This window comes from Mytilus californianus, unplaced genomic scaffold (assembly GCF_021869535.1).
Source record: "Mytilus californianus isolate M0D057914Y unplaced genomic scaffold, xbMytCali1.0.p SCAF_4, whole genome shotgun sequence".
NCBI lineage: Eukaryota > Metazoa > Mollusca > Bivalvia > Mytilida > Mytilidae > Mytilus > Mytilus californianus.
In genome coordinates, this window is record NW_026262690.1 from 60,090,008 (window position 1) to 60,215,558 (window position 125,551).

Consider the following 125,551-nt stretch of genomic DNA (forward strand, 5'->3'; position numbering starts at 1 on the left):
GTACAAATCGATCTTTAACAAAATTTAAAATTGCCAAACGGAAGCTGAAATCGTACCACGTGACATGAAAACTTTTGCACACGGCACCTTGACTGTCGTCCCTCCTCTGTTTGCAACCCTATAGAATCTCAAATTGCATTAAATTCCATTTAGAACAGTATTGCAAAATTGGTCAGGGCTTGTTAAATATAGCATAACTAAAACCAGAAAGATTTGAGCAGATGTGAGATAGAAATAAATCAAATTCAGACAATATATATATATTTTAAGTGCCATAATGACAATTTGTTAATCCGTATATCTAAACTTTTACATTTATTTGTGTTCAATTAATTTTATTGTTAAAAAGATGTTTGTCGTAATGGAAACCACCTTAACGATTAGAAGTTTTTTCGTTGGAAACTAATCTTTTTGGGCGCATTGCATTTGCGCCAATTTTTTTACAAAATCCAATCTTTTATTTGCGCCACAAAAATAAGAACTACATTTCCGCCATTTTACTGGTAATATACAAAGGAAAATTTTAAATAATCATTGCTATATCGTGAATACGATTTTTTTTTAGAACATTCCCCCTGGGTAATTGAGTGAGTTCATCATGCCTCATTTCTAAAATAAAACTGAGAGTCACTTAGGTTTAAAATTATATATTGTTAACATCCTTTCGTAATTTTTATGGACGCCATCACGAGTTGGTTGACCGTTTCGGAATATCCGTGCGTTTCACAGATGATATCGGATATGTTCCTGATGTCGTAACTACAATCCCGTTCCCTTTCCACGAATGTGACCTACCGAATTAGACTATTTACCGGGTTTGTGATAACATGAGCAACACGACGGGTGCCACATGTGGAGCAGGATCTGCTTACCCTTCCGGAGCACCTGAGATCACCCCCAGTTTTTGGTTGGGTTCGTGTTGCTCAGTCTTTAGTTTTCTATGTTATGTCGTGTGTTCTATTGTTTGTCTGATTTTTTTGATTTTTTTGCCGTGGCGTTGTCAGTTTATTTTCGATCTATGAGTTTGAATGTCCCTCTGGTATCTTTCGCCCATCTTTTGAAATGTCTAGATGGACATTGTCAATTCTGAGGCAAACTGGACGTTAGCTTTCTCGTTTGAATTGTTTCATATTTTTCAAGTCGGTGCCGACTATATCCAACTATACGGTATGGGGTTTTCTCATTTTTGAAAGCCGTACGGTTGCTTATAATTGATTACAGCCCTTTTATTTGAACTTTGGTGGATATCGTTGTGTTATTGGCAATCATACAACACCTGCTTATTTTTATGTAGAGGAAATAAGGGTGTAATTGTTTTATGACCACACAAATATAGGTTCTCGGCCGTTGCTTACAAGTATTGTGCCAGAACAAACGTTTATTTTTTCTGTAGTATATAGCGCTTAAACAGACTCCAATGTTAAGTGTTTTTTTCAGGTTAAATGATCACGGTAATTTATAACAGAACTGTGTTTTGAATTATTACGGAAAAGTATATTTTAAGAATTATCAGTGTATGTGCTTTCATTATGGTAATGATGAGTTATTTCGGATGAATATGTTTTATTGTGCAAACAAAAACTGTTTTAAAGTTATTATTAAAAGTCTCTTTTGAATAAATCTATCGTTTTATACTACATGTATTTACCTGTATTATTCTCGCAAATGGAAGATTTTTTATTTCGCGAATGAAACGACAATTGGCGCAAAAGCGAAACACCGATCTTTGTCTATAGATATCGTTTTTATATATACTTTTATATATTATTTAGAAGGCAGTTTATGTTTTAGGTCTGGTGCTGTCAGCACCTAGCTATATATAAAAGTTAAAGAATTCAACGGGTTATCCGTCTTTGAGTTATTTTAGCCGGAAAACTCTCGGTTATGTAACCTTCGACATGTTTCCAAAACAAATATTATATATATCTAATTTCATATAATAACTGATTTTTTATAAATATTTAAGTGCTATCTTCATTCAAATCGACATCTTTATTAATTTGGAAAATTTTAGACGAAGTACAATTGATTTTACGTGGAACAACATTTTCCAAAAGACCAAAAAAGTGAAAAAGTATATTTTAACAGAACGCATTTGACTTACAGGTCGAACAACAAATGTTCTTAAACCCTGTTCTATTCTTATTTTCCAAGTGAAAATATGAATAGAGTGGTGTCATACATATATTACTGTTTTATGTAATATCTTTTGGATAAGAGCAAGAACACATAAAAAAAGTGAAAAAAGAAAAATATTTAGAAAAAGGGGGATCTATATATAGAAGGCAATCGTTTTTATTTACATATTAACCAGCATGAAATATATCCTAAAGTTAGAACCATCATAAGACCATCTAAAGACACCTATTCAGGCGTCCTAATGTTAGGACGATTCCTACGACTTTCCCCAAGTTACGAAATGTTTGATCAACCCACTTACGACTTAGATACGATTTTACTCTTTAACCTTATTATAACCGATACAGCGACAAATTGAATTCAACTCACTTGTAAAAAACATCATTTTATTCTTTTTTCTCAATTTTGTATTTTAAGTTTCATATGTATATTGGTGTATTATTAATAATAAATTATTTATATTAATGAAAACATTTTTTATATCAACTTTGCAAATTATCTAATTATATTAATCAATACGTTTAAGTAATTTATGGGAAAGACATAATTACATTTACATAAATCCATGTTAATATTTGAGAATTTAAAGAACTTGCGATAGGATTAGGATATCTTTGCTAAGATCATCATAAGACGGCTTCGAGGCGATGTCTGAGATATGTCCTTAGATAGTCATAAGACATGTCCTAATATATATCTTATGACAGGTCTTAGGATAACTTCTCTTTTTTAAATCTTTACTAGAACACACCTGCGAAATCGCGGGCATTTTAAGCTTTTTTGAAAGTATGTAAACTATTGTAAGATGAATCTTTGTAAAAGATTTTATGTCTGGAGAATTTCAGAAAAGATGTCAAAAGTCAAATAGGTACATGGAGACAGGACAATATTTTTAAGCTCTCTCCCTTTTTTTATACTCCGTTATTTTTTTGTTTTCTGTTATATTCCATTATTTTCGCGTTTCTGTTTACTATGAACATACGTATATATATTATATATAAAGTGTATTTGCTATTAACTATCAATTCTAAGTTTCTTCTCCACGGCGATCACTGCAGTATTATATATAGAGAGTCTAGAGTAGTATATAAATCATTGTATACATGCAGATAAACGCGAAAATAATTGTCCTGTCCCCTAGTACTTATGAAAATTATGTGTAAGTTTAAAAACCGGTAGTCATGTCTGACGTAAAGGTCGGTCTGATGACGGAAACAATATCCGGACGCCTTTATTTTCGTTTTTCTCCCAAAATAACCCAAACTGAATAATCATAAGAATGGATGACAAATGCGACTATGCATGGTACCTATAGGACACAAAGGCATGATGATTAGTTTATTGTAGAAGGAAGAGAAGCGACACACAAAATGAGGTCTTCTCGTTTAAAAGTATAGATTTTACTCTTAATGTAGTGTTGTAATATATATTATTGAGAGATGTGAGACTTAAATAAAATATTGAATTGAATTGAAATTAAATTATTCATTTAAATTAACATGACAGGAGCTAATCTAATCAAATTATGTTATTGTTATTGCAAACGTCTAAAAACACACACAAAAATTAAGAAATACATATTTTGTATATTTATTGGTTCTATTCTTGATTATTGTTTTGGTGTTGTGCACATTTCAGACGCTTATTTATGAATTGAATGCGTCTTTTTCTAATTTTTGGTGGGTGTAAAAACCGGTTGATCTGTTTCAGTGAATTTGTAGAATTAGGGATTATGTATAATCACTGAAATTTTCAGGGATTATGTATAATCACTGGTAGCTTTAGTGATTATATATAATTACTAATATTTTCAGGATTTATACATAATCACTAGAAAATATGTCAGGGATTCTACATAATTACTGGTTTGAAGAGACAATGAATACAAGTAAAATAATTCATTCTATAAAATCATATCTAAAACATCTTTAGTAACATAAATATCAAAATCTTAACTAAGCTCAATATTCTAAAACAAATCATTAATTTCTACGAACTACATTGTAAATTTGGATGACATGTCTACTGTGAGGGCCTGGATAGGGGTCCCTCATTTTTTTCTTTAAATACCAAATCATTTTTCTCTATACTGTTATATTATAGAACACTGTTATTCTTTTTCTCATTTTTTGTGTGTCTATTTTTGTGTATTCTTTATTTTTTATCCCTTTATTTTGCACTGTTTGCCCATTATTTTCTATTCTGTAAACACCATCCAGACCCTTTACTATTGAATATTTGCTCTGATAATTTCCTTTTTTTTTTTAAAACAAAACCTAAATAAAAACCTTAGCTTTCACATATTGAATCTGGTTTTACTGCACCTTGAAGACAAAACAAAGTGTTCATTAGACACATCTGAGGGTGCTAAGAAGGTCAATCAGACACCTGAAGTTCATTCCTTCTGGTTTATTTGAGCCTAACTTCATGTTTCGTAGTCAGGCATTATCTTCCCCAGTCCTTTAATGAACAATGGCCATTATGTTTTTGGTGTCTCCCTTTCCACTATCAACATTCAGAATCGGTATCACAGCCTCCCCAAGATTGTATATGATTATGTGATTTAATACAGTTCAAAGAATATCACAGAGAAAAACATGTTTCTCATTTATTGTTTTGTAAAGTTTGTTCTTCTGTTGTGCCGTTGCACCATTGTCTCAGGTTAGGGTGAGGGTTGGCGCCAACAAACTAGTTTAACCCCACCACATTCAGAATGTGCCTGTTCAAAGTCAGGAGCCTGTAATTAAATGGTTGTCGTTTGTTGCTGTGTAACATATTTGTTTTTCGTTCATTATTTTGTACATAACTTAGGCGTTAGTTTTCTCGTTTGAATTATTTTACGTTTGTCATTTCTTGGCCTTTTATTGCAGACTATGCGTATAGGTTGTGTTCATTGTTGAAGCATATGGTTGAAGGCAGTACAGTGACCTGTAGTTGTTAATTTCTATGCCATTTGGTCTCTTGTGGAGAGTTGTCTCATTGGCAATCATACCACTTTTTTTTTTCATATTTTCACTTTTAATTAAAAAGATTTGATAAATGGACAGGGAATGAAAATGTTCACTGAAACTATAAAGAGGTTAAACATTACTATTTATGTATCTGTATTTGATTTTATTTTTACCACAGAGTTAGAATTATTGATAATCCCTGAAATCATTTTTATGTAAAATATTTCTTAAAATTTTCAGTGATTATGTAAAATCACTGGTAATTTTTAGGGATTACATATAATCACTAATGATTTTAGTGATTATGCAGCATCCCTAACTATACAAATTCACTGTAACAGATCTACACCGTTTGTAGCACAGAAAGGCTTCATAATAATATTGTGCACACGATCAATGCTTCTACAACCATATATAATTGTAAACAGAAACAATCAATTTTTATATTTGTTTATGCTACAACCATGAAATTAATAGTTATATCAAGCTTTCCGTTTGTTTTTCCGGAGCACCTGAGATCACCCCCAGTTTTTGGTGGGGTTCGTGTTGCTTAAGTCTTTATTTTTCTATGTTGTGAATTGCGTTTTATTGTTTGTCTGTTTATCTTTTTCTTTTTTTAGCCATGGCGTTGTCAATTTATTTTCGATTTATAAGTTTGAATGTTCCTCTGGTATCTTTCGCCCCTCTTTGATTACGTATGACGATTATGTGTACCAATTTTTAAGAAAAAGTCACCGATGATTTTTTTTTGAATTGGATAAATATATAGCCAAAAATGCCGGTTTTTTTTTTTATCTAAATCCAGAAACTTAAAATTGATTATTTCCAACTAATTTTTATACAAATGTAGAGCATACTTATTTCAAGAAGATTTTCCAAATGTTTTTTCAAGAATCCGCTTGTGTTTATCTTTTGAAACAAAAAAAGTTAGGTGTGTCTATACAAAGGATCGAAATGTAGAAAAAAGGGAAATTTTCAGTAAATGTCTTAAATTTCGACCCCATTTATCTCTTACAGTAGCACATGAAGTTTTATTTTTAATATTTGAATAGCTTAGGTGAGAAATATCTTGTATGCAAAGTTTCGTAAAAAATTCACCTTGGGATCGAAACTGTATCGTACGCCCTTAAAATAAAACACGCCCATTAACCCCATATAAAATATATAGGGAGTCTCCGTGTACGTTTTTAGCCAATGATATTCCTAGAAATTTTATAGGAGGTAAGATAAATATTTTCAATTTTGTTATTAAACATGTAGATATTAGTCAACGATTTTTCTTACAAGTGCGCTGGATCATTATGAGAAACTAGAGCTCTGATGAGAAACGATGCTGTACACAATAAATAAATTATATATACGCCTGAAAAAAATGTACAAAACAATACCAATTCTAACACTGTTGGGTCTAATTTTCTGACTGATATATGTGTGTGTATTAGATACACATATGAGATCGTTAGCCCGATTGATAATTTACACGAAGATATTATTTTCAATACAGAATGATAGTTTTCCATAATATAAGAGGCTTTCGTCGTTTTGCCGTATTTTATTAAAAAGCATGATAATTGAAAGGTATCCAATTTCATTTAACGACATCTTGGTGTAAAAATGTATGTTCAAGTGAATTTGTTAATTTCAACAATTTTTTTTTATTTCAAAGATAATATTTTCACCACAAAATTCAAACATCTATATTAGAACTTAAAACTTTAAACTTAAACATGGTCTGCTTAAAATTTTGAATGCCTTTGCAGATATTTGAGTACTTAATTCTCATCTTCGAAATTGAGTGCCGACTTTTGTCATCATTTTCCGCAAATTAAATTTGCCCCTTATGTTCAATAACACGGTATTTTCTCACATTCAATTTGTTCAGATTCTTTTAATGATATGCATTGCTTTGCAAATGAATGTTTTTCATTAGATAATTTAACTGTTTTTCCTATTCATTATATTTTATGATAAATTGGAATTCAAACGTGTGTGTCGTTACTTTTGTTGACTAGTATATGTATATATTTTTTAATTAATCCACACAAACGTAATGACTTTTTAACATGTAAATTTCGCGCAAACGTAATTGCATTTTGTCGCGCAAATATGGATTGTTTTCTCGCTCAAACGTAACGCGCTGGAATAAATGACACTTTTTTGCAAGGATTACACAAGGGAACAGCGGTACTATATGAAAAGAGAGAAATTAACATGACAGAATAATCGATAAAATATGATGATAATATAATAAGGATCCTCCCGGCATTATTAACGATTTAAGAAAAATTCACAGGTTTTTTTTTCTGGTTATAATACTATAGTTGCATTACAATATAGAAAAATGTTATTTTTTGGTAAAGAAGCCTTATTTGTAGGACAATTGCATGAAACCGATTACGAATAGTTAAGTATACAAGTTTCAGAAGTACTATTAGCTGAAAATCTTATCTTGAATTTAATTTATAAAGAAAACTTACCATTTGATCCTTGAACTCTTGTATTCCAATGAACTTGTAAGTGATTTTCAACCTTCCGCAATCTAGTTGGTTTGAATTTATTAATTGGGCAAAGTATGCAGTGGTAGGATTTATAGTCACCATTACAACAGTCACGGCATTGAATTAAACCATCCTTCAAAGATTCAAAGGAATCGCATATAGACTTTACGTAATCAGACATGACAGTAACTGCGATGAATGCAGGTATACGACACTATAGCACAATCATAGTCAACAATTTAGCAGTCTCACTCAGTCGTTAATTATAACCATTTTGAAAAGATTAAAAGCAACAATGAAAAGTCTTTCTATATCAGTAACTTAATTACAAGTATGTATTCACAATGTAAAGAGAAGAAAGTTACAATTAAGTTACTTCGGCAAAATTCACTAAAATGTCATAAATATAAGGTCTTCACGTAAGTGTATTTCTCAGTGTCGAAATTAAATTTAGACAATATAGAAAGATGCTATATTTATATGTATTTTGGCTCCTCCCATGCGTTCGGGACTAAAATTAAGGCATGGACAAGTCCTTGTATCAAATTACCGCAACTGTGCAATAAAAAGACCCATTAATGATTGCATCGTATTTCATTCTCGTTAATCTGTACTGCCGAAAATACATTTTTAATGCCCCCATAGTACGAACTATATTTTAGATATTCTTGGGGTCATTTAGAAGACTCTGAATTTTTTTGGAAATGAATAAGTTAATCATTTGAGACAGAGTGGAAATTTACTTTTAAACAATAAATAAATAGTGTTTCCCTTTATATTCATTGGATTATGGAAGTATCTCTTCCATGATTAGATTAACTACTGTTAGCAATCAAACTTGACAAACTATTCAAAAGCTAAAGGGTTGTCGAATGAATCTTATGACTAAGATTATTTTAAAAATTATTAAGTCTTTGGTGATGGTTTTAACGTCACGTAATTTAGGATAAATCTTATCATTAGACTAGATCATAAGTCATGTTGCGAGATGTCTTTAGTTTACGATATAACTTATGACATATCGTAACTTTGGACACTTTCGAAAACGAATCTTATAACTATGTCATGTCATAGGTAAGACATTTCTTACTCATAAGATTCTTTCGAAAACCAGGCCACAAGAGTAGAGCGATCTTGTATTCCGCCCTGTTCCCATTGGTGCGAAAAAAATATAGCCATTGTAAGTGCTCTTTCCCTCTGTTTTTCCCGGTGCGTTTTTCCCTTGTTTAAATAAAAGTCGTAGGATTTCGAGGTTTTAGGGAACACAAATTGAATCGAAAAATGGATCCATAATTGCGTATAGGTTAAACAGTCTTTCATTTATAAAACTTTAGACGACCAAACATGCATTATTGTTACGAGTGTGTCTATTTTTATTTAGTCAATAGTTATATTTTCCCCTAATAGATGGTGGTTATGATATAATCCATATAAAAAAGGCAGTGACTATTTTGCAGAAGTAGAAAATATACTATTTTAGACGGCTCTAGCTAAAATAAACCGGCAAAATAACATTTCTATAGCAAACGTTGTTTTGCCAGCGCCGGCAATATACTGAATTTGTTATTTTGCGTGTTTTTTATTGTTGTAAACACTGATTTTTTTTTACTTCTGAAAAGTACTACGAAAATGTGCATTTTGAATGGTTTTACACTAGTAATTTTTTGGGGCCCTTTATAGCTTGCTGTTCGGTGTGAGCCAATGTTCCGTGTTGAAGGCCGTACCTTGACCTGTAATGGTTTACTTTTATAAATTGTAACTTGGATGGAGAGTTGTCTCATTGGCACTCATACCACATCTTCCTATATCTATTACATAAATCAGGCCGTTGGTTTTCCTGTTTGAATCGTTTTACGTTTTACATTTGTCATTTCGGGGCCTTTATAGCTGACTATGCGGTATGGTTTTTGCTCACATGGTGAACTATAGTTGTGAACTTTTATATCATTTGATCTCTGGTGGAGAATTATCTCATTGGTAATTATACCACATCTCCTTATTTGCATATTGTCAACATAAAAAAATCAAATTATATAGTTAGATAAGATAACAGTGTATTTGAGATACATATAACCTGGGACTGTAATACTAGTGCATTGTACTGTAGTCCCAGATATAATCGTTTAAATCATTTATTAGAGTTTTATTAAAAGACCTTGACTACACGTGAGAGTCTTGCACGGTCGGCTTGAAAATGAGAATTAGTAAAAAGAAATAAAAATAAAATTATTGACCATCCATTTGTATCAATGAAATCGTATAAAAACATGTAGTTTATGTCTAAATAACCCCAAGGATCAGTCACAGTCTAATGCTACATGTATGCATAATAATAGAATCTCAGATTAAAAATTGCATTGCATATAGATTTGATTAAACATGATACAATTGAACAAAATTAAAAATATTTAATTTAATTTGCTTTGAAAATAAGAATCAGTTGTTCGAATTGCATATCTGTAAACAAAATCATTTTTACTGTCAAAATTGACTTCCGCTCACCTAGTGCCGTCACAATAGCCACTGCTTATATAAAAAATATTAATAGATTAATAAAGTTTGTATCAAAATGTTTGTTTGTTAAAATATTCGAAACATTAGTATAAATAAAACTGAGAATGGAAATGGGGAATGTGTCAAAGAGACAACAACCCGACCAAAGAGCAGAAAACAGCCGAAGGCCACCAATGGGTATTCAATACAGAGAGAAAATCCCGCATCCGGAGGCGTGCTTCAGCTGGCCAACTCCGAAATATATAAAAGAAAATAAAATTAAAAATCATACAAGACTAACAAAGGCCAGAAGCTCCTGACCTGGGACAGGCGCAAAATTGCGACGGGGTTAAACATGTTTTTTGAGATCTCAACCCTCCCCGTATACCTCTAGGCAATGTAGAAAAAACAAAAACACAGCAATACGCACAGTAAAACTCAGTTTAAAAGAAGTCCGAGTCCGAAGCTAGAAAAGGTAACAAAAGAAACTAAACAAAAAGTATTGTTATCCATTTCAGTATTACGTGTATCAAAAATAATGTTCGATGCATTGATTTATTCAGAATTGGGGTTCATTGGAGATCGGTAGCATTTTTTCTACCAGGAGATTTCTTGGTATAAAATAGCTAGATTAGATATTAATGTTTGCTATACAAATATTAAAACAGAAACGAAAACCTCATTTTTTATCGTTCTATTGCATCATATGAAACAATCTAGTTTAAAGTTTTACGTTTTCGTCATTTGAGATTATCACAAAATTTGAAAAAAAACAGTAGCCTAGTTAGATGTGACAGTTTTATAATCTCCTTTCCTCTCCGTTTCTCAGCTTGAAAAACAGATTTGGTCAAATAATATACATTCTTTTCTTTGTTACTAATTGAATTTTATTGAAACTACGTAGATGCAGAAACATATAGCAATTATATTAAATGTCTCTATAAGCCGTAAGAAAAATAAAAGCGTCAATTCAATATTAAAGAATTAATCTGTCAAGTAGCCAGTTGGAACATCGCAGCGTACATAGATTCGTATCAATGACCAATCTCATAAAATTACTTCAAATTGTGACATTGTTCAACTAATTGTTTTCCGATTGAACATGTGATATAGTTTTATTACTTCTTCGATTGTGTGTATTCGCGTTTCGTTAATTCAATATGGTGAATCCTTTTCCATGCCGATCCAAATTTGTAGATAATAATTGCATGTCCTTTCGATATTAATTGTGTCCATTGTTTACAATGCACCCTTTCATTTCCGTTACAATTTTTTTTCTATTTATTTAAACTAAACATTATATTCAATGTATATTTGACTTACTTTTTCAATTGGTTTATCATGTTTTATTTATACTCTCTATACAACCCTCCCTCCTCCCCAAGAAATGAAGAAAAAAAAGATCCAACAAAAAAGAAGTGTTAACTACGACGGTATTATAAAGAGCTTTAGTTTAAGTGATTATACCACAAACAACGGTTTTATTTGCATCTTTATTGAAATTATTTATTTGTTCACTTTCATTGTTGTTTATTAATTCATTTTCGTATATTTTTTTCAAATTGTTCTTGGTCTCTAATATGTTTCATTTTATATATTGATGCATTTTTAAAGATGAATACAATGTAAATTTATGAAAACTAATTTCCGTTCATTTTTCACAAATTTTCTGCACTTAAACCGTGTTTTCAAAATAACAGTTTTGTTAACGCAGTGGACATCAGAAAAATATAAGATTATATATCCACATTCAGGACGTTGGATATGCATAGTTTCTATGGGCAAATTCTGACTTTTCAGTAGACATCAGGGACTTTATTCACAAAGCATCCGTAAAGTTACCGCACCCGTAAACGTTGCGGAATTGAAAATTTTGTAATCACAATAGCTGCGGAAATTTCGCATCTTTACACATTGTGACTTGGATGGAGTTTAGTCTCATTGGCACTCATACCACATCTTCTTATCTATATTTGTATCTTAAATTGACCAAAAGGGGTGAGCAAATCGCACATTCACATATTCTTCTTCCGTTAACACCCATATATCATAACCACAGATAATACTCATAATAATATATAACAAAAAAGAGTAAAGTGCAATACCACACGACAGATCCGAGGGCTGGTTTAATAACAGCCATTTAATAATATTTATCATATACAGATTACGAATCATCTCGATAATGTCATCATATATATATATATATTTCAATAAATACAAACATCTGTAAAGTCAATCAATCTTTTAATGCATGATACAAAGTATCAAATAGGATGGATATAAAAATTAACGTGACCTTTCGAGTAGACCCTGTCGTGCCGAATGATTTAACCGCCAAATCACACAAAACACTTAACCTAAAACGCCATCTATGGGCAGACAATTCAGAAGAAAATAATTTCATTCTAATTTATAAACTCAACCGACTGAAATTATATTAACATTTTTTTACTTCTCACCACGATCGGCTTTTAACTTGTTGTTACGACTTAGCTACTTTCTAAATCCAGAACTTAACTATACCCCTAAATATATTGGTCATGATTTATTTTCGATTGTCTTCTTCTTTATAGATTTCTTATTTTTGACTAAGTGCACATTGATTAGAAATAGAAGTTAGAAGATGTACAATTGAAAAAATCAAATTGAAGATGAAATACGTTTTTTACTTTAATGCCCGAAATACATCGAAGAGAGAAAGCAATCAAGTTCCAGATAATGTAGAACTTTATAAGGCTGCCAAATTTAAGATATTTACTCATAAGTCTGAATTGTTTAATTTGTCTTGATGAATTATTCAATCGGAAGAGGTAAATCACAGAAGCCTATCATTGGTTCGCTTAGTTTTATCAGTAGTGGAACAAAGAACTTTTAAAAAGGGGAGTGGTTACATGTTGATAAGGGGAGGAGGAAGAAGCCAAACCTTATATGTATCTATTTTTATGCCCCACCTAGGAGCATTATGTTTTTCGGTCTGTGCGTCTGTTCGTTCGTCCGTCCGCCCGTCCGTCCGTCTGTCCCGCTTAAGGTTAAAGTTTTCAGATTAAAGTTTTTGGTCAAGGTAGTTTTTAATGAAGTTGAAGTCCAATCAACTTGAAACTTAGTACACATGTTCCCTATGATACATGTATGATCTTTCTAATTTTAATTCCAAATTAGAGTTTTGACCCCAATTTCACGGTCCACTGAACATAGAAAATGATAGTGCGAGTGGGGCGTCCGTGTACTATGGACACATTCTTGTTTTAAGAATATGGAGATATGGAAATCTATAAATAAGAAGACATTCGAAAATAAACCAAGATATTAAGGGGTATAGATTATAGTTGAGTCCTGGAATTAGAAAGTAACTAAGTCGTAATAACGAGTTATTACGACTTAACTAAGTTGTTATAACGAGTTAGTTAAGTCGTTATAACGAGTTAGCTAAGTCGTTTTAACGAGTTATCTAAGTTGTTATAACGAGTTACTAAGTCGTTGTAACAAGTTAGGTAAGCTAAGTCGTTATAATGAGTTAGATAAATCGGTATAACGAGATTGCTAAGTTGTTATAACGAGTGAATAAGTCGTTATAACAAGTTAGGAAAGCTAATGCTAATGCGTTATAACGTGCTAGGTAAGTCGTTATAACACGTTAGCAAAGTCGTTATAACGACTTGAAATAAAACTACACCCTGACATTAACCGGCTTCCATAGGAGAAAGTCTTGACCTTATTTATAGATACTTATTTCATCAATGAATACATTCAAGCAAGTGCCATGATGGAAAACAGCAATACAGATCTTTCTCTATTCCTATTCAATCCTATTATTTCAGGAGCCTTGGTGGCAGAGTAGTTCATCTACAGTATCACAAGCCTGTCAACACTAAGGTTATGAGTTCGAACCCCGCATGAGACAGGTGCGTTCTACTCTGAGATTGCCAGTTTTCCTGCCGAAGGTCGGTTGTTCTCTCATGGAACTCCGGCTTTCTCCACCGTTAAAAAATACCCGCGACGATGTAGCACAGAAAACTGAAATTTACGTTTAACACCAACAATCAATCAATCAATCCTATCATTTCACTATTTTTTGTGGTACATCAATAATTCTCCAATCCATCGTGTGATTAGTTCTTTGTATCAAATAACATCATAAATGTTTTATGGTTAACTTTCGGCGGAATATGTTTCACGCATACTTAGGACAATCGCAAATTATAGAATAGTTCAATAAATATGAATAAAATTATAGGTTCTGAAAAGTGGTTGGACCATGACGATTGTCAGGAAACTTTGCTTTGTATCAAATCACGAACGGATCACCAGGACATGTTAAGAGGGTGATATTCTCTAAATGTGCAACCCGCAAACGGAATGAAAGACGGGAACGAACGCACTTTATTAAATTTAAAATAACAAGTACAAAAATTTAATATGTTGCAAATTGTAACATAAAAACCAGTTCAACCCCGTCACATAATCATTATATCGAGCGCCTGTCCCCAGTCCAGAATGTTGTTAAGGGTTGTCTTACACCACTTATCAATGAATTTTGCTATATAGAAAATATAGTTATGATGACAGACCCGTTAAAGGATATGTACATGTGTATACTTGATAATGAATCATACAAGTGAGAGGTTTAGCGCAAAAAAAACAGGTTCAATCCACCATTTTCTACAAGAGAAAATGCCTGTACCAAGTCAGGAATATGACAGTTGTAATCTATTCGTTTGATGTGTTTTGGCTTTTGATTTTGCCATTTGATTAGGACTTATATCTAGAAATTGACTATGAGGGTCGGTTGAAAACAAAACTTTACGACAAAAGAGAAGATTTCAGCTTCCCATTTGTGACCTTTTCATTTTTAAACCAAAAGTTCCAAATGGCGAAGTTGAAATCATCACTTCGTAAATTTTACGAACGCAATCACGAGCTAGTTGACCGTTATGATATCGGATATGTTCCTTATGTCGTAACTACAATCCCGTTCCCTTTTCACGAGTGTGACCTACCGAATTAGACTATTTACCGGCTTTGTAATAACATGAACACGACGGGTGCCACATGTGGAGCAGGATCTGCTTACCCTTCTGGAGCACCTGAAATCAACCCCAGTTTTTGGTGGGGTTCGTGTTGTTGTTGTACCCCAATTTGTGACATTATGTTCACACATCGTTGTCAATATAATGGCATTTGATGCGACTGTCATACAAATGAGAGGTTTAGCGCTATTAAACCAGGTTCAGTCCACCATTTACTACATAAGAAAATGCCTGTACCAAGTCAGGAATATGACAGTTATTGTCCATTCGTTTAATGTGTTTGTGATTTTGATTTTGCCATTTGATTAGGGACTTCCCGTTTTAAATTTTCCTCGGAGTTCAAGATTTTTGTGATTTAACATTTTTTTTGTATAGACTCTGGCCTATTTAGAGCTTGCAATATTGTATAGATAACCCACTACTGTTGTACCTGCTCTCTACATGTCTTAAGGTTATTTGTATTGTTGGGTTGCTTTCCTATTGACGAACAACCCACATCTCAATTAATTCATATACATGTATCTAACTTAAATTACCGAATTACAAAGAGTTTATGACAAATTAAATTTGAGCCACAATAACATCTTTAAATTAGACATCGCCGAGAAATTGTACAATGAAATATAAAAACGACACACAAAGGACTCTTTAAAACAAGGGTTATATATTGGGTAAATTTATACCTTTCTCTCGGCCAAGATAGTATTTCTATCTGTACAATATATAAATTCAAATTAATGACTTTCGAAGTGATGTTTCAATATATTCAACATAATAAAAAATAACGAGACTGAAAAATGATGAAAATGTTATTTCTTAGAAAAAGGAACAAGGGAAACAACAGAGTAGACTATATATATATAATACTCAAATATGAAAATTATACGACATTTTTAGTAAAACAGTAATTCAATTAGATTTTATTTTCGATGTCAAAAGTATTGCGGAAACGTTCTGTACATTACGGTACCTTTACGGACGCTTTGTGAATACGGCGTAAACGTTGCGACGTATCTATAGATGCGGAATAAATCCGTAAACCGCAACTGAAAGTTTTACGGAACCTTCGTGAATAAGGTCCCAGAATAAATATATACGCTCAGGACGTTGGATAAGCATACTTTCTATGACCAAATTATGACTTATCAGTCGATTTCAGAATAAATCCATATACAATGGAAATATTTTAAATCGTCCATTATAACAACGATGGAAATGGTCGTTAGCCCTGATGATGGTTAAATCTTCATGGTTGGTTTGATGTCTATGTAGTCATTCTAATCCGCAGTTCCTTTTTTTGTCTCTCTATAGAATTCCTCATAATTTGAACATATGATAAGATAAGATAAGATAAGATATTTTATTAGTATAAAATCCAAACAATCGGATTGATACTAAATTCAAACACAAATAAACAATAAACAATACAAATATGTAACATTTATAAAAAAAATAATATTAAAATGTTAGACTTTAGATTAAACATGTTAAAGTAAAGAAAACAATATATATATATGAAATCAATAGTTCATACACAGTTGCTAACATTGTTTCTGTAATTATACATCTCATTTATGCCATAATCAATAATTATCAAAATGTCATATTCTTTACAAGAGAAAATAAAATTATTTTTTTCCTCATTACTTATTAAAATAAAACTAAAAAAATTTCATTAAACATTTTCATTCTAGAGTTATTGAGTTGTGTACACATTATTGCAAAATGAAATTCATCCTCCACCTCTATATTACATAGAGTGCACAATCTTTTTTTCTAAAGCTGTTTTAATATACCTACCACGTTCAATAGCTAGCATGCTGTTACTTATTCTTATTAAACATAATTTTTAATAATATTTTTATCTAAATTTAATAAAAGATATTTTTCAAGTTCATACTTTAATACTTTAAATTTTCTATACATTTTTAACTTATTTCCATTCATTGAATTGTCATCATTAAACAGGAAAGCATAGTAACTTTCTTGAAGCCTATTTGCTATACAGCTGAAAGTAATCGTGTTTTTAGAAAAAAAGTACATTAATTTTCCTAAACATGAGAAAAATTTAATTTGAAGAGTAAAATTTTAATTTTTGAAACAAATCCATCAGGTAATTTCTGGTTAACTTTATAAACTTTATAAAGAAAGACTCCTTTGAGTTTAAAATATGCAGCCAGAATCCTATAGAAGACTTCAGGGTCTGCCTCGGATGACCAATAGGGAACATTCCTAATTAATTCCGCTAATTTACTGCCTTAGAATTAACACCAAGAAGACGTGGATTTGGAGTTTTACTGATTCCATTGACAAATATTGTGAATCAAGTGTTTTGTTGTTCTTAACAATATTAATTAAGAGCCCACATTTCAAAACAATAAAGCATAATATTCACTTAATTGGAGTAACACAAGAATCAAAAAGTTTCATATGAGAGAATAAATGACGTTTGAACTTTTATAAACATATTTTGTTTAACTGTGAAATGCTTTCCATTTTTGAATATATACATATATTCCATCTATTTTTTTAAGAAAGGAACTAAAAAAATAATATAATTGCGAACTATTAAGATTGTGGTAGGCGAGATAACTCGACATATAACCACGATGACAAATGTATTTATAGTAGCAAATCATTAATTTCTTTATTGAATACAGTTAGTCACGGACCAATCAAATAATGTTTTATTGAACGTGCCAGTCGTGGACGTACTATCCGTTGACTGTCCTGATCGGAGATCATTAGGCTGTTGACCACTGTTGTTTAAAACAGTCAATGTTGGTCTGATTACGGTACTTCGAATGACCGAATAACACCGTTACCGTTATTAGCCAAATAACACTTGTAATCACCAAATAACACTTGAAATTTTAATATTAGCACATATTGGTGACATTTAAACATTGATTATTAAATAATATTGTATTATAAGTGTATTTTTTAACTTAAAAATGATTTATAGAAAGCAGGTAAGTTCATAAAGATCATTATAAATATTAATGTGTACATCCAACATGGCGACCAAGGAAAACACAATTGGAATATAAAAGAATGATTGCATATGCATTCAAAGGGAAAAGCTATGAAAATAAAATATTAAATAATGTACTGTATATACAGAGTATTGTCCAATAATTGTTTTTCAATAAGGTTTCGAAAAGTTAACAAGTACATCAAAGCCATGCAATTACTCCAATCACCAATATTAGTTTTCTTAACGATTTACTCAATATTGAATGAAACGTAATTAAGAATTTTCACATATTTAATTTAAATTTAATCAAAAAATTAATTATACTTGATTGTTTTATAATAAAAAACAAAGCAGCTGAATGGATGATTCGTATGTGTGTATTTTCTCAAAAAGAAATTAAAGATTTTCATTGGCAAATACTAATGTTTACCAAATCGTAACAAGTAATAGCTTTACTAAAATGCTAGCCGTCTTTAGCTGATGAACGCGGAAAATGTTTTCGCTTTGTAGTTTAATTCATTCAGAATAGCCTTGTGTATAAATTGTAGTGGATTACAAAACTTATAAAAGGTTTATACAATTTTTTAGATTTACCAATATATCTTTTTGGGGGGAATGTATTAAACATTGGAAACGGAGGGCAAGGATTTGTATTGTGAGACTCACTATACAAATCCTTGCGGAGGGGAAATGTCTTAATCATCTGCGTTTGTAGCAAACTTTTGAAAACAGTTTTATTTATTTTCAGTTTTTTCTGATAGATGGACTTAGTTTTTTACAGTTTACATTTACAGACAGTCTGGTATTAAACTTTTTTTGACATTTTTAAACCTTCATGGATTGTTATGAAACTTGGACATAAGCTAATCTTCAAGACCAGGAAAAAGCATCTAAAGAAAAAGTTTGAAATTTAAAAAAAATTCTTCATACTGATAAATGGACTCATTTTGGGGGGAGGGGGTAGGACCTTTATTGGGACTCCAGGATCGGGTGTTTTTAAGCTCGGGATTTCGGGATTGATCCTTTCGGGATCCGGGAATTCTTTTTTCGAATTTCGGGATGTCGGGATTTAAATTTTTTTAAATTCGGGACCTCAGGATTCCATGTTTTTCAGCCCGGGATTTCGGGATCAGGACCCCTCCTACCCCCTCACTTTTTAAGTCAACATTACACTTAATACACTGATAGCCGTGAGCAATTGCAGGCGAGACACAGGGTTCCGCGGAACCCCTTACAAATTTTTTGCTATTAAGATATTTTTTTACATGTATTCACAACTATGCAACATATTACATGTGTTGTATAGCTAGACTTGGGAGGGTAAAGAACTTAAATTATTGTAATGACATGCCCATTGTAAAAGACCGTATGTTGAACTTTAGAAGTAAATTGTTTTGTTTGTTGTTTAATTGGGTTGCTTTCTAATTACATTATGTATACTTCACATCTCCTTTTAAATCGTGCATAAATATCAAATATTGCTAAAAATATGCTAGCATACATGTATAATTGCTTTTATCGTCTGAGAGTAGTTTTGTTTTATTCTTCTTATATTCCCATTTGGAGTTTTTTTTTTAGTCTTCTGTTCTTCAATGTCTGCTATCTTGATAGGAAGAGCTAGGGCGAGCTAGGCAACGTCCAAACCAGCCCACACCCGGATCCCCTAAAGATCTTGGGGTATGTGGAAAGGGGGCCTTAGAGGGGGGGTCACTTATTATACTGATAAGTGGAAAGGATGAGACGCTGGTCGAGAAATTTAGGTGAAATTTATTACAAGGTGGATGATTGTGAATCTGAAACTAATCAGATGTCGATATTTTTTTACAGATGCAATTAAAATTACTATCGTAAATGCTTAAGACATTTGCCAAAACTATTCATCTCCCGTTGAAATAGAGAAACAATGACAGCTATATGTATAGGTATACTTATTGTAAAAAATATGATAGTTAGGATATATTTCTTTTGTTATTCAAGATATATGAAAAGGGTGGGGTATTGGATGTCTCAGCTAGTCACCCCTACCATAAAAAGGTCGAAGTGCCACCGCCCCCTGAGATGAGATAAAGATTCCATCGAAACTAATATTAATTGAAAATAAATGATTTGGATATTTCCGTTTTCAATGTTTTTTCTGCCTTTTGATTATCTTACTAAGAATAAATATCTATAACCTAAGAAAAAAGCATTCGTGGTGTTTTCCTATGTTTTCATGTATAAATGTATGTAACTTGATTGGCAGTGAGCGACTGGATTGAATGTGAAATAATCATGTGTGTGTTTACAAATTTTATAGCTATAAATACGTTACCATCATAAATTCTGAGTGTAACCCCAATTGCGTCATAGGTCAGATGGAAAATCCCGACTAAAAATAAACGTACTCTCACTGGTCCGGACATATACCCCTGTTTGCCCATATTCTCCCATTCAATTTCCATCTGCGACATCGGTCACACGTGTAAATTATTACAGATTCAACAGAGAAGTGTTTAGTTGTTTGTAAAGTTTTTTGAATAGCTTAATTGCTTTTCATATATTGTGTATATTATTGGAAATTTATTCCCTTGTTTAGTTTGAATTTCTAAACAAATTATTTGTGTTTTTTTGACTAAAGTAAATTTTATTATGGACTTTAATTTGAATAGTCCGTACGTAAATATTCCTGGTTCGGACTATCTCTTAGATGGGTCACTACCTTTAAGTCCCCCCCAAACTACCAGTACATTGACCGGAGTTTCGACAACGGTGTCTGGTAATGCTACCTATCCGACCCTTTCACAAGGTTCGGCCATGCATTTTGGGGGGTACCTACGTCAACTTCGGTGACTCATACTTTATCTAGGCCTGTTAATTCATCGGGTACTATTAGTTCTGTCCCAGGTACAGCTATGGGCTTGAACTTGCCAGGTTCTAGACCCCCATTATCCTATTGTGGGTATATGCTTCCCAACTCGGGCACACAACCTTTACCCTCATGGTCTCAGCCACCTTGGCCACAGTCTTACCCTTATGGTGGGTTTATGCCACACCAACCTGGTTTTTGGCCTTATAGGGACAATTTCTATGGTCCCCCTTCTGGGGTAGCTACTGCACCACCTTTAGCTCCTGCTCCACCCGTAGCAGTATCTTTGACTCCTGCAGTAGCTCCTTCTACCACCGTACCTGACTCTCGAGCTCAATCTTCTAGCTCTTCTCATGGTACTCAGGGTTCTGATCATGCATCATCTTTGGATGGTTTTCAGAAGTTACTTTTGGACTTTGGTGAGTCTTTCAAGGCTGAATTTAGTACTCTATCCAGTCGTATGTCTCTACTGGAGAATAGAGTTTCTTCTCATCAACCTTCTCCAGCTAAGTCTGTAGAATGTGATGAGAGGGAGGATGACGAGCTTTCTGTTTCCCCTGGGAGTCATGAAAGGGCTTTCCTCACTGATGAGGATGTTGAAAGTTCTTCTTCTCCCAAGGTATCGAAGACGGCCCCTGAGCCTTCTTCTAAGTCAGCTCAACAACCTCCCACCAAGGAGACTGAGGATCCTCCATCCTTGAAGGATCTCAGGGATAAGGTGTATACCTTGATGAGGGATGAAGCACATATCCCTTTTGCCTCTCCTTCCAAGCCGAAGAAACCTTCTTCAACTTTTGAAGCTTCCTGTGGTATTTCTCAGGATACTGTGACTTCTCACAATTCTTTTCCTGAATCTGGCCATATGGCATTTGCTTTACAATTTATTAATGAAGGTATCGCTAGTTCTGCTAGTGAAAAGGTTGCTAATAACAATATCTCTGGATTTGGAATGTCATCCTTTTCTGATCAGGTTAAGTACAAGGATTTTGATATCTTTGATTCTTCACTGGGTAGACTTGTTCCCAGTTGTGACAAATCTATGTCATCTTTATTGGGAAAAAAACCAGTAGATGGTCTTCGTCTCACTCAACCTGTTTGGTCAAAGACTGAGAATCTCCTTCGTAGTGCTTCTCAAGTTCTTGGCACAGCCGAACTTTTTCTAGCTGCAACCGGACATTTGCTTAACAGCGAAGATTCGGTTGTTCCAGCAGAAGTACGACCCTTCTTACTTCAACTGGATAAAGCTCTAGGTTCATCTCAGTTGCTTTTAATGGGTTCTATTGCTAATTGCACCCTATCTAAAAGAGCAGAGTTTCTTGAAAACCTTTCTGTTGCTGAGCCTTTGAAAGATTCTTTACTGAAATCTCCACTTACTGACAAGATGTTTGGTTTACCCTTACAGCGGGTTCAAGAGGAACTCCGCAAAAACCCTCCTCCAGTCAAAGTTAGTGTACAAGTTACTAATGGCAAGAGGTCGGTTAATGCTACATCTAGTTCTACTAGTACTTCTGCTTCAGGTGGTCCTCCTTCTTCTGCTAAGAAAAGGAAGAATAACTACGGCAAACCGCAGAACAAACCCAATAACTCCGGAAAAAGCTCAGGTAAGCCTTCTGGTGGTTTTAAGGGTCCCAAGAAACCTGGGTCTAGTACCTAGGTTCTTGCCCCCTCGTACGTTATTGACAGCTTCCCCAGGGGAAAATTTACAAGTTCCTCAAAAATCAATACCAGTAGGGGGGAGGTTAAGTTTTTTCCTAAATCAGTGGAAGAAAATTACCTCAGACTGTTATGTGCTGTCAATAATTCGAGGGGGATTAACACTTCAGTTCAAGAACCCACCTCCTCTGTCTGCAGTTCCGATAAGTTTGTCTCATACTCAAGACCCAGTCAAGTATCAACTTCTATCAGTAGAAGTGGACACAATGTTACAAAAATCTGCAATAGAGGAGGTGTCGCTCTTAACTCTGTCTCCGGGATTTTATTCCCGTCTTTTTCTGGTTCCAAAGAAGACTGGAGGAATGAGGCCGGTCATAGACCTATCTATTCTGAACAACTTTCTTATTGTTCCCCATTTCAAAATAGAAACCAACAGATCAATCAGGGCTTCAATCCTTCCAGGAATGTGGACTACTTCTCTGGATCTTTCAGATGCTTATTTCCACATTCCCATTTCCCATACTTACAGGAAATACCTTCGCTTCGTTTGGAACAACAAAGTTTTCCAGTTCAAGGCTCTCCCTTTTGGCCTGTCTACAGCCCCTTTGGCTTTTACCAAAATCATGCAGGCAACTATAGCTCACCTACATTCCCTGTCTATTCAGATTCATTCCTACCTGGACGATTCCCTTCTCAAGGAATTTTGCCCAATCAAATTGAGGGTTCAGACAGATTTGGTCATCAATTGTTTTCTGTCCCTAGGCTTCCTAATCTCTTGGAAAAAGTCAGAGATAATTCCTTCTCAAGACTTTGTTTTCCTGGGAGAACATTTCCTAACCAATCTAGGCATAGTTCTACCACCAGAGGAAAAATTTACAAAACTATGTCAGAAAATACATTTTTTCCTGACGGTTCAATCAGTCACAGCACGTCAATTCTTGCAACTTCTGGGTCTATTGAACTCACTGGCAGATGTAATTCCATTGGGACGACTTCACATTCGTCCGCTTCAGTTTTATCTGCACAAGTTATGGATTCCAGCTTCACAAGAATGGGAAGCATTGATTCCAATCACTCAGCCTTTATTTCCACACCCTCAATGGTGGTTAGTACGGGAAAATGTAATGAGGGGCCTATGTCTGTCCCCTCAAGTTCCCAGTCTAACATTATTCACAGATGTCTCCACCCTCGGTTGGGGAGCATATCTGGAGGGGCTTACAATCTCGGGAGTCTGGAATCCAGATCTTTTGGAAGAGCATATCAATGTATTGGAAATGAAAGCAGTTCTGTTTGCACTGAATCATTTCCAAATGTCTCTAAAGAACCAGTCTGTCATTCTGGCCACGGACAACACAACAGTTGTAGCTTATCTCAAGAATCAGGGAGGAACTCATTCACCTTCTCTTTATCAGATAGCCAGAGACATTCTCCTTCTGTGTTTTCAACTCCAGGTTCATCTAGTGGTGAGACATATTGCGGGGCACCTCAATATTCTAGCCGACACTCTATCCAGATCCTTTGCTCCAGTAAACACGGAGTGGGAACTACTTCAAGTAGTTTTCAAAGCTGTGACTCTTCATTGGGGGTCACCTCAGATAGATCTGTTTGCGACCAGTCTCAATCACAAACTTCTAACATTTGTGTCTCCGGTTCCAGATCCAAAATCTTTTGCGGTAGACGCAATGAGCCTATCTTGGAAAGGAATGTTCGGGTACGCCTTCCCTCCTTTCAGGTTTCTCTCCCCAGTACTTCAGAAAATAGCAGGGGAAAATTGCAAGATCATAGTTATTGCTCCAGCATGGCCGAAACAGTCTTGGTTTCCAGACCTTCTGCGCCTATCATGTGCTTGTCCTCTAGTTCTACCTCTGAGACCAGACCTTCTGTCTCAAATCAAGGGCAAGGTTCTTTATCAAAATCCAGAAAAACTTCATCTACACGCCTGGCTTCTCTCAGGGTTAGCCTCAGAAAGAGAGGTTTTTCTGAAGGAGCTCCCAAGCATCTCACAAAGGCTGTCAGAGACTCCACTAGCATTGTCTATGATGCAAAATGGTCAATCTTCTCAGATTGGTGTAGTGAGCATGAAATTGATCCTTTCCAAGTCACTGTACAACAATTAGCAGACTTTCTAGTTTTTCTTTTTGAATCCAAAGGATTATGTCCCTCTACTATTAAGGGATATAGATCAGCTATTTCAAGAACTATTCATATTTCTGGTGGCCCAGATTTTGGAAACAATGAGCATATTTCTCTTTTGGTTCGTAGTTTTAGTCTTGAAAGACCAAGACAAAAACTTTAGTTCCTAAGTGGGACCTTGGACTAGTTTTATCCTTTTTAAAACTTCCTCCTTTTGAACCAGCAGAAACAATAGATTTAAGGTTTCTTTCCTATAAATGCTGTTTTCTTTTAGCTTTGGCTTCTGGACGGAGAAGGAGTGAAATCCATGCCTTCTCTATTTCTGATGCTTGCCTTCGATTTAACAGGGATAAATCTTCTGTTACTCTTTTAACGGATCCTGCTTTTTTGGCAAAGAATCAGATTCCAGATAAGGGTGCAGAACCAGTCGTGATTCCTGCACTCCCTAGCGATTCTATTTCTGTACTTTTATGTCCAGTAAGAATCCTTTCTATTTATCTGGATAGAACGAGTAGTTTACGTTCTGTTTCTAACTAAAGACTCTTTATTCCTATTAAAAAAGGAATCTCAGATCTTTCTGTTAAAACTATTTCTACTTGGATATGCAAATGCATATCTTTAGCTTATGGTTCTTCTAAGGCAGAACTTTTAAATAGTTTTAATGTTAAAGCTCATGATGTTAGGGGTATCTCTACATCCTGGGCTCTGTTTAACAGTGCATCTTTAGAAGAGGTACTGTCTGCAGGTTTCTAGAGAAATGAGAACTCTTTTATATCTCATTACCTCCAATCTATGGCTACTTTTGCCGAGAGTTTATACTCTCTTGGACCTATAGTTTCAGCACAAAGATTGAACTTTCCTCCTGTTTCTTCTGTTACAGGGGATTCAGCTTTACGTTAGATTCTGTTACTCAGAATTTATGATGGTAACGTATTTATAGCTATAAAATATTCAAATTTTAAAGTAAATTTGGATTTTATTAGATAAATACTTACCATCATAAATTATAGGTCCCACCCACCTCCCCTTCATCCCCTTTCCCTACGTTTCTGTCTTGAGGAAATTGAATGGGAGAATATGGGCAAACAGGGGTATATGTCCGGACCAGTGAGAGTACGTTTGTTTTTAGTCGGGATTTTCCATCTGACCTATGACGCAATTGGGGTTACACTCAGAATTTATGATGGTAAGTATTTATCTAATAAAATCCAAATTTACTTTAAAATTTGAATAATTTAGGAGTTTCGGCTATTTATAGATAAGTGTTACCTGTGTACCGATATGCATGATTGGTTACCAGGCAAAATCTAATTGCTAAAACAAAGAGTTCAAATCCGACACTCTACGGGATTAACAGACATTTACTAGGTTATGATTGTCCCAATCAATCAACGAACTCCATTATTATAGAGTCAGTAATTATCTTCCAATCAGATAGTAAGATGCATTCAGCCCGCAGACTGTGCATCGTTCAACTCTTAATTAAGACTGTCTCCGGAGACGGTAATGACTGCGCGCCAATATCATATAATGTACCTTCTTCCAAATAAGGAAATCTATGTGTGCATATTTAAAAACTAAGTAGCAAGCTTAGGGAACGACCATTTAACTTCAAAAGGGGGGGGGGTTATGGTTTTTTCCTAAAAAAATATTCTGATCCCCAATTTGATGTAAAAAATATTGTGGTCAAGCAGATGACAAAAAAAATATTCTGAATTCCAGATTTCCTCCATACCTTATAGTGTTGAATTTTGAAAAATTATTTGATTGATAGCGTTGAAAAACTAATTTTTTTCTGACCAGAAAAAAACCATACCCCCCCTCCCCCCTTTTGAAGTTAAACGATTGCTCCCTTAGTAGCTAGTGTTCAATATGTGTTGTCCAAATAGGAAATTAAATATTCAGTGCAAACAATGGGGAAAAAAAATCTAAATCCTATACCCAAGCTGGGATGTCCGTCTTGAAAATATATGAAATATTTGCCAATGGACACAAACAATGATCAATCAATCTAACAATCATATGTTTATCTTACATTTTTCTGGATGAGTCCACAAAATTAGGGAAGACAATTCACAGTTAATGATGTGTAAGATGATTCATTGAGTCAGAAAAGAAGTTAGTAAGGCTATTTAATCGTTTCTAAATAACTGAGGAATATTTTGAGTTTTGAACAAATAAATTAGTAAATAATTTAATTCATAATATTATTAAGAACCTTTTTATTCAACAGATGTTTTTTCATTAAATAATATATATTTATACTAAAATTCACGTTCTAAATGTCTAGTGCATGTACATTTACCCCACACAAAATTATGTCCATGATTGACTACTGAAGCACAAATATTAATTTTATTTTGTCAGTACAAAAAAATCAAAACGTGCAAAAAGTTATGAGAAGAAACTGGACACTTTAGTTTTTAAATTGCATATTGCAAATAAATGATATCATGGTTATTTTGGTTTTATAGTTCAAATCTTATAATGCTGGTACATGTATAGTAATGCAGTCAACATTTGCATCGTACAATCTTGTTACCCACTAAAACCAGAATTTATTACAGAAGAAATAAATAAGTTGATATTGAAAAAATACAACATAACACCCAATGTGTTTAGTATTGGTACCTGTATTTTCATCACTAGTTTATTTGAAATATAATTGTCTTCAGCTTCTTCTGGTAGTTTTATTTTTCTGTACTGACCAAATTGAATCACAATGTGATTTTCAAAGGTCTATAATTGAAATAATTTTGTACTTTTTATTTCTTGCTCTGACAATATATTTATATGTGTCATTATACAGTTTTTGTACATGTATTTTTCATCACTAGTTTATTTTTTTGTACAGCCATATTAATCAACCAATGATTGTTTTTTCATGGAGAAATTCAAATTTCCCATTGAATGAACTCCACAGAGAACAATAGCTATTTTATTTATTCAATTAACAAAAAAATGTGGATAGTGTCCACATGTGGACACAGATGATGCCCCCGCTTGCATAGCATATAGATATAAAGGGACATAACTGAAGAACCGTAAAAGTGACCCTACCCAAATTTGAACTTGATCCGAGTTTTGTGGTAATAAGCATTGTGTGTAAGTCTCATAATATTTGGTTGAGGCTAACTTAAGTAGAGAACAGAAACTAAAAATTCAGCAATTTTTCTATTTGTAAACACCCATAACTCTAGAATGGTTGTGTATAAGTTTTATAACATTTGGTTGAGACAAACTAAAGTTAGAGAACTGAAACGAAAAATTCAGCAATATCTATGTTTTTAAAGGGACATAACTCAAGAATGGTAAAAGTGTTCTCACCAAATTTCGTACTTAATCTGTATTATGTAGTAATAAGCATTGTGTATAAGTTTCATAACATTTGGTTGAGGCAAACTAAAGTTAGAAAACGGAAAGAAAAAATTTGTACTTGATCTTAGTTTTGTGGTAATGAATATTGTGTATAGGTTTCATAATGTTTGGTTGGGGCAAACTTTAGTTACAGAATGGAAACTAAAAAATTTTGCAATCTTTCGATTTATAAAGGGCATAACTCAATAATGGTTAAAGTGACACTACCTAAATTCAACTTGATCTGTGTTTTATCAGTGGAAGTCAAAATTAAACATTGCATTGTATAAAGCATTGATTGTAGTTGATTCAACTATAATCATGGACAAAGGAAGATAACTCCAATTTTAAAATTACTTGATATTTAGAAAATAAAAATTTTGCAACTTTTCCATTTATAAAGGGGCATAACTCTAGAACAGTTAAAGTGATGCCACCAAAATTCAAACTTGATCCGTGTTTTGTGGTAATTAGCATTGTGTATAAGTTTCATAACATTTGGTTGAGGCAAACTTAAGTTAGAGAACGGAAACTAAAAATTTTGCAATTTTTCCTTTTATAAAGGGGCATAACTCTAGAACGGTTATAGTGACGCCACCAAAATTCAAACTTGATCTGTGTTTTGTGGTAATAAGCATTGTGTATAAGTTTCATAACATTTGGTTGAGGCAAACTCAAGTTAGAGAACGGAAACCAATTTTGAGACAAGGGTAAAACTTAATGCCCCACCGCTACGGCGGGGGAATAAAAATTAAATAAACAGGTAAACTCCAACTGATTCTGAGACAAGGTTTGATTGCCTTTGCAATAAAATCTATTTAAACATTATGCATTGAAATGTAATAATTATCATAATAATAATTATAATAACCAAGCGTATTGGAAAATTCATCAACAAAACTAAAGTCTTTTAAAGTTTTAATAAATCTAACTTGACAATCACAATGTAACCATAGACACAAATATTATTGTTCAGTGTGTAGATAATCAGTTCCTTACCTACATTGCATTCAGACAATTAGTCTAAAATGTAACAATAATTTTACGATATTGTTAAATTTTCAATGTAATCCTAGCTAGACCCTTTCAGTTTTCAGCATATTTGTTTTTTTCCACAGATTAAAATAATGGAGATTGAGTACATATACTCATAAACTTTGCTTGGATTTTCTACCCTAGGAATAGATTACCTTAGCTGTATTTGGCAAAACCTTTATGAGTTTTGGGTCCTCATTGCTCTTCAACTTTGTTCTTTATTTGGCTTTTTAAACTTTTTTTATTCAAGTGTCACTGATGAGACCTTTATAGACAAAATGCATATCTGGCATACACAATTTTAATCCTGGTATCTATGATGAGTTTTATCGATCATGCAGCAATTTTTGTGATGTTGTGATGCAACCTTTTTGACATTTTTATTTATTCATAAGATAAGTATCCAGGCAATAACAGTTATATTCTGCCATTTTTTTTAATTTTTCACAACCATTAGAAAAAAAAAAACAGTGAATGGGACACTACAATGGACTTTGATATATGTAGTAATTTGTCAACTGCAGTTTCTGAATATAAGTAGAAAACCACCAGATTAAAAGTTGATTTATCCAACTTCCCTGTTGCCTATATTTCCTGCTGCATTGCTCTTATCATGAGTTATACAACTTATTAGCAATGTCACAATGTGAGAGGAGAATGTATCAGCAACATCACAATGTAAAAGATAACTTTTCTGGTGGACTCTTAACAGAAAACCAAGCATAAAAATGTCTGTAATCCTAGGTTGGCTTGAAAAAATGACAAAAATTATGATGGTAAACACATTATTGACTTTTCTGCTCATAGCAATGTGTACCTCTAAACATTTCTGAAGCTGTAAGGCTGGTTCGCTGCCCCAAATCACCTCAAAGTTATCATACTGACTCACAGCTTATGCCATAAATGGACAGAAAACTCAACAATCTAAACTTGGACACATTTAATTGTACAATTTATAGGAAAATGTATCATTGCAGGGTGGTATTTTTTGTAACTAAGATCTAAATTCAACCTGTGAAAGACTACTATTATTAAATCAATATCTACAAAAGATAACGATCTTGTTTATAAAACAATCATTTTTATTTCATTTCAGTTAATATTCAAAATTATCTCTCAGCAATTTATAAATCCATTCTTTGTGCATGATTATATAAATAGATATGGCAAAATATCAACATTTTTCTACATACTGTCAGATATAACATAGACAAATTGATGAACAATACATGATAGACTTAAAATAAGTTCAGTTTTAATGCGTATCATTTACAATACAGATTTTTTTTCCCTTGCCAGCTTAGCTGAAAGCATATTGAACAAGTCACATGATAAATATGGTTTAGTCTAATTCTTGGTTAATAAAGGTTGCTGCACCATTAGATGGTGTAAATAAATCACACAGTCCCATATTGTGGGGTTCTACAGAATCTAAAGGCAGGTGCTTCTTCCTGGATACAGTAAACAATGTTGGAAGATCTCTGTAGTGAATTTCTCTTTTGAACATCTGTCCAATACTTTTCTGCAATATATATAATAATAAATAAAACAATTAGCTGTCCTGTACTATAATACAATTCAGTCTTATTGAAATAGAGATCCTGTGTCCCTGCTTCACTCACAAGAATCTGAAAAATCTCAGCTTTACTTGTTGTTCTGAAGACCTCTTCGGAATCCTCTGGATTTGCCAATATGTTTACATACCTTCAAAGATTTTGAGATGTTAGTTTCAATGGTTGATTGTCAAAGCAGAAAGTAAAACAGAGTATTGTCAGATTCTTGTAACAGAAGCCTTGACACAGGATTTGTATTACAATCAGATTATAATGCTTAAAAGATATAATTTTTGGACAATGTATGATTGCAAGTACACTTCGACTGATCCAATATTTAATTTTGATACATGTTTACAAATTTTCTATGGGCAATGCAGTCTTTTTTAAAATTAATAAACAGTGCAATGCATTTTTTTTCTGCAAATAAACAAACAGTGCAATGCAGATTTTTTTCTAAGTAACAAAGATTCTAGACTTCAAGATTTAGGGAAAAAAAAACCCAGTTATTTTAGGTCTACATGTATATTGCATACCCCTATAATATCAGCTACAAGCTTTTTAAATGCGTCTTTTTTCTTCTTTTCATTAAACTGTTTCTGGTTATTTGGTTGTAAAAGTTTTCCATCAAAACCCTGCAATAGAATTAAAATATAAATATATATAACTTTATAAGGAGCAAATCAATCTGATTTCAAGAAAAATATGTTTGCTTTAACTTACTTTTAGAGGGTCAATCCTCATACGATTATTTTTGTCACATGTTGTAATAATCATACATAAAAGGGGAGTGGAGAAATCATTTCTACATTTATTGGAAATTCCCTCAAGTAAAGCTGATCAGACAATTTAGTTGTTCTATTTAGGCCATTTTGATTTTGATGTTCTCATATGTTTCATGTATTTGGCTTTTTAAAGCATAACCAGTACACTTAGAAGGTTATCACATTAAATAACTCTAGCAGAGTCAAACATAGTTATTATAGTTAACATAATCGTAAAATCAAGGCCATAACTGCAATTGAGGCAAGTGAGGCAATTGCCTCACTAAAAATATGACACTGAAATTTTTTTTACTGAAGGTGAGGAAGGAATAATTCTAGTAAACTAATGGATGTTATTTGTGATCACAACGGGTGTTAAGAGTTCCAGTATCGAATATATTTTCATTGGAACTAATCCAAAAACTATAAATAGACGGATAAATCAAGTACTGGGGCACCGCACAGAAGCAGTCCTGTCTGAGTATTCATTTCCACATTTTCCCCAACTCTATTCGTTCTTTTTACAGATAAACAAAATATGAATAATATTACACCTGCATGGATTAGTTTTATCCATGTTTCTTTTACCTTAAAATTTGAAAGAACATCCCGTAATCCAATTTTGATATTATTGAGGGACAGTAGGACCTTTAAATTGGGATTTCATGTTTTCGAATTCGGGACTACGGGATATTGTGTCTTTTAATTCAGGATTTTGGGATCATTTATTCGATTTTCGATCTAAAATATCTTACCACTGACTATTTCCAGAAATAATCTGAAATCACAGACCTACATATAAACGGCGGACAATAACTTTAGTTTAAGTGTATGGATCTCTATGAAATTTAACCAAGAGGTTCAATACCACAAGTAGAAGGTTGGGGTTCTTTTAGGGGGTAATTGCCCAAACCGTTCAGGAATTAGGGGCCAAAAAGGGTCTAAAACAAGCATTTTTCTAGTTTTCAGACAATAACTTGTGTATAAATGTATGTCTCTTAATTTGTACCACATTTTACAAAATGAAAATTTCTTCAAAATTATTTTTTTTGGAAGGGGGGGTAAAGAAATTTTATTTGGGGGGGGGGGGGGGTCAATTTTTTTCCCCTCAAGATTTAAGAAACTGTCAATTTTCCAAAGAAAAAATTGGGGGTCACAATTTATTTTGCTAATTCTTTGTATATAGTCTGAAAACAGATTTACTAAGTATTGCGCAACAGCACAGTGTATTGCACAACAGCAAGAAATCTTCAATTGAATATAAATTCAAATCATACAACCAATTTCAAATTTATTGACTACATTTATTCTGTGTCAGAAACCTATAATGTGTCAAATATTTAATTACAATCCAAATTCAGACCTGTATCAAGATTGAATATTGTGTCCATTTTTGCCCCAACTGTTCAGGGTTGGACCTCTGCGGTCGTATCCAGCCGCGCTCGGCGAAGCAGCTTATTTACCTTTAAAGCATGAAACAAAAGTCCCATCTTTAAAATTCAAAGATCCTCCTTATGACAAAACAATTTGCAATTTCATTAGCTTTGAGTAACCCCATAAGGGCTTTAATTCTATTTACTTTATAATACTATTTATAATATAAAAAGTCACTAGCAGAATCAATTTGTTACATAGACTTACAGTGGCTATACAGAAATATAGGGGCCCACTGAAAATATCTGTATTGAGGCTTGGTTTACCTAACCCAACATATCTTTTTTCATGGATACCCCTGTTAAGTCTTTACATAACCAGAATTCACTACATTATAATTTTAAGTTTGTTTTATTATTTTATCTAAACAATGTGGATAATAGAAATATTATTTCAAACTCAATATATTGTACAGGCTTTTATTAATTAACTACTCTGTTATTGGACTTAATATGATGAAAACTGCCTATGCAATATAAAGTGTCAACTCGGCAAATACAGAATAACTTTTATTGATTTTTTTCTGTATTGGCCGAGTTCTGATCCGGCCAATACAGGATTTCAGAACGTCTCTAGTTTTCAGATCGAAAGTGATGATAAACACAAACTTAAAGTAAACAGTTGTTTGGAAGACGGAGTCTTATTTACTCACCATAAACATGCCGAAACGTTAAGTGTGGCATATATTTCAGACTGAAGACGGTCACATTCATTTAAAAGGCATTTTTTAAGTAGACAATTGAATTATTTCAGGTTTGGGCAACGAGTAGATTATCACAAAGTTCATTTCTTGTCGACCTCAGGTACAAATCGATTTACTGTTTACTTTCGCTTCTCATGTTTTGTAAACTGTCATTTATTTTGCAACCCGAATCAGGCATATATGCATTGTTGAAGGGTGACCTGTAATTGTTCAAGTCTTCGTTCTTCGGTCAGTTGGTTTATGGATAGTTGTATTTAGACGCAACACATAAATAGTAATTTGAAAGGTACTGCCATTGCATGTGTAAACAGTAATGCATAAACAAAAGGATTATTAAAAAAAAAATAATGTAGGAGTTGAATATGATTGAAAATGATATGAATTGTAACACTTTATAGTGAAAATAAAAGGGTAAAAAAATATCAGAAAGTGTAGAACACCTGGAAACAGCACCAGATCATTTGATATTGCAGCTTATAAATGGGAACTCAAATTTGGATAGTTTCACTTCAAGGTAAAAAATGTTAATCTCTTGTGAAATGAAATAAAAAATATGTTAACATTGTAGTTAATTAATAAAGATATCATTACGTGAGTATTTCTGTATTGGCCTTGTTATTGGTCCTTGGCTTTGCCTCAGGCCAATACAGCAAGCCTCGGACCAATAACAAGGCCAATACAGAAATACTCAAGTAATAATATCATAGTATAACATACTGGTAACATATTTAAAGTTATTTTTCAGAAAGCACAATCATGATATTTAAAGAGTAATTATCCATATTTGTGTCTAAACAATGTGGATTAGGAAAATATTATTTCAAACTCAATGCATTGCACAGCTTGTATAACATACTTGTAACATATTTATAGCTATTTTTACCTGTATTAAATCTTCTGTACAATTAGGCACTTCTAAAAGTACTTGGGTCAATTCTGGATAATTTGGTCTCTGTAAAATAAAAGTTGTTTTTGCTTTAAGGTAGTGTAAGACAGTCTTTTTCCATCTCAGATCACCAAAACCTCCTGAAAAGGGTTATAAATTTTTGAAAACAAGCTAAGGGACCAATTGAAAACCAGCAGTTTAGTAACTGGTATTTATTTTATCATATTTCTGAAAATAGCATGATATAAACTACATTTTAATAAAGTATAAATATTGCAATATAACTACAATTATTAATCTTCATACCAGTAATTCATAAGTCTGTAAACCCAATAATAACAATGATGATTGGAGTTCTTCATGTTGTCCATGTGTATGTAAACCTTGCAGGACTGATCTGAAGAAGTATAAAGCTAATTCATTGGTGATATTCTGATCTGCATGAAACTGAAAAAAACAGCATCAAATCAATTATTTTATAATAATTATTACCAGTGCTCCAGTTAGAAATCAAAAGGGGCAGGGTGCCAGTGGCAGGCAGGGCACTTTTTTATGAAAGGAAAAGGCACTACTCATTTCTTTTGTCTACGTTTCTGTGTGTATCACGAGTTCACATTCTTTTTTATACTGTATACGTTGTTAATAAAAAGGCATAGTTGTATTTTGATGACTTAAATTCTATTCTAAAGTCATGAAAGTCTTCATTTATACACTCTTCTTGGAGATCGAAAATGTCGACCCAAGCTAAAAAACACTCGCTGACACATTCATCAAATTTATGACAAAAAGGTACATTGTCTTAATTAAATTACCTAGTTATTAACACCTTTGAAGTCTTATCCACTGTAATTGATTGTAATGACATGATTTACCTGGAGGCAATCACCTGGTGTCATATATGTAATTTAACTTTGTGATAAGAAATCGATGAAACAAAAGGCAATTTTACCAAAACGGCACAAGGGTTTTTGGGAAAAAGGCGTCAGGGCAGAAGGGCGTGGATGAAGGCACCCAGGGCGTGGCTGAGGGCACCCAGGGGGCGGCACCCTTCTATTTTGGGCTAACGAGACCACTGATTACAGTAATTTAGTTCATTTTTCCTGTTTTAAATATATTTTAGATTTTGGTAAATTACTCAAACCTTGTCAAAAATAAAAAGTTGTATTAACAAAAACACCATAAGAAAAAGTCTATAAACTTAAAATGGTATTACATTTATTTTGACCATTTGTCTCTTTGTTTCATATGTTATTGCATGCAATTAAGTGTAAAAGAGATGTGTGTATATTTTCATGCCAGGTGCATGCCTCGGGTACATTACACATAGGACTACTTTAACTTGCAGCCATGATATCATAACTAGAGGCTCTTAAGAGCCTGTGTCGCACACCTAGGTATGTGCTTCTTCCACAAGGACACTCTCCAGCAATGTGGACTAAATTAGAATTCATGACAAAAATCTTTTTTTTGTTGATCTTGTATTGCTAATCATTTTTTCTGTTTACAATTTCTCTCTATCTTCTTTAGTTTTTGCCAAAAACACAAAAAAGAATAAAAAAAAAAAGTCATTTAAGGGCAATCACTCCTATAAAGAGTCTACTAAAGATTTTGGCAAAATTTGACTTATTTGTAGATCTTGTCTAGCTGATCTTTTTTGTAATTTAATGTGGCTATCTATCTATAATAGTTTTGAAGATATGGGGCAGTATACGAAAAATGGGTAAAAATCGTTATTAAAGAGCAATAACTCTAATAAAGAGTGGACTGACAATTTTGAACAGTACACTTGTCTGTAGATCTTGTCTTGCCGATAATTTTTGTTTATATAAATTTCTATCTATCTATCATATTTTTCAGATATTAGGCAAAAATGCAAAAACTTGATAAAAATTGTCATTAAAGGGTAAGAACTCTAATATGGAGTCGTCTGACTATTTTAACCATTTGACTTATTTGTAGATCTTAAGTTTCCAATCATATTTGCTATTTAAAGTTTCTCTCTGTCTATTATAATTTTTCAAGAAAATTGGCAAAACTGAAAAAAAATTGGTAAAATTGGTCATTTAAGGGAAACATTCCTATGAGAAGTCGTCTGACAGTTTTGATGTAAACAGACAATTGGCAGATCTCATCATTCTAAACATTTCTTCCTCTGTAAGATTTTATCTATTTATAGCAGTTTTCCAGATAAAAGACGAAACTTGCATTTTACCCCTATGTTCTATTTTTAGCCATGTCTACCATGTTGGTTGGCAGGAGTGGTCATTGGACATAATTTTTTTTAACTAGATACGCTAATGATGATTGTGGCTTAGTTTGGTTAAATTTGGCCCTCTAGTTTCAGAGGATAAGATTTTTGTAAAAGTTAATGACGACAGATGACAAAGACAGAAGATGGACGCCAAGTGATGAGAAAAGCTCACTTGGCCCTATGAGACAGGTGAGTTAAAAATGAAGGAGATCACCAATGTCATAGTCACTGTTATTGATCTCCTGACCAGGATAGTTAATAATCACACAAAACTTGGTAGACATCATTTGTGGTTTTTTTTCAAGATGTTTGGTTGTTGTCTCATTGATATATGCCCAAGATGTCCTTTTATTTATATCTGTTTACATAAAAAGTCACCTATAAGCATTAGTACACTTTGAATTTTCTGAAATACTTAGGATTTTCTAGCCCAGGATTAAATTACCGGTACCTTAGCTGTATTAAGCAAAAACTTTCCAGAATTTTGGGTCCTCAATGCTCTTCAGCTTCTTACTTTACTGGCCTTTTTAACTTTTTTTATTCGAGCGTCTCTAATGAGTCTTGTAGAGGAAGCGTGCATCTGGCGTAGAAAATTTGAATCCTGGTATCTATGAAGAGTTTAACTATATGCATTAGACATTTTGTTTTAACTAATAATTTTTTTTAAATTATTAAATTAGATTTTAAAATTAAAAGTTTTTTTTAGTAAAAATAAGAACTTTTTAGGTCCAATATGTTGATATTTACTATGCATTAACCATGCATGCAAGTGCCCCCTCTTTTTGACCAGTACAAGATTAGACACTTAATCCTAAAATGCACATTAATTACATGCCAAATTTAATGAGTGAAATGATTATCTTACATATCAAAACACTTTTACAGTATAAATCTAGATCAATGTTATCATTGAATCAGTAGTTATGGTGAGCATTAGTTATCTGTTCACGTAAACTCTTTTTAAACATTGAAATCTGGTATAGAGATTTAATCCTTAAATGTTTTTTTCACATTTCATAGTGTTTTAATTTCATATATTACCTGTTTTAATGTGGAATAACACAGTCCTGTAGCTCTATTGGCCACTGAAGTATCACTCCATGATAAACAGCTGTATACAAACATCAATAAAGAGGGATAGATACACTGTAAACAAAATGTGTACAAACATCAATAAAGAGGGATAGATACACTGTAAACAAAATGTGTACAAATGTTAGAATAAGTACCAGTAACTTTTTTGTCAACTATTCAACAAAAATTTATGGAATAAGTTTATATTTGCCAGTAAACAGGAAGAAATTGAATTATATATTTTATTTTTTGTGTATGTCATACATAATTATAAGCCTGGTAATCTAGATGTTTTTTTCATATGAAAGTCATATTAATTAAATTAATTCAAAAATACAGTACAAACTTCAATATTATTAAATGGATGTAAAACAAATTCAAATATACTACAAGCTATATAATTTTGATTAGAAGTTACATGTTATAATGTTCTGCGTATGAAGTACTGACCTCATTTTTGAGACACATCTGACCTAGGAGAGACAGAGTTTCTTCCCTTGGATTGGCAGGTGTCTGTATTACTTCCTCATCCCCTATATCATCTGTTGATTCTACTGTCTTTTTGTCATGGGTTACGTTTACTAAATCACAAAAAATAAATTTAAATATGAAATTGAAATTAATATTGTTATGATAACGAGCGCCAGGTATCATAATCTAAATAATATGTCACAATCTGCTTTTAAATATGATGAATTTGGTTTCCTAATATATGTTGTTTCAAGTATCTAACTAATACTATTTAATAAATGTATTATTTGTTATTTATCTTGTAAGACAGTCCATAACATACAGATATTCATTGGTAAGTTGCCACTTGAGATGGTCTTTACCTGACAGATATCCCTATTCCTTGGTAAGTTGATTTGTGAAATGGACCTTACCTTACAGATCTGAATATTCCTAAACAAGATTAATATTCCCTAGTAAGTTGCTTGTGAGATTGTGCTTCCCTAACATATCAAACTATTCTTTGTTTAGTTGCCTTGTGAGATGGTCCTTACCTAACATATCTAAATATTCCTTGGTAAAATGCCTTGTGAGATGGTCATTACATAACAGATCTAAATATTCATTGGTAAATAGCTTTGTGAGATGGTCCTTACCTAACTGATCTAAATATTCCTTGGTAAAACAATTTTAATTTTGAAATTATCAATTTCCCCCACCTAAGTAGCAATATATCAACTTCACCAGCATATAGGATATACATTTCCCAAGACTTTGTAAAACGTCACCAGTGTCTAAGCAAAAAGTTGATGAACCAGAGTTATGTCAAAGAACGTCTCGTCCTTTTTCTAAAAAAGTTCATTGGAAGATACCAAGACCTTGTTGATAAGTATTCCATATCAACTTCACAAATAATACATGATGGTCTTGATGTATAGATTCTAGGTACAGACGTTGTTTATCATCTGAATTACGTGTTATAGTGTTTTTTTATTTGCCTTTGTAAATTATTAACATTTACTGTTTGGTCCATTTTTGGTAATATCCTTTAGATGTGGCTCTGTACTTGTACATCCTGCCATTGTGTTGTTGTCATTTTTTTGTATACTTGTGTTTCAATGTTGCGTATGTGCTTTGTCTATATACCATTTTGTTTTTCTTTGTTGACATATTTGTTTGTTTTTATAGTGATTGAGATTATTTACACAATGTTGACTGCTGTACCCCTATTTTTGACATTTTTACCTATTATGTCTGTTTGTTTTGTTCACACATTGTTGTCAATATAATGGAGTTTTATGTGACTGTCATACAAGTGAGAGGTTTAGCTAGCTTTAAAACCAGGTTTATCCAACCACCATTTTCTACAAAAGAAAATGCCTGTTCCAAGTCAGGAATATGACAGTTGTTTTCCATTCATTTGATGTGTTTGAGCTTTTGATTTTGCCAATTGTTAAGGGACTTTCCGTTTTGAATTTTCCTTGGAGTTTGGTATTTTTGTTGTTTAACTTTTGGTGAGATGGTCATTACATAACAGATCTAAATATTCCTTCATAAGTTACCTTGTTAGATGTTCCTTGCTAATAGACCTATTTATTTCTTTGTTAGTTGCGTTGTGAGATGGTAATTACCTAATAGATATAAATATTCCTTGGTAAATTGCCTTGTGAGATGGTCATTACTTAACATCTTACATATATAAATATTCCTTGGTAAGTTACCTAGTGAGAAAGTCCTTACTCACATATCTAAATATTCATTGGGAATTCGCCTTGTAAGAAGATCCTTATTTAACACATCTTAATATTCCTTGGTAAGTTGCCATGTGAGATGGTCCTTACATAAAATATCTAAATTATCTTTGGTTAGTTTCCATGTGAGATTGTTCTTACCTATCAGATCTAAATATTCCTTTGCAAGTTGCCTTTTGTGATGTTCCTTACCTTAAAGTTATAAATATTCTTGGACAGTTGCCTTGTCAGATGAAATTTAACTAATAAAAGATCTAACTTTTCCTAGGTAAGTTGCCTTGTCAGATGGACATTACCTAAGAAATCTAAATATTCCTTGGTAAGTTGCCTTGTGAGTTTGACCTTACCTAAGATATCTTAATATTTCTTGGTAAGTTGCCTTGCGAGATGGTCCTTACCTAACAGTTCTAATTATTCTTTGGTAATTTGCCTTGTGAGATGGTCCTTACCTTACAGATCTAAATATTCCTTGGTCAGTTACCTTGTGAGATGGACCTTACCTATCAGATCTGAATATTCATTGGTAAGTTGCCTTGTGAGATGGTCCTTACCTAACAGATCTAAATATTCCTTGGTCAGTTGCCTTGTGAGATGGTCATCTACAACTTCTTGTGATTCCTTATTGTCATCTTCCTCACTGAAAAAAAATAAGTAGAGATAACATACAGAAGGTGGAAAATTTCATAAAGTAAATAATTTCAATTAGTTTTGAACTTAAGAGTAATCAATTCCATTTTAATAACACAAAAACGTTAAGGTAATCAATTTTCTAATATATATATATATAAAACGTCATATTCAGGTTACACAGCATTATAACAAAACAATATTGTTAGGACACAGCGGTTAATATACAATTATGGCCCGTTGAAAAGGTGAATATCCAAAATTGTCAACACAAGAAGCTTATTTCACTGAGGGCGCAGCACGAAGTGAAACAACTTTTAAGGGTTGACAATTTTGGATATTCATCGCTTCTAAGGGGCCACAATTGTTTTATTATACCGAACTAACAGTGGAAGGGCATTTTGAATCATTGTAAAAGCACTTACCCTTACTTGAGTCAGTAACAAACACAAGTTGACGTTAAAAAATACATGTAATTTGTGTCTTAGAATTCTCGTATGTACAACAAAGGTAGATTCTAATGGAAAATATTGATGGCCCTGAAAAGGACCGTTATTAGATCATCGGCACAAGATGCACGTCAAAAGCCTTATTTCCTCTTCTCTCGATCAATGGGCTTCCTGTAACTTGAACGTTGCCATTTTGTTTATTTACGTCTGTGACGTCATTTTCATGAGTACAAATCAACAAACTAAAAAGGTTATTCGCCGGTGAATAATAGGGTTACTCAACGCTGGTGTAAATTTTTAGGGTTATTCGTTCTACCTTGCAATTGAATGAAAATTAACTGAATTATTCCATGTCACGTGATAACGATTTACCCAATAGAATTGTTTGAAATATATGTAAGGTATAATAATAACTGTTATCCAATGAATAATCAGACAGATTAAATCCCTGTAAAGATATAAATATTCCTTGAGAAGTCTCACTAGTGGAACAGAAACTGCTTACTTACCCTACTTTCTAGAGCACCTGAGTTTAAACCATAATATTTACTTTGTGCCACTAAGTTTTTTATTTTCTATATCATGTTTTGCTGCTGTTGTCTTTTGTCCCCAGCGCAACACATTGCGGGGGACATAAAAATACCGGGTGTCTGTCTGTCCATCCATCCGTATGAAACTTATATCATAGGTTTATATAGGTCTTGGACGAGTTCGAAAATCTGTGCCGATCAATTATTTTTAAAAGAGTTTTGTCCCTTGAAAACATTCATTATATGGAAAATTGCATCGTTATCGCTCTCATGTGTTCAATTCTTGCTAGAATTTTATGAAACTTATATCATAGGTTTATATCAGCAATATCTTAGACAAGTTCAAAAATTAGTGCCTATCAATTATTTTTGAAAGAGTTATGCCCCTTAGAAACATTAATCATATGGAAAACTGCATTGTTAGCACTCTCGTGTGTACAATTCTTGCCAGAATTTTATGAAACTAAAATCATAGGTCTATATCAGCAAGGTCTTTGATGAGTTTGAAAATAAGTGCCGATCAATTATTTTGAAAACAGTTATGCCCCTTGGAAATATTGATTATATAGAAAATTGCATAGTTAAGAGCTCTCATGTGTTAAATTCTTGCCAGAAATTTATGAAACTTATATCATAGTTATTGCTTTTTGCTTGGATAGATAAAATATGTGCAATACGGGGGACATTGGAACCCTGTTCTTTTATTACTACTGGTCATGATGTTGTTCAACTTCTTTTCTGAATAACAATGATAGGTTACTACCTTTCAACTTTTGAAAAGGATTTCTGTGCTTTCAATATTCTGGAAGACTTTCTAAAGCTAATTCATTTTCCAAAGCTGAATTCAATATATTCACAGTGTAATTCATTTATCTTCAAAATCCATTAATAGCTTGTACAGGCACAAAATTCGGTGGGGTTTAACCAGTCTACCCCCTAACCCCCCCCCCCCCCCCCCCCTTTCTATCTAGACCTTGTGTTGTATAAGTAAGACACACAATACCTTGTCCTTTGTATGATAAGCTGCCACTTAGTACTTAAGATCTGAAAACAAATCAATAAAATTCATTACCACTAAATGTATTTAATATGTTACACATAAAATTTGAAGAAAATAAGACATTCACTTTCTGTGTACACCTGGATTTCATAATAATGCAGTCTTTCTTTTAAAATTTTATACAATTACTGTCCTTTGATGAGGTAAATGTGTGGTTTTATTGATTTTTGAAAAAAAAAAAATAATATTCACTGAGGCCAATAAACCACATATTTATCAAAACATATTTAGACATTAATCATTTTATCCTATATTCTGAGAAAACAATGTCTTATTATGTATTTTATGACGGTTATTTACCATAACCAATTGTACATCAAACCTTTTTTTCATAACTATAGAAGAAACAGCATGTGATGTTTTGCATGGTGAATATTACTTTTCTTCAGGTGAATATGCTGTTGTATTCAAAATACAACTCATATAGAAAAACCTACTAAAATAATACCAATATGGAATAAATTTATTTATTAAACAGACTATTGCCCAGACTACCCTTGCATTAAAACAATACGAACATGTGGATCAAGATTAATTATCTAAGCATATTTACATTAAAAGCTAAAGACATACTGGCTATAGAGAAGGTAAGTATTTATTGTACATTTATGGTGTAATAATCAAACCAAAGCAATGAATTGCATTAAAGGTTTTAGTAAATGATGATTAAACGCATCAATAAATAAATACCTGATAAAAAGTCGGACAAAGAACCTCTAAAATAGGAATCACTGCAGTAAGGTAACAATCCTTTGGACAATGCTGTACATAAGGTTTCACAAATACTCTTATAAATGGTTAAGGATGATTATCTAGATAGATTTAAAAGATATTTTCACACAACTTCAGTAAAGAATAACATTTCAATTCAGTTTTATTCAATAAATGAAAAAAGTGGATCAAAGAATCTGTAGGGTTGCACAGATCATTTCTTTAACATGGGAGAATGGTCTATTAAACAAATATGGAACTATAAAATGCAAAATTTCTTTCAACTACTCCATAACAGAAGGTGCACAACCTTAATAGGTTTCAAAGATCTTGGTTAAAAACAAAAATTGCTACCATCTTTTGAAATTCCTTATTGAAAAATCACTCAGTTCAAAAAATTATTTAGACAATTCAAGCAGGTGCACAAAATCAATATATGTGCATTCTGTGAAGATTTGGATAGAAAACTGAAGGTGTTAATCACACAAAATTGGTAGTCTTTGATAAATTTTGCTGAAAAAATTACTAAGTTCTAAAGTCTAAAAAAATATGAAAAAAAATCCTCAAACATTTCCATTATAGCAGGTGCACATATGTGCAATCTTTCTGTGAAGTTTCAAACATCTGGGTTGAAAACTATAGGAGTTTATAACATTAGTGAGGAACCTACTTTTCTCTGTCTGACCACCCGCCCGCCTGACATCAACATACTTTAAGTTGGTTTTGGACCAGGGCTTCCAAAAAATATTTGTGCCAGCCGGACATTTTTTGTCTTATCCTGATTTTGATCCCTTAAGACTACGTAACAAAAGGCAATCATGCTAACATGCTAATCGATGTACTGACGTAAACTGTTAAATTGACAGTTCATCATTATTTGAAGTGTGCAACATTAGCGTACTAATATCTGCCTTAGAATCTTTATTTGTGCAAAATTACGTTGTCAAAATCTTTACTTTCGTTTATGAAGGTACATTTTCTTATATCGGATGTTGACTTGACAATGGTAAAACACGGACCAGAGACGGATACCATAAAATCCGTGTACGTTTACAAAGCACAATCGAGTTTAAGTAACTCTTTCAAACGTTATTTCTTCAAGAAAGTACTTGAAATGAACGTTAGAATTGGGATGCATAAATAAATCTCACAACTGCACACATGCGCACGCATGTACTTTGTTCAAACAACGTGGTCCTGACGACTTTTTCGCTTAAATCCTTTATAACTACCTTTTAAAATTTTTCATCAAATCATATTTATATGCATATTTTTGATAATTTAAATCTTTTTGATTAAATTAATTAGATGCAAACCGCTGAAATTTATGAAAATAACTTCAAATAGACCGATCAATGTCCGGTACATATTAGTTTACCTGTCACCTGAACAGGTAAATTTCAACTGTCTGACAACTAATTAACCTTGATTGTAATGAGAGGGTATTAAAGTAGAGTTTGTTTTGATAGTAATTATTCACCATGTCACTTTTATGACCGGTAATGTGGCTGTTTAAGGCTAAAGGTCAGGGCAAATAGATCGCAAAAACTTCAATTTTTTCTGAATTATGTTAAAACGGCAAACCCACGTTAAATGTCCATTTCAAATTTGGCACAAGTCATATTTATAATTTATTGGTCATTTCCGGAAAATACGACTGTTTTGGAAGCCCTGTTTTGGACCCAACCAAAAATAAAAACAATGTTAATCCTAAGAATATAATGAAGACAACAAATAAACACAAAAGTGATTTCTTACAGGAATTGTTTTCTTTCCAATATCAATACCAGGGAAACACACAAATTGTGTTTCATTGAACCCTATCACAAACCTTAATAGATGTGACAAACCACTGATTACATAGAAAGGATATTAATAATTAGTTTCGTCCTAAAATCTGGCAGGTTTTGTAAGTTGGTGAATACTGTATTGAGTAGTAGTTGTGACAGGTTTGGTACTCTGTAGAACTCATAACCTAAACACTGACCAGCATTTCCTAGGATATGGCAACTGTAAAGTATAAATACATTATAATTTTCATAATGTTATTCAATCAACGAGCATTTCTGTGATGCTAATCATCTGATGCTTTATTACTGTATACTGCAAGGTTTTTTTTCTCTCCTTCTGAATGGAGATTCTGTTGAAATTGTAAATGAAACTTACTTGAATTACAAAGATAAACAGTTACCTTATAAAGTCACTTATAATTGTTTTTTTTTCATTTCAGTATGATATAGGTAATTTTTTAGCACAACTTCTGTTTAAAGCAGTCTTGTTCTACCAACTCATTTAAAATTCAAAATATCAAAATTGTGCAAATGTGATGTATAAAAATATTGTGATGTGGTATGATTGCCAGTAAGACAACTATTCACTAGAGTTCAAATGACGTGGATGTAAGCAACTATACATCACAGTGTGGCCTTCAACAATGAGCAAAATCTGTACCCTAAATTTGGCTATAAAAGGCAAGACAAAATGGGAAACAATTTAAACAAGAAAACCAAAGGCCTGATTTATGCAAAAAACAATAAACAAATGTGTTCTCCCAGACTAAAGTTAACTTACCTATTATCATGGGTTGTAGTTAAAAAAATTTGCATTCTGTCTACCGGTTTCTTTGAGTCTACACTCTGGGTTAGATCTACACATGGAGGTGGTATACCTGGAAGTAACAAATAATATAGTTCATGGCTAAATCTACACTCTGGGTTAAGTCTACACATGGAGGTGGTATACCTGGAAGTAACAAATAATATAGTTCATGGCTAAATCTACACTCTGGGTTAGATCTACACATGGAAGTGGTATACCTGGAAGATACAAATAATATAGTTCATGGCTAAATCTACACTCTGGGTTAGATCTACACATGGAAGTGGTATACCTGGAAGATACAAATAATATAGTTCATGGCTAAATCTACACTCTGGGTTAGATCTACACATGGAGGTGGTATACCTGGACGAAAGAAATAAAATAGTTGATGGTCAAGGCTAAATCTACACTCTGAGTTAGATCTACACATGGAGGTGGTATACCTGGAAGTAACAAATAATATAGTTCATGGCTAAATCTACAATCTGGTTTCTCTGGGTTAGATCTACACATTGAGGTGGTATACCTGGAAGTAACAAATAATAAAGTTCATGGCTACAATCTGTATAAGAAAAGATCAATATAAATGCTGAGTTATATAATAGAAAAGAAAGGATATGGGGTATCCATCCATATATAATTGATTTCAGCAAGGAGGTATTATACCTGAAATATAAAACATAACAAAGATCAGATCATCCAGGTGTTTGCTCTTAACAAGGTAGAGGTAAATCTTAAAGATAAAACATAGCAAAGTCACAAAAAAGACGAATTGCCACTCTTTATAATGCTGATTGTTATTTGTTTAATGTTCAGTGACAAATATGTAATGCATATTCAGGATGAGAGCAATTTCAACAATAAATCCGTTAAGTAGAAAAATCAGACAACAGGAGTACCAGATAATTGATTGTGGCTGTGTCTTTATGCAGCCACTGTAAAAACATATGGTTCTTTGCCAATGTCTTACTGCCAGAGGGGAGAAATCAAGGTTACCATGTTTCTATATCCCAGTCAACCTTTAATGTCCTTTTTGTTTGATACCAGCAAAGAACAAATTTTTACACTAATGGGGTATAGTTGTAAATAAAGGCAACAGTAGTATACCGCGGTTCGAAAACTCATAAATCGATAGAGATAAAAACAAATCCGGGTTACAAACTAAAACTGAGGGAAACACATCAAATATAAGAGGAGAACAACGACACAACAAAAACACAACATTAAAATGTAACTCACACAGAAACGAACTATAATAGAACAATGGCCATTTTCCTGACTTGGTACAGGACATTTTAAGAAAAAAATTCGTAAGGGTTCCATGGAACCCAGTGTCTCGCCTACTTTTGCTGTTAATTGCAGGCTCAACAAAAATGAGGAAAAAAAATAATAAAAATATTCCTCTCTATACTATCTTTTGATTGTAAGTAGCTTCTGTCCAAGTTTGGTAAAAATCCAGGATAGTTTATGAATCTAATAAATGTTTAAAAAACTTAAAACTGCAGACTGTATGTAATGTTAACTGGAAGAAAAACTAAGTCCATTTATAAGTAAAATACGGAAAAAATAGAACAAAATTTTAACAAAATTTCCTTCTAGATACTAGCTTTTAATCATAAACAATCTTCTGTCCAAGTTTGGTACAAATCCAAGATAGTTTAAGAAAGTTGTTAAAATTTTAAAAACTTTAACCACAGAGTGAATGTAATGTTAACTGGCAGAAAAACTAAGTCCATTTATATGTAAAATACGGAAAAAGTAGATTTTTTTTTTTACCAAATTTACTTCTGGATACTATCTTATGATCATAAACAAGCTTCTTTCCAAGTTTGGTAGAAATCCAGGATAGTTTAAGAAAGTTATTAAAATTTGAAAAACTTTAACCACAGAGTGAATGTAATGTTTCCTGGCAGAAAAACTAAGTCCATTTATAAGTTAAATACGGAAAAAATGGAATTTTTTTTTACAAAATTTACTTTTGAATATTATCTTATGATCATAAACAAGCTTCTGTTCAAGTTTGGTAGAAATCCAGTATAGCTTAAGAAAGTTATTAAAATTTGAAAAACTTTAACCACAGAGTGAATATTTGTGGACGCCGCCGCCAACGACGACGACGACGGAATGTAGGATCGCTATGTCTCGCTTTTTCGACAAAAGTCGAAGGCTCGACAAAAATGGTGGGTTGAACCTGGTTTTGTGGCATGCCAAACCTCCCGCTTTTATGGCAACGTGACAGGACCACAATACAAATAAATGGGAGAACATATAGGACAAAGAAACACACGAATAATAGCTAACAAAAGGTACTAGGCTTAAAATTCAATACGCCAGACGTGCGTCTCGTCCACACAAGACCAAACAGTGACGCTCAGATGAAAAAAGTTTGAAAGCCAAAACAAGTACAAAGCTGAAAGAGCACCGAGGACCGAAACTTCCAAAAATTTGCGCCTAACACGGCCAGGGTTTTCTGCCTGGGACAAGAACATCCTTATTATTTAGAATAATTTATAATTTTGCAAACAGTAAATTTTATAAAATGACTATATAATAGATATACATGATAAAACCAAAGTGGGGACTAACTACAGAATAAAAACTTAACAAAGATTATGGCTTGAATCCATATTCTTTGTTCCATTTCAACAAGGACGTTGTATACATGGCAGACTCAAAGTTGAAACAGATTAGGTTCATACATAAATCCACACTGTATTTGATGTTACTAAGGTGGTGTTATACTAGGAAGATAATACATTACAAACCAAGGTCATAACTAAATTTCCTATTATAGAGATAGGAAGCTTTTGAAGTTCATTGCTGAATCCACATTCTATGTTAGACTACAAATCATGGCAACTAAAAAAAATCCATTGCAAAATTTATGGTAATGGCTGAATTAACACGCTGTGTGAAATCTCAGCATGAAGGTGGTATAGATAAAAACAACACAAAGGTCAAACTGAACAATGAACTACAAAGCATGTTAGATCCTGACAGGGATGGGGAATACAAGTAAGGTTAAAAGAAATCAAGGCTCAAACATATGGGTGGAGTTGTTTATAAGATGGATCTGAGAGTTAAGATTTAAGTCAAATTGGCAATAACAAACAACTGCATGTAACTGAAATCCTTTTGTTGGTTAACTAAAATATAAAGGGTAGGGTAGTAATTGGTCAGCTTTCATTTCATTTGCCTAGCTAGACTCATTGACAATATCTTATTTCATATTAATCAAAGTTAAAATTGAGAATGGAAATGGGGAATGTGTCAAAGAGACAACAACCCGACCACAGAACAGACAACAGCAGAAGGCCACCAACAGGTCTTCAATGCAGCGAGAAATTCCCGCACCCGGAGGCGTCCTTCAGCTGGCCCCTAAACAAATATATATACTAGTTCAGTGATAATGAACGCCATACTAAACTCCAAATTGTACACAAGAAACTAAAATTAAAAATAATACAAGACTAACAAAGGCTAGAGGCTCCTGACTTGGGACAGGCGCAAAAATGCGGCGGGGTTAAACATGTTTATGAGATCTCAACCCTCCCCCTATACCTCTAGCCAATGTAGAAAATTATAAAATTATAAAGATTAGTATGCAATTTCCTTGTATTCTTCTTCCAAATAAAGTAAAGGGCAAAGAGAAATATGTAAATAATAGCCTATACAATAAGCACTTCAATTTGTACACTTACCTAATATAGTAAGTTTCTCTATTTCATTGAGTTCATATGATTTGGTAAATTCAGGATGTCTGCACTGTAGATAATCTGGATGATATAATGCATTCATGGTTCTGTAAAAATCAATTACTTGTTTCATTTACCACCCATTGCTCCATATATAAATTGTAGCTTGTTAACAAGAGGCTCTTATGAGCCTGAATCACTCACCTTTAACTTTTTGCTTAAATCTTTCAGCAATGATTATTTTTGCTTTTCTATATATATTAATGAGTGGCTAAAAAATGCCATTTAAATGTTCTTTGTATCTGTCATATTTTCTTCAAAAGCAAAAAAATGCATTTTATCCCTATGTTCCATTTTAACCATAGTGGCTATGTTTCTTGACGTACAAGGAAATAAAATACAATATTTATACTTGATACTCTGAAACTCATTCAGTCCAAGTATGGCTGAAATTGATTCAGCAGTTTCAAAGGAGAAATTTTTTTAAAGTAAGCAAACTAGATGAATAAATTGTGAAAAATTGTCTTAAAAGGGCAATAACTCCTTAAGGGGTCAATTGACAATTTTTGTCATATAAAAACTTATTAGTAGATCTTACTTTGCTGAACATTTTTGCTGTTTTTAGTTTATCTTTATCTATAATAATATTCAAGATAATAACCGAAAACTGCAAAATTTCCTTAAAATCATCAATTCAGGGGCAATAAACTAAAAATCAGATACATAATTTGGCTGATAATTTCAGGGCAGGTAGACCTTGACCTAATGAATACTTTAACTTCTTGTCTGATTTGCTCTTAATGCTTTAGTTTTTGAGATATAAGTCAAAAACTGCATTTTACCCTATGTTCTATTTTTAGTCATGGCGGCCATGTTTTCTGAGGAAACAGAAAATAAAACACAAACTTTATACTAGATAACCTAAGAATCATTCAGCTTAAGTTTGGTTTAATTTGGTTCAGTAGTTTCAGAGGAGAAGATTTTTTAAAGTTAGAAAACATAAACAAATTGTGTTAAATTGTCTTTAAAGGGCAATAACTCCTTTAAAAGGGGTCCATTGACAATTTTGATCATATAAACTTATTTGTAGATCTTACTTTGCTGAAATTTTTGCTGTTTACAGTTTATCATTATCTATAATAATATTCAAGATAAAATGCTTCGCTGGGGCGCAGCTTGATACGACCGCAGAGGTCGAACCCTGAACAGTTGGGGCAAGTATGGACACAACATTCAAGCTTGATACAGCTCTGAATTTGGATTGTTATTAAATATTTGACACAGCATAGGTTTCTGACACAGAAAGAATGTGGTCTAAGAACTTGAATTTTTTTTAATTTACCTATTATGGTCCAATGTCCAAAATCAAAATACATGGTTAGATTCAGCATATCAAAGAACCCCATATCAATTTTTGTTAAAATCAAAAAAAGTTTAATTTTGGACCCCAACTTGGACAAACTTGAAAACTGGGCCCATAATCAAAAATCTAAACACATGTTTAGATTCAGCATATCAAAGAACCCCAAGAATTCAATTTTTGCTAAAATCAAACTAAGTTTAATTTTGGACCCTTTGGACCTTAATGTAGACCAATTTAAAAAACGGGACTTAAAATTAAAAATCTAAATACACGGTCAGATTTGGAATATCAAAGAACCCCAATAATTCAATTTTTGATGAAATCAAACAAAGTTTAATTTTGGACCCTTTTGACCTCAATATGAACCAATTTGATAGCGGGGCCCACAAATAAAAATTCTAAATTCATGGTTAGATTCAGCATATCAAAGAACCCCATATATTCAATTTTTGTTGAAATCAAAAAAAGTTTAATTTTGGACCCCAACTTGGACCAACTTGAAAACTGGGCCCATAATCAAAAATCTAAACACATGTTTAGATTCAGCATATCAAAGAACCCCAAGAATTCAATTTTTGTTAAAATCAAACTAAGTTTAATTTTGGACCCTTTGGACCTCAATGAAGACCAATTTAAAAAACGGGACCCAAATTAAAAATCTAAAAACACGGTTAGATTTGGCATATCAAAGAACCCCAATAATTCAATTTTCGATGAAATCAAACAAAGTTTAATTTTGGACCCTTTTGACCTCAATATGAACCAATTTGATAGCGGGGCCTACAAATAAAAAATCTAAATACATGGTAAGATTCAGCATATCAAAGAACCTCATATATTCAATTTTTGTTGAAATCAAACAAAGTTAAATTTTGGACCCCAATTTGGACCAACTTGAAAACTGGGCCCATAATCAAAAATCTAAATACATGTTTAGATTCAGCATATCAAAGAACCCCATATATTCAATTTTTGTTGAAATCAAACAAAGTTTAAATACTGGACCCTATCTTGGACCAACTTGAAAACTGGGCCCATAATCAAAAATCTAAACACATGTTTAGATTCAGCAAATCAAAGAACCCCAAGAATTCAATTTTTGTTAAAATCAAACTAAGTTTAATTTTGGACCCTTTGGACCTCAATGTAGACCAATTTAAAAAACAGGACCCAAAATTAAAAACCTAAATACACGGTTAGATTTGGAATATCAAAGAACCCCAATAATTCAATTTTAGATGAAATCAAACAAAGTTTAATTTTGGACCCTTTTGACCTCAATATGAACCAATTAGATAACGGGGTCCACAAATAAAAAATCTAAATACATGGTTAGATTCAGCATATCAAAGAACCCCATATATTCAATTTTTGTTGAAATCAAACAAAGTTTAATTTTGGACCCCAATTTGGACCAACTTGAAAACTGGGCCAAAAATCAAAAATCTAAATACATGTTTAGATTCAGCATATCAAAGAACCTCATATATTCAATTTTTGCTAAAATCAAACAAAGTTTAATTTTGGACCCTTTGGACATTAATGTAGACCAATTTGAAAACTGGACCCAAAATTAAAAATCTAAATACACTGTTAGATTCGGCATAACAAATAAATAAATGTGATCAAAGATTTTACAAATCTAATGCGCCATACTGTGCAATTAAAGATTACTTCTTGAAATTTTTCAATATTTGAAATTTGAAAAAAAAATAATATTTGAAGAATAATTCTTTTTAATTTCTGAAATCTGAAATGAGAAAAAATTGGCCCCCCACAATTTCTTTTTATCCCCCCCCCCCTTTTTCCCCCAAAAAAATTCTTTCCCTCAAGATATGGTCATAATCTCAATTCAAATTTCCAATGGAGTTGGCAACCATAATTACCCATTTAAATTTACCATAGTGCTAACTTAATCTATTTTATAATAGAATTAATAAAAATATAGTGTCAAATATTTCATATGGATTTTATTGTAAAAAAAAAAGATGAAAACATTTGCAGATATTTTTACTGGTCTTCCTTTATAAATATACATTTCTTTAAACATAATTTAAAAGCAGTGTAAGGGAAGTAACCAAAACGTTGTATTTGGATTACCTCCCTTACACTGTTTTAGATTATCTTTATTGTTCATTAACCATTACTTTATACATAATTTAAAAGCAGTGTAAGGGAGATAATTTCAATGATGTATTTGATTTATCTCCCTTACACTGCTTTAAATTATGTTTTGTACTAAAGTATTTGTCCATTAACCAGGACAACCTTGATTTTCCCCCTTTTTTGCCCCTAATTCCTAAACGGTTTGAGCCATAACCCCCCAAAGCAAATCCTAACCATCCCTTTGTGGTATGGAAACTTGTAGTATAATTTCAGAGAGATCCATACACCGTTCCACAGTTATTGTCTGGAAACTAGAAAATGCTCATTTTTGGCCCCTTTTTGGCCCCTAATTCCTTAACTGTTGGTACCATAACCCCCAAAATCAATCCCAACCTTCCTTTTGTGGTATTTAACCTTATGGTCAAATTTCAAAAAGATCCATTCACTTAAACTAAAGTTAGAGTGCGAAAACCAATATGTATTCGGACGACGACGGCGGACGACGACGACAACGACGACAACGCCAACGTCATACCAATATACGACCACAAAATTTTTTTGCGGTCGTATAATAATAACAAAAAAAACTGCAAAATTTCTTTAAAATTACCAATTTAGTGGCAGCAACCCAACCATGGATTGTTAGATTCATCTGAAAATTTCAGGGCTGATAGAACTTGACCTAATGAACATTTTAACCCCAGTCAGATTTGCTCTAAATGCTTTAGTTTTTGAGATATAAACCAAAACCTGCAATTTACCCCCTATGTTCTATTTTTAGCCATGGTAGCCATGTTTTTTGACGAAACAGAAATTTTTTTTATTCTAGATACCCTAAGGATCATTCAGCTTAAGTTTGGTTGGAATTGGTTCAATAGTTTCAGAGGAGAATAGTTTACACCGGACGGACGACAACAGATGCCAAGTGATGGAAAAAACCTCACATTTCCTTTTAGGAAAGGTGAGCTAATAAAATTACTAGTTTCCCAAGTATTACTGTTTCATTATAAACTAGATGTCCTAAAGAGCCTGCACCTCTACCCTATACACCTTATTGCTATTTATTCCAATCCGGATAGGTTCTGAAATTACACAACTTTTTCAGCCAGTTGAAGTTATCTGGGGCCCTGTTTAAACAATGTATTATGCATAAAACTTTTCAAAGAGACATGTTAAAACCATTGTAAACACTTCAAACAAAGCATTTTTATGATTTTTATTTGTTTTTTTAAAAAAGTGGATCATAATCTATTAATGTTTCAAAATGCTCGCTTTCTAAACTTTTTTTCTCCCTCAGCTCATTACTGATGACCTTTGTTTTTGCGACACTTGACCCAAACAGGAAGTTGTCTAAGTGACTGTTTTTCCCAGATTGGACAAAATAGCAATAAGGTGTATTACCAATGCCTTATCACTAGAATGGTCAATCTCCAATCAAAAAGACTCTTTTTAACTTCCTTAACTTGTGACCAACTGGCTTTTTCCAAGATATTTATCAAACCTTATTTACAAAATTTAAAGAATAGAATTTTTTTAAGACACGTTTTTGGATTTTTTGTGAATTTTTTTTTTGTGACTCATTTTCTAGTGATAGTGAAAAATTACTAGCAGTGCGTTTAATAAATAAAAAGGCTTATTATCTTATTCAGTCTGAAATTATTCAAAAGTGGCATGCAGTAACATCAGTTCGAAATCATGCTCACAATTTTATCAATTACTTCACGACAAAATTTGAGGAGTCATTGCTGCAGGAGAAACTGAACTTTTTACAGAAAAAACATCGGGGAACATTGAAACAAGAATTTAGTATCTGTGGTGAAGGATATAGATTACATGAGGCAAGAGTCGCCAATAGTGGAAAAATGGAATTTTTATTAAGTTGGATGAACCCAAATATGCCTCCAGAATGGCAGACTTTTCATGAAGTGCCGAATGGGTGCATTGACACTTTCTTCAAAGAGTTAACGAGAGAGTTTGAAAGTGAAATAAATCCAATTAGAACATGGTGATTTGTTCTAAACAATTTGTGACTCATCAGGACAGAGTTTGAAACTTGAAAAATTGTATTTAAGTAACATGTATTTTAGTATTCAGATTCTAAAACATTTATTTTGGGGGGTAGGTAGTTCTAGGAATTAGTGTGAGTGCACGCATACTATTTCTTATGACTACATCTTTTGTTTTTAATTAAAGTGTCTCGTTTAATTTTTGGTTAACACAAAAATATACAGGTTGCATTGGGAGAAGCTAGCTAGCTGACAATTATTGTACATATCTTTTTTTTACTGGCGCCAGGTTATAGTTTGTACAGAGTGTATTGAGATATTTTTAGGTGTTACTATGTAAATGTTTATATCATGTTTGGGGACAAACATATAAGAGTAGGGGGGAATATGTCATGGTGTGTTATTTGGCTTATATTTTTAATAGTATGATTTTGTATAAATAATATGTTTTATCTTTTAGAAAGAAAATTTTAAGTTTGTATTTTGTAAAATTTTTAATTAATTTGTTTAATTAATTTTACCTATGTAGTGGCATTAGTACTCGAAATGTCACAGTTTGCTCAAAGCACTTTGATTTGAAATATTAATTGTAATTAGCATATGTTACTTTAAAAGTTTAAGATTTTATCAAAACATTATAGGATTAGGCTTTGTTAATTAAAGTCTATTTTTGCTAATGAGAGTAATATTAACATGTCGAGACATATTTATTTATTTTTGGATTTAGTATAAATAGCGTTGTGAAATTTTGTAAAAGCAGTCAGTGTTTCGGAAGCGTAACCTCTCACTACTCACGTCATGATACTGGACCTATAAGACTGTCTACCAGTCTACCAGTTGACGGTTTAGTGTTGAGACAAAATTTATTTCTGACTCATAATTTAACTTTGGAAAATACTTTTGAGAATCTTTTATTTTTGAGACTTTTACATTTTGATTTTGAGATTAAGTTCATTTTATGATTTAGTAGTTTTGGCATTTATTTTACATTTTACATTGTAAGGAGAAATAGTTTTACTTTGGATTTGATATTTAGATTTGATACTTTGTACTTTAATTATTATTATTATTTGGCATTGTTTAATAATTGATTGTTATCATCATTCCTCTAAATTGTTATTGCTAATTAAATTATGAAAACCTTCCTTGCGTTTTAGCTATGCCTATCAGAACATTAAGTCTAGCGATAGACTGACCCCCTGTCCCTTGGTTCCAGCACATACGAGTTAGCTCCCCCTTATCTAACAGTGCTCTGTGGGACCTTGGTGACATATCTCATAGTGGTGGTGAACAAACCTTCAAAGTTTATCAATGAGCTTAAGTAGTACTTACAATAAAGAGTGACCAAGATTTATAAACATGGACCTACACTTTGCAAAATATTCTGAGCTTGTTTGGGACACAACTTCTAGTAGAAGTTGGCAATCACAGCACAAAAGTATCAACAATTAACAACCAGTACACAAGATACAGAGCATGCATGATTTAAGATGAACAACCAGATTCCTGCTGAATGTTGGCTGACCCAACAAAAACATTTAAGAAAACACATTTATGACACTGTATAGGCTTTTAAAATACTTCACCAGAAACTATTGTATTTCCAATTAAAAGCAAACATAGGCCATATTCAAAAAAACAATTGTAGTTACTTAGAAATAATGAATATTCTTCATAAAGCAGCTGTCATTGAAAGTGTTACACTATACTAACTTCATTAGAAATAATAAATTCTCCAACAAGAGGCTGACATGAGAGGTAGCAGGGTTCCTATACACTACAGTTCCATCTTCCAATGAACACATTACAAAACCACCATTACTGGCCTCCTGGAATGTAATCGAAACTTTAAACATATGTGTAGTTAATTCAGTGGTTGTCCTGGGTTGCTGTATATCATATTTGTTTTCCTTTAATTGTTTTGTACATAAATCAGGTTGTTAGTTTTCTCTTTTGAGTGTTTTAAATTTGTCCTGGTGGGGCCTTTTATAGCTTGCTATGGGGTATGGATTTTGCTAATTGTTGAGGCAGTCATTAACATATAGTTGCTAACTTTGACATCATTTCGTCTCTGATTGAGAATTGTCTCATTGGCAATCATACCACATCTTCTTAATTTTATATTTCACACTATCTTTGTATATTTAGTGACAAGTGCATTTTACAAAAAAACATCTCATATACTTTTAAACTCCTGAGGATGATTGTTGCAAAATTCATTTCCAATTCATCCAGTGATTTATTGGTAGGTGACTTGGACAAGCAGAAAGACCATTAAAAAATGCAATGTGATAAGGACAACTCATACTGGTCCTTCAGGCACACTGAGTGAAAAAAGCCTTCACTTCCTGCATTATTACAATATAAATATCAATTCCTCTAACACAAATATTTCTCCATTGATCCAAAATGGAAAATCATTTCTATAAAAAAGTGTATGTTTGGATCAAGAAAATGTTTATATGTTTACAGTACACCAAAGATATTGTTTTTAGCAACATCCACTTACAAAACTTCTTGTTTCAACTTCATAAGCTTTATTCACAGATTATTTCATCTCTATTAAATCTCATTATTTATAAGATGTTTGATATTTTCATCCCTATAATATATTTGCCAGCAAATCTGTTTCTGTTATATATAACATCTTTACTGACAAATCATCTCTTCGGTGAAAATAATTTGTTATTTCTGAATTGATTATTGTATACTGAGTACTTGTATTGCTCCTATTTATCTACTGAATTTAAAACATCTTGAAAAAAAGTATTCGATTTGTTTTTCTTCAGTAAAATGTCTTAACATGATAAAATGTTTTCAAGTTATTAAAAACATTACTCTAAATAATGAACTTACTGGTTTTGAAGCGTTTTTGTACTATTTGCATAAAACACTGATTTATAAATATGATTCAAAGGATATATTTCAGGTTCATGGTAAAAGTGATACTCTGCTGTTTTTGTTTGAAAAAAATACTTTTTTTAGAGTATAATATTACAATAAATTGATGTGGTTTCGGCCCCAATGGCAGTTTATGGGCTGTTGCTTTGGTCCATATACTCTTTTGAAGATGATCTACAAATCTGATAACTGCCCTGTGGCCTCGCAATGCCATGCATTACTTAGTAAGAAATTTATATTTACAAGGTATTTTGAAATGGCCAAGTGTTAGAACTATGGTAACTTTTCATTAGTGAAATAATTGCTTCGCCAAGCACAGCTGGATACGACCGCACAGGTCCAACCCTGAACAGTTGGGGCAAAAATGGATGCAATATTCGTGCTTGATACAGGTCTGAATTTGGATTGTAATTAAATATTTGACACATAAAAGGTTTCTGACACAGAATAACTGTAGTCAAAGAACTTAGAATTGGTTATATGATTTGGATTTATATTCAATTTTTTGCTTTTGTGCAATACAATTTGCTGTTGTGAATTGACCCCCCCTCCCCTCACAAAAAAAAAAATAAAAAATTTACCCCCCCTTTTTATTTTTGGCTTTTGGGCAAAACACTATGCTGTTGGGTATTAACCCCACCACCACCACACACTTTTTTTTTGCAAAAAAATTAATATTTGAAGAATTTTTCTTTTTTATTTCTGAAATCTGTATTGAGAAAAAATTGACCCCCACAATTTCTTTTTTACCCCCCCCCCCCTTTTTTTCCCCCAAAACATTCTTTCCCTCAAGATACGGTCATAATCTCAATTCAAATTTCCAATGGAGTTTGCAACCATAATTACCCATTTTAATTTACCATAGTGCTAACTTAATCTATTTTATAATAGAATTTAAAACATGGTGTCAAATCTTTCATATGGATTTTTTTGTAAAAAAAAAAAGGTGCAACATTTGCAGATATTTTTAATGGTCTTCCTTAATAAATATGCATTTCTTTAAACATAATTTAAAAGCAGTGTAAGGGAGGTAATCAAAACGTTGTATTTGGATTACCTCCCTTACACTGCAATTAAATTGTCTTAATTGTTCATTAACCATTACTTTATACATAATTTAAAAGCAGTGTAAGGGAGGTAATTCAAATGATGTATTTGAATTACCTCCCTTACACTGCTTTAAATTATGTTTTGTACTAAAGTATTTGTCCATTAACCAGGACACCCTTGTTTTCCCCCCTTTTTTTGCCCCTAATTCCTAAAAGGTTTGAGCCATAACCCCCCCCCCCCCCCCCCCCCCCCCCAAAGCAAATCCTAACCATCCCTTTGTGGTATGGAATCTTGTGGTATAATTTCAGAGAGATCCATACACCATTCCACAAGTTATTGTCTGGAAACTAGAAAAATGTTTATTTTTGGTCCCTAATTCCTTAACTGTTGGTACCATAATCCCCAAAATCAATCCCAACCTTCCTTTTGTGGTATTGACCCTTATGGTAATATTTTATAGAGATCAATTCACTCAAACTCAAGTTATTGTGCGAAAACCAATGTGTCTTCGGACGACGATGACGATGACGCCAACGTCATACCAATATACGACAGCAAAAACTTTTTGTGGCCGTATAAAAACCACGATATTTTCATTAGCATTTTAACCTTTTTTGGCAACCTTCTAGTACTAACAATATAAAAATACAAATTTTAACAAAGTAACCCTGTAGATAATAAAAGGATCTTTTATTTCTGATAATCTATGTAAGTTTCAAACCCGAGGATTATCTGGCCATTTACTTCTTTTCATAACAGCAAGTATGGTATTTATACAGCATGATATCTGGAAAGAAAATATGAAAATGTAATGTGTTCTTATTCACTTGAACTTGAATCAAGCAAAAAATCTAAATGTGTGATACTGATAAATAACATCACTTTTCTCTTATAATGTATTTGATTATATTCTGTTCATTTGCCAAAAACTTATTGTCTGATTTTTTTAGTTTCAATTCCTCATCAGAAAGGAACAGAGTTATGTACTTTGGTTAATTTTCAAATTATGTGGATTTTGTCAGTTGATAAAATAAGGTACAAAATATTTTTTGAAACTTTCTATCCAACCATTTTTGAAGTAGAGAATACTAACATGTGATCTATTAATTCCACATGTATCTGCTGAGCTAGGTTCTACAGGAGCCCGGTCTACACCAATGTAGGACATAAACTTTTCTGTGGACCAAAAAGCTCTGCAATAATTAAATAAAAACTGTAACTTGAAAATACAGTCTTGGCATGAAATAACTGTTAGGCCATGTAAGTATTTTTCTGTAGCCTGAATATCTGACTTTATTTATTAATTAAAAATATGAAGCAGATCATTTTATCAACATGTCTTTAAAAACCAGTTGAATAAAAACAAACAAAAATTTGGTGTTTTGTCATGTAATTTAATTCTTGCAACCAAGAAAGAGGTATGACAATTACTCTTTATTAATCTTTATAAAGAAAAAGTATTGATAAGGAATTTCTGAAAACTTACTCCTTAAAATCCTGAGATATCCATAGATCTTTGACAGGTTTCAGCATCTCATCTATAAATGCACTTTGTTTCTCAAAATTACAGAATTTATTACTGTAAAACAAATAAAGAAATAAATGGGGAATGTGTCCCTGTCCATTGGACACAGATATGCCCCCGCTTGCATATCATATAAAGTTATAAAGGGACATAACTGAAGAACGGTAAAAGTGACACTACCAAAATTCAAACTTGATCTGTGTTTTGTGGTAATAAGCATTGTAAATAAGTTTCATAACATTTGGTTGAGGCTAACTTAAGTTAAAGAACAGAAACGAAAAATTCAGCATTTTCCATTTGTAAACGGGCATAACTCTAGAACTGTTAAAGTGACACCACCAAAATTCAAACTTGATCTGTGTTTTGTGGTAATAAGCATTGTGTATAAGTTTCATAACATTTGGTTGAGGCAAACTAAAGTTAGAGAATAGATTTTTAAAGGGGCATAACTCTAGAATGGTTAAAGTGACGCCACCAAAATTCAAACTTGTTCTGTGTTTTGTGGTGATAAGCATTATGTATAAGTTTCATAACCTTTGGTTGAGACAAACTAAAGTTAGAGATCTATTATCTGTTTCTTACATTTAAGAAAAATATTGCTTGTTTGATAAACACTTTCATTTATGGAATTCATAAGATTAGCCTAGATATGATTTAATAAAACATGCAATCTCTAAATTAAAACAACTTTAAAAGAATATCCCAACCACTTTTTTCTAGGTAAGAGCTTATGTTTCTAAGATGTACTGACTTGTTTATACACACCTTACTAAGATCAAGGCTTCCATCAAAATACACTTTTCCATTTGAGATAATTGTTCTGAGTCACTTCCAATCTCCCTGATATGAGTATATAATTGATCAAATACTGGCTGAAAAAAATCCATTAAATCTTTTAAATACATGCTATCTTTATTTTAAAAAATGTAATCATGTCTCACCTGTTTTAAAGCAAAAGTTAAAACAATTTGATAATGTGCAATATCAATGAATATATATAGGAGCAGACATACCCCTTTTAAATATCTTTAAGCTTACTTGATCAGAAAAATTGAATCAATTTAAATTCACTGACTAAAATACAAGACCATACACTATCCTTGTATTTCAGTAAAGATTTTGTAACAAAATAAAATTCCATGTATCAATTGTCTATCAATTGTCTGTTGCACAACTAATAAAAAAATTCAAATATTTGACCATGCAAAATGTTTAAAGTAACTGAAATGTGATATTATTATCAATAAAGATATCAATAACGAAGAAAATAATTTCTTTACAAACATACCAAATAAAATAAACTGCTTCGCTGATCGCAGCTAGATACGCCCGCAGAGGTCCAACCCTGAACAGTTGGGGCAAAAATGGACACAATATTCAAGCTTGAATCAGGTCTGAATTTGGATTGTTTTCTGAATAAATGTAGTCAAAGAACTTGAAATTGGTTATATGACTTGAATTTATATTCAATTAAAGATTTCTTGCTGTTGTGCAATCCTTAGTAAATCTGTTGTCAGACTATAAACAAATAAAGTTCAATTAATTCTCAATGTCATATTAGAAATTTATGAAAATAAAAAGGGAGCTTACATCAATAGATATAAACAATTCACCAAAGTTTCATGAGAATTGGTGACAGAATTTTTGAGTTATTGTCCGAAAACTGGAAAATCACCCCTTTTTTTAATGAACAAAACCCCATAACTCAGAAATGTAAAATGTAAAATTTATAAAATTCTAAAGGGAGCTTACATCAATACATACAAACAATTCATCAAAGTTTCATAAGAATTGCTGAAAGCATTTTTGAGTTTCGTCCGAAAACTGGAAAATCCACACTTTTTTTATGAATAAAACCCTGTAACTCGGAAACATAAAATCTAAAATTTATAAAAATCGAAAGGGAGCTCATGTCAATTGATATAAACAATTCACCACAATTTCTTGCAAGTTGGTGAAAGCATTCTTGACTTATTGTCCGAAAACTGGAAAATTCCCCTTTTTTTAATGAATAAAACCCCATAACTCGGAAACGTAAAATCTAACTTTTATAAAAATTGAAAGGGAGCTCACGTCAATAGATATAAACAATTCAACAAAGTTTTATGCAAATTAGTTAAAGCATTTTTGAGTTAATGTCCGACATGTTGACAACTGACAGACGGACATACGGACGAACGGACGGATGGACGGACGGACAGACAGACAACGGTATACCATAATATGTCCCGTAAACGGGTGTATAAAAACTTAACATTTGAACAATTTTTTTTTTCAAGTCAATGAAGCATGACTAAGGGTGCAAGGCTTCCCATTTTTCTTAAAAATTAAATAAAAGATGCAAACGTAATAACATATTAAATCTCTATTGTTGAGTATATTACTAACATAAAAAAAAAAAACTGAACAGGTTGAATAAAAAAATTCTAGTCATTGAAACATGGAAAAGATGATGGACATTTTATTCATATAGAAGTTGAAACAATGGAAGATACTAAGGAATATCCATGTCCTGAATAAGTAATTCTTTATAAGCATCCCTAATCAGAAAATTTAAACCTCTGAACAATGTAAAAATTGAAAAGACAATAAACTGTGACTAAGGGATCAGAGTCTCATATTCTTGCAAAACCGATGTTAATACATCTCATGGCATGGATAGACAGAGAATGTAATGCATATATCCCTACTATACAAGAGAAACCATGATCTTGAATTTCACTTACAAATATGAGGTCTGTATATTGTTTGGAAATTTTAACTACAATGGAACAAGCATGCTGGCGAACATTTTTTACAGCTCGGCTCCTAGTAGCTTTAGTTTGTCCATCTTGTGAAAATGTAACTGCTGAAAAAATCTAGAACAGAAATACAAACATTTTTAATTTTAATCACAGTTTGTTTATAACATGAAGGTATAACATTTATTGCATATTTATTGAGAATACACCTCAAATGAACAAGAAAATATTCTGTTATCAATTGTTCAATTTGTGTATATTCATATTCAAAAAAGTTGCCTTAAATTTTATGTGTTATGAAGTAAGAGATGACCTGTCAAGTGCAAGTACAACTTAAAATCTTGCAATGAAATCCATGTTCAAACTCTTTTCAAAATTGGTGAAGACTGAATTTTAGACTTCAGCTACTGTATATATCCTGCAATGGCAAGAAAAATTTTCTACTAATCTTTTTATGTCCTTTATGGAATTTAGTGTTGATGGCATATCTTTAATAATAATGAATTACATACCTTTTTAAGGACTACAGGTAAGGTGTGTGGAGTCTGTGATAAATAAGTAAATTACATACCTTCTTAAGGACTACAGGTAAGGTGTGTGGAGTCTGTGATAAATAAGTGAATTACATACCTTTTTAAGGACTACAGGTAAGGTGTGTGGAGTCTGTGATAAATAAGTAAATTACATACCTTTTTAAGGACTACAGGTAAGGTGTGTGGAGTCGGTGATAAATAAGTGAACTACATACCTTTTTAAGGACTACAGGTAAGGTTTGTGGAGTCGGTGATAAATAAGTGAACTCCATACCTTTTTAAGAACTACAGGTAAGGTTTGTGGAGTCGGTGATAAATAAGTGAACTCCATACCTTTTTAAGAACTACAGGTAAGGTTTGTGGAGTCGGTGATAAATAAGTGAACTACATACCTTTTTAAGGACTACAGGTAAGGTTTGTGGAGTTGGTGATAAATAAGTGAACTACATACCTTTTTAAGGACTACAGGTAAGGTTTGTGGAGTCGGTGATAAATAAATGAACTACATACCTTTTTAAGGACTACAGGTAAGGTTTGTGGAGTCGGTGATAAATAAGTGATTTACATACCTTTTTAAGGACTACAGGTAAGGTTTGTGGAGTCGGTGATAAATAAGTGAATTACATACCTTTTTAAGGACTACAGGTAAGGTTTGTGGAGTCGGTGATAAATAAGTGAATTACATACCTTTTTAAGGACTACAGGTAAGGTTTGTGGAGTCGGTGATAAATAAGTGAACTCCATACCTTTTTAAGGACTACAGGTAAGGTTTGTGGAGTCGGTGATAAATAAGTGAACTCCATACCTTTTTAAGAACTACAGGTAAGGTTTGTGGAGTCGGTGATAAATAAGTGAACTACATACCTTTTTAAGGACTACAGGTAAGGTTTGTGGAGTCGGTGATAAATAAATGAACTACATACCTTTTTAAGGACTACAGGTAAGGTTTGTGGAGTCGGTAATAAATAAGTGAATTACATACCTTTTTAAGGACTACAGGTAAGGTTTGTGGAGTCGGTGATAAATAAGTGAATTACATACCTTTTTAAGGACTACAGGTAAGGTTTGTGGAGTCGGTGATAAATAAGTGAATTACATACCTTTTTAAGGACTACAGGTAAGGTGTGTGGAGTCGGTGATAAATAAGTGAATTACATACCTTTTTAAGGACTACAGGTAAGGTGTGTGGAGTCGGTGATAAATAAGTGAATTACATACCTTTTTAAGGACTACAGGTAAGGTGTGTGGAGTCGGTGATAAATAAGTGAATTACATACCTTTTTAAGGACTACAGGTAAGGTTTGTGGAGTCTGTGATAAATAAGGAAACAATGCAGATATACAGGACAATAAGGAAGACAATACCAGAGGATCCTGTAAATACAGTAAAAACTTGTATAAACTAAATGCAGCACTCACTTGTAAAATTCCTTAATTGATCTCTTGTATCAGGACATACAAAATCTTATAATATTAGCTAAATAAACTGAACACATGTCCAGTACATATAAAATCTTCAGTTTCATTGTATTTCTTTTGCAGCCTGAATACTTAAAACAAGTTTTGATTTCTTACTTTTCTTTGATTTCATGAGATTGATGATTTATTTTAGAAGAGATAACAATTTTTTATCTGTTATTTCATTTCATATGATTATGCTCCATTCCCAAACTGAAGAATTCCTTGAATATAACCAATTGAGGTAGTGAAAAAATATTCAATCAACATATTCTGAGAAGAATTTCATGACAAAAAAGAAATTTTACATTTGCTTCAAAGCTGAGGACACTGTGGAGAAGATTAACTCCTAGCTGAGGTTCTGGTTTGTTTTCTGCCTTTGATATGAACAGTCTGGACATAACACTTTCTAGACAACAAGATGCAGCATCCCACTCAAGGAATGATGGAGAAGACAGAGTACAATGATTGGCTGCATCTATAAAAATATAAAATATTTAACAACACCAGAAAATGACATATTTTGTTCAAGTTGTCATTATTTGGTTTATTTTTCACCAATGAAGGTCAATGTGACATTTTTGGGGAACACAGATTTCAAAATATATAAATTTTTATATATTAAATCAAAATCAAAGGAGCTGGAAATTATAACACAGGGACTTTCTTTCCACAAACTGACTAAGTAGCAAAACTTCGTAATTTTAAATGATGTAACAACTACCCTAGATATGGATTTCAAACAGTGACATTATTTTAAAAGGGAACAGGCTTTACATTATTGTAGTAAATAAAACATCTTTCCGCCACTGGCCTTTTTCGGTATCTCTGATATCTTTCTAAACTACATGTATGGCAGATAAGTTACTTTTCACAATTACAATTAGATGTAGTTTAGAAAGACAACAGAGAAACTAAAGAAGGGCAGTGGTCAGAACGTCTTAAAAATGGTAACATTATTGCTACTCAAAAATGACATATTGATCAAATTGACTTCTGGTATAGGATGAAACTGAATTACAACATATATATGTATGCAAATTAGATTGTCATCTCTAAAAATGTGATGTCACAGGTACTTCAAAGTCTATTTCAATTTCAACGAACTAAAAATGTTACAGTAGTCTTAAAACATATTTTTTCAGAGGAGACTTAAATTTAATAAAGTAGATATTAAAAGAGCATTGTTAACTTCTATGTCATTTGGTCTCTGGTGGAGAGTTGTCTCATTAGCAATCATACCACATCTTCGTATTTTTATATTGAAGCAACTGTCTTCAAAGGAAAATAAAATGTCTTAAGTCCATGTACAATTTAGAACCAAAATGTAAATAAATCTTAAGAATATAAATATTTACCATTCCCACTATCAATACCCTTTGACAGAACATTCTGTAACCACTGGTTGGCAAACTCAAAAGCAACACCAGGATTTAATATTGTAGAAAGACGTAAAACATTGCTCCATTCAGATCGATATTCTGCAATAAAATTATAATTATACTATAGTGAAGCAAAAAAGTAAAACATGATGCACTCTTTTTACTTCAGCTCAAACTATCTGTTCAAGTTTAGCAAAGTCTTCTGACATTTTCTTTAGTATTTTATTATTTTTAAAGTTTAATGTTAATAAACCTTGATCAAATATAACTAATATTCCTTCCAGAAAAGATTTAAGTTTTGTCATGAATTATTGTATGCTCCACTCCTGATGGTTTAACTTTGAGTTCCAATTGTATATTTCTTTCAATAAAAATAATAACATCTGCTTTAATTATACATGAGGTATGACAAATGGAACATAGAACAATAAATTGAATACACCTTGCATGCATAGATATGCAGATGCAAAAATATCATTATTAATTGGTATTAGAGAATTACTTTTACCAATGAACAATTGTGCATAGAGCTGCATCAACAATCAATAGAATAAAATGTCTTACTGGCAAAAAACACATTGAATTCTTCATCACAGTCAAATTCTAATCTAGAATAATCACAACTTGGTGAGTTGTTCTGTGTAGGGAATCCTACCTGAATAAAAGACAAATTACCAAAAATCACAAAATAAAAGCAATAATCAATAAGAAAAGTACTGGATCCATAATTATTCGTGGGATGCCTACTTGTGCTGTTGTGGATTCTGTGGGTAAAGATAATCCACAAATTTAAATGTTCAACACAGCAGAATTTTTCTAAAGGCTTATATGCAGACTTTGTTAACACCAAAAAATACATTTTTTAATTGATTAAAAAAAAATTTGGGACTCATGAAAATAAATCAATCCACAGTAACCTACAAATTGATAGTGTCCAATGAGATTATGAAAGAATATATCCACCCTTCCAAGATATTGGACTCGCTTATAAGGCAAATAGGTATATATGCTAGCATATAATCAAACATATTTTAGGAACTAAGCAGGTTAGCAAGTTCAAAACAAATACCACAAGTATTTTAATACAAAAAATACTGTTTTGGAAGCATAAAAGTATTTATTAAACCAACCCTTTTTCATATGAAAAATTTAAAAAAATTTAAAAATATTTGAGTTTAATTCCCAGTCTTACCTTGTAAAGTGTTTTTGAAGCTGTTTCAAAAAGCCGAGGAATGAAAGACATTAGAATTTCATCTTGGGATATCACATTATGTTGTAGTAAGGAACACCACAATGACAGAGTATAGCTACTGATCATCTGAAAAATAAAAGAAGAAGAATCAGGAATTAAACTGTGCTTACCTATTGTTAAGATTTCTGATGATTAAAATTTGACTGTATATTTTCATACGTGTGTTCTCTGATTGCGGTTATGCACATCTTTTTAACATTGAGGGCTATTTCTGAATATGCTTGGATTTTGAAAACATTGGTAAGATGAGATGACCAAATATTTTTTTTGTCACAATATGCCTTTTACCTTGATGCCTATTTAATCACAAATTTATTTTCAGTTTTATAAAAAAATATTGCAAATAAATGCACCTAAAAAGAGATGTTTTTATAAAATCTTGAAATTATCCAGGTTTGGGATAAACTTCAATAATATATTAAGACTAAGAAAGGTTTAAGTTACTTAAGACATGTGCCTTCATTTGGAAAATAACTGCTGTTTTAGTGCAATATATCACAGTTTTGATTTTCAGTGCCAAAAATAGGGAATTTATGGACATATTCCTTTCTTTCTGAAAATAACAAAAATAGGATAGCAAGATCCATAAACCATTTGATTAAAAACTATGAACTCAGATCTTTCCTATCCTGTAATTTAACAAGATAAAAAGTTGGTCAAGATTAATTTGAAATTCTTGAAATTTGAAAATTGGGGTAATTGTTTTCACACATATTATTATTACATTTGATTACCTGGCCTGGGTGTTGTGTAAAGGCTAAAACAGCTTCCAAATATTTACTGAAAGTAGCTGGTTGTTTAACATCAACAACAGGACCCTTCAATAAAAATATTCTATACATTATTATAAGAACTAAAAAGATACATAATGATTTCACCTGTCGCATTGTAAATTCAATGAAAATTAGAACAGTATATAAATAAAATAAAATTATATGATTTTTGTTCAATTTATGATGTCTGACTGTATACAACACAACGTTAAAAATGTTTGAGATGTATCACTATAATAATTTTTGTTCATTTGCAATTTAAATATTGTATTTGAAAATGGTTTGTAAAAATCGTTCAGTCGTTACTCTGATATTTACATTTTTGTCCATTGTTCAACAATTGCAATAATAAATGCACGATAATATTTCTGAATTTACAGTAACTTATAAAATATATCTACCCACATTGACCTCCTGTAGAGGACCACTTTACCTGAAGTAATTTACAGTAACTTATAAAATATATCTACCCACATTGACCTCCTGTAGAGGACCAATTTACCTGAAGTAATTTACAGTAACTTATAAAATTTATCTACCAACATTGATCTCCTGTCCACACTACTCTATTTGTAGACAACGAAAAATAAAGAACGATAACTGTGTCACCCAACCAACTGTTAAATCCACACATCATTTGTCTAATCATCAATATATACTGAAAATTCAGAAATTATTGCATGCGTTTATTATTATGTTATTGTTGAAAAATCAACACAAATGAGTTGAAATGCTAGTTTAATTACTGCGATTTCAGCAAAAACTGCATTCAAATAATGCTATCAAAATTTAAAATGTGACTTTTCAATAATTTCTGAATTTACAGTAATAAAGTGTGTAGTATGAATTTAAGAACTGTGTAAATTTTGTACATTTATGAATCTGAAAGATAATCATAAGGAAATATATTTGGCATTGAATTTGAAAGAACGGTCTTCCAAGTGACATTTGCACGGGTTATTATAGGATTTGGTAATGATGAAGGATAACAATAGAAGTTTTCCACTGTCCCTGTTATTAACCATTCCCAACCTTTTGTGTTGGCGTTTGAAAGTATTACTCAGAATGCTTCTAACTCAGCAAATCTTCATCTTCTTAGCATTTTTATTCTGTCAAATTTTTTTATTTATCTATTATAATGAAGACTTCAAAGATATTACAATGTATGTCATTACCAGTATTTTCCATTATCAACCATTGCAGCTATGTTGGTTGGTTGGCAGGGATTAAAAATAAAAAATACTTAATACTAGGTACCGTAAGGATCATTTAGGATCAGTTTGATTCAGTTGTTTCAGAGGGAAAGAAAATATTTAAGACAGGAAGATGAGAATGGATAATAAGTGATATCATCATAGCTCCAATGACTTAAAATATTAAGTATCTGAATTGTCTAAAATATTCCTCAGGACATGTAATATAGCACTGGTTACGAGAGAAACCTTACCCACATTGCACAGAGTTGTTTGCCAAGTTCAATAATAACTTGACATAATCTCTTCAGAAATAAATAATAATGCTCCTCTTTAGATGTGTGATCAGCTTCACTAAAATAAAATAAAAATTATATATAATTGCTGTCTGCCATATTTGTTTTTCTTTATTGTTTTGTCATAAATTAAGCCATTGCTTTTCTGGTTTGATTTATTTCACCTTTTATCAAGTAAGGGTCTTTTATAGGTGACTTTAAAGTATTGGTCTTGCTCATCGTTGAAGGCTGTACCATGACCTATATATGCTTACACCCACATCATTTGGACTTTGGTCAGTAGTTTTCTCATGAGCAATCAAATCATATCTCCTTATTATTAAATATGACAAACATAAAACTAGTCTTCTACTTCCTGAAACTTTAAAGCTTTATACAAATCGTTTACGCTGTACTGCATCCCATTGTCTTGCATTTTACAACTTTTATCATCTTCAAACAATTAAAAGTCTGTCTGCTAGAAAGCAATCTTTTATTCTGATTGACCAATCATAAAAAATCTCTCCTCTGAAGCTATGAGTCAAAATATTAAAAAATTTTATAGGTTGGATTATGCTTATATCCACTTCATTTGAACTTGGGTAGGTAGTTGTCTCATTGGCAATTTTACCATACTTATTTTTATATGTCTATGATATTGAAAAGGTTGCAAACATAACAGTAGTGAAACTATATGGACATCAAATTTTCAGCTTCTCTGAGTTTGATTCAAAATTTGCAGTAAAGATACAAGGAAGACTGTCTATTAACGATCCTGATTTGCTTTTAATATGCTGAAAAACATCATACATGGCACTCTTAATCTCATTGGTTAATGCTAAAAAATTCTTCTTCAACTCTGGAACAACAAGGCAAGATGCATGAAAGCGCTTCTTTAAATTCTGTTTTGATGACAATGAGGTATTTTCGATTAAGAATGACTTGTTTAGAACAAATTATTTCTCTGAAACTACCAAATTACTTGAAACTTTACAGCGTTGAAGATTGGAAGACTTTTACAAATGTTATGCTTAATTTCAGTCATGGGGCAACCACTGCTTAACACATATTTAACATTTATAACTAAAATGAAATTACATGTTTTTCTTTTCTGAAACTACTTGCAAATTGTTATAAGATTGTAATTTCTATGATTATTTGTCTTGGCCTAATTTGTTTTGTTTGGCCTCACAAGATATTTACATACCATAATTGGGTTTGACCTTTTTATAGTTGTTTACAAAACAATGTTATTGTGCAGTTTAAAAATCACCGGAAAAATCCTAGCTACTGATGGAAGGATTGGAACTTTCTATTCAAATTTACATGACAATTTCAGAATGATCACAATCTATGATGCATAATTTAAACTTCTACCATGTTCTAGAAGTTTCCATAACTGTAAATACAGACACTAAATTAGACTTAATCAGAAATATAGAAATATTCTCAGAAGATCTCTGGAGTTGTTTATTGGTAAATTCTACAACATCATACTAGTTTGTGAACTTATTGGACAAATTTATAATCTGTTTGGATTCCGCCACAGTTAAGAGAAGAATTCAGGATACAGAAAAGACCAGGATTGGACATTCAGATATTTTTACAGTTAAGTTTTCATTTCTATTTATATGATAAAACTTTTTAAATTCATTATTGATTTTTGTCTTTTGTTGGCTAAAATTTAAAGGTGATTTCTGGCTGTAACACTATCTTTAAACAAATACCATATTTATCTCAAGTTTAATAGCTAAATATTGGAATGCAAGGTAAATAATTCAAGAAAACATTGTCTTCTTGTTCCAGAAAAAAATCAAAGAATAATTGACACCCTTACTGCTATTGTCTAGAAGCAGAAGGAATAATTATACCATAAAAAAACTCGTCTTTGCATAGTAAAAAAACTATTTTTCTCTGTTGTTACTTATTTGGTGTTTCACATCATTGACATGAAATCACAATTGTTGCAAATTTCCATTTTTGCAATATGATATCCTACCTACCTATTCAGTGTTCCATACCGGTGACATGACATTGTACTTACATTGCAGAAATCCATATCAGTGACATGGCATTGTACTTACATTGCAGCATTCCATATCAGTGACATTGCATTGTACTTACATTGCAGAATTCCATATCAGTGACATGGCATTGTACTTACATTGCAGAATTCCATATCAGTGACATGGCATTGTACGTACATTGCAGAATTCCATATCAGTGACATGGCATTGTACGTACATTGCAGCATCCCATATAAGTGATATGGCATTGTACTAACATTGCAGCATCCCATATAAGTGACATGGCATTGTACTTACATTGCAGCGTTCCATATCAGTGACATGGCATTGTACTTACATTGCATCATTCCATATCAGTGACATGGCATTGTACTTACATTGCAGCGTTCCATATCAGTGACATGGCATTGTACTTACATTGCAGCATCCCATATAAGTGACATGGCATTGTACTTACATTGCAGTATTCCATATCAGTGACATGGCATTGTACTTACATTGCAGCATTCCATATAAGTGACACTGCATTGTACTTACATTGCGGTGTTCCATATAAGTGACATGGCATTGTACTTACATTGCAGCATTCCATATCAGTGACATGGCATTTTCACTAAACAGTATTAACAATGGCTTTCTCTCTTCAACTTTTCCCTAAAAAAAGCAAATCAAGCTGAGACTATAAAACTAACAACGAAGTAAAGCCAATCATGATACAATTATTATACAATTCTTTTTTTGTAAATTATAAATATAATGAGTTTACCATCATGGTAACTTGCCAAGTCAAAATATATGATATCAATTGTTAGAGATTTAGTACTATACATTTTCAGACAAACCTGGGCAATATTATTGAAGCAGTATTTAAATAAAACTGTGAATTAATTTTTGTGTATTTTATATACTTGTGTGTTTTATATATTTGTGTTAATCTTGAAGGAATATGCAAACTATGAACTAAATACATATATAATATTTTAGCCTTCTTAGTTTTTATAAAGGTAAAATTTCATTGTTTTATGCAAATAAACTTACCCTGCCACATTCTTTATGTGCCTGTCCAAGTCAGGAGCCTGTATTTCAGTGGTTGTCGTTGGTTCATGTCTGTCATATTTTTTTTTGTAAATTGTTGTTATGAATTAGGCCGTTAGTTTTTTCAATTGAATTGTTTCATATTTTTCATGTCAGGGCCTTCTACAGCCAACTATACAGTATGGTTTTTTCTCATTGTTGAAGGCCAAACATTTGCCTATAATTGCTTACATTTGCTTTATTTGAACTTTGGTGGATAGTTGTCTCATTGGCAATTGTACCACATCTCCTTATTTTTATATTTAATCTTTTCAATTACAAAATAAAATAATATAGAATATTTATGAATTTATAGCATATTGAACATTGAATTTGAATTAGGTATGTAACTGTTGTTTAGTTCTATTTTTTTCTACATACACAAAATATATCTGGAAATTAGAAATCCAATCAGTTCAACAGTGTACCTTCAATTTCCTTATGAATGCAATAATTCTAGGATCTATCATACTCAGTATAGAGCACTGGTATAGAGCATACATGAATACAAATGTTTCACTGAACAATCAGATCATTAACCCTAAGATTTTCAGGGTCAAAGGATCTCTAAAAGTAAACTTTGTAGGTCTAAACTGCTGTAAGATCACTAGCATGACCAGTGCTTCAAGTTTGGTTAAATTGATAAATCATTCTATTGAGTAAACAAATTAGTTTTTACATTCTGATACTATTTTTTGAATTTGTATTTCAATATGTTTTACTGGGTAGCTACCGTGGTGGCATTGTCAGACAGTCAGTGTGTTCTAAGATTGATTTAAAAAATAAAATTAAAAGGGGTTTTGTTTCAAGAATTGAGCTCAATTTGTTGTCACCAGTTTTCTTTATGTAATATTTATATTTCACTTACTTTTCTGCTGACTATTAGCAGTAAGCATTCTGCAGCACTCAGCTGTAGTTGTTTGTTACTTAGCAATAAGCACAACCTATGTAGCAAGTCTTTACTGAAGATATGGTTCATATTCACCCAGTCTAGGTAACCAGTCAATGTAGATAACACAGCTCGACTAACCTCTAGGTTATTATGAAACTGTCTCCACTGTACACCATCACTAACTATGGGCTGGAAAAAGAATTATAAATATAATTTTGACTAGAGGAATGTTGAAAATGGTTGTAATAGATAACAAAGTAAACAAGCTGTGACACATTACATCAGTATTGACATCATCATTTGCAGTTTCAAAATCTAAAGTCCTATGGTAATATCATTGTTCTTACCCCAAAACTGAATAATGTCAAGTCAATCATTGAATTTTCATTGTTTTGGACGTTGTAAACAAATCATACCTTGGAGCACGCTTTTGAAAATAATAACCCAGAATGCAAATGAAACACAATTGTGCACTCTTATGATGGAAAGTATTATTTTGACTTATTCTCAGCTAGATTTTGATAGTTTTTATCTCAAGACAACATTGGCCACATGGATGGACCACAAAATAATTTGATAGGATATGTATCTCACATATACCGGTATGCATTTTTTTTATAACAAATTTTTGTTTGTTTGAAAGGGTGTGGCCAATCTTTTTCAGAAAGAAATAGACCTTAGATTGTATTGAAACAGGAAATATAGTTAAAAATTGGTAAATATTATTCTTTTAAACCTGCCAACATAGCATAAAACAAACAGTAGATAGAAAAATGTTTAGTTTATCATAATTTACATATTTTAGATAAAACTGTTCCAATTCTTAGGGTCAAATTTAGGCCTTCCTGGCCCTACTCTTTTCCCTGGACAATGATATGTTATGTTTTTTCGTACAGGCATTAAAAATTAAACAAGAGTGCACACACTGAAATGTCTTGCCTGTTTTATTTATCAATGAACTTATGTTGAAAGTCTGTAAAATGAAGGTTTTACTACAAGTATCACATAAACTTAACCCTTACTGACAGGCTTACCCAAACTACCGTTATTTGGCTCCAATGGCTCTCCATACTTTTAGAGGTCAATTTTATGACATTAATTTTGAAGTTGATGCATGTTCCCTCAACTTGAGGCTATTTATTGTCATGTTTCTCATGTTTAAGGTGCATTTTGAGCTCAAATACAAACTTGGAAAATTGAAATCGGATAAAACTGGTTTTTCTGGAGGGGTGGGCTTCCCTTCGATGTCAGACACAACAGTTCAGAGGCCTAAAACTTTAAAAAATAGTGTAAACCCACGTGAAATATAACTACTGGTCGTGTTTATTATTGAAATCAACTTAGTGAACGACTACTTCCGGTTGCAGGTCCAGTTGAAGCAAAAAATCGGGAAAAATCGAGAAATTCCGGATTTTTGGTGCAAATGACCTTCTTTAGACTGCTGTACCAAGATCAGTTTGACTCCGACCTAAGCTTTGTTGTGATTAATGTGTTCACTGGGGTCCACTCTACATGCAGACTACAGTAAGATACATCTATCATCATCCCTCAGTCTTCCTGGTCAAGAAAAAGGATGAAAAAATCAACAAAATTGACGCTTTTTGCACCTGATGACCACCTTAAGGGTAAATTCCAGCCACCCACCGCCGCCTCCTCACCCCAACCATCCCACCCAGTGATCCCCTATCTTAGATTTAAAGGAATCAATATGCATAAGCAGCAGGGTAAAGCTCATTTGCATGTAATTTGCATATTTTTGCAAATAAACAAAAATTTGACATTTTCTGAAAACACTTCAGCATGGTAAGAGTTAACATTGACCAATTGAACCATGAAAATGAATTCAAGCTCATATCAATCCTGCCAGACTGACATGTACACCTTATAATCATTCCATACACCAAATATAGTTGACTTATTGCTATTAGCATCTGATAAACTGACAAAATCCCAAAATTTATAATTGACCAATAAACCATGAAAATGAGGTCAAGGACAATGGACATATGATAGACGCAAACTTTGTAACATAAGGTATCTGCATACAAGGTATGAAGCATCCAGGTCTTCTACCTTCTGAAATATAAAGCTTTATACAAATAGTTTATGCTGTCGCCGCCCGCGGATTGTAATACTTATCTTTCGTTGCAGGTGAGACAAAAATTGTGAATCATCCTGTGTAAATTGTATATAAATTCACAACTCTATAAAGAAATAAAGTTTCACATACCTCTGTTTTGTAGAAATCATTACTAAATTTTTGTAATAAAGTAAGAAAAAAATCAAATAAATCTTCCATATTTGCTGTTAGTCCTTGTAAAACTTCTCTTCTACGTGTAGTAGGCAGATTCTGAAAGCTGACAACATCTTCTACCAAGCGTAGGTATATTTTTAGAACTATCTCCGTTTGTGTTGCCTGTCACAGATAAAAATTCAGAAAATAATTTTATTGTGGTTCATTATTATTTTAAAATATGAATTGTCAACTACAGACTCTAATATCTAAACAAAAATAACTCAATCTTAGAACCACTAAGTTAAAATGATTTTATCCAAAAATGTCATGATTGGATGTGATATTTAAACCATAAACATTTGAGATGATTTCTGTTCTGTTTTAGTTATGTCAGGAGAAATTTATCTCATATGATCCCATGGAAAAAATAGAATTTGACGGCCGTGAGTAGTCATGTTAAGTTTGATAGTTGGTTTGTTAGCAATTTGATCTTGTCAGGAATTTTTCTGATTTTCTTCATTTTCTTATAGGATTTATTGCAGATTTTTTTCAGTGATAACATCCATGTTTGATGGTTGTTTGGGTCAGCAACTATAATTTTTAAAGGAGAAGATCAATAAACAATTGTTCATGTTGTTATTACCCTGTGATTTTTTTTCAGATAGCAACTGACATAATGGTTGATTGGCAGGAGTGTCAGACATAATTTTGAAACTACAAAACCTAAGAAACATTAGATGAGCTAAAAGTGGACTGTAATGTTAAATTTATTACTGCCACTCAGATAGATAATTCACTAAAATATGCATGAATACAGTAAAATGTGAGTACAAAATATTACAACAAGAACTTGCTTCCATTTTTCGTAGTAAATTTAAAATTGACAGTATGACAATCAAATATTGTAAACTATCTACAAGACCTAATACTGCTGAAAATTTTGAGTAATTTAAATGTTATTTACTTTGATTTTATGGCTAAACCTAACTTTTACCTGTTTAAATACTCAACTAAATGTCCCTGAAAAGCAGTATAACTGGAAGGTCTAAAACAAGTGTACATAGACTAAACCGGTGTAATATGTAAAGACTGTGAAGTAGAAGACGAGATTCACCCTGCCTAACTGTAATGGCTGAATTGAACAGTTTTAGCAAGGATAGTGAAAGACTTACTCATCTATTGAAAATTATTTTTTGCACTAATGTCTGAATTTATAGAAAAAAAATCTAAGACTGTAAGCAATTTTTATATTCTTCAAAATATTTTTTTTTTTTTTGCTAAACCTAAATTTGTCTGTTAAAATACTTTAATGCCATATAATATAAGTATATAAAACTGAGGATTTTAATACCTATAAACTTTCAAAATTATTTCCTAAACAACACTATATAAGACTTATACAACTATTGTGCTTTGATTTCAGGTGACATCAATATTGTTGTAAATTATGTCATAAAAGGTAAAACTGAGCAGAAGTACAAAATTTAGCTTCTTATACCATACCAAACATTTAAATGCACTTCAAAACCAATGAAATATCCATAGTTATAAAGATTAATGTAACATAACCCACACCTTCACAACATTAAAATTTCTATATTCATCTATTGGAAATAAAGTTACCTACCCCATGCTGACAGAGGTTATATAAATCTGCTAGCAATGTTGGCCACAACTGCGGCCACTCTCTCTTAATAATTTCTACAATTATTCTGGATATCACATCCTTTATGTATATTTTTTCATCCATTATACCTAATGTGCCCTGAAAAAAAAAGACTTTAAAATTTATAAAACAAATATAATTTATAAATTCCAGTTTAATTATTTGAATCTCATGAAGTCATATTTGATACAAACTATAAGAGTAATGGGAAGTCAATAGTTCCTTGGAGGGAAATGATTGTTGCTAGTTTTGTAAAATATGATGTCATAATAACACCATTTATTTTGCCAAGGAATAAAAATTTGAAAAAAGAATACAGTACAAAATAAACAACCAAATATTTACAAAAGAATTGTTTTATAATTTGCAAATAGAACAAAAAACAAATATTTGTATTCAACATATGTTTAGTAGATCACCTGAATTAGCCAATTGACCAATTTTATTTGGTTAAAAGAAAAGTTTATAATTTTAATTGAAATGGTTAACTTATAAAGTCAAGATATGAAGCAGACTTAACTCGTTTGAATTGTTTTACATTTGTCATTTCGGGGCCTTTTATAGCAGACAATCCTGTATGGTCTTTGCTCTTTGTTGAAGGCCATACGGTGACCTATAGTTGTTAATTTCTGTGTCATTTGGTCTCTGGTGGAAAGTTGTCTCATTGGCAATCATACCACATCTTCTTTTTATATTAACTGTATCTGTGGTATCCTTTATTTCAAGTTCAATAAGATAGATATAATCAACAGTATAAAACAAATACAACATGCATACCAACACAACAACATGCAAAAATAGAAATTTGGTTGAAATGCACTTTAGTGATTTGTGAGGAAAAGTGGATTGCAAATATTTCACTTTGCAGGATTTACCATATTCAAATTGTATTCAAATCTTGGTCTAGAAATCTAAATGAAGAAACTACACTATTGATAGAAGAAGTGATATTGAAGTTGAAATCCATTCAGTAATTTCTTAGCAGATGTGGATTGAAAAAACATTGCAGAACTACCAAGTAAACATGTACAAACATACTTTATACCGCCTCATATTGCTAGCTGATGAAATAAATTGAGTAAAAATCATTAAACAACAACCTTTTCTATTATTTGTAAAGAACTCTTCTTTAATTGTTCTTTTTCTACCTCTATGAAAGAATTCCATCTGAATCTGAAAAATCCAAATATTAACTGTTAACAAGTTTGTTTAATAACTCAACAACATGTGACTTTGTTTCACAATTTCTGACATGTATGTAACATTTAAAAGTAAACAAAGTTCTAAATATCTATCTTCAGTTCATATAGTTATAATTTCATATGGTCAAATCAAATAAGTAATATAAAATACTTGTCTTCAGATCACATATATTTGTATAAATTTGTATTCTTTTACATTAAAGTCCTTTTTCAGTGTTTTTTTTTTTTTACTTTTCTTTACTTATAAAAGTTTAGTTACCTGTATTAATTGCTACATGGTACATATTACATCAACAACACACTCTTGTCCTGAATATGATAAAGATATCAAACACCTATTTTACCATTCATACATGTCATATGAATACTACTCTTTTAATGTATATCCTTATACCCTGATGTTTTCATTTAAAATAAAAAGAGGGGTTAGTGAGGCAGAAACCTCATGACTTAAACAATACTAAAATAAACAGGGACCCCAACAGCTAACAAGTTCACACAATTCCTATGTCTAAAACAAAAAAGTAATGGTAATGTGGGTTTATTTTATATTTTTTTGGTATCATTTTTCATGGATTAAATAAAAATTGTCTTTTCATGGATATTCATTTTTTTAGTTTTGCCAAAGTCTGCATACTAGCCTAAAGAAAATTTGCACTTCTTTGAACCTTTAAATTCATGGTTCACCATTACCCTATAAATCCACAAAAATGAGTATACCATGAATCATAATGAATCCACAAAAATGAGTATACCATGAGTCATAATGAATCCACAAAAATGAGTATACCATGAATTATAATGAATCCACAAGAATGAGTATACCATGAATTATAATGAATCCACAGTTAGTTTTTTTTAATCTTCTATGTTTTAATATTTAGTAAAAACATAAGAATTTGAAACCTAGTAAATGTCTGACATTATTGTTTAGCATGTAACACTTCCCAGCTATATGCAGACTGCTTACTTTATAGAATGTTCCAATAACTGCAGTCCAAAATGTCGAGCAACTGGATTATCATAATATTGTGACAACTTCAATCCACATTGCACACAATATGGAGATGATTCTTTAAATTCTTCCAGTATCTGAAATAAAAAAAATAAATATATCAGCATTATCGGGTCTAATAAAACAGCTCACATCATTTACTGTCATCGTAAAATCTTCTTACAGAACTGTGGATAATTTTTATACAAACACCCATCTAATTGAACTGATAACAGACTGAACTTAGTCTATTAGAGCATTAAATATTGTCCTTTATTTCTGTTCAAGACCCTCAATTCCTTAAAAAACAATGAAATTTCCCATAATAATATGCCATTATGTATTTACTGACTTATTTAAGGTCACCAGATAATTACTCAGAGGAAGGAAGACAGCTTAGTTGTGCCCAAAACTTTTCAAGTGACATGATATGATTTTCAGCATTCTTTTGTCAATTTAATATTTTGGAAAAGATAAATTTGTTGATGTTTTCATATCAAATGTACTTTTTTGCATCTATGAAAAATATAGCAAGTTTTCACATAGAAAGATTTATTGATGATTAAAAATGACTTTCACATAAATTATTAAATGTAAATTTTTCAAAAAAAAATCAACAATACTGGAATAAAATTTTATACCAATACCAGTATAATTAATGTGATTGCAAAAGTCAGATTGTATGGTACCTGTTGGGCAGATTGTCGATCCTGTTGTGCTGCTATAGGATTCATGACAGTTTCAACTGCCGAAATTAACGTCGGCACCATAACTGAAACTTGACTTTCCATCCTTTATTTTCAGGCCAAATTCACATTATTCATTACAGCAAAAATGCTGGAAGATTGAAATAGAACCCGCCGGTATTATCACCGGAAGTTGTCAAGTGACCTCCCTTACTAACTTCCGCTTTTGTGAAAGTTAAAATTTCAAGTCACTTTCTGTTCAACGTTTGATAGCCAAATGAAATATATGGAGACATCCAGCAGTGAATGATAATTTCACTATTTAACTTATGATGACTTTGGCACACTAGAATCTGTATTATAATACGTAAGTTTCATAAAGACACATGACACACGACAGAGAGAGACACATAAACATCATGAACATGCATGAAAGAAAAAAACCAACATAAAAGCAGGGAATTTCTATACTAAGTTAGTATAGACTGTCCCTGATAAAAGCAAAGAATATAACGATTTAACATTTCAAACTCATATGACTACACATGCATATAGAATAAATGTGTCAAAGATTTTATTTTACTGCCTTGGTGGTTCTTCTTCTTCTTCTTCTTCCGAATACGGGAGTAGACTCCTAGGTAGGAGTGTAAAACTTCCCGGAACTTGTGTGCTATGTACATATGGACTTAATTTAAAAATAATATGACAAAGAAAAATCATTAACAATAACATATATACATTATGTACAGTGGCTTTGTAGTTTAATAAGTTGTTGTGGCTCCTTCAAATGTTAGAGTGGATATGCCACTTTTGAAGGATTCCAGGGTGTCAGACATACCTATTGCTTCAGGTAGTGAGTTCCAGTCCGAAATAGTGCGAGGATAAAAAGAAAATTTATAGAAATCTTTATTTGTTGATATTTGCCTAAATTTATGTTTCCCCCTAGTACGTCTATCAGATATTGTTAAATTGTCCTTAGGAACTTCCACTAACCCCCAATTTATTTTATATAGCATAGTTAATCTAGCTTTTTTCCTTCTTATTTCTAAATTTTCCCATTCCAATGATTTAATTAAATTTGAAACTGCTCCAGGTGATCTGTCTTTATAATCATTGAAGACAAACCTGGCTGCCTTACGCTGTACCTGCTCAACCTGAGTGATGTGTTGCTTTTTGTACGGATCCCATACAGGGGAAGAGTATTCGACGACTGGACGGACAAGTGATGTGTACGTAAGGTTTTTAACCTTACGTGTGCAGTTTTTTAAGTTCCTACGAAGAAAACCTAAGGTTTTATTTGCCTTACAGGTAATATTGTTTATATGTGTTCCCCAATCAAGATCATGGCTTATAGTTACGCCTAAATATTTACTATCTTTTACTGCTTCTAAAACATGATTGTGCAATATATAATCAAAAGTGGAAGGTTTACTTTTTTTAGAAATATGAATAACATAACACTTCTCAGGATTAAAATTCATTTACCAGTCCTCTTCCCATTGTACTAAACTAGATAAATCTTTTTGAAGTAATTTGGCATCAGAACTATTATTAACATTTCTATACAATAAGCAGTCATCTGCAAAAAGTCTTGCATTGCAAGTTACATGTTCGGGTAGGTCATTAATAAAGAGTAAAAATAATGTTGGGCCTAAAACTGTTCCCTGAGGGACACCAGAATCAACAGCTAATTTTGAAGATTTAACACCATTTAATAGTACCTGCTGTTGCCTGTCAGCTAAAAAGTCATTTATCCAATTTAAATTTTGATTCCTAATACCATAAAAGTTTAATTTCTGGGCTAATCTTTGATGGGGGACTTTATCGAAAGCTTTGGAAAAATCTAAAAGTATAACATCTATTTGGTTACCATATCCCAATGATTTTGCAAGATCTTGTAAACTGATGATAAGTTGGGTCTCACAAGACCTTTTACTTCTAAACCCATGTTGACTATCATTTAATATGTTATTAATTGTAAGATGTTTCCTTATGTTGCTTGTTATAATGTGTTCTAGAATTTTGCAACATATTGCAGTTAGTGAAACTGGTCTATAATTAATAGCGTTATGCTTGTCACCTTTTTTAAATATTGGTACAACATTAGCCTGCTTCCAATCAGTTGGGATTTTACCAGTATCAATAGATTTTTGGAAAAAGAATGTCAAAAATGGAGACAATTCTTCTGCAAAGTTATGTAAAAAATATGCTGGCAGATTATCAGGGCCAGTGGCTTTGTGTGGATTTAAGTTTTTAAGTAACTTTAATAAGCCATTATTACTAATAAATATGTCTGGCATAGTGGGGTGGGGACTTGTACCTTTATTTGGCATAGAGGATGTATCTTCGGTAGTAAAAGCCTTTTTAAATTGTTCATTTAGGATGTTAGCTTGTGTATTCGGCTCACTATATAATAAGCCATCCTTTCCTCTTAATGGTGAAACACCAGATGTTTCTGTTTTTTTACTTTTTATAAATTGCCAGAAAGATTTAGGTTTTACTTCTAACTGGGGGCTAATTATTTCTTGCATGTACGTGCTCTGGGCTCTTCTTATTTCTCTTTGAGCAGTAGCTTTTAACTTTTTATATTTATCTTTATGTTCTTGTTTACCAGTTTTTTTAGCTTTGTTGTAAGCTTTACGTTGTTTTTTACATAAATGGTCTATATCCCTATTTGCCCAAGGGTTGGTGTACTTAGATTTAGTTATTTTGCTTGGTACATTATCATCTATTATTTTATTACTACCTTCTTTGAAATTATTCCATAATTGGTCAATATTTAAATTTTCATTAGCCTGAGATATAAGTTCAGATATAAAATGAGATGTTATGTCTTTTATCTTTTTAATATCAACCTTTTTCCATAAATAAATTTTATGTTGTGATTGTTTAGATCTTTGGGGCTTGCAGATTGCATCCACTAATACAATATCATGGTCAGATATACCTGGTATGGATTTTATTTTTGTTATCAATGCAGGTTGGTTTGTGCAGAAAAGGTCAAGGATATTATCTTTCCTAGTTGGAAAATCAACCATTTGTTCAATGCCTAAGTTGTTCAGCATATCTATAAATGCTTCATTCAGCTCCTTAGTATACAATGAGCCAGATATATTTTGCTCCGGCCATTTTATGTCTGGAAGGTTAAAGTCACCACCAAGCCAGAAAGTGGAATTTTATTACACGTTCGCCTCAAGTGTGGGTGACTGGGTAAAACCAAAGATATTGGTAATTGCTGCTTCTCCGCAGACTGGAAGCCATTGAGATTAATGTGTCTTGGTAGGGCAACCTGTTACCTGGTGATCTAGCACTAAAAATGAGGCTCAGCAGGCTGGTCTAGTACAAAGAAGGGTTTATATTCATATCACACTAACATGTTCTAATCCAGTAAATGCATTTAATTTTCTACTGGACATTTAAACAACCATCCATCCATCAAAGATTTAAAGTCATAATGGTGATTGGTAACAAGACATGTCGGCACCCAGGTCCAAAGACATTTCAGCATCTTTTTGGACATTTCAGGACCAAGACAATTCGGCACCTCATTTTTTTCTCTATATATATTAAGAAAAATAAAAGAATTGTTACAGTTATATTAATATCCGTTAATAAAATATGCAATACAAAATTTAAAGGTGTTTGAATAATCGTCATTTAATTAAATCCTAATTGATTGTAAAATATGATGGTGTTTGAACAAACATCATTGAATTAAATCATAATTAATTGTAGTTATGCATTAATCAATATTTTATGCAAGTTTATAATGGAATTTGATAATTTCTCAATGGAGATCAAAAGTGTACAGCTTGTGTTTGCAGCTTGTGTTATTGTTTGATCCTTACATCTCTAAAGACAACACAATACCTGAAAACTATATTTTATTGTTTTGACATTACAAGCCATAAGCTTAAAAGCATGTTCAAGCCATAATGAGTAAAAGCCAAGAAACATATATAAAGGTCAACACTTTTGAATATCCTATGCTTACAAAGGTATCAGTGAAAGCAGAGTCGACAGACCCAGGGCCAGCTTTTTGCACTGTGGGATCAGTATTGTAGCAACGGCATCTCCACCTTAAACTGTTATGTATGTGTGTATGGACCTCCACCAAAGTGACTTTGTTAAAACTTATAGTGCTGCGCATGCCTGTATATATGTTTTATGTTATATTTACAGTATTGAAGATAGTTCATTACTGTCATGTGTTCACCTTTTATGCAAATCTAGTGCTGTTAATGTATCTGTAAACTGTTAAATATAAATATAATAAATGTGTTTTATTGATTTAATACTAGAAAACTATTGGAATAGAACTATGCATTACTTTAAAACTAGTACAAAATGTACATGAATAGTGAAATCTATAATCTCTGAAATCAATTTTCATGCATGAGGAAAAAGAATACACACGAATAAGACAGCTACCCAAATGACTAAGCTGCAAAACAGTCTTCAAAAATAAACAATAAAAAGAATAAACCACTTCATAAGATACCTCATCGAAGATACCATATATATACAATAATGTCATAAATAGTGCAGGAATCAAATTGGTAATTTGTAAAAACAGTCGAAAATAATTGCTATATTTACACTAAACTTGCAAATTTTGGTTCAATATATTTTGATCAAGGATTTAATAAGGTCTGAAAGCTAATATGCAATAAACATATGGTTGATTTTATCTTTATGAGGTGCTGATTTGTCTAGGTGCCTGCCAATTTGTCTGGGTGCCAAGTGTCTTTCTCGGTGCCGATTTTTCTGGATGCCAACTGTCTAGAATTCATGGTGATTATCTCCCCCTTGGTTTTCATTCATGTACTAGACATCAGCTGATATTTTCAGTTGTAAGGCTTGAATGTCTCTGAGGTGAAGGCACTCTGATTTTTTCTCTTCATAATTTTATTCTTGTTGCTTATATTGATATGATAGTTTAGATCTTTTCCCAAGAGTTTGGGGCAAAATAAGCTTGTAGGTAAAGGTACCTTTACTCTTTAGTGTTTTTTTTCACTTTGTAATTTCCAATCTGTGCTTACATTGTATATATTGATGTGCTGGTTAAGATTTTGATCCTTTTAACCTACCTAACTGGTTTATCAAGTTGGTCACCATTATAATTTTGCTCTTGTTTCTTCAATCTTTTTGCCTTCTATGCTGTTCAATAGAGTTGCTCTTTTGTATTTGGGTAGCACATAATTTTTTCATTCAATTTGATAGCAGGCCAGGGCGACTCAAGCAGAGCTCCAGATAAGCTGCATATTTGCGTGATTACACAATAAAAACAATTGAAAACCTAATTCAATTGACAATTGCAGCGTTCAAAACCCCAATTCATGCAAACGAAAACCCAATTATATGTCAAAACTATGCGTTCTAAACTGTACTTGGCGCTATTGTGTGTGTTATTTACCCTTATCGAAATGTTGTTGTCATGTAAATCTATTTTTGTAATATTAGGAAATCAGAGTTAGGAAATCTACTTTCTTTCTAAAAATAGAGTGTTACATCAAATATCTGATCTGGGTCCCTGTTGGAAGGAATTATCCGTTACTCAAAGCTGTATCCTGGGTAAACATAAGGGACCAGTTTATAAAATTTTCTTTGTCAGACCATGAGTTGGAGAGGCAGAAAAAAGTCAAACATTCTGTTGAACTATTGACGACAGACTGCTGTGCACAAGCACAAAACTACGCAAGTCATATTATCAATTCCTTAATGGAGAAGGCGACAACTCCGAAAGAACCCATGGCTAAATAAAATCGATTAAATGGTGGTCTCAAATATACATGTATATTGCTCTAAAAGTAAGTATACCGCAAGCCGCAGAGACAACAAAGTTGCAACATGTACAAGTGTTTAGGGCCACAAAGGGACCCCAAATATTCAGCTGTCAGCAGTGAAAAGACAAAATGAGAGCACTGAAGCAGAACATATGGATATCATCAATAAAAATTTACACATTACCAAACATGCCTCTGATATTGAATGTGATGATAATGAAGTCTGACTCACACTTCATTCTTATAAATCATGACAACATTTTGTTCAAAACTATTTACCATACTTGGGAAAATAAAATGCCGACAAGCAATATCATTGTTTTAATAACCTCAACAAATACCAGGGGTGATCGTATGTGCTCTAGAAAGGTAATCAGTGACTGCCCCAATAGTAACACCAATTTATTTAAATTGACAGAAAATACAAAACTGGTAGAACAATTGAAACAAACCAGACACAAATTAAACCAAAAAATTGCTCGTCAGTGTTTAAACCAAATAAAACGGCTATCACATACACAGATACATACTTGAAAGAAATATATTTAAGATAACAGTGGATGAATATCTTTGTTTGATATGATTACATTATGACATGCCTCAATTCAATATTAAGATGATGAAAAAACCCAATACATTCAGGAGCTTGGTGGTGAAAAACCCAATTTGATATTTGCTTGAGTGGTGAATTGGAATTAATAATGCAATTGAAAAAACTATCTTACTCAATTGCATCAAAATTGGTGGATAAAAAACCCAATTTGTGAATTTTTATCTGGATCTCTGCTCAAGGATTAAATCAGTAAAGTGTTTCTGGCATTTATTGGGGGTCATTAACCATGGACTGTTAGGGAAATTAAATCTTGCTACATGTACCTGCTGATCTAATAAACAGGTGATCATCCTTATTCCTAGCACAGCTTTGATTTACTGTCGACATTTGGATAGGAAAAACCATAAAGGCCAAAAAAAAATATATGTCTGTTTACGGTTACCCAACTGACCTTACTTTTGAGCACCGACCCTATGTCAATTTATTTTCGTCATTAAGTGAAAAATTAACTAAACTCTTGTTAAAAGCAAAGTTAGAGTTTCCAAAAAAATAAATCCATTGCCAGATACATCTAAATGTTCACAATTGTGAATATGACAGCTGTGTTAAGAAACTCGTGACTCGTGTGATGAAATAATCACTTTGCCACCATTTTTTCCCAACCAATAAACAATAGAAATAATCCAATCATTAAAAATATGGGTAAACTCAGCTCATGGACAACTGGGACCATGGCAAGACGGGCCGCACGACTCAAAATCATGTCGCAAAAAATTAAAATGAAAAAATAAAATAAAATGGAAATACTGACCTACCTACACTATTTATTTTAATGATGAAATCTTAAACAGACATATATTATTTTTTGGCTTAATGAAGGAAATTGAAAACAAAAGCTTAAAATTGCAGAGGCGGATTAAGAGGGTTTTTCAGGGGGCCTGGGCCCCCCCCTTTTGTGGGAAAACTTTGGTTGATTATATAGGGAATCACTGAAGCATGATTGGAGCGGGCCCCCTGTTAGGCAGTCAATGCCCCCCCCCCCCTTATGAAAATTTCTGGATCCACCACTGAAATGTATAACTCAATGGCCAGAAACTGACTAATAAATTGAAAATTTGCAAATAAGAAGAAAAATATAGTAATATTCAACTTCAATTACCTTTGTAAAAATTTATTTTTGTAAGAAGTTTTTTTATTTTTACATATTTGAATACATTTTTGTACTACACTACTAGTCTACTTTTACAGGGATAGTCAAAATTGTAAATTGAAGTTAATGATAATCAATTAAATATCCAAACAAAATTCATCCACTGAATGAAAATTTTAAACGATTTCTAATCTTTACAAAGTTTGAATAATAGAATGGTCCAAAATGTACAAAATGTAGAAAAGAATAGTAATTTCTTCAAATCATTTTTATATTCTTTTGAACTATTATATAAAACTTTGTACAGTACACAAAATTTATCATAAACAATTATAATGATCAAATAATTCATTAATTGTTGAGAAAACGATAGACCATAGCTGTCAACTTTGCTTGTTATTTGTGACAAAATTCACCATATCCAATAGATTAGTTTCATTATGAAGTAAATTGAATTTGAGTTATTTCCCTTGGCTTGAATCAAAGAAAGAGAAAATTGTTCAGAAAAAAACTTTTTCTAAAGTCTAGCGTTCAGTATAACAAGTTCAATTTGGCTGATTTATGAATGCATTTTTTCATGTAGATCTCCAACATGGCGACAAAAGGGAAGTAGCTCTTGCTCAAATTGTATTAATCCAACCTTATCAGTTTAAAGATTATTGACAAGCCGCAATGAAAAGGTGTAAATGGTGTATTTTTAAGATTAAAGGGATAGTTTATTTTTCTGTCAACAGTGTCAAGCTGAAGCACTATTTTTTAGCAGTTCTTAACATAACTGTACAATTTTTCCTAACATTGTCAATTATGGTCCGAGTACACAGTTATTTCGTAGTGCATTTCTTTTAGAGAATAAATGAAAATTAAAAAAATCCCACCTGCGCTTTCTCAATAATATTTTCACAGTGTGTTGTACTACTTTTGGGACAAATTATATCAAAATTATAGAAAACTTCATCGCCTCTAACTCAAAATATGGACAATTTCATGTTAAGGGGGTCTTCAAATCTTTTGACAGCTTCCGAAGTGCTAATTTGTAACATTATTCAGCTGGACCAAATCACTACTTTACTTTAAAATTCATGACCCAAATTTTTTTACAGTGTCATTTCACCCCCCCTACTTACTATTTGAGTCATAAAACATGGAGAAATAAATTTGGAAGGGGTATAAAAAAAATCGACAAGTAACACACTGTCCACACTAGGGACTATATTCGTGGACAACGAAAATCAAAGGACGATAACTGTGTACCCGGACCTATTAGGGTAGAAAAAGTTGACCAATCTTAATGAAACTTGGTATGACCAAAGCTTATTTAATTATAAGACTGCTTACAAATTTCCATGGCAATAGGATATATATTATAGACAATATGACTAATTCTATATTCAACTTTGCGTGTTAAATTTAGACGTTAAAATTGAAAATTTTCAACTATCAACATTTGGGGCTTAAAAAATTAAAATATTGCAAAAAAATACTTTTGAAATGCCTTAATATATAAAATATTATATATTAAAAGCAATAGAGTACTCATTTGATTTATAAGACTTATCATAATTATTAAAAAGTCAAATTTATATGAGCCTGTGGCTAAAAATGGAGGTTTTCCAATGAAGGGGGGCCTTACTTGAAGATGTAATATTTTCCAGCAATTTTAAATTTGTAAAGCATTTTGGTTATAAATAATCCTTACATATGTATTTAATGTACTATAAATGGAAAGAAAACTTACAAATAACATATCACATTAGTTTAAAAGGGTCTTAGGCCAAGTAAGACTGAAAATAATTTAGGGTCAATTTAGGCCGTATCACATATTTACATTTAAAAATGCATATTGAAGCTATAGGAAATAAAATTTTGTGTCTTTTCTATCATTTTTATACTCAGGTGACATGATACAATAAATCTGAGCACAAAAAGACTCTTGCATTCAACTTTTTTTGCAGACAGTATGGTCTGATACAAAGATTTTTCACTTTTTAGTGAAAAACATGCATGCAATTTTAGTCTCAACAGGCTTATATTTGAACCACTTGCTATCCTACAGAAGAAAAGAAAGATATTATGTGACATAAAACAGGTACAATGGACATTGTTAAGTGCTTTTTATACAAATTTAGTGAGGTCTTTATAATGGACTTCAACTTTTATGTTCCAAGCTCCTCACATTTAACTTGATCCAAACAGGGCGTTAGACAAGGATCATATATACAACACATTTTGAACATATTGTCCGAGATAATCTTCTTTTCTGTAGATTCAGAGTTCACAAATGAGTAATACAACTGGATTGAAGCATAGAAACACAAATATTGACACATAAAAACCTGTCAGATAGAAAGTCAGAATGCCACTTATGCATCAAAATTGAAAAAGCTATGAAATGCTTATTTTGACCATAAAATGCCAAAATTGGTCATTTTTGCAGAAATTCTATCAAATAAAAGTTTAAATCCTTTAGTTTTATGCTATTTGATAAATTGACACCATCAAATCATTCAGGGAAGTTGCCAAAGTACAGATTCTATATTTCCTGATTTCACCTCTTAGGTCCGAGTACACAGTTATTTCGTAGTGCATTTCTTTTAGAGAATAAATGAAAATTAAAAAAATCCCACCTGCGCTTTCTCAATAATATTTTCACAGTGTGTTGTACTACTTTTGGGACAAATTATATCAAAATTATAGAAAACTTCATCGCCTCTAACTCAAAATATGGACAATTTCATGTTAAGGGGGTCTTCAAATCTTTTGACAGCTTCCGAAGTGCTAATTTTTAACATTATTCAGCTGGACCAAATCACTACTTTACTTTAAAATTCATGACCCAAATTTTTTTACAGTGTCATTTCACCCCCCTACTTACTATTTGAGTCATAAAACATGGAGAAATAAATTTGGAAGGGGTATAAAAAAAATCGACAAGTAACACACTGTCCACACTAGGGACTATATTCGTGGACAACGAAAATCAAAGGACGATAACTGTGTACCCGGACCTATTAGGGTAGAAAAAGTTGACCAATCTTAATGAAACTTGGTATGACCAAAGCTTATTTAATTATAAGACTGCTTACAAATTTCCATGGCAATAGGATATATATTATAGACAATATGACTAATTCTATATTCAACTTTGCGTGTTAAATTTAGACGTTAAAATTGAAAATTTTCAACTATCAACATTTGGGGCTTAAAAAATTAAAATATTGCAAAAAAATACTTTTGAAATGCCTTAATATATAAAATATTATATATTAAAAGCAATAGAGTACTCATTTGATTTATAAGACTTATCATAATTATTAAAAAGTCAAATTTATATGAGCCTGTGGCTAAAAATGGAGGTTTTCCAATGAAGGGGGGCCTTACTTGAAGATGTAATATTTTCCAGCAATTTTAAATTTGTAAAGCATTTTGGTTATAAATAATCCTTACATATGTATTTAATGTACTATAAATGGAAAGAAAACTTACAAATAACATATCACATTAGTTTAAAAGGGTCTTAGGCCAAGTAAGACTGAAAATAATTTAGGGTCAATTTAGGCCGTATCACATATTTACATTTAAAAATGCATATTGAAGCTATAGGAAATAAAATTTTGTGTCTTTTCTATCATTTTTATACTCAGGTGACATGATACAATAAATCTGAGCACAAAAAGACTCTTGCATTCAACTTTTTTTGCAGACAGTATGGTCTGATACAAAGATTTTTCACTTTTTAGTGAAAAACATGCATGCAATTTTAGTCTCAACAGGCTTATATTTGAACCACTTGCTATCCTACAGAAGAAAAGAAAGATATTATGTGACATAAAACAGGTACAATGGACATTGTTAAGTGCTTTTTATACAAATTTAGTGAGGTCTTTATAATGGACTTCAACTTTTATGTTCCAAGCTCCTCACATTTAACTTGATCCAAACAGGGCGTTAGACAAGGATCATATATACAACACATTTTGAACATATTGTCCGAGATAATCTTCTTTTCTGTAGATTCAGAGTTCACAAATGAGTAATACAACTGGATTGAAGCATAGAAACACAAATATTGACACATAAAAACCTGTCAGATAGAAAGTCAGAATGCCACTTATGCATCAAAATTGAAAAAGCTATGAAATGCTTATTTTGACCATAAAATGCCAAAATTGGTCATTTTTGCAGAAATTCTATCAAATAAAAGTTTAAATCCTTTAGTTTTATGCTATTTGATAAATTGACACCATCAAATCATTCAGGGAAGTTGCCAAAGTACAGATTCTATATTTCCTGATTTCACCTCTTAGGTCCGAGTACACAGTTATTTCGTAGTGCATTTCTTTTAGAGAATAAATGAAAATTAAAAAAATCCCACCTGCGCTTTCTCAATAATATTTTCACAGTGTGTTGTACTACTTTTGGGACAAATTATATCAAAATTATAGAAAACTTCATCGCCTCTAACTCAAAATATGGACAATTTCATGTTAAGGGGGTCTTCAAATCTTTTGACAGCTTCCGAAGTGCTAATTTTTAACATTATTCAGCTGGACCAAATCACTACTTTACTTTAAAATTCATGACCCAAATTTTTTTACAGTGTCATTTCACCCCCCTACTTACTATTTGAGTCATAAAACATGGAGAAATAAATTTGGAAGGGGTATAAAAAAAATCGACAAGTAACACACTGTCCACACTAGGGACTATATTCGTGGACAACGAAAATCAAAGGACGATAACTGTGTACCCGGACCTATTAGGGTAGAAAAAGTTGACCAATCTTAATGAAACTTGGTATGACCAAAGCTTATTTAATTATAAGACTGCTTACAAATTTCCATGGCAATAGGATATATATTATAGACAATATGACTAATTCTATATTCAACTTTGCGTGTTAAATTTAGACGTTAAAATTGAAAATTTTCAACTATCAACATTTGGGGCTTAAAAAATTAAAATATTGCAAAAAAATACTTTTGAAATGCCTTAATATATAAAATATTATATATTAAAAGCAATAGAGTACTCATTTGATTTATAAGACTTATCATAATTATTAAAAAGTCAAATTTATATGAGCCTGTGGCTAAAAATGGAGGTTTTCCAATGAAGGGGGGCCTTACTTGAAGATGTAATATTTTCCAGCAATTTTAAATTTGTAAAGCATTTTGGTTATAAATAATCCTTACATATGTATTTAATGTACTATAAATGGAAAGAAAACTTACAAATAACATATCACATTAGTTTAAAAGGGTCTTAGGCCAAGTAAGACTGAAAATAATTTAGGGTCAATTTAGGCCGTATCACATATTTACATTTAAAAATGCATATTGAAGCTATAGGAAATAAAATTTTGTGTCTTTTCTATCATTTTTATACTCAGGTGACATGATACAATAAATCTGAGCACAAAAAGACTCTTGCATTCAACTTTTTTTGCAGACAGTATGGTCTGATACAAAGATTTTTCACTTTTTAGTGAAAAACATGCATGCAATTTTAGTCTCAACAGGCTTATATTTGAACCACTTGCTATCCTACAGAAGAAAAGAAAGATATTATGTGACATAAAACAGGTACAATGGACATTGTTAAGTGCTTTTTATACAAATTTAGTGAGGTCTTTATAATGGACTTCAACTTTTATGTTCCAAGCTCCTCACATTTAACTTGATCCAAACAGGGCGTTAGACAAGGATCATATATACAACACATTTTGAACATATTGTCCGAGATAATCTTCTTTTCTGTAGATTCAGAGTTCACAAATGAGTAATACAACTGGATTGAAGCATAGAAACACAAATATTGACACATAAAAACCTGTCAGATAGAAAGTCAGAATGCCACTTATGCATCAAAATTGAAAAAGCTATGAAATGCTTATTTTGACCATAAAATGCCAAAATTGGTCATTTTTGCAGAAATTCTATCAAATAAAAGTTTAAATCCTTTAGTTTTATGCTATTTGATAAATTGACACCATCAAATCATTCAGGGAAGTTGCCAAAGTACAGATTCTATATTTCCTGATTTCACCTCTTAGGTCCGAGTACACAGTTATTTCGTAGTGCATTTCTTTTAGAGAATAAATGAAAATTAAAAAAATCCCACCTGCGCTTTCTCAATAATATTTTCACAGTGTGTTGTACTACTTTTGGGACAAATTATATCAAAATTATAGAAAACTTCATCGCCTCTAACTCAAAATATGGACAATTTCATGTTAAGGGGGTCTTCAAATCTTTTGACAGCTTCCGAAGTGCTAATTTTTAACATTATTCAGCTGGACCAAATCACTACTTTACTTTAAAATTCATGACCCAAATTTTTTTACAGTGTCATTTCACCCCCCTACTTACTATTTGAGTCATAAAACATGGAGAAATAAATTTGGAAGGGGTATAAAAAAAATCGACAAGTAACACACTGTCCACACTAGGGACTATATTCGTGGACAACGAAAATCAAAGGACGATAACTGTGTACCCGGACCTATTAGGGTAGAAAAAGTTGACCAATCTTAATGAAACTTGGTATGACCAAAGCTTATTTAATTATAAGACTGCTTACAAATTTCCATGGCAATAGGATATATATTATAGACAATATGACTAATTCTATATTCAACTTTGCGTGTTAAATTTAGACGTTAAAATTGAAAATTTTCAACTATCAACATTTGGGGCTTAAAAAATTAAAATATTGCAAAAAAATACTTTTGAAATGCCTTAATATATAAAATATTATATATTAAAAGCAATAGAGTACTCATTTGATTTATAAGACTTATCATAATTATTAAAAAGTCAAATTTATATGAGCCTGTGGCTAAAAATGGAGGTTTTCCAATGAAGGGGGGCCTTACTTGAAGATGTAATATTTTCCAGCAATTTTAAATTTGTAAAGCATTTTGGTTATAAATAATCCTTACATATGTATTTAATGTACTATAAATGGAAAGAAAACTTACAAATAACATATCACATTAGTTTAAAAGGGTCTTAGGCCAAGTAAGACTGAAAATAATTTAGGGTCAATTTAGGCCGTATCACATATTTACATTTAAAAATGCATATTGAAGCTATAGGAAATAAAATTTTGTGTCTTTTCTATCATTTTTATACTCAGGTGACATGATACAATAAATCTGAGCACAAAAAGACTCTTGCATTCAACTTTTTTTGCAGACAGTATGGTCTGATACAAAGATTTTTCACTTTTTAGTGAAAAACATGCATGCAATTTTAGTCTCAACAGGCTTATATTTGAACCACTTGCTATCCTACAGAAGAAAAGAAAGATATTATGTGACATAAAACAGGTACAATGGACATTGTTAAGTGCTTTTTATACAAATTTAGTGAGGTCTTTATAATGGACTTCAACTTTTATGTTCCAAGCTCCTCACATTTAACTTGATCCAAACAGGGCGTTAGACAAGGATCATATATACAACACATTTTGAACATATTGTCCGAGATAATCTTCTTTTCTGTAGATTCAGAGTTCACAAATGAGTAATACAACTGGATTGAAGCATAGAAACACAAATATTGACACATAAAAACCTGTCAGATAGAAAGTCAGAATGCCACTTATGCATCAAAATTGAAAAAGCTATGAAATGCTTATTTTGACCATAAAATGCCAAAATTGGTCATTTTTGCAGAAATTCTATCAAATAAAAGTTTAAATCCTTTAGTTTTATGCTATTTGATAAATTGACACCATCAAATCATTCAGGGAAGTTGCCAAAGTACAGATTCTATATTTCCTGATTTCACCTCTTAGGTCCGAGTACACAGTTATTTCGTAGTGCATTTCTTTTAGAGAATAAATGAAAATTAAAAAAATCCCACCTGCGCTTTCTCAATAATATTTTCACAGTGTGTTGTACTACTTTTGGGACAAATTATATCAAAATTATAGAAAACTTCATCGCCTCTAACTCAAAATATGGACAATTTCATGTTAAGGGGGTCTTCAAATCTTTTGACAGCTTCCGAAGTGCTAATTTTTAACATTATTCAGCTGGACCAAATCACTACTTTACTTTAAAATTCATGACCCAAATTTTTTTACAGTGTCATTTCACCCCCCTACTTACTATTTGAGTCATAAAACATGGAGAAATAAATTTGGAAGGGGTATAAAAAAAATCGACAAGTAACACACTGTCCACACTAGGGACTATATTCGTGGACAACGAAAATCAAAGGACGATAACTGTGTACCCGGACCTATTATGTCTGGATGCATTTCTATACAAGAAATTTGTAGAAATTTACTTTAGACAATGAAAGTTGATGCTTCACTTGTATATTAATTTTTCAAAACTTTCTTGATAGTCTTACATGTATAAAAAAGAACATGATTTTTCTTTTGAATTAATCCACATTTTGTCATGCCAAGGCCTGATATAGCTTTCTATACAGTATGGGTTTTGCTCATGGTTTAATGCTGTATGGGTTATGCTCATGGTTTAATGCTGTATGGGTTTTGCTCATGGTTTAATGCTGTACAAAGAGCTATAGTTGTTTACATCTTCTTCCTTTGATCTCTGGTGGATAGTTGTCTCATTGGCAATCATACCACATCTCTTTAATTTTAAACAGTACTCCCTGCACATAGTCTAAAAAGTTACCAGCGTCCTTTTCTCAAACATTTGATTTCAAACATTTATTGGGATCATAAACCATGGACCTCTATGAAAGCTAAATCTTGCTTAGTACATGCTGAAGTTAATTAACAGGTGGCGAACTAGTTGTGTAATTCACTGCTGCAGATGCTAATAATTCTGCACCTGCAAAGGTACATGTGTGTGTATCTTTGGGCTTATTTATTGCCTCTAAATTGGTATCAGTTTATGGTAGGTTTGATTATATTTTTAGCCTTATATATGTACTGCCAAACAACATGAACAGGTCTGAGCTAGTTCTACATTTGTTACTTGAAAACCAAAACAGGTTTACCTAACTTATCAAACCTCCTCATGTGGTTTGAGCAGTTTAACAAACCAATATCAGAATTTCTCATTTGTGTCATAACTGGTAATTCAAAACTAAAACTGTAAACTGAAACAAGTTTGACTTCAACAAATACAACTTAGGTTTTACACATTGTTACAGGTAACCTTTAGCAAAAACATGCATGTGTAGTATATATGTCTTTGGATAGGAAAAATCAGTAATACAGGAAATGGAAAATAACAGCTTTTGTATAATTGAACTAGTTCTTTCCACATTATTTCTTCAAGTAAAGGCTTAAGAAGAACATAAGATAAATGTTATAAATAAACTTAATAACTCCATGTTGAAGACCGTACTGTGACCTATAATGGTTTACTTTTATAAATTTTGACTTGGATGGAGAGTTGTCTCATTGGCACTCATACCACATCTTCTTATATCTATTAATACATTTTTCAGTTTTAAAGCTTCAGGTCAGCTGCCAAAAACCCAAGGTTGCAGGTTGGATGTGACCATGTTGGAGTGACAGACATTACCCTTGTGTTTACAGTTTTAATTTTTGTGTATTGACTTTTAGATATTAAAAAAATTTAAATTTCTATTTCAGATTAATTTTCCCCTTCAGAATGGCAAAACGTAACTACAGTGGTTCATTTAGAGGAAGACCTCAGGGTAATAGATTCCAGTATGGAGGACCATATCCACAGCAAGAAGTAATGAATGCTAGACATTGCTTTTCTATGCAGTTCCATAACCATACTGGTCGGGCCATGAGAAGTCTCAAAATGAAAATGAGCGCAAGTATCAATTTCTTTCACAGAGAACAAATAGAGTCGGTAATTACAGAATCATTTAGTGCTTTCCAGGAAGACTCAGATCATGCAGAGGAAAGCAGATCAATAGAAGAATGTGAATCTGTTCAAATGAACGAGAGGAAGATAGATATACACACATTAGAGAAAGGAGACCTAGGTAAAGAGTCAGAAAATATGGCAGTGCATGTGTCAAACATAAACAATACAATCCCTAACCTTATAAAATCACCTAGCAGTACAAACTTAAATTCTACCAGTGAACCACCAGTTAAGAGACAGAGATTATCAATTGAAAGTGTAACATCAAACTCCAATGATAATCAACCTTTGTCTAATGTTGACCCAAATGCCAATATACAAAATGGTTCAGTAACCATCAACGAATCAATTAGTTTTGTAGAGAATATATCCAGCAGCTCTCAGAATAACAACATAGTCAATGGTAACTTTGGTGATAGCATTGTTATATCAACTGATGATGAAGAAGAGGAAGAGGGAGAGTTGTCTATCGAAGAGGATGTTGACTTATGTTTGATGTGCGACCTCTGTTTACATGTCATCAGAGGTTGTGACAAAGATAGTGAACAACAGATGAAAAATCATTTCCTTGATGCACAACATAATGCTGCCAGTCTTGTAGAAGCCAAAATAGAAGGTGATAAACTAATTCCTAGGTATGTTGAAGACAGACATTGCATGTCTAACAATTCTATAGATACAAATATTTTACCACTGTGTCCTGAATGTGATATGGTACATGGAAGTATATGGACTTGTGCTTTGCATTATCAACAGAAACATGATGCAAATGAAAGTGGTGTTTATGGATTAGGCAAAGTTGTTAAAAGGATGGTAGTTGAGGTGTCTCCTGTACACATTTGCCCAACATGCAAACAGGAATTTCCAAGTGCTAGCAAATTGCACAAACACTGGAAGACTAGAAGACATTTTCCATTCTCAGAACCGTCAAAGAAACAAATCACAGAGTTTCTATGCAAAGAATGTGGGAGGAAGGAGCAGTCTTTTATATTCATGAGAGGACATATGCTTGGTGCACATACAAATAAATATAATGGAACAACAGCAAAGATGCAGATATTATATATAGAGAAAACTTCTAGGCTTTGTCTACTGCCATCAAAGCCAATGTCAGTAGATAGACAACTTGCTGACAATAAACGATTGTTTACAAAGACTGTAAAGGGTTTGAGTAAATCCCACAGAAGACGATTAAAGAAGTCAGTGCTGCCATCAAAGGCAGATATTATATCATACAAGAATGGGGTAGATTATGATGAGCACAAAAATAGATATGAAAAATTTGTCAGTAATCACTTACATTATAACAGGTATCACTATACTGTACAACAATCATGAGGGCAACATCTATAGACTTCTCTGTAGATAAAACAAATCAGTTTGGGGTTTTATGGGTTGTATGTATATCAAGTGTTTTCCTTATAAATGCTCTTAAATCTTAATGCAGATGTGCATTACAACTTGTAATTGTACATGTTGCATTAATTTGACTAGTGATTTGATTAATCTTTGTTAAAAAGTTTAAAGATAAGGTATTGAATAAGGGGCATTCCTCCCACCCCCCAAAAAAGGTGAAAATTAAGCCTTGTTTTAATCCACAGTTTTTGTCTTGTCTTGCCAAATATCATAGGTATGCTTATATAATCTTGCAACAGCCTACTCATTTGCACTAAGCTTTATATTTCAGAGGGTAGAAGACCTGGATACTTTATATCTTGTAGATTTGTATACAGATGCCTTATGTTAAGTTCTAATAAATGCTGCCAAACGTGTGTGTAATCTACTTTATGTTCTGAAGTTTCTATCTGGCATATGTCTGTTGTTCTTAACCTATTTTCATGGTTCATGGATTGTTGCAATATGATGACTATATTTGGTACATATAGAATCATATCAAGGTTATGTCCGTCAGACAGGTTTGACATGACCTTGACCACATTTGATGGATCAGTGATCAAAGTTAAGTTTTTTGGGGAAGTTTATTTCATTAGATACTATAAGCAATGGGTCAACTTTATTTGGTGAATGGAATGAGTGTAAGGTGTACATGTCTGTCTAACAGGGTTCGCCTGACCTTGACCTCATTAGTCAACTTTGTGTCTATTTCTCAGATACTATCAGCAATAGGTGAACTTATTTCACTATTTGGTGTATGGAATGGTTATAAGGTGTGCATATGTAAAAATTAGAAGTTGTCCATCTGGCAGAGTTCATCTGAATTAAAATAGCTACTTTTTTTGGTCAGTGTGAAGTTTTTGTATTGTAATTTCAAGTCCTTGAAATTTAGATTCTATACACAATAGGCCAAATATATTTTAGTGTATTGGATACATTTTGTACTTTAAAGGTGTACATGTCTGTTTGGGAGGGTTCATATAACATTGACCTCATTTTCATGGATCATTGATAATGTCATGTTTATGTATCTACTTGCAGTAAAACATTTTCATCATGAATTCAATGATGATCAGTAAAGCAGGGAACAACTTTCAGAGTGTGCAACCTTGTTTAAGGATTATATCTTAAATAAAACAAATATGTTACCATTTTCCTCATTTTGTGCAGATAAAGAAACTTTAAGCCTCTTTGAAGTTTCACTGAAAAATTAGCAAGATTATATGAATGTAAAAAAACTTTTTTTCTTTCAAAATTTAATATCTAATTTCTTACAACTTTTTTTTATATTTTATCATATGGTATACATAGTATAAGGTCCAGACCGTCATCCTATTCATTTACCAATTGAAATAATCTAATGTAAAAGGAATAAAAAAAAAACAAAAATTCTATTTAGCAATTTCAGGGACTCTTACAATACCTCCTTCTTTATTGTGATTTATTTTCTGATGGGTTCATGAACAAACATTTTTGACCTTGGGCTTCCAGTGTAAACTCATTTGACTATTCTGACAAAAATGAGATAAGCATCTAGGATTTTAAAATCTCTCAGTTTGAAATCTGTCCCAATCTTGTTCAATTTCTCAACATTTGCAGTTGCATAATGGTATGGTGCTGCAGACAAAATTGTTTTATATTGAAATATGAATTTTAATTTACATGTTAAAGCATGTGTGAATCAAAAGGAGAGATGGGTTACAACTTACAAGTCATTAAGACAGCAACCCATGATACAAAATCTTAACGACGTCTAATAAACATGTGCTTGAAGGTGTCACATTACATTTACCGTTCCAATACCAACAGTTCATGTTAAAAAATTTAAGTTAACCCATCTTAGGACTGCCTATATACATCCAAATAGGCTTAATTGATAAGGGGTGTAAAATTTTCTAGGTCATCCCTGAATGTATGAAAGTCATTATTAATTGTTTTAGTTATCTTACATCATATAAACATGAAAATTAAGGTACCATGAACACAATTATTGAGGAATCAATTTTATTCAAAGTGATTTTTGTACAGGCAAACACCTGAAAGGGTTCAACCAAATACATATTTCCTGAAGGTTTGTATTTTTGAATTAATTAAAAACCAAGAAGAATGAATTACAAATTTTCCTCACCTACCTAAAATTCAGTTTATTCAGTAAAATCTGTTCAGTGATATTTATATTTTATAATAAAACACACCTTAATGTTTGTTCTGCCATTAACATTGTTGCAGAACTGTTGAAAGTGAACCAGCTGGCTGGAGTAACATATTTACATGATTTCACCTGAGTGATTTGGATTCCAACAGCTTAGAATTTTAAAAGAAGGCATAGACATAATCCAATTGTAACTCAAAACTTTTTTTTAAATAAGTAAAATTTAACAAATTCATAACAAAAAGATTTATTCACATATACCAAATTTTTTCTGTCACAATGTAAATTTAAAGAGTAATGTCCCTTTCTCATACAGTTTCCAGAGGTATATTTATTGAGACTTTGCACAAAATAATATCCCTAAATATGACAATTTTACTTGCCTATTTTGTATTCAAACTTTTGTAAATAATATAAAATATGATGTATAAAGTTTATTGAACATTGAACTTTAATAAGAAAAATAAAGTTAGTTCAGTTATGCTTTTCTTGTATTATTTCTGTGCACAAACTCAAATAAAAGTATTTATATGTCGACCAGATGAAGATTGCTATGTCGACCAGATGAAGATTGCTATAAACCTTTGACTGTCAGTGGGTGATTCAGATTTACATGAAAAATCTTTTTGTGGAGTATTTCACCTGTGGAAACAAAATATGACGAAAGTGCTTTTAGAGACGAAGCTGAATATAGTAACCTTGGTTAGATTGTTCAATGAAAACTTCCTTTTTGGTTTACATAGCATATTACATATCATTAAATACAAATAACAGTATTACCATTAAAAATCACACAACATTTCAATAAGAAAATTAATTAAGACTGCCAAGGTTCTCTATTTGTCAGTTCTAATGACTGTCCAATAAAGGACGACACAGTATTTTTGTGGTCTAGTTTTGGTGGATTCAATGACTGTTCAATACAGGATGATACAACTGTAAGGTGGTCTAGTTTAATAGATTCAGTGACTGTTCAATAAAGTATGATACAGTCTTAATGTGGTCTTGTGTTCATGGATTAAGTGAGTTTTCGATAGAGGATGATACAGCCTTTATTTGGTCTAGTGGTGAAGAATTCAGTGACTGTATAATAAAGGATGATATAGCCTTTATGCGGTCGAGTGTTGATGGCTTCAATTACTGTTCATTATAGTATGATATCGATACAACCTTTATGTGGTCTAGTGTTGATGGATTCAGTATCCTTCTCAATTTTTTATAATGGGGGATTCTTTTGTATATTGACTTGCAGGGTAACATCTATGAATTTAAGAAGCACCGGTATATTTGTATTGTTAAATTATTCAATCACATCACATTCTTAAATGTTGTCTTAGAACTCATCCTAAACAGTTTTTTGGAAAGATTGGAACTATTGTTCAAATTCTTTCCGAAGCCACCTTCCTCCCAATCAGGAAGAAAACATATTAAAGCTACTCAATCTATACACACTGAAATATAGTTCCCAATAATTCTCATGTCTGTGTAGATATGCACATATGAACTTTAAACAACATTGGTTTTTATCTTGAAATCAGTTCATTCAAGTATGTACGTCTTTAGTTTTGGCAAGTTGCTTGCTAGATTTGTCATTTTTATTAGGTACGAGTAATAATACAACATCAGCATTGAAAATTGCCATAATCAACAAAATGTGCCATGCAGTGCTGGCCCTAAAATCAAATACATTGCATATTTTAAAATGGCACTTACATGCAGAGAAATCATAGAGAGAATAACCCTTGCATTTATATCTACCAGATATATCATTTAAAGTATTTCCTGGATGTCTACGAATTCTTTGCACTTTAAAAAAATGAAATCACAGATGAAATTTTACTTATGTTACCTGATGTTCAGCATTTTCTTATAAAAAAAAAACTATCATCCTATTAGTGAAAGAATCGCAACCCCACATAGACTGTGATCGACAAAGTATTGTCCCTTGAATTCTAACTCTTAATTCTTTCAAACTGCATTTGCTTAATCTGTCTTCAAATGTCATTTCAACACAAATTCAATATTAAGAGATAAATTATTCAACAAAAAGACGAATTAAAATACGATCACACAATATTAAATTACACAATATAAATAATTCTATATGACATTTTGTCATTTGAATCTCTTCAAAATAAGAGGAAAATATTATGCGATTTATACAGTTTAAAATGGAATTGAATCAAGTTGCTTGTGAGGATACTGACAATAATCCAATATTTGGAAGGTCTTCTTCCACAAGTTTCATCGCCGATGGTGTCTTGATTTCACATACCACTGTAGTGACACCTATGAAAAGCCAAAAGCAAATAGCGAAAGAGAAAAATAAATATCAACACAAGAACCAAGAAGAATGTTTACGAATTACAAAGATACCAGGTAGTAGACCAGTTGTGCATGCGACTATTCAAAATGAATGCCGAGTACCGTTTGGTAATTCCAAACTTAATGAACAAGACTTTGTTTCTTTGAGTGAAGACAGACCCATACCGTTCATGGAAGAAGCCGTTGAACCCAAGATATCATATGAGAAGCCATATTTTACCAGCAGAAAAACATCATATTTTGAAAAAACAGCACCAGAAACCGTGGGAAAGAAAAGCACAACAAAATGGCTAGATATTGATAAATTGGCCATACCAAAAATAACATTTCGTAGATGTTGTTGGATATTTATTGTATTCATTGCTCCTGTCCTTACATTTACAATATGTGGAGCTGTATTGTTGTGGTGGTTGGTTCGCTAGATTTAACATACATGACATTTCATATATTCACTGTTACACATGTTTTAGTTTTATTTCCAGCAAAATCTTAACGATAAATACATTTATTACAAAATGTAGTTTTAGCATTTCTTCGACTTTTATAAAGGAGGAGTTATAATAAGAGCTGTTATCTGGTCCCGCAGATTGCAAAGGAAAACAACAGATAAATACTACAATCCTTTCAGGATTATGCCAGTTGATATGATGGTAATCTGAACTCTTTCTCTGGACCGATGTAACTTGAACGCATTGCATGGCTGAATGAAAATAAATATATATATATATATATATATATATATATATACAAGTCTAAATTGAAAACAACGTTTAAACCTATGATTGCGTTGGATAAAAACCGCAATTTTTTTATACGTGTGCATGCAAAACAAATTTCTTGGTAGAGGGGTCTAAATACAGCACAAACAACATTTTCCAAAATACCAAAAAAGTGAAAAGTATATTTAAACAAAACGCATTTGACTAACAGGTCGAACAACGGATGTTCTTAAACCCTGCTGACTGTCATTGGCGATTGCCAAATAAACGGATCACAAGTTTAACAAAATGGATCTTTATTTTTAATTTAATACCAAACAGAAAACAATAAACTTGCGGAAAAGATGGTACTACGCAAACATGAGGTGCAAAAATTTGTACACCATATCCGGATTTCGACAATTAATGTCTCTTTAGTGATGTTAGGAATCGAAACGGTATTTGGAAGGCCATATAATTTACCTCAATTTAGGATAGACTCTTGAATTTTGAAAGAGTCAAAATAGGATGAACGGATCATATAAACCCGAAGGCAAATATAATACAAGCCCAAACGAAAAAATATAAACAAGTCTAAATTGAAAACAACGTTCAAACCTATGATTGCGTTGGATAAAAACCGCAATTTTTTATACGTGTGCATGCAAAACAAATTTCTTGGTAGAGGGGTCTAAATACAGCACAAACAACATTTTCCAAAAAGACAAAAAAAGTGAAAAGTATATGTAAACAAAACGCATTTGGCTACATAATATAGTATAATATAGTATAGAACTGGTAGTCGTGATGCCACTATGACGCCATTGTGTTGAAAATTACACAATTTCTTTAAAATGGACAACTTACACACTTTTATGATAGATTAAATATGAGAAAACCTCAGCGGGCACTCAAAAGATATTTTGCCTAGAATCAAAATATTAATATAAGATTAACTTTTTTAAAGCCTCGGCTCAAATCTAAACAAGCCTTATAACATTATGGTATATTAGAAGTATTTTTATATAAAGAATAAAGCTGCAAGTTTGAAGGCAAACAGAAATACTGATGTCTCGCGAATTAACGTCTTGTGAACGTCTGAAGGATGTTACTTAGTAGTTAATGGTTATTTCATATTTTTTTTTAATTTCGAAATCAAGTTTCCGAAATTTTTTTAAAGTAAAGATAGTCCGTGCACATATGGTTGATTTTATTTTGTAGGCATTTAGACGATTTAGAGGGGGGCATGGGCTTAACAGAAAGAGATTCCTATGAATTTTCATATGAGACACATTGGGATACCCGAATGTTCAACTGTATGGGGAAAAAGAATGAAATAGCCTGAATTTTATAATATTTTACTAGAAGTGCATTGTGATATTTTTTTTTATAAATGTTAAAAAACAAAAGGTTGTTGGGTAAAGGACGATGTTAATTTTTTGGCAAAATAAGGCTTTGAATTTCTACTTTATCGTTAAATATAAAAAAAGGCCGTTATTTGGTTCTGAAATGGATCTATTTTAAAAGTCTTACTGCTTGATTAAACATATATCTTCATAAGAGTACATTTTAGGCTAACAAGTCTGCACATTTTGGATGTATTGTCAAAATACGATCATTAAGTGCATTCATCAGACCTAAAAGCTAGAGAGAAAAAACTGGCCACAATCTACGGTCCAAAATGTTCTGTAACCCAAATATGTCGTTGATGATATTGAATCCCTAGATACAAAAAAGTATTATGTTTTGGATTTTCAAAAATTTGGCCTCGAGCATCACCGAAGAGACATTGATGGTCGAAATGTGCATCTGGTGCAGTAAATGTGGTACCGTTAATGTTATCACTACAACTCTGTCGATACTTCTGCTGTTAGACTGTTAGTCCCTGATGGGTTCACCAACCCGGTAGCTAGTATTTCTGTACTGGCATGAAATACGGATATGGTTTTATTAAAATTTACGAAATCATTTTTGTCGAGCCTTCGACTTTTGTCGAAAAAGCGAGACATAGCGATCCTACATTCCGTCGGCGTCGTCGTCGTCGGCGGCGGCGGCGGTGTCCACAAATATTCACTCTGTGGTTAAAGTTTTTGAAATTTTAATAACTTTCTTAAACTAACCTGGATTTCTACCAAACTTGGACAAAGGCTTGTTTATGATCATAAGATATAGTTTCCAGAAGTTAATTTTGTAAAAAAAAAATTCTGGTTTTCCGAATTTTACTTATAAATGGACTTTTCTGCCAGGAAACATTACATTCACTCTGTGGTTAAAGTTTTTTCGAAATTTTGATAACTTTCTTAAACTATCCTGGATTTGTACCATACTTGGACAGAAGCTTGTTTATGACCATAAGATAGTATCCAGATGTAAATTTAGTAAAAAGAATTAATTTTTTCCCCGTATTTTACTTATAAATGGACTTAGTTTTTCTGCCAGGAAACATTACATTCACTCTGTGGTTAAAGTTTTTAAAATTTTAATAACTTAAACTATCCTGGATTTGTACCAAACTTGAACAAAAGCTTGTTTATGATCAAAAGTTAGTATCTAGAAGGAAATTTTGTTAAAATTTTGTACCTGTTTTTTCGTATTTTACTTATAAATGGACTCAGTTTTTCTTACAGTTAACATTACATACAGCCTGCAGTTAAAGTTTTTAAAACATTTATTAGATTCATAAACTATCCTGGATTTTTACCAAACTTGGACTGAAGCTTCTTACAATCAAAAGATAGTATCGAGAGCAATATTTTTATTAATTTATTTCCTCATTTTTGTTGAGCCTGCGATTAACAGCAAAAGTAGGCGAGACACCGGGTTCCGCGGAACCCTTACAAATTTTTTATTAATGATTGTTTCTCCCTCGTGTATGGTTCTGCTTTTTGTCAGGCTTTGGCTTTACTTTTTGTCATGTTTGGTTTTATCGACCCTTTAGCGTTTGTATTAGGTTTTGGATTTAAGAAAATGATTGGTATCGATCATCACTGAAGACGGACTTCGGTGGTCGAAAGGCGTATCTGTTGCAGTAAATGTTATAACACACCTTTCTTAAATTCTCCTTTGTAATATTTAGAAATTATTAACATGCTTTGTAATATTTAGAAATTATTAAGATGCTTTGTAATATTTAGAAATTATTAAGATGCTTTGTAATATTTAGAAATTATTAAAATGCTTTGTAATATTTAGAAATTATGCTAATTCCAACTCCATCGGGCAAACATGGCCTTCAGACTTTTAATTTTAGGCCCGTCTTGGTCATATAGCTAGTCATGTATTCAAGTTTGAGTTTTAAGTTTTTGTCGCGCCTTGACGGAGTCAAAAAGCGAGACATAGGTATGCTGTTTCCGGCGTCGGTGGCGTCAACAATGTATTAGTTTGTGATTAGGTCTAGTTCATGGTGAACCACTAGTGGTAGGTCAATGATATTTGGTATGCAGTTGTATTAGCAGTGACACATCTCATTACCATGTAGATAATTTGGCTCCGCCCCCTTAGTCATGGTCTATAGACTTTGAAAATTTTGCTAAGTTTACATGTATTAGTTTGTGATTAGGTCAGTTCAAGGGGAACCATTAGTGGTAGGCTAATGTTAATTGGTGTTCAGTTGTATAAGCATTAGCACATCTCATTTCAATGAAATATTTGGCCCCGCCCCCTCAGTCATGGTCTATTTACTTTGAAACTTTTGCTTAGTTTACATGTATTAGTTTGTGATTAGATCAGTTTAAGATGAACTGCTAATGTTAAGTCATTGATATTTGGTATGCAAATTTATTGGTATTTGCAAGTATCGTTTCCATTGAGATTATATAGCCCCACCCCTGATCATGGTTCATTGACTTTGAAACTTTTACATAGTTTACAAGTTAATGTTTGTGTTTAGGTTTGTTTAAAGGGAACGACTTATAATAAGTCAATGGTATTTGGTATGCAGTTGTATTAGCATTAGCACATCTCATTCCATAGAGATTTGTTAGCCATGTACCTTCAGTCATGGTTCATTGACTTTGAATATTTGCATATTAACTTACATGTTAAAGTATTGCAATTTTAATTTCAACATTTGCATTATCAAAATTACAAAAAGGCGAGACATATCTCTGTGATAACAGTTTATTAGGTATTGGCGTTTATGATGTAGGCGAATCCAGAAAAGCGCTACGGATGCAACAAATTTATAAAATATTATTTTCATATTATATATATATATATATATATATATATATATATATATATATATATATATACATATATCATGTGTTGCTGTACTAAATAATTTATAAGATTTCAATCAGATTTCTCGTTCACACAGAATATAGAATATTAAAAAAACCAAAAATGAAAGACAGGGATAAATATTTGATGAAATAGCATGAAACGTCGGTATAGGCGCAAGATAATATGAATATTTTGCTTGGAATCAGTTTCAGTTTCGAGATATCTTGCAATTGCCTATAGGATAAGAAATTTAAAAATCTTGTATATGTACTACTTAAATTACAAAAAAATCGTGCAATAGTACATATTGTAGAGAGACATTCGCTAAAAGGCAATCAAAATGGGAATTTGATTAATATGTTACTGGTCTATAAAGCAGTAGAATGAACTTATGATTACCAAATTTCCTTTACAGGTAGGATATTATTGTAAAGTAGATGATATTACGTTGACATATAGGTACTAGGTGCTTTCAGTGATAACAATTAACATCGATTAACCTCACAAGGAAAATAATACATGATAACAATAAAACTGAAAATGTGTAGGGGGAAATTGCGTTCATACATGTAACATATTCCATAACTTCTGTTAAATGTATGCAAAATGTTAAGACATCCTATAAATGACAATGATCAACCTGATGCTAGAAGCTGACGACTACATTGCATAGAAATCACTGTTTTAATTAAATATTGATCAAGAATATTCTAAACCAAATTAAAAGTGTACCATGTTTAAAAATGAAGAGGAAAACTTTTTTAAAATTAAAAAATACCCAACTTGTTTTTTTATTTATATAAAACAACATATAATTTTACACTAAAGGGGTTCCGTGATTCTGAAATAATGATTATTACTAAGACTTTATAATATGCTGAAACTTAGACCTATGAATTCTTTTAATACACCGTGACAGCACGATAGTTATTGTTCATGCTTTGGTAAACGTATATACTTCAAATGTAAATCTTGTTGAAAATAAAAAGATTATTTTCATTCAAAACAATAACACCATAATAAATGCTTTCAAGAAACCCTCACCTCACATAAAAATCCAAGCCAGCTCCTTGATTATTAATGTGTTCGTGCCTAAATATCATGAGATGTTAATCTTTTTGTTGATGCGCATAAATTACCTCACTTTCTTTTATAGTTATGCGTACCCAATTACCCCAAAACTTACAGAAAGAACAAGTATGGCGATGAGTTATTCTCGGAGAATAACCGTGTTTCGATATTGCAATTGTATGGTTGTTATGTAATACAAATTTTTTTAAGAGCTGGTTTAACAGACAAACAAAGATTAACTTCGGCGATAAAACAAACTTAATCAGCCTTTAAAATAATAGTATTAAACATATATCTAAGTTCAACTTTTGGAAACTGACCACAATCAAAAAGATAATTCAAAAGTCATGATAATATCTTTAGAAGAGGAAAAGAAAAAACACCACACAAATCTAATTTCCACATGCCTAATGGAGAAACATTTCAAATAACACATTATGGGTTCGTGTTGCTCAGTCTTTAGTTTTTGTCGAGCCTTCGACTTTTGTCTCAGAAAGCTCGACATAGGGATAGTGATCCGGCGGCGGCGTTAGCTAACTTCTTAAAAGCTTTATATTTTAGAAGCTAGAAGACCTGGATGCTTCATACTTTGTATATAGATGCCTTATGTTACGAAGTTTCCGTCTGTCATATGTCCATTGTCCTTGACCTCATTTTCATGGTTCAGTGACTACTTGAAAAAAAAGTCAACATTTTTTGTAATGTTAATTTCTTTCTTGTTATGAGTAATAGGATAACTATATTTAGTATGTGCGTACCTTGCAAGGTCCTCATGCCCGTCAGACAATTTTTATTTGACCTCGACCTCATTTCATGGATCAGTGAACAAGGTTAAGTTTTCGTGGTCAAGTCCATATATCAGATACTATAAGCAGTAGGTCTACTATATTTGGTATATGGAATTATTGTAAGGTGTACATGTCCAACTGGTAGGTGTCATCTGACCTTGACCTCATTTTCATGGTTCAGTGGTCAAAGTTAAGTTTTTGAGTTTTGGTCTTTTTTTCTAATACTATAGGCAATAGGTCAACTATATATATTTGGTGTATGGAAATATTTTATGATGTACATGTCAGTCTCGCAGGTTTTATTTGACCTTGAACTCATTTTCACGGTTCATTTCTCAGTGTTAAGTTTTTGTGTTTTGGTCTGTTTTTCTTCAACTATAAGCAATAGTTCAACTATATTTGTTGTATGGAAGGATTGTAAGGTGTATATGTCTGTCTGGCAGGTATCATCTGACCTTGACCTCATTTTCATTGTTCATTGGTCAATGTTAAGTTTTCATGGTTAAGTTTGTTTCTTAGATACTATAAGCAATAGGTCACTATATTTAATTCATACATTGATTTAGGGTGTTTCTTAGAAACTATAAGCAATAGGCCAACTATGTTTGGTTTACTGAATGATTGTAAGGTGTACATGTATTTCTCGTTTGGTTTATCTGACCTTGACCTCATTTTCTTGGATCATGTTAAGTTTATGTGTTACTTGTAGTAAAGCTTTATATTTAGGACTATCAACATAAAATCAATGGTTAGTAAAGAAAGCGAGACATTTCAGCATTTGCACTCTTGCCTATATTTTGTTTTGTGTATTGTTGTTGGTCTTTTCGTCGTATTTCGGTTTTTTTTATGCCATGGCATTGTCAGTTTGACTTCTGAGTTTGAATATCCCTTTGGTATCTTTCGCCTCTCTTTTACCTTATATATAATTAGTATAAGCGTTGGGTTAAAATTTAAAAAAAAGTAAATATATCGATATTTGCCACAGTGTTTGCATTCCTAGAATCATCGCCATCAAATACTCTCAAGCTTAATATAAAACCAAGGCTTTTTTTAATACATGGGTAAAGTAATCTAAAAGTGTAAAAAATAACTTACATAATAACCAACTTTGCCACCAGTTTATGAATATGGAAACATTCTTTTTGCATTTTTGCGCCTGTCCCAAGTCAGGAGCCTCTAGCCTTTGTCAGTCTTGTATTATTTTTAATTTTAGTTTCTTGTGTACAATTTGGAGTTTAGTATGGCGTTCATTATCACTGAACTAGTATATATATTAGTTTAGGGGCCAGTTGAAGGACGCCTCCGGGTGCGGGAATTTCTCGCTGCATTGAAGACCTGTTGGTGACCTTCTGCTGTTGTCTGTTCTATGGTCGGGTTGTTGTCTCTTTGACACATTCCCCATTTCCATTCTCAATTTTATTTTCCATTAAAAAGTGACTTGAATGCGGTCAACTTTCTTTAACCACTTGGAAAGTTTTTCGATAAGTCGTCAACGACCGTCTCTTCATACTGCAAAGCTTATTTTTAAAGAGAAAATAAAAACTTAAAGACTTGTTTAATAATTTCTACATTTTGTCCTGACTTTCAGAAGAATAATTCTGAAAAAATATAGATGCAACCATAGCAGCATCAACCGGTTCCTGTATAAAAGTAAAGATGTAAAAACTTCTTTGGATCACCACATACATTAATTTTTTCAGTTAAACTTGAGAAGAAATTGCTTATGACACAGTTTTGTTGTTTCAGAGAACACAGCACTAATATAAAATGATGCATAAACACTGGATACGCAGCACCAGTAGGGATACAAAAATCTACAGTAATAAAGAATGGCAGATCATTTCAAGATCAGTATTTTCTAAATCGATCACCGATTATAATTTCGAGTCAAAAACTGTAGCATTAACAAATAGCGGACACAATGAACTAGCAATAAACAGAATAGATTCGCCAGACATAAACAAAGAAGAGTTTAATCCTTATTTAGACTCCCTGAAAAATAAGAAACAAGATACTTCTGGATTGGATGCATTATTTGGTGTGTCAATCAAAAACATTTCACATGAATGCAACTTAACAAATGACATAGAGGACGAAGAGCATGATGCTCATAAAAACAAACTGAAAAGCTCAGCTGACTTGAGGCGTGAACTGGAAGAGGCAAAGCGTCGATTGCAGGAAATAACTAGTGGGGATAAGAGCAAAGGTGATGATCTGTCTGAAATAACAGAAAAGGATGTAGACAACCGTCCGTTCCCTTTATTAAGGCGTATAGCGTGGAACATGATGAAATACGGACTGCCTCTATTAATAATATTTGGTATTTTATTTGTAATATTTTGGTATATGATGAAAAGTAACAGTGCTTCAGATCAAGGGTCAGGTTAAATAAAACAATGTCCCTACTACTGACCACCTAGCTGAACATTTTAGATTAAATTTTCCACAAGGAAAGAACGACTACAAGCCAGCTCCTTTTTGTGATTGTTTTAAACCTAATTTGCACCAAATGTTTCATTTCATTTAATACTATATATATATATATATCTAAATTGAGGTAAATTTTATGGCCTTCCAAATACTGTTTCGATCCCTAACATCACTGAAGAGACATTAATTGTCGAAATCCGGATATGGTGTACTAATTTTTGCACCTTTTGTTTGCGGTATACCATCTTTTCCGCAAGTTTATTGTTTTCTGTTTGGTATTAGATATTAATTTTTAAAGATCCATTTTGTTACATCTTGTGATCCGTTTATTTGGCAATCGCCAATGGCAGTCAGCAGGGTTTAAGAACATCAGTTGTTCGACCTGTTAGTCAAATGCGTTTTGTTAAAATATACTTTTTCACTTTTTTGGTCTTTTGGAAAATGTTGTTTGTGCTGTATTTAGACCCCTCTACCAAGAAATTTGTTTTGCATGCACACGTATAAAAATTGCGGTTTTTATCCAACGCAATCATAGGTTTGAACGTCGTTTTCAATTTAGACATGTTTATATTTTTTCGTTTGGGCTTGTATTATATTTTCCTTCGGGTTTATATGATCCGTTCATCCTATTTCGACTCTTTAAAATTCAAGAGTCTATCCTAAATCGAGGTAAATTTTATGGCCTTCCAAATACTGTTTCGATCCTTAACATCACTGAAGAGACATTAATTGTCGAAATCCGGATATGGTGTACTAATTTTTGCACCTTTTGTTTGCGGTATACCATCTTTTCCGCAAGTTTATTGTTTTCTGTTTGGTATTAGATATTAATTTTTAAAGATCCATTTTGTTACATCTTGTGATCCGTTTATTTGGCAATCGCCAATGGCAGTCAGCAGGGTTTAAGAACATCAGTTGTTCGACCTGTTAGTCAAATGCGTTTTGTTAAAATATACTTTTTCATTTTTTGGTCTTTTGGAAAATGTTGTTTGTGCTGTATTTAGACCCCTCTACCAAGAAATTTGTTTTGCATGCACACGTATAAAAATTGCAGTTTTTAAACAACGCAATCATAGGTTTGAACGTCGTTTTCAATTTAGACATGTTTATATTTTTTCGTTTGGGCTTGTATCATATTTTCCTTCGGGTTTATATGATCCGTTCATCCTATTTCGACTCTTTAAAATTCAAGAGTCTATCCTAAATTGAGGTAAATTTTATGGCCTTCCAAATACTGTTTCGATCCCTAACATCACTGAAGAGACATTAATTGTCGAAATCCGGATATGGTGTACTAATTTTTGCACCTTTTGTTTGCGGTATACCATCTTTTCCGCAAGTTTATTGTTTTCTGTTTGGTATTAGATATTAATTTTTAAAGATCCATTTTGTTACATCTTGTGATCCGTTTATTTGGCAATCGCCAATGGCAGTCAGCAGGGTTTAAGAACATCAGTTGTTCGACCTGTTAGTCAAATGCGTTTTGTTAAAATATACTTTTTCACTTTTTTGGTCTTTTGGAAAATGTTGTTTGTGCTGTATTTAGACCCCTCTACCAAGAAATTTGTTTTGCATGCACACGTATAAAAATTGCGGTTTTTATCCAACGCAATCATAGGTTTGAACGTCGTTTTCAATTTAGACATGTTTATATTTTTTCGTTTGGGCTTGTATCATATTTTCCTTCGGGTTTATATGATCCGTTCATCCTATTTCGACTCTTTAAAATTCAAGAGTCTATCCTAAATCGAGGTAAATTTCATGGCCTTCCAAATACTGTTTCGATCCCTAACATCACTGAAGAGACATTAATTGTCGAAATCCGGATATGGTGTACTAATTTTTGCACCTTTTGTTTGCGGTATACCATCTTTTCCGCAAGTTTATTGTTTTCTGTTTGGTATTAGATATTAATTTTTAAAGATCCATTTTGTTACATCTTGTGATCCGTTTATTTGGCAATCGCCAATGGCAGTCAGCAGGGTTTAAGAACATCAGTTGTTCGACCTGTTAGTCAAATGCGTTTTGTTAAAATATACTTTTTCATTTTTTGGTCTTTTGGAAAATGTTGTTTGTGCTGTATTTAGACCCTTCTAACAAGAAATTTGTTTTGCATGCACACGTATAAAAATTGCGATTTTTATCCAACGCAATCATAGGTTTGAACGTTGTTTTCAATTTAGACTTGTATATATATATATATATATATATATATCATATAAGCCAGCTTCTTTTTATGATTGTTTTAAACCTAATTTTTTCCAAATTTTTTGTTTCATTTAATACTATATATATATATATAAATAAGTCTAAATTGAAAACAACGTTCAAACCTATGATTGCGTTGGATAAAAACCGCAATTTTTATACGTGTGCATGCAAAACAAATTTCTTGGTGAGGAGGTCTATATACTGCACAAACAACATTTTCTAAAAACCTAAAACGTGAAAAAGTATATTTTAACAAAACGCATTTGACTAGCAGGTAAATATAGCATGTCATATATATTAAACTTATTTAGAATGCTTTAAAGTAAATATATATATATATATAAGTTTAAAGAATCAATACATCTGACTCGCCGGTTTAATAGACTTTTTATTAACTTAAATGTCACTCTTCGGTAATCAAATAGAAATATGTATCTTAGTGCCGTGCGTAAATCCTTACCTTCCACAGAATATTTTCAAACAACATCTTCAATACTAAGGTAATGTAGTAATGCAACTATTGTTTGTTATAAGAGGTATAGTTCGCTATAAAACCAAGTTTAACCCACCATTTGGTTGTGTCAGTTTTTATGGACTTCCCCTTTTTGAATTTGCCTTGGAGTTCGGTATTTTTGTTATATTGTTTTGTAGTATTTAACTTGTCCTAAAAATGAAGTTGTTTTGGTCTTTGTTTGCAAGGACTACATTGTACTTTTCGAGACTACAAGCCAGCTTCTTTTTATGATTGTTTTAATCCTAATTTGTACCAACGAACGTACAGCCCGAAAACATTGAAATAGCATTTTAAAGACATGCCTTCTAACGATTTGCTTCTTTTCTGATTGTATCTTCTGTAGGGTCGATTGTAAAATTGATTTCGACTGATTAATCTGTATATATTTGAAGTTTACGATGGGCGATACCGCAGTCCAAAGCTGCCAATTCATATCTTAAAGTTTTGAATTTGCAATGGTGATAGGGATTTTCGAAAACAAAAAGAAACAAATGAAATCAGTTATGAAAAGGACAGTGCGATGACTTCTCCTTGGCTTCGTTTAAGTACAATAGAGGATAGGTAAACTTGTCTTTTCTGTACTGATGAAAATAACTTTATAAATTGTGTGCGTCCGAAGCGCTTTTTTGGATATACCCTCACCAAAAACGCTCAAACCTAAATATTTGAAAGCCATGCAGGGTATAAATACGGATTTTTTTCACCTGATTTATAAACCATCAGTATATGATAATTGGTAGATAAACATCTAGTAAAAATCATGAAAGTTAGCTAGAAAAGAAACGCAAAGCAAGATTTAATTTACCTGCTCTTTCACCCTTGAAAGTCAAATGTAAGTTTCACAAAATGAGATTTTGTATTATTCCTGTTCGCTGCTATTTATTTAAATTAGAAATTTCAGGATATTGGTCGATGTAAAGCCTGTAAAACGCTTAAAAGAAAATACAAAGAAGTAAAAAAAAAAACAAACGCAAAAAGACTAAACTCAAGAAAAGGGCGTCTAGGGTCAACTATAAATGAGACAGCAGGAATATTAGCTTTTTGTTGTTTTAAAAACCCCAATTCGTCAATGGTTAACTATAACTGAGACAGCTTAAACCTAAATTGCAGTGCCATAGTTATACACTGTATTGTGTTCATTTTATTTAAATGAAGCATCAATGTAGGGGGACTTTGTCTTGTTGCATTAGCATTCCCTGTTTAAATAATTCATCTCGGAGATCCTTGTATTTTTACCAATCAGATTGGGTTGTTCCTATGGCCAGTTTCTGCAGCCATCACTGATTCATTCACGAATCAGCGTCCGTCATTCATTTGAATTATCAAATCAGAGCACAAATTAGTTGATTTTGTTTTATCACAAGCAATCCAAGTCACTTTTAAATTTTGGGGTGGCGTATGCAAACGTTTCTCATATTTGAACAGAATATTTTCAAGTCCACACTCCACTCTGGGATTGAACAGTTACCGCAGTTTTATACTTTTTAACTTTTTTTTTTGAGCGTCCTTGAAGAGCCTTTTGAAACCGAAGTGCGCCGTCTGGCGTACAAACTTTTAATCTTGGTATCTATGATGAATTTATTATAAGGATTTTGTTTTTCCACTATGAGAGTGTTAATATAAGAATAAGAAGATGTGGTATGATTGCCAATGAGACAACTCACAACAAGAGACCAAAATGACACAGAAAATTCAAATTAACAGTTATAGGTCACCGTACGTCCTTCAACAATGAGCAAAGTACATACCGCAGAGTCAGCTATAAAAAGCCCCGAAATGACAAATGTAAAACAATTCAAATGAGAAAAAACTAACGGCCTGATTAATGTACAAAATAATGAACGAAAAACAAATATGATATACAGTAACAAACGATAACCACTGAATTACAGGCTCCTGATTTGGGACAGGCACATACAGAATGTGTCGGGGTTAAATATATTAGCGGGCGCCCAACCCTCCCCTAACATGGGACAGTGATGTAACAGTACAACATATGAACAAACTATAAAAATCAGTTGAAAAGGACTTAATTCATCAGATAGATACAAAGCACAAAAACAAGCAACAAAAACACAGGATGGACGTGGCAGAGTACTCATACATCCTACAACAAAAAGACACTTAAGTACAGTTCTGAGAGTACTCGCAGTTACTGACACCTAGTTCAAAGCCAATAACATCTAATTACAAAAATCATGCATCTAAGGCTAAAATATCAATCAGTACACATCCAACATCCAATGGATTTAGTGTAAAGACGTCATAAACAGTCGGCGAAAAACATGACCTTGTGCAATGTCAAGATACAGGTATCCACAGAATATACAAATGTATATAGACAATAACTGTTTAGTGTCTTTAAATATCAGCTGTATTTGTACGAGGCTAAAAACAGGTGTAATGCGAGCTTCAGCGAGCTATTACTCCTGTTACGAGCCGAGAATTGATAACACTAAACAGTTATTGTCTTTATCCTGCAATTAAATTTGTACATTTTTTTCCATTCTAATCGTTGAATTTGTTTTTGAAAGAAATCGACATGACTTAAACGCAGACCGGAATGAGGACCCCAAATTGAACTGTGACGCAAACAGTAATTTGACATAACCGTTCGCTCGCAACAGATGCAGGATACCAGGAGACTATATACGTCTAGTATACGTATATCGCTTCGTGTTATCTGTACACCTGTATTAGTATAGTAGAAAGGTCGATTGCAGGATAAATAAAAGTAATATTTAGGTTGATTTTAATTTACTGATGACAAAATCAATATAAATGCCAATAAAAACTATATTCAAAGATTTAATTACAGTGTTGAATTGGTAACCTGTTAGAATAAGTTTATTTAAAGAATCGATAAGTTTACCCGGATCGTTTCTAAATTTCCGGGCTCGGTAAACAACATCTCCGTAAAAATTAGGATGTGCTATCCCGTTTGAAATAAGTTTTCTATAGGTACAACCAAACTTCAAAACCAAATCTTTATATCTATGGAAGAGTTTGGAAAGGTTTTAAGTAATTTGTGGTAACGAAATCCCTTACTTAATAATTTACCAGTAATACATAGATTACGTTCATTGAAATCCAAAACGTCACAACAGACACGAGCATAGCGAACGAGTTGTGATATATAAACACCGTAAGATGGTGCCAAAGGAACATCACCATCCAAAAAAAAAATCGTTCCTTTTGTCGTAAATTCTAGTGTAGAGTCACCTGTGTGAAACTGAAATATCTATATCTAGAAAAGGACAGTTATTACCGTTTATATTAAATTTATTTAAAGTAAGTTCCTTTGGGTAAATTTCGGCAGTATATTTAGAAAATTCTTGATTATTCAATAAAAAAAACATCATCAAGATAACGGTAAGTGTTGTTTAATTTATGAATTAAATGCAATTAAGACGGATTTTTACTGAATTTGGCCATAAATTGTGATTCACAATAATACAGGAACAAGTCTGTTATTAAAGAGGCGCAATTGGTGCCAATGGGAATGCCTACGACCGTCGATTTCTTTTTTTTTGCGAAAACGTTTAGGTGTAATACCACCAAATCATAGTACGAAAATAGGTCGAAACAAAATATTCTCTTGAATTTGACAGTTGTAGGTAATTGATCCTACATTTCATTGCAGTAAAACATTTCTGGGTCATAAACATATATCTTGGGTATTTCAAAGCACCATTATTTTTTTATTTGGGCTTTCTATAGAATATTTTGGAAACTTGAGGTTACATGGTTACTAAAGCTTGTACACAGGTTAAAAAAGGGGGGAAATTTGATTGGTTAACTTTCAGTGATGGTAATTTTCTTATATGCAATGCCAATGAAATGTTATGTGAAATTTTTTCTATAGTACTGGACAAGATAACGGTACGTGTTGTTGAATTTATCAATTTAAATCAGCGGCAATTTAGACGGGTCTTTATTGAGTTTGGTCAAAAACTGTGATTCATAACAGTACAAGAACAAGTCTGCTATTAAAGGGGCACATAAGTATATTTTTGTTTTTTCCAACATAGATCATTATTTTAAATTTCTGCAAAGTTGGAACTGTCATATGTGAAAAGGCAGGGAGTCAATAACATTTGACTTCTCTTCAAGCGCCTATGATAGTTATACAGGAATTAAAAATAGTTGGCTAGTATAAATTTCAAAAAAGGAAAATAAATGAGAAAATTACAGCAAATCTAAAGTATGAGAGACTATACCGAGGCAACAAAATCTAGGTTTGAATGACATTTATCAGGGTATTATTTAACAGAACAAACAATTTCTGGTGATAATTTATTGATAAATTTTATTAATGCGAAACCTTTTTTTTGGGGGGAAAGAACCATACATATCTCTACATATCAGTTATTGATCAACAGGAAAGGTTGACCTAGTAGAGCAGGATTTGATTACTAGTATCCTTCTTGCGTTACTTGTTATGATCAACAGGAAAGGTTGACCTAGTAGAGCAGGAATTGATTACTAGTATCCTTCTTGAGTTACTTGTTGTGATCAACAGGAAAGGTTGAACTAGTAGAGCAGGAATTGATTACAAGTATCACTATTGAGTTACTTGTTGTGGTCAACAGGAAAGGTTGACCTAGTAGAGCAGGAATTGATTACTAGTATCATTCTTGAGGTACTTGTTGTGGTCAACAGGAAAAGTTGACCTAGTAGAGCAGGAATTGATTACTGGTATCCTTCTTGAGCACAAGTTTAAGTTCACGTTAATGTTTCGTTAGGTAAATGTTGCTTTGTCATTTTTCTCTTCTTTTTGGATTGTTGTTTTGCATTTCGTTCTTGTTTGGTCCTTGTGTTGCCTGTCCTTCTTGGTCTTTGACTTATGATTCTGAATGCCCAATTACAGTTTGTTCTTGCTTCTTTTACATATACTTTTAAAAAGCATTATCGCAGTTTTAACAATAAATCTGCTTCCATATGTGCACTACTTGTTGTATCTTCAGAACCATACTAGAAAATTTATTTAACTTAGCTATCCAAGACCATTTATAATAAACAGCTGCGCCACGAGCGTATGGTACGCCCGTCGTCTTGTATGTGAGGTTTTATGCAATAATCATAAATCGTTTCTGAGATACGGCGCGACATGTGAAAACACCCCTTTTTTATAAAAAAAATCAATAACTCTAAAATAAAATTTTGAATCATCACCAAAAAGTATACAGATCTTTAGATTAATATAACTAAGAAGTGTGTAAAGTTTTAAGCAATAATCATAAATCGTTTTTGAGATACGGCGCGACATGTGAAAAAAAACACCCCCCTGTTTTAGTTACAAAGTCCCGTAACTCAAAAAAGTTTTAATCTTATTTTCACCAAAAGGTATACAGATCGTTTGACCATCATAAGAAACAACTATGTTAAGTTTCATGAAATTTGCATAAGTCGTTCTCAAGTTACGGTGCGACATGTGGACGCCGGACAGACCGACAGACGGACGCCGGACATTTGTATACCATAATACGTCCCGTCAAAATTTTGACGGGCGTATAAAAACTCAAACGCAAGATGAGTATGTCACATGGTAAGAAATCAACAAAGGGTTTCAAATTGTATCATTAATCTCTTAAAAGAATACCACGAAAGTATTAAATTAAACCCGAGATTACTTTAGATAAAAAACCAAACAATTGTTTATTATTAGTTTACAATGGTCTATACATCAAAATTTTCTAGTGTTATATTTTAAAAATAATTCTAAAGAAATGACAAAGTCGAAATGAGTAACATATCTTAAAGGATATATTATCATTTGACAAAAATAAATATTGTAGAATGATAAGCTACACTCACTACCGCACTTTTTTTTCTGCTTTGTCATGTGTATAAAGATATTTTTGCGTCATGAATGACTTCTTTTCCGTACCTGGGATGAGATAGTACAGCTCCATTAGATTAAACACTTAAGCTACATTTAAATACTTTAAATATCATAACGTATACATTAAAGTTGATGTAAAAATTTATATATGGCCTAAAATTACTAAAATATATATGATGGGATAATTGATACATTGATGTTGTTATAACTGTTCTGAATTTCCCTTCTAAAATAATTTAATGAATTGACTTTCTATTGTAACATGCTATTATATATTTGAACTTATATGCAGTGAAACAAGAAAACAAAACGATGAAGCATAATTTGTGTCCAAAAATATACAAAATTTTAAGACTAAACCATGTTTAGGTGTATTGGCTGCTATTGCAAGGTATTGACTTATTAGTATTATTAGGAGCCTGTAATTCAGCGTTTGTCGGTTGTTGCTGTATATCATATTTGTTTTTCGTTCATTATTTTGTACATTAATCAGGTCGTTAGTTTTCTCGTTTGAATTGTTTTACATTTGTCATTTCGGGGCCTTTTATAGCTGACTATGCGGTATGGGCTTAACTCACTGTTGAAGCCCGTACGATGACCTATCGTTGTTAATTTCTGTGTCATTCGGTCTCTTGCGGAGAGTTGTCTCATTGGCAATCATACCACATCTCCTTAATTTTTCATTATTATGGCCATTGATTACATCAACTGTCCGATTACAGTCTAGAAATGAACAAGCAACCTTTGTCAAGAAACATTGGACCTTCATCAAAAATAGGTAACATTTATTCATACATGTATGTGTTGCAAATCTATTAATAAGACATATATATGTTTTTTGGAAATATACTTTTGTCATCCGATAATTGTTCCTTGCACTCATATTATGAAGTGTCTGGATTGTTATACCCAACTATTATTATCACAAATAATATGAATGTAGATATTGCAATGAGGAAAATATAAATATTGTAAAATACTTTGTCCATTATCTCTGATAATTCCTTCCATGTTATATCACTGCATCCTTCCTTGTGTTCGGTATCTTTATCAGGACTATAATTGTTCTCTGTTAGGTGTGTGCCTTTTAATTTGTTTATCTGTAAGTCCGACCCATTATGATCCACTTTGTTCTTCCTATAGGAACACTTGTTTTTCCAACACGCAAATTTTATCAGGTAATTTGAAGTGAATTTCTTTAACCAGTTCGACATTCTTTCATCGTCTGTGCGCATGTGTAGATTTATCACGAATGTAGTTAAAATGACAGCAATAGTAGCAAGTAACAATATAAAAGCAAGGTACAACGCTGAAAAGTAAATAAGAATAAATAACTAGAGGCCCAGAGGAGCCCGAATCACTTATAAGATGAACATATTTTAAAACATTTTCATAAACAATTCAGCATACAAAAATACATCCTCCAAATGAAATTACCCTCCCCCCAGCAGTCATTAAATATAAATGATTTGGATATCTGAATTTCATTGTTTACTAATTTTGTTGTTAACAAATACATTTATCATAAAATTGTTTTCAAGATTAAATCCTGAAACGCTAAAATTCATGAAAATCACCATTAAAGGATTCCAGTAAGTAATCGTCTAGAGTTCGATGGTTTCAGTGGTCGGTATTTTTCAAAATATAAAAATAGGAAGATACAGTATGATGGCTAATGAGAAAGCTATACACAATAGACCAAATGACGTAGAAGTAAGCAACAATAGGTCACCGTATGTAACAGTGGTTTGATTCCGCCAGTGTACTTTATCCGGAGGAAGAAAATCACCAGTGATTTTTATCCACCAACAAAAATTCACTAGGTTTTTCTATCCGGGTCCAGTGTAAAACATCCACCAGTCATTATATGGTTTTAAAAAGAGTTTTTTTGAAGGGAAAATATATATAAAATGTGGCTTAGTAGTTTTTAGTGTATTTGAAACTTGCATATTTGATTTATGTAAAAAGTGGAGAGTTTTCATCCAAGGAATGTTCACACTAGTGTTTTTGTACCGGAATGATTGCACTAGTTATTTTATACCGGGATTAATTACACTAGTGCTTTAGATCCATACATTGATGAAGTGATTAATACTCAGTTTGAACACACGATAACACAATAATGCTTATTAACGAATAAGATTTAAATAATTTTCTATGCAAATCCATAAAATCATATGCTTTTAAATTGTCACTAATTGTAATATTCATATTTATTGGATTGACGAAGTTTTTCTGTGTATTTGCTTTTCGGTCGACTTAGATATAGAATCATATTTTTCTATGTCAATATCAAAGTATGCTTCTATAATTGAAACTTTAAGTAAGAACAAATCTGCTCTTTAAATTTGGATTATATCAAGTTCAATGTCCTGATCATTGATAAAGTAGTTTGATTTATAAAAATATCCTCCTCATCATCATCAATATTATTTACTGGATTGACTCAGGTTAATTAAACTGGTTCCTTGAAAATCATTCTATTTTAACCCATTTATTTATGTAAACAATAAACCGGTCTAATATAAACAAAACAACGATATCAAGATCGACGCTTTCACACTATTTACATCCAATATTCTCTAGGGAAAAACAGTTACCCGGAATAAATACACGGCGGAATGAAAGTACGCTTACGGCCTTCAACAATGAGCAAAACCCATTCCGCATAGCAAGCTATCAAAGGCCCCGAAGATTAGCTTGAAAAGTTTGTTTTGCTAATCATATTCGTGTTTAATGGATTCTGTTTTCAAGATAATAGGTACGATTAAGACAAAATATTAGAAAAATGACTTATTTTGTGTTTCAAACATTACAAAATGCTGAATTATTAATCGCTATTAGCTACCATTATGTTTCAATTTTGTAAAAATAAGCTTAAATATATCGCTGATATATTTTGTCTTGCAGTAGCATTAATGGAACCAATTTTACTGCACCAGATGCGTTTCGATAAGAAATCAAACAGTAAGTGGGCCTCATTTGGGTACGTATGCATGCTATTTTTAAAGAGGCATTAGTTACTATTAAGACAAAAAATTAACTTAAAGATACGATTTTTTTATGTTTCAAACATCCATATAAGCAGAATATTGAAATAATATTTCGCTATAAGCAATCAGTTTAGTTCAGTTTTGTCACAATAACGCTCACAAACATCGCTGATGTATCATTGGCTTGAACGTAAATGAATCATTTCCATTTGAATCCGTATTCATGAAACCTTTAATTGACCCATATGGGAGCTGCCATTTGATTTTTATGGGGGCTAGGATAAAAATTTTGTCCTGTAATCTCTGTCCTGCCTGCCTTTTTATTTTTCACTCTATTCAGTCCTGCCTTTTTTTTTTTAGTTTATCCTGACTTTTTTACATAAATTGTCATCCTGCCTCTTTTTTTTGCAAAGTGTCTCATCCTTCCTTTTTTTCACTCAAAACTCCTGTCCTGCCTATTTTTGTCAAATTTCATCCTAGCCCCCCCCCCCCCCCTTATAAGAATCAAATGGTAGCTCCCTAGCTGGAGATGGGTTATGCACGTGCTGAGCGTGTCAACATCGAAAAATCAAACAAGGGAGAGACAAGGCAGAACCATTT

At 32.3% G+C, this 125,551-nt stretch overlaps 2 protein-coding genes across 2 annotated transcripts; one reads left to right on the top strand and one right to left on the bottom strand.

Annotated features, from left to right (window-relative positions):
- Nucleotides 1–30,036: 30,036 nt before the first annotated feature.
- On the bottom strand, nt 30,037–81,171 carry LOC127698554 (exportin-5-like). The gene is made up of 32 exons (XM_052202056.1): nt 80,988–81,171; nt 80,275–80,396; nt 79,203–79,275; nt 78,064–78,201; nt 76,431–76,616; nt 74,177–74,389; nt 72,812–72,888; nt 70,187–70,286; nt 68,701–68,784; nt 67,907–68,032; nt 67,279–67,369; nt 66,691–66,813; nt 65,641–65,810; nt 65,153–65,248; nt 63,328–63,459; nt 61,367–61,473; nt 60,563–60,655; nt 60,170–60,269; nt 59,798–59,863; nt 56,839–56,954; nt 49,657–49,757; nt 45,926–46,022; nt 45,228–45,364; nt 43,334–43,431; nt 42,587–42,627; nt 40,529–40,614; nt 38,227–38,357; nt 37,744–37,848; nt 34,758–34,898; nt 34,449–34,517; nt 31,201–31,299; nt 30,037–30,633 (listed from the first exon to the last, which is right to left on the bottom strand). The coding sequence occupies exons 1-32, from the start codon at nt 81,087–81,089 to the stop codon at nt 30,454–30,456; spliced, it is 3,600 nt and encodes a 1,199-aa protein (XP_052058016.1). The 5' UTR covers nt 81,090–81,171; the 3' UTR covers nt 30,037–30,453.
- A 7-nt stretch (nt 81,172–81,178) lies between these two features.
- On the top strand, nt 81,179–102,333 carry LOC127698565 (uncharacterized). Its single transcript, XM_052202072.1, has 2 exons — nt 81,179–81,351; nt 98,059–102,333. Exon 2 carries the CDS (start codon nt 98,078–98,080, stop codon nt 99,641–99,643), a length of 1,566 nt encoding a protein of 521 aa, XP_052058032.1. The 5' UTR covers nt 81,179–81,351; nt 98,059–98,077; the 3' UTR covers nt 99,644–102,333.
- Nucleotides 102,334–125,551: the final 23,218 nt, after the last annotated feature.

Excerpts from the sequence above, each read along its gene's own strand:
- LOC127698565 (XM_052202072.1), top strand. The coding sequence starts at position 98,078 with ATGGCAAAACGTAACTACAGTGGTTCATTTAGAGGAAGACCTCAGGGT.
- LOC127698554 (XM_052202056.1), bottom strand. The coding sequence starts at position 81,089 with ATGGAAAGTCAAGTTTCAGTTATGGTGCCGACGTTAATTTCGGCAGTT. Across the intron at positions 80,397-80,987 it reads ATCGACAATCTGCCCAACAG|ATACTGGAAGAATTTAAAGA; the intron begins GTACCATACAAT and ends TTTTTATTTCAG. Across the intron at positions 65,249-65,640 it reads TCCTCAGCTTTGAAGCAAAT|GATCCTCTGGTATTGTCTTC; the intron begins GTAAAATTTCTT and ends CTGTATTTACAG.